This window comes from Ursus americanus, chromosome 7 (genome assembly GCF_024610735.1).
Source record: "Ursus americanus isolate L20-20 chromosome 7, mUrsAme1.1.p, whole genome shotgun sequence".
Lineage (NCBI taxonomy): Eukaryota > Metazoa > Chordata > Mammalia > Carnivora > Ursidae > Ursus > Ursus americanus.
The window spans coordinates 5,772,734-5,916,912 of record NC_142133.1 but is presented as its reverse complement, the minus strand read 5'-3'; the positions used below and the strand labels follow the sequence as shown (position 1 = coordinate 5,916,912).

The window sequence follows — 144,179 nt, the reverse complement described above, 5'->3', positions numbered from 1 at the left end:
CTGGACTGGCCTGGTAAGTTCAACAAGGTCACCTGTCTGGCTTCTCAGCTCTCCTTCATGTGGCCTCCCTTTTCACATGGCTAGCTTAGGCTTCCTTATGGCACGATGGTCTCTGGGTAGTCTTATGAAACAACCGGCTTTGAAGAGGAAGTGTCCCAAGTGATAAAGACAGAGGTTGCAGATCTCTGAAAGTCCGGCCTTGGAAGGTACGTAGCATGACTTGCACCTCATGCTATTGGTCAAAACAAGCCATAAGGCCAGTTTAGATCAATTATTGGGAAGAGGGGCGCCTGGGTGGCACAGCGGTTAAGCGTCTGCCTTCAGCTCCGGGCGTGATCCCGGCGTTGTGGGATCGAGCCCCACATCAGGCTCCTCCGCTATGAGCCTGCTTCTTCCTCTCCCACTCCCCCTGCTTGTGTTCCCTCTCTCACTGGCTGTCTCTATCTCTGTCAAATAAATAAATAAAATCTTTAAAAAAAAATAATTGGGAAGAGACTTCATCTTTTGATGGAGCGGTCACAGGTCACACAAGGAAGGGGGTTGGGAGATGTCATTGGGACCATCCTTGGAAGCACCATCAATCACAATTACAGGTTGATGGATCAGGTGGTGATAGCCTGATCTTTCCACCATGAAGTTCCCATCACACTTCCATCTAATGGTTTTCCTCTACTGATGACCTTTGCTCAAGGCAGGTCATTCATTACATGCTGTAAAAAGTGATAGTCTACGCCTGGGTGGCTCAGTCAGTTAAGCATCCGACTCTTAATTTCAGCTCAGGTCATGATGTCAGGATTGTGGGATCGAGTCCAGTGTTGGGCTCTACACTCAGCGGGGAGTTTGCGGCTCTCGCTCTGGCTCTCCTCACTCACACGTTCTCTCTCTTTCTCTCAAATAAATAAATAAACCTTTTTTTAAAAAGTGACATTCTAACTGAGTTGAATTTTCCACACTTTTAAAGATGTTGTTTATTTATTTGAGAGAGAAAGAGAGAGCGTGTGCACGCACACAGGAGCTGGAGGAGGGGCAGAGGGAGAAGCAGACTCCCCGCTGAGCAAGGAGATGGACAGGGCGTTAATCCCAGGACCCTGGGACGGTGACCCGAACTGAAGTCAGACACTTAACCCATGAGCCACCCAGGCGCCCCCCACATTTTTTGTAAGAAATGTTCCTTCATCAACTAGGGCTGCTGTATTTGTACACACAAAATAGGATAAACGTTTGGTTCTTTTTCTTTAGTTGCCAGCATTCCAAAGATCTGCTATCTTAGTTACCTGGACTGGTTACCAACGAACTGTTCTGTTTTGTATGGATGTGTGCATTGTTTTGCTTTGCTGGTTAGCCGCTTACTGTTAGGATCACGGAGAGTTCACAGTTTTCCTATTTCATGTACTTCAGTTAATTAGTCATCATTTTTTGATGCTCAGTTTCACTGTACCGTGCATTAGATCGCTATGGCTTATTTACTCCTCATCGCAAGTCTGTACCCTGAAACATCATCGGTTTTATCTCTCCACCCCCCACCTCCATAATTTTTTTTAATTGAGTAAATACTGAGTTATTCAATTCACACTGCAGGAGATTTGCTCATCTCCTTGATTTTACACTCGTATGTCTTGCTCTTACTCTAAAAATATTGGCTCCAAGTTACTCATTTGCTTTATCCTACACAGTACGGAGTGATATTACCACTATTACTGCTAGCAATGAGATTACCGACGGGAGTTGAACACTGTGGTACAGCTCTATTGACCCTATAAAATATTCCACTGTGGATGCACGGGTTAAATAATGTCGTCTAAAGTTACTTGAAATCGTTCTTTTCTCTATGTGATAATGTCACCAAATGGCGACATAGTGGGTTCATTCATTTCAGTATGTTTTGAAATTTAAATTGTGTATTTTTTCAATCTGCAAAATATTGACATGATTTAGAGAAATCTCGTTTCCCTCTTGTCCCCCGTGCCCTCTCCTTTAGGTAATGATTTGTATTTATTTTTGGTGTATCTCTCCAGTTTGCTTTTTGAAAATAAACATTAGCAAGTTGGTAAATATATTTATATTGCTTCTTTTATGCAAACGGGTTGTGTTTGCTGCTTTCTCTCCATGTATAGAGATCTTTCTCATTCCTATTTTTTGGGCCATACAGAATTTCTTTGTAAATTGGATGCTCTGTTGTTTATTCTCACAGTCCCAGGTAAATGGAGACACCTGGGTTATTTAGAATCTTTCGCTAATACTAATATGTTGGAATGAACAATTTTGTGCATATGCTTTCCTGTATTTTTGGCAATGTATCTGTGGGATAGCTTCTTAGAAGTGAGATTTCTTAATCAAAGGGTAAAATCATATCTAATTTTTCTAAACATTGCCTAATTCCTCTCCCTAGAGCTACCATTTTACATCTTCACCGGCAAATACATGACAGGGCCCGTTCCCTCACAGTCTCACCCACAAATTATGCCAATTTCATTTGTTTCTGTCAACCACCTGTCTACATCTTTTGCTCATTTTGCCATCAGATTGTTCACCTCAAATTTCTGTCTCAAATTTGTGGAGCTCTTTATTATCAATGGCATTCTTGGTTTAGGACAGAAGTGTGCCAGTGCTTTCTTTCGAATTTGTGTATGGTAGGTTTTGCCCACGTTGGATTTTGGGCCGGCACCTGACGTTTTGAAGACGTTCCATGGTTAGGGGCCTCGTCAGGCCAAGCCTGCACACCAGCAAGGTTCTATGGAGAAGTCCGAGAAGCTGCTACTGAGACTCACTTTTGCTGCTGCAATTGGTAAGGAATTCAGCTCTGAGCCTCCTGTGTCCCCACTTCATAAGCTAATCCAGCCGGAAGTGTGTTGGCAAAAAGGAGAGCTAGGCCTGGTCCCTTTGCCTTAGATACAATGGAAACATCTATCCTCAGGGAACCCTCCTCTGGTCGGGGGGCTTCTTCAGAGACCTTCAGAAGCAGGCTGGGGACTGACAAGCTTTCCCCACTCCGTCCTACAGCTGTTCATCTTACCTGGGAGCCGTGGCTGTGGTTTCCAACAAGGGAAATACTACATGCACGTCCCAGGGCCTTTCCCTGCCTGCATCTGAAGGAAGAATGTTCTTCTGACTTAATGAGGGCTCAACAGGAGTATAGGATGTTTGTGCTATGAGGGCTCAGAAAAATAGCTCAGAGAGACTTCATGATGTTAGGCCCAGACACACAATCCACTCAGGATGACAAGTTCTCGGTAGCTGACTCACTCTCGGGCCCCAGTGACTAGGGAGAGTGGGCACCTTAGACAGTGGGCAGAAGGCGGTTGTTGGGTTTTGTTTCACAGGGAAACCAGATGGCGTATTCCTGTGATCCGAAGCCCAAGGAGGCTGGAGGAACAAGTCATTTCACTGTAAGGCAGAGAAGGAAAGTGAAGACAGCATTTGCTTACATCATAATCTTGTGCATTCCCAGCCCTAATCACAAGCCCATGATGAAAAAAGAGTAACATAATTAATTGCGTGACAAGACATAGTTTTATGTGGTCTCATAGTTTTATATTATGCTTTAAAATTTGCAAAGCACTTTCATATTGTAGGCTCACAGCAAGGGTGAGGGAAAGTATGTTTAAAGACCAGAAAACCAGGGGCACCTGGGGGGTGCAGTCATTAAGCGTCTGCCTTTGGCTCAGGACCCTGGGATTGAGCCCCACATCGGGCTCTCTGCTAGGAGCCTGCTTCTTCCTCTCCCACTCCCCCTGCTTGTGTCCGCTCTCTCACTGGCTGTCTCTATCTCTGTCAAATTTATAAAAATCTTAAAAAAAAAAAAAAAGACCAGAAAACCAAAGTTAAATGAGGTTAACTTGGTCAAGAGCACACAGATAGTAAAGTGGAGGGTGACTTGAATCGCACTGAAGCCACGCTCAGGTGAGCCCCCCATGCGGCCAGAGAAGGCACTGAGCTTAGAAGGGCCCGAGTTTGGATCAACGCTCTGCTCTTGCCCTTCTACGGTTCTTAGTGTTTGTACAGAAGGTCCTGCATTTCATTTTGCCCAGGATCTTGCGAACTGTATAGCTAGGCCCGCTCAGATCCCATTGTTTTTTCTCCTAAGAATTAAAGTATTCAATCAAACTTACCGAAACAAGATTTCTTGAACGTCTTTTTGTTTCAAGTAGAACCGATCACTTCGGTTTTGTTTAAGGACAATGACAGATTATTGACGATCCAAATATCCACCAGATAACCCTCCCGCTGCTTCACCATTTTCAGCCACCAGCACGAGGCCGCGTGCAGATAGGTACCTGGTGACCACTTCTGGTAACATTTTTTGATTCCCAAAACACATAGAAAATAGCTGCTTTAGGGGGCGCCTGGGTGGCGCAGTCATTAAGCGTCTGCCTTCGGCTCAGGGCGTGATCCTGGCATTCTGGGATCGAGCCCCACATCAGGCTCCTCTGCTGGGAGCCTGCTTCTTCCTCTCCCACTCCCCCTGCTTGTGTTCCCTCTCTCGCTGGCTGTCTCTATCTCTGTCAACTAAATAAATAAAATCTTTAAAAAAACAAAAACAAAAAAAGAAAATAGCTGCTTTATTACTTGAATCAGAACAGATATCTTTTAAAACAAACAAACATAGCACAAAGATGTGTAGAAAGAGAGAGGGAGGGAGGGAGGAGAAAAAGAAGAAAGAGGAAAAATGATTATTTTCGTGGAATTTTGTTACACTGAATATTGATTCAATGTGGAGACCATGATGTGAAGCTCCAAAATATTTTTTTTTTTTTGGAAAGAGATATATGTGAAAGCTCTATTTGTGTGAATAAGATTTAATCAGCAATCCCCTGGTGAGCTGGGAGACTTCTTGCCACTTGCAAAAATACCTGACGTGACAAGAAGACCCATAGAGGTCTCATTTATGGTGTCACTCGAGGATCACAAAAACCTTCCGCTTGATGCATATTTAATTTCTCTACAAAAATGTCTATAGGTTGCTATCTAACACTTGGAAACTCACAGTGATTAATATAAAGCATGTTAGACGGCAAGAAAAGAGAAAATGAGCAGTGATAGCTAACGATAAAGAAAGCCCGATCAATGTCTATCTGCTTATTCAAAAAGCATTTTATAGGGGCCCTTACTTTTTCTGGGTCCCTTACTAAGCACTGAGCTTCAAAGAGACATAATACAAATATAAAACATTTTCTGGTAAATATAATTACACGGGCCCCAATTACTTAGGGAATATATAAAAAGATCCATTTTGTTCTTTACTATCATGGGCAATAGGTTAAAATGCTGTATAAACTAACATCCATTAGTTGGAATAGCAAGATGGCCAGTTTAACCAGTTTCTTAAAGAAGTCGATTAGAGAAGATCTTTGAGATATCCAATTTGATTTATTATTCACCTGGGAATTAACACAGAATGGATCTTGATATAAATTCCTCTGTAGGTTTCATTATATTGACATTTCGGTGGATAGATAATATATAGAACCCCTGGGTATATTACTATCAAGGATGCTATTGATTCTATCAGCAGCATTATCCTGCAATTTTCCCTCATAACTATTTATGCAACTCTCTGTGATTTGTAATTCAGCAGTAATCATTTTCTGTGGCTGCTGTGATTTTCTTTCCACGGGGTACCTGGGCTATGTACTGAAACAAGGCTTGATTTTAAGCCCAAAGATTTGGGGTTTAGTTTTAGGATAATGGTGAAGAGATGAAAGAAGTTTTAGAATTGGCATTAATTGTTAAGGATGAGAAGGAAACATTAGTCTTTTATTTTATTAGTTTCATGAGGCGGATCAGAGATAAGCAGGGGCAAAGTGGGAGAACACAGATAAAATCAGAGACATTTCCATAAGGGCAGCATGAGAGGAAATTAGCAGGAACCTGATGCTTGAACAAAGTTACTTCTACTTTTCCTTGATCTGGGTCCCCGCTGGCTCCCCTGGGAGCTACTTTTGAGTGTTTCACAGGCCAGAACTGGGGTACAGGAGGGAGGTCGGGGGGATGGGGGCGATGGAGGGGGTGACCACTGGATTTTTCTCTGTTTAATTGAAGGATGGCAACATCAAGGTGATTACGCAAAACGTGCTTGTTTAGTATTCTCTGTTGGTGGTGAGGAAGAAACGAAGGGAAGGGAAATGGACCAGGCTGGACACGGAAGCCCCAGACATCCAAGTTCATCATCATAATTAGAGAAGGGTGTTCACCACTCCGAGTGGATACCTGGGCCTTCTTAAGGACGCTCTAGGGAATTGGGTCATGACTTCCCTGATCAGGTCTATAGGACTGAGGATGACTAAAAGCCCAGAACTGGAACTGTCTCCAAAAGAACACGTTCTCAGTCACAGGATCGTAAGTCGGTGTATTTCACGCGAAGGCAACTTGCGTTCCCGCTTGCAGCAACCCACCACACCTACAGCAGTGGCCGGATCTGCCCACAGGCTGAAATGGCCCAACGTGGGGGGGGGGGTGTTCCCCTCCCCATCACCCATCGCCTCGGAGCAGCCCCCATCCCTGTAGCAGAATCCACCCCGGGCAGGGCTCTTCTATGCCTGGCCTCTTTATATCGTTAGTCAGTAGAGAGACTTTCTGGCAAAGTCTGGCGGGCAATGTGATTTCCCTTCCTCTCCACGTTCCCACTGGAACAGAGATGCAGGGCTCCCTTAACATTTGCTTTCTTAATCTAGGAAATTCACGGAGCCTCTTGCCTTGTAATACACAGTCTGTCTCATTCATAAAGTCTTGTCCTGGAAAATGCCTCATTCATTCCTGCAGAAGACCCACAGTTGGGAGAGCAAGGGCATTCAAAACCTTGGGAGGTGGAAGACAATAGTGGAGTGCTTGGCAGCCGCTTCCAGGCTGCGTTAGCAACGCGCGCGACGCCAGGGAGAGGATAAAACGCTGCAGTTGTTTACTTGTCTCTCTGGAGCAAAAGAGTCTCTTCGCCTCTACCGCAGATGCCAAATCCTCGGGACCTGAGCAAGGACATGATGAGTTTCGTCGTGGATTGGCATGAAGTCATGGACTCCAAGAGAGCCAGGCATTTTGCTTGAGAGCGTTTGTCGTGAAAAGGGAAACCGCGAATTGTGGGATCCCGTTGTCAGTCCGGGGTGAGCCCGCTTCCTCTCCCACCGGCCGCCGCGCAGAGCGCCCACCGTGCTCCCAGGTGCCCGGCCCGGGAGCCAGGCCGGCCCTCTCCTTTGCCCCCAGCGCACATGCTTCCGTTTCCGCATCTGATCGGCGGCAACTTAAATCTTCCCAACATTGCCCACACTAGTAATTGCGAAATAATAAACATGACAAAATTCAGATGACTAGAGCATCCAGCGTAACTCCTTTTGCAGAGAGAGCCCTCTGGAATCCTAAGCATAATAGGGCTGTGTTTATTCCTCCACCAGCGGCATAATGTGACTGATTTACAGGAGTTTAACTCAAGTGTTAATCTGACAGTGACGAAGAGCTCCTCACTGGCACCGTCACTCACACTATCATATTAGTTGCCTCCTCTATTAAAGCAGTGTGGTCGATAATTGGAATGCTTTTATGTCTAGTGGTTCTGACAAGCCTCTCTTCAAGTCACATATGGGCGGTCTAGCTCGCCGCTCGGACCAACAGTGGCAAATAATTTAAGCGGGGCAAGTATTGTTCTCCTCGCATTGTGGAGCAAGGGCAGTTCAAGGAAAGTGAGACTGTGTGCATGGCTACCTGCTGGTGTGTAGTCAAATAAGATGGACATGATACCGGGCTGGGAGTACAATTAAATCTATTTTGCACCAATGTGTTGCTGGACAGATGAGTTTCCACATGACAGAGTTTTATGATCTTTAAGGTAGACTGAACTAATAGATTGGTGTGGAACGCACTGAAGTTACCAAGGATGAGAAAGCAAGCAGAAGTACATTTGAACTACAGGTTTCTCATATGCTCCACGTCATGCTGAGTTTTTATAGCTCCTGGCTTTCAAAAAGCCTGTTTCAAAGAGGTTTGCGCTAGACTGGGCATGCAGTTTTGCTCTGCAGATATTGTCGCTACCGATTTAGTGGAATGCAATTAGGAAGCCTAAATTAAGTGGTAATGGAGAACCAGCTCTTGAAACTGGGGTTTCCACGGCAACCACTGCTTACAATACAGCCTTCAGTTAGTTTTCCCACTTTATCTGCAAAATGCACAATTGAGCTTAAAACAGCTCGGCGCTGAAAAACGCACTGTAAACAACTGTTTGCAATGAGAGTTTTACACTGTCTTTAAATACAACAAACTATCACATAAAATTTACTTGTCCTCCCTGATAAAGCAAAATCTGAGTTGCCAATCAGCGAGTGATCTTACAATTTATTATCCCCTTGTCCACTTGGGGGTTTTATTTTTAAGGGAAGATGTCACGAGTCATTGGGTCTCTTAACTTTGGTCATTCTTGCTCCATTTTCAGCTCCCCTGACGATATCTGTGTATCCTACCAGCCCCTTGCTGAAATGCATTTTTCATTTCAGCAAACACAGAGTTGCCTTGAATAAACACACAGGGCACTCCTTTTCAAGGTTCTTTTCAAATTTTGCTAACATTTTGCAGATTATTCTTTTATTTCCTCTTTGTAGCATGTCTTAGGCTTGCAAGGCTTTCATATTTACTTATTTGTATTTATCCTTGGAGATACTACCCCTTGGAGTCTTTGAAAGCTCACGTTCCATTTCTCTATACATTCAATGGTAAACCAACTGGGAACTTTTGTGCCAATGTATGTAGACAAGACGAGACCGAGTTCAAAGACGTTACCGAAATAGGTGTATTTTTAAACACACAGTTGTTTAAAAGAACCATGGAGAATTTGTACTTCTGCAAAATGCCTTTTCTTTCCTGGTACGGAATCCATATTTTATTATTACAAAATTCTCACTTCTGTTTAGGTACACCAGGAATACACACACACACACACACACACACACACACACACACGTATCAGTGATACATGTGTGTGCATTTTTTTAGCAGGGAAAAAAAATCAAATTGGGCTCTGCAAAGAGGAGAAGAGGATGAAATCAAATTTGGGGTCTTGTAGCTATCACACTCTGTTTAATTGCCAGTCTTAACGGGAGGAGCACTGGAACATGTCTGGACAGATTCAGGCAGCTGGTGAAAACTCATGAATCGTCTGCAGGACAGAAGGTAACATTTCCCTGCGGTGTGCGCTCTCTCAAGGTTGTTGTATTATACGTGTGCTATTTTCACCGTGAGAACACTCAGGGAGAGGGGCAGAAAGCATGTGTGTGTCATTATAGTACCTCCCACTTATGTGGCTTTGGGTGACCCAACTGGATTCCAGTGTCAGTGGTCATGTCTGCGTCTCCACTGGACATGTTTTGTGTGGACTTGATATCCCAGGTGGGAGACGGTTCCCTTCCCTGTAAGCCTGTACCTTCAGCAGTGTGGCCTGGCTCCTTCAATTCCGATTTATTGCAAAGTCTTTAGTTTTGACCGACAGCCAGCAGTTTGAGATGGTGCTGGTGCTTTATAGAAAACCATTTTTCTCGCTACTCCGTAATACTGTCACCGTGGCTTCGACAATTTTCCCATTTCGAGAACATAAATATTGAAGAAAACCAAAGAATCGCATAAAAAAAAATGTCGGCTGATATTTTAATAAGGCTCGTGGTATTTTGAAAAGGGTCTTTGTTGCATATCTTGACATTGCTGTAAACTCAAGCAGAGCTTTGTTGTAGCTCTTTGTTATAAAAATATGTCTGTCAACTTAAATCTTCAAGAATTTAAACTTGGAGCAATTATATCTCTCCTTTCATTCAGTAATTGATAAACTCGAGAGATATTCTCTAATCGCAACCTAACTACGGATGAGACTCACAGTGTATTTTTCCCATGCCTCAAAATAAAATATTAATTCAATGGGTTCTAAATTTAAATCTTCTATGGGAGAAAACCTGGGTTAGTAAAGTGCTCATGATTTTTGGTCAGCTTCTCATTTCAGCATTGCCGGCATTTCCTCCAAAGTACAAAAGGACGCCCTGAAATTAACCTAGCCCGGAAATAACGTGCATGTTGGTGTATATACGTGTTGAACTCCATTTGACAAATCTTTGGGGCAAAGAGAAAGTTCTAGTGTGAGGAAATATCTTGGCGTATTCTAAAACTACGTTTTTTGAAATCTATAGTTTTGGAGTAAATATATGCTCTATGATTTGTCCTCTCCAGGCAGCAGTGGCTAACTCAGTCCCCTGACAGTTTGGAGGCTGCCACATATGGAAGGCCGTGAAAGGGCAAAAACTGGTCCCATGGGACTTTGCTGTGGAGCGCTCCTCCCAACGGAATAAAGAACTCCACGCACCAGGTGGTCAGTGTGCCAGGGACCACCAGACGGACTCTCCGTGAGCATGCCTCTCCTCCCCTGCACAGAATAGTGTCCACACCACCCCCCTCCCACCTGGTCCTGGCCTCGGTAAGCCAATCTCCAAAAAGAGAGAAATGCATCACCACCGAATTCTTAGAAATTTACAATTACCCTTAACTCTTTTAATTTCCTTCTTCTTCTATTTAAACTTTAATTTCAGGTATCCACTACATAACACAGAAGTCACGTTCCAGGTAGAATAAAAGGAAATTAACTTGGGGTATAGGATGGAAGTTTTTTGCCTTATATTCCATCTTAATAACTCAAAGTCAACCTGAATAATAGGAATATTATTAATCCATCTCCACTTTCTACTTTAAGTCACAACTTACATTTTGGTTCTAATTGGTGTTATTTTAATTGCAGTAATGAATATTCCATGTTTCATTATGAGGGCAGCATGTACAAAATGGTGCTGGGAAAGTTCTTTTGGATCTTTGTGGTTCATTTCAGTTTTGAGGATTAACTGCACGTTTCATCTTTTAATGAATATATAAGTGTCGAATTCCTTTCTCAGAGAAAAACTATGGTTAAATTATTGTGTCAAATTATTGTATTTCATTCTGCCTCCAGTGGGGGGAAGGGAGAAGCCAGAGGTGGATATGTGTGTTTTCTCTTAAGCGATGTTAGGGGTTTTTTTCTAATTTTTTTAAAGATTTTATTTATTTATTTGAGAGAGAGAGAGAGAACAGGAGCAGGGGGAGGGGCAGAGGGAGAGGCAGAAGCAGACTCCCTTCCCCTGCCCCTCCCCGAGCAGGGAGCCTAACTCAGGGCTCCATCCCAGGACCTTGAGATCATGACCTGAGCTGAAGGCAGATGCTTAACTGACTGAGCCACCCAGGCGCCCCAAGATGTTCATTTTAAACAGGTGAGAAGTCCAAAGGTTAAAGTGGATTAAAATGCCATCTGCCATGAACTTTAGAAATTGAAATAAATGTGGTTAGTAAAAGATGATCTTTGTTTTGATTACACGGAAATGCCTTTGTGATCCTTTTCTTTCAGGTGAAATAAACATCTTTGAAATAAGCGCAGTAAATATGTTTCTAAGCACAGTGTATTGTGATTGTAATTAGCTCGTCCCCCTTTATGGAGTGGCAGGCATCATTTTGTATCTAATTAGCTCCAAGCAGTTTGCTGGTTTCCTACTTTGGTGAAAAGTCTCACAATACATCTTTACAACCGTGAAGACACTCATTTGCTTATACTGAGGGCTTTATGGGCACCTTGCTTTCCTTTTCTCTGAGGGGAAAAATTAAAGGTGAGCATTTTTACAGATCTCCCTTTAAACCCAGCAATCTGACACAGTGAAGAATCAATGGCCGTTAGGCTGGCTGATATTCTGTAATAAATTCTTACATTTATAGACTTTTCCTTGACTAGGTAGCTGGCAATGCCACAGAAATTGATTATTTGTGATGTTCTTATCACTGCTTAAAATACCTGATTACTTTTCTCGCACAGATTTGGATGTGGCTTGCTGGATGAATGTGACTAATGAAGGGAGCCCCTTCAGTGGACAGACTGTCCCGGGGCACAAGGTGGTGTCTGATCTGAATGAATGACGTCAGAGTTGATTTCTATGGAATTTAAGACCTCAGAAATGAAGATGCAGCTGAGTTTTCTGTGCTTCAAAAGTCTCTTTTAGTAGGAATATCGGTAGGAAAAGAAAGGGAAGAAGAAAGGGGGGGTAAACAGAAGGGGGAATGAGCCATGACAGACTATGGACTCTGGGAAACAAACTGAGGGCTTCAGAGGGGAGGGGGGTGGGGGAATGGGATAGGCCAGTGATGGGTAGTAAGGAGGGCACGTATTGCATGGTGCACTGGGTGTTATACGCAAGTAATGAATCATAGAACTTTACATCAAAAACTAAGGATGTACTTTATGGTGACTAACATAATAAATAAAAAAAATATTATTATAAAAAAACTCTCTTTTAATAACGTCTTCACATCCTATAGAAAGTGCGTATTGCTTGACTTAAGACATCAGGACATTTACGAATCTATTTTCTATAGATATAACATATCTATATAATTTTTATTTTGATTAGCATATGGGGACATGTGACTTGGAATTCTACAGATGATCTTAAATGCCTAATGTATAGTGAAAATAAAACAAAACAGTAGACGCAGAAGAGTAATCTTCCAGGAAGAAACATGCAATTTTAGAGCAATGATCTCATAGTAACTTCTTATGCATGCAATTATCTAATTTAACAGTTCTGGACATTACTTGGTCTCCTACTTAAATAAAGATATATCAATTCATAACTAAGTGGTGTTTCAGTATCCTGTAGTGCCTGTAGACAAGGCTTGTTGTTAGAGCACCGTACGCTAAGTATATACCAGACACACCAATATTCTCAATTAATGGCCAAACAATAGGTCCTCTGACTTTGAGTCATAACTTTGACTTGACTTATAATGTCCTAAGAGTTTTGGGTTGACTCAAACAAATTGTGCCTCTGTCCTAATTGGAAATAGCTCCTTTGATCTCTCAACCTGAGCACATCCGCCTTTGGGAAGCTCAGGTGGAAATTCTGTTCTTGCTAAAAACTACATAGACAAATTCCTTAGGCGAACTTTCCTAAAATGCTGTGCTAAGTGTGTCTCAGGCTAAGCCAGTTTTGTCCTAATGACAATGCCAAGTCTGCGTGCATGTGTATGCCCCTTTCATGACACCGTGTCATATGGGTACATCCGAGTTTTCCAGAGTATGGTCATTTCTGAAACTACAGGTTTTTTTGCATGTGGTCAACACTTGACAAGTATTCTTTGCATTACTTTAAAGGAATTGAATAAAGGAGTTTAATAATAATCAATATGACATATTTTGCTGTCTCATAATTATCTGCTAAAGCAACAGTCTCCAGACCATACCGTAAGCCCTTTGAGAACAGGAATTCTGTCTCATTTATCTTAATATCACTCAATCGAAATGAGCATCTAATGTGATGATGCTGGGTGGGACTTTGAGGGGTGCGTGTAAGAGCACATGAGCGAGTGCTGGCTCACAGCTAGGCCAGCCTGAACCGGGAGCAGAACAGGACAGTGTTCATTACACTAGACCTTTGCATCAACAAGACGAAACTATGATAAATTAAGAATGAATAATTTTAAAACCTAGATATAATTTTTGAACAGCCCCATGGGAATGAACGTCATTTGTTAAAAACATGCCTTGGCTCTGGAAGAACACAGGGCAAGGTCAAACCCTCACTCCAGCGCATTCCAACCCTGAGATCCAGGGAAAACTACTCACCCTTTCAAATCTTCCATTGTCTCCCCCAAGTGAGGGGAATAAAATTCTCCTTAACTTGAATGTAAAGACTCAATGAGATTCATCGTGGACAGTTCTTAGAAGATTATAAACTCACATATGGTTTAATTTTTTTTCTCCTCTCCTGATTTCCAGTGATTGTAATTTCTGATTTTATGCTGAGAAATCCGGAGCCCTGGACTTCATTAAAATGTTCTATTTTAATTGGTAATATTTCAGTCTTTTGCATTTTTCAATTGTTGGTTTTAATTACTCTTCCAGGATTATTTTTTGTCTGACTGGCTTTCATTCCCCTGCAACTCTGTTATTTCATCTCCACAGTAAAAGATCCTAAATCTTAGCATCTGGTAATAACCTAGAAACCTGGAAAACTTCTATGACACAAAGTACAACATATTTTTGTTCATCACACGTCTTCATATCATTTAGGAGTATGTAATTTTGATTTTTGCCTCATATCTTTTTAACTATTTAATTTTTTTTCCAGAATCTTTCATTATGGTGTCAGCTCCAACATCTGATAAATTGCTTATAAAAAGTATGAGGCACTAAATTTTTGTTTTGATTTTCAGAAATCTTTTAGGAGGGCAGGAATCTTTGTCTTTCTAGACCAGTGCCTGCCCGACATGTAGTTGGCACTCGGTAAACTTTACATGTGGAATGAAAGCTGGCTGAATATAAAGGCATCTATGATAACATTTTAAAAATTAAATAAATAAAATCATCTGCTAATCTATTATGAAATTCGTATTTTCAGCAGGTAACCATGAGCAAAACTTAAATCTCAAGTGACCAAATGTCACAGAAAAGTTAAAAAAGAGCCCAGTGTCAATTCATTTGGATATATAAGCAGTCTTTATGTAATCATAACCATATACTGACGTAGACCACAAAATTAATGGAAATTACCATACGTCATCTATCTACACATCGCATAATAAGAACAGCAAAGAGCCATATGAGCTCAGTGCTTTAGAAATATTACTCACTTAATCCATGGGGCAGTCCTGATTTCATAGTCCCATTGCACCGAGGAGGAAACAGAGACAGAGAGATCCAGTAACTTGTCCAAGGAAGGAGTGGGACGAGGCTTTGAAACCTGCAGTCAGGCTCCATGATATACGCAATACACTATGGTACCTCGTGGCCAAATAGTTGTAATAGCAATAAGTTTTTGAGCTTTTTTTCCTGTCTTCATCGCATGAGTCTATGTATTATAAGCCACACCTGTATGTGTTTTGTGGGCTTATTAGTCCAATCTTAACAGTAAAAGTTGAGAATACGAACCCATTCACATGGTTTATCTGCCTCCCTTAAGCTCTTCTTCCCTCCATCTCTGTTACTTTGATTATTCTGTCAACCTAAGAGCCTCTCAGCACCTTCTTCTCTTCTAATGCTGCCGTCAACCTTGCCAACCTCCAAATACCTGCCCCAATGCACTGTCTCCTTTGTAACTTACCCCAAAAGACACAACTCCAATATTCATTGGAGGAACACTACTGTTCTTTCTCCCATGTCTCTAAAATAACCTATCTGTTATTTGCAGTTGAGATTTTTTTTTTCCATACACTTCTTTAAACCATTTCTTCACTTCTATTGGGAAAGGGGAATGTTTCAAAATTAATAAACTTGTATGTTAGATTGTCTTGCGCTTGAGAACTGTCAAAAAATTGAGGTTATATTTAATGAGCCATGTAAACTCCATTGATATGTTTCAGGAAATGAAATACTATCCCCATGTTCCTAACTTTATTTAAAAGAAGACTATATGGGGCATCATGATGCTTATCCTCTGATTGCACCACATGAAAGTGACAAAGCAGACCAGATAAACCCTTTGGTGCCACCCCAATTTTTTTGTTCCTCCATCCATCCACCTTTGCCTTTTAAAGAATTTCATCCTTTGCATAATTAGTCCAAATTCTTCCAATATAGAAATTATTTCTTTAAGATATAAGCCATGTCTAAAAGCATGCTGTTTGAAACTCTGGCTTTTCAACAAGACAGTATGATGATTGGAAACCAGGAGCTGTCCTTTCTTCCCATTGCCAACTGGGAGGAGCAAGTGTCCAGGAGTTTCAGCTGTGCAGAAAGAGTCGATTGTTTTGCAGCAAGAAGGGATCATAAAAGAGTGATTTGGGCAATATTGGCTCCCGTCTGAACCAGGAAACTGTCTTGTCCCTGTTCTCCCCCAACCAAAGGGCAAAACTGAGCCTCATGCTTTCATTCTACATTTACTGAACATCTGCGTGCCAGCAACTGTGCTGGGAAGAGTCTTCATGGGAAGGCAGATGTGTGCACACATAAATAAGGTTCAAAATAATATGGATTATGCTAAGAGCAAATGCAAAATGTTATTGGAGCCTGAGTGAGAGAGTTGTTCACACTGCTAATGAAACTTCTGGAAAGGTTTCTTGCAGGAAGTCTACATGATAGTTTCCAGTTGACAGAAAGGTAGGAAGACATGACAGCAATAAAAAAATAAAAAATAATAATTTATTAAAAGCATGTGGAAGCTATGGAGGATTAAATATCCTGGAGTATCCAGTGAAGAGCAAGAAGCTTGATGGAGCTGGAAGCTTGAAAATGTGGTGAGGAAGAAGCAAATGAGATGCTTTGAAGACATATACAGGTAAAGTCATGTATTGTTCAAGCAGCAAATGCTTATTGAGCACATACTAGAGCACTTACTATAGACAGAGCTATAGCAGGGAACAAGCCGACTTGACCCTGGCCCTCAGGGAACTTGAAGTCTAGTGCAGAAGTCAGGCTTTGAAGAAACCATTGATGAGAGTACTAAGTTCTGAACAGCATTGCCATGCCCTGTTACTTTAAGGCATCATAGTGCAGGAAAAAATCAAACCTCAAATTTTCCAAACCAAAAAAAGTTGACACAACCCAGCTTGTCAAATTTTTAGTGTGATATATCTTCCCAAGTGTGGAAATTTCTTTGCCACTTGACAATAGCAACAACAAAAACAGTAAAATACTAAAAATCCATGTAATGAGAATTGTTCATTGCCTAAATGGAGAAAGATGCAAAAGTCTATTGCATGGCTTCAAAAGAGTTATCATGACCATCACCATCATCATCATCACCACCACCATCACCATCACCATCATCACCATCATCATCACCATCACCATCATCATCATCACCACCATCATCATCATCATCACCATCATCATCACCATCACCATCACCATCACCATCATCACCATCACCATCACCATCATCATCACCATCATCACCATCATCATCACCATCACCATCACCATCTTCATCACCATCATCACCATCACCATCACCATCATCATCACCATCATCACCATCACCATCATCATCACCATCATCACCATCATCATCACCATTACCATCATCATCACCATCATCACCATTATCATCACCATCATCACCATTATCATCATCACCATCATCACCACCATCATCACCACCGTCATCATCAATATCATCACCATCAAGAATCCTGGTAGCCTAGTATTTTCAGCCTGAACCTTGTGCCAGGTGCTCTGTTGAGAGTTTTGCTTTTCCCCTCTCATTAATCCTCAAGACAAACATTTTAGTAGTTGTGGTATTCTCGCCATGTTATAGATGAAGAAACTGAGAATCAGAGCTGAAAGGAAAGTACCCATATCTTTCAGGGATTATTAGATGCTAGCTCTGAGTCTATGTCAAGTCCTAGGGAACCAGAACACCACTGTGGTCCACCAGTCAAATGAAGAGTTAGAAAGATAAGATTTGAAATCTGTGAACCCATCCTGTGGTTGGTGCATCCTTCCTAAGCTGGATAAAATGTGGTTGGAAATTGAGCCATAGCATGAGGAAGGCAAAGTGGAAATCTTCGGAACTGTATTCCCCTACCATTATCTTCACACAGAAGAGTAAACCAAAAGCAATACCACACATCACAGGTGGAATCATGTAGATAAGAACCACCATCAAAGACCTGAAAAGATTCAGGCCTCGGCATTCTCATCCCAAGCCCACTGAACTCAACCATTTAGTGTATGCAAAAGAAAAGTGGGTCTTGAAAAACGTTGGATTTTCAAGCACTTGGTCAGATTGTGATATTAAAGGCTCCTTACTGTTCCTAAAGTAATCTCATTTTTGAAGCAACCAACAGATCCTGGTATCCGGTGTACATCTATCAATCCGATGGACTTTTTTTTTTTTCCCAGTAACCAATAATTTGCTTTCACCTGGAAAAGTACACCACACCCTCTTATCTCACTCTGTCATAATTGATCCCACAGAAACATTGATCATCTGACATTGCATAAGGCAGAACGTTGATGACAGGTACCCTAGGTTTCTTGGTGCAACACAGAAACACCAGGGTAGGAGAAAAAATTCAAAGACTTGGCTCTACGTCGAAAGTTCAGTGGTTCCAGTTGTGTGGAACACACTGGAAAGCCTTTTCAAGGTGCAAGTAATATGCTGCATCGTGAACCCACTACCACTAAGAAAGTGGCTTCTTTGAACTTTGGAGACAATATATACTACATTCGCTGGTGTTGTTTCTATCCATTTTCCAAATAAACCAAAAGGACACCACCACTGCCTTTTAGGGAGACCCAGGACAAGAGAAGGTTTTCCAGAGGACCCTGGTAACTGCAAACATTCAGACCTTGAGATACAGAAGACTAGTTGTGTTCAAAGCATCTGGGGAAGGAGTGGATACTGTGCAGACCCAAAGTAAGACGATAATAGTCTGAACTCATAAAACTTTGAAGCAAAGTTATGTTCCCAAGAATATAATTATCCTCCTTTTAAAAAACAGACCTTGGGTCACTTCTGAATCCCGATAGACTGAATACCTGAGTATGGGACAACGAGTAACCATGTGTCCTTAACTGACCATCCAGAACTGGGTGTTATCTGAGTCACCAAGCCATGAAGTTGGATGTCCCTAGCACTCAAGCATGTCAGGTTCAAGCCCCGTAGGGAGTTCTTAATGGAAATTTGCCTTAAAAAGAAAAAAAAATGGAGCCTGGTTAATGGACTGGCCTACGTGATAATGCTGGTAACAGTCATGAGTGGACTTTTCGCACATTGCCTCGGCACTGCCTGAAAGACAATGGAAAAAGGAAACCACCTCTTTTGGCAGAACTTCAAGTGGTTTCTGTTTTATTTCGTTTTGTTTTTTACTGTCTAGAAAGACAAGCAGAGGTACAGATCTGCACTAATTCATGGGACATGGGTAATGGTTTCTCCACATAGTAAAAGGTTTGGAAAAACCAAGAGCAAATGATGAGTGACAAAGTGGTTTGGAGAATAGGTATATGAATGAATATGCTAGAATGGTCTCAGAGTGGGATGTGAATGCTGACCAAAAGGTCTCTTGTGGAAGAGGTTCTCAATCATCAGAGGAACAAGACAGGATCCTGTGGACATCTGTCGGCCTCGTTCTCCAACTACCCCAATGCTTTCTCAACGGACTCATGCAGTAAGTAGCCAGGGTGGCAAAAATGGAGGTGATCGTGGATTTCTCTTCAACAAGACTGATCTAGCTGGCCTCAGAAGTCCAAGTGCAGCCAGCCACCAGGGAGCAGATTGGTTATAACCCCTTCCAAAATGGGAGGGGCCTCGGTGTCTTCTCTGGCATGAAAACATATGGAAAGGGAGGTTTCCTTTGCTTCTCACCTTCCTTCTACCAACAACCCCCAGGGCTTACTGAATGCCATATTCACAGAGTATCCAGCCTGTGGCTTCTGATTAAGGAACTGATTTTACTGCAAAGAAAGTGACACGATAGGTGGCACCCAAAGGATTCACCAAGTTAACCTTGCCTTCTATCCCCAGAAGCAGCTGGCCCTAAAGAACCCAGAATAGCCCACCAAAGCCTCAGTTGTGGCACCAATGGAGAAGCAACAACCTTGCAAAGTTAAGGTTCTGTCCTACAGTTGCGGTATATGCTCTGAACTGGCAACCAACGTGAGTCACTGTTTCTTTCTTGCTGGAAAATGTCGGTCCAGCATGCAAGGGAAGGGAGGAAGGCTGGCATTTTTCACTTTTCCACTTTATAATGCACTTTCAACAGCCTAGGGAATATCATCAATGGTACTGTAATAACATTGTATGGTGGCAGATGGTAGCTACACTCGTGGTGAGCATGGCATGACACATAGAGTTGTTGTCAGATGTTGCACACCCCAGACAGATGTAACATTGTGCATCAACTATACTCAAATTAAAACAACAACAACATGCCACACTCTCAAAATTATCTGCTTTGGACCTTATTTCTTCAGAAGTCCTAGTACGCAGGGCGGAATGCTCCCTCTCTTCCCTACAGGCTCAACCTAGGAATGGACCCTCCAGCCCCGCAGTGATTGTCAGCACAAAAAAAAAACGGTAATTAACTCCTTTTTATTTAAACCAGCTGGGGAGGTTTTCGTTGTTTGCAACTGATCAGTAACTGACCAAGTAGTAGCCCAGCATTTCGGTAATGTGTCAAAAACCCCTTCAATATCTGTGCTCTGTAACACAGAACTCTCTTCTAGGGAATGATTTGAAGAAGATGAATGGATAAGAGCACAAGAATACCTTTTTCCAATTTGGAAATGTTGAAATTAACCCCAATCTCTAAAAAATGGTGTGATTGACAAATGAACAAGAGCAATCTACATAATCAAAATCATCCCAGAAACTTCAGAATCATAGTCTACCTATCAACAGAGAAGAAAAATCTCCTAGAATTTAAAGTGAATATATGTTTCTCAAAGAAAACACAATCCAGGGACACATGTAGCTTAGTATTTAACTTTCCATCAATGCTTGTTATTTTTTTCATGTACTTGGAGAAGAGGGGAAGGATTAAGGAATAGTAGATAAGACTTTAAAGTCTTTGAATATTTTGGCACATTTCCCATTAAGAAGTAATATACGCACTTCTTTTATAATTTAAATTATAGGAATAAAGTCATACTGCATGTTTTGGTCACCATTGACTTCACAGCTCTTTATTGAGTACCCCCTGGATGCCATAAACACTAAGACCAAGACGAAAAGAAGTTTCGATTGAGTGGAAGAGACTGGACTTGACGATTACTTTCAACAGTTGGTCCTAGTTGCACTGGTGCTCTCTCCTGACTCTCACCCTTTCTTGCCCCTTCTGCATGTCACGAGGGAGCTTCCAGTGACATCAGAAGGTGATCACAGTTCAACCGTAACATATGACAAGTGTCTCAAATTATTTCCTCCTGCTATATTTTAGATCCAGGGATGTTGTCACATAAGAACTTTAAAATAGTTTCCTGATTTTTATTCTTTCTTTTTAGAACTCTAGATTTTATTTCGACCCCCTAACAGCCACCTTATCTAACTTCAAGAGTTGGCTTCCTTGGCCCAGAGCAACTGCTGGTGCCGTGGGCAACACATCATCGGCCAGCCGTTGTGCCTTGGCCTGAGCAAGTTCCTTTCAGTTGATTGACACCCCCCTGTTGTATTCTATGGCACACATTCTCGACTTCCTGCCATGCCTGGAACTGAGCCAAGAGACACTGAAATCTACAGACACGTTTGATGGATAGAGGACCACTATAAATAAGCCTTTCTTTGCCCAATTGCCATGTTCAGGTATTAAAAACTTCCTGGGCCTGATGTCTCTAGTCATTGCTTCACGATCAAATTTTTATGAGATGGAGAAAAGAGCAATGTCATCAACTGTGTATTTGGGTTTTTAAAAATCAACACTCAACTGTTGGGACGTATCAGGGAATTCATTGGTGCAACCCTCTACATGCTGCTCGTATGAATTTGGGTGCTGCATGAAGTAAAAGTATTTCCTCTACAGTCAGAGCTCCCTTTTTAAAAAAAAAAAACAACCAGTTGGTATTTATTTTTCCCATAGCCCGAGCCCTACCACCTCCAAGACACAATCCCGATACTCAAAAGCACTCTAGCAGCATGGAGAGGAGGAAGAGATGAATTCAAACTGTGTAGATAATCATTACCTGCTAGGCTAGGGAAGTTCAATGTAGACAGGAACAAAGATAGAGATGTAGAGATGGGGAGAGAGATTGAGAAATCAATAGGGATTGGAGGGAAGGGAAAGCTAGATAAGATGTAACGGGCACAGAGAAGATGAAAGATGTCCCACGCAGAAGGGGACAGCAGCCCTTCTCAACGAGCCCGAGCTGGGGCAAAAGACATTGAAAAGGTTCTTCAAACCATATGTCATCTGAGTGCATTATACAAAAACCAGCCAGGGTGTTATAATGATGCCTGTACCTGTGTTCTGTCTTATACTTGTCCTAATTAATCCTCGGTATGACACTTGCAAGTTGCCATGATTACAAGACAAGGCTCAGAGATCTTAAGCAGGTTGGCTGAGGTCAATGACCAACAAGGTCAGTTAGAACCAAAGTCCAGATTGGTCCAGCTCTGCATCCTGGGCTCTTTTCCCCTCTCACCGCTGCCTCTCCAGCAACAGCCTAACTTCCCATGCCATAAAATCCACATGCAGGAGGAATCCCTCTCAGCTGTGAGAGCCAAAATCAGATCCACCCTCATTTCCAGAATGTTCCAGGTCTGCCCACATTGTGGGACCCTGCTTGCTGCCTAGGGTGTCTGAGGCCTGCCTTTGCAGGCCACCCATGTGCCGATGAGGGGGCTGATCGGTTTGCAGGCCTGTCCCCTTCGGGCATGCTAGGGAAGCTGGGGGCACAATAGCCCTACGACAGCCTTCAGAGACACCTCCTTGCTGTCCTGGAAGAATCACTCTCACTGCATCTCCCCGGACATTTAAGAAGCAAAGAAACTCATTAATTATCATCACTGTGGTTAATATTGTTATGGCAGGTACTGGACCCTTGGCCACCACTTTGAAAACTGATAGTGTTTGACTAGAAATTCTGTGAATCCAGGGGAGTCTTGTCTCTCTCCACACAGACATCAGGAAGAAAAATATTATTGCACAGAAGAGATATTGACATGTTCAATCATCCCATCATTTGCCCTCAAAAGGGAGCTCAAGTCCCCACCAAAATAAACATGCAAAATGAGAAAATGCAAGATAAATGAATGAGCTTTTCGCTTTTAGCTAGGGTGGCCATATGACTTCTCCAAAGGTAGACATTTCTAACAGTGAACGGGGGTGTTGTTAATAAATATACTGTAACGACAGATGTAAAATCATCTTCCTTCTACTTTTCAGAGGCACTGGGAAAACTAGATTTTAAAAAACTGTATTACTTGTAATAGCTGCTATTAAAAGCATTATTTGTGACTGAAAAGAGGTAGGATTTGGCTAAGGAAAAGCAGATAGGATGATGTTTCAGCCAGATATGCAATCGAGCTGAAGTAATAGTTGATGTATAATTATGTGTAATATGTTAAAACAGTAATAACCCTAACAAGTGCTAGGGACAGTTGTACACACAAAATGATCAATAGTAGCATATGAAAGAGTATCATTTTGCCCATAGTGCTTTATAAGAAGAATCAGTTTTCTTGGGGAATAGCAATTGGTACATTTTTGAGTTGCCGCTATTTGAAAACAATGGGGTTTTAACTGTATCGGTTAGCTATTGCTGCATAACAAACTTCCCCAAAACACAAACACTATCTCACAGTTTCTAAGTGTGGGGAGGCCAGGGTTGGTTCAGTGGGGGGGTGGGGCAGGTTCTGGCTCAGCCTCTCCCATGAAGTGCCGTTGCTACATCAGCTGGGACTACCATCATCTGAAGGCTTGCCTGGGACTGAAGGACCGTCTTCTGTGCCCTCCCATGGCTGTTGGTGGTGGACTTTACTTCTTGCTTCTCCGTTCTTCTGCACCCAGCTGCCTTTATCAGACTGCTCACAATATGGCAGCTGATTTCCCCCAGACCCACGGTCCAAGAGATATAAAGCAATGGAAACCACAATGTCTTTTAGAAACTAATTTCAGAATTGACTGCCATCCACTTCTGCTGTATTCTGTTGTTCACATAGACCAACCCTAATACCAATCCTCTATAAGTATGTGAGTACTGCTAGGTGGGGAACATGGGGGACAACCTTGGGAGCCTGGCTAGCACACCAACTTTTCACTCTGTTATTTTTTTAATCACTATCTGGTATCACAATTATTTCATAAATAAAATAAATTTTTAACTCTAAAATACTAAGGATATATAATATTGGTATGTAGGCAATATTTTACCTTAAATTCATATGACCATACGACAAACATACCACACCCCCCCTTACTTTTTCTTTTCTTTTTTTTTTTTTTTTAAAGATTTTATTTATTTATGTGACAGAGAGACAGCCAGTGAGAGAGGGAACACAGCAGGGGGAGTGGGAGAGGAAGAAGCAGGCTCCCAGCGGAGGAGCCTGATGTGGGACTCGATCCTGGAACGCCAGGATCACGCCCTGAGCCGAAGGCAGACGCTTTAACGACTGCGCTACCCAGGCGCCCCCCCCCCTTACTTTTTCTAATTCTGCCAAGAAGAAATTCTATATCTGTCTGCCTTATGCACTACGGCCTATCTTCCCCAACAAGGACAGGGATTCGTGTCTGGTGGACTGCTATATACCCAGCAGTGACAACAGTGGATAACATAAAGTAGGAGACATACAAACTTTCCTTGACTAAATGAATTGTGAACACTTTACCTTGGCTTGGTGATTGGCAGCAGACAGCTTGGGTACAATGACCTTGGGCCTCAGTCCTGAAGTTATTCTTTCTGCCAGAAAGGACAGAACTGGTCCAGTCCATTGCATGGACTTTGTGCCAAATCACGGGCTCACAGAGCCTCTAGCTGGAGACAAGCTGTGGCACAGGCAGAAAGACAAGCCACCGACAAGGTCTCAAGAAGCAGGAATTCGTCTATGATTTCAAAAGATTATCCTCCTGAGGAACGATATTCCTCAGAGTTGATCTTTAAATGGAACTTACATCTATTGTAGGTGTAGACACTGAGAATAGCCGTCTTAAAGGGAAGAGTTTCTCATCGTTTGGCTGAATCCCCATGTCCTTTTAGGGGTAGTGCAACTAACGCTAAGAGGGGTTAAACCTTTACTCGGGGTCACAGAACCAGGCTCCAATCAAGGTCAATAGTTTCTCCTTCTGTTCTTCAGGGCTCTTCACCTTCTGGGATCACCTCCACTGAATTCGCACCCCAAGAGAGAAAGGCTCATCCCAGGGCACCCCGAAGCTGCACAAAATACCCACCTTCCCCTCATCCCAAGCCTGAATGGAATGCCGTGGAACCTCCTACCACCAGGATGAACCTGGAGACCCCGTGCCACCCAGTTCCCACCCAATTTCCAATTCCGTGAAGTGAGTTCAGCAGTGACTTTGAGGTTTATTGCTGAAAAATTCCTCCTCCCAAAAGGAGGCTTGGAACATATGAGTTTTAATGCAGTCTAAAAATGTGCTTAACATGGAGAAAAACCCTTCAGCTTTTCTTAACTCGGACACACCTTGTTTTATGCAACAGGTGTGTTTCTTTAAATGAAAAAAAAAAACAGGAATTTTAAAACACACACACACCAGCAATTTTAAATTCACTGGAAAGTTAGCTATTTAGAGGATCCCTGTCATAAATCCTTTCACAAACTGAAGAACATTTAGGTAATTACCCTCTAATTTATGTGCTCTGTGAGGCCGACTATTTAAATGTCTGGCTTTCTTAATTCGAGGCACACCCGCATTTATAGAACCTCTTTAGAACTCATTATGGCTGACAAACTTATTTTTCTTTCCGTTAGCAGCAACAAAAAAACCCAATATTTTGGTGAAACAGGTAGAAAATATTTATTATCCTGGCAACTGTGGTCACATTCACTCATTGCAAAAAGGATTTCTGTTGAATTGATCGAGGCTTAATATGATCTAGAATCAAACCGTCTTGTATTTAAGAACATATTGTGAGCACATACATCTTAAATCCCTGTCATTTGTCTTTAATCTTTAAATTCCTGTAATTTGTTTTCAACTCAGTCACAATGTATTTGGTGTTTAACCATGATGTCTTTTCATTTCTCTGGAAACTCAAAAAAAAAAAGCTATCAACTGGTGTAGTTCATAATAGGAATATTAGAAAATATTTGAAATACTTGAAAATGTTTGGAGTATTTGTAAATGTCCTTAAAAGCATTTCTTTAACCAATAAACTGCCTTTTACATGTCATGAAACCAAGATAAGAAGACTCAAGGAAAATTTTACTCCTTATTTGCTACCACATAGCCTTCTAAATTTGGTCTTTAACTGATGGAAGCAAGCATGCTGTGGCAGAATATACCAGAATTTACACACCCAAAAGGAACAAAATACTGTCCATCCCTGGGGGTGGGAAGAGCTGCTCAGCCATCAAAGGGAAGAGCTTGAAAAAACAAAAGCAGGCAACAGGGGCGAACTGCTGAGTCCTGGGAGCAAGACAAGACGTACCCAGGAAATTTCAAGTCTCCCTTGTGACCTGGCGGAAGAGCTGAGCCACTGGCCGCCACAGCAGGCGGGTCATTACACACCTTCCAGGGACACCATTCACGTGGAGTCTGGTGTGAATGGCGCCACCTAGAGCACAGTTTAGGAATAGCTTTTCCCATAGGGGACCCATGCCCACCCCCCCCCAGGGATTCCATGCGACCCCCCCAGGTATTCCACGTGCCCCCACCTCTTTGGTCCCCTCTCTTCAGATTCAGTTCCCCAAGGAGGATTGTTCTGACCATTCCCAATGTACCCTGGCCACACGCAGTTACAATAAAACGGTGGCAACTCCCAGACACGGAAGCTCTGAGCTCTATTCTAGACTACCAGCACACCAACGTCAGGACTGACCAGTGGATGTCACCTTTCAGGGTAAACCTGGGAGGCAGGGGTGGGACTGGAGGGCAGCGTGGAACTGTCGCTGGATAAGACGGTTCACTTCAGGCACCTACTTTAAAAATCTGAATTGTGCGGGAGACCAGGTTCAGACCAAGGGCTGCCAACAACCAGCTGACGTCAGAGAACATCAAGGACCCTTCTATAGTACATGACAGCTCCCAGCAGAAAAGCACACTCGGTGTGTACCTTGCTGCTTGCTCCTTTTTTCTTCATGTAATAATAATGATGATGGCATCGTCACCACCATCATCAGGCCATCATCATCACCATCGTCACCGTCGTCACCATCACAGCCAATACTTCTTTAGAGCTCACCCTACACCGGCGGTGTTCTGGGTACTTGACACACCTCTGTTGTGACTTTACACCACCCCCGTGAGCATGACAGCCTTAGATGCCCCCACCGCCACCCCCTCCCAGCCCAACACGGCTGCAGTGAGCACGCCTACGTGGGCTGCAAACCGCAGTGTGACGGGGCTTCTGCTCCTTTGCACCTCTTGCCTCCCGCCCCGGGTTCCTCTGATGCCTGATGCGGCAGGCGGGCCCACAGAGCCCTGCTCAGCGCTCCCGCACACGCCACCCAGAAGGGCAGGGCTGCTGGCCACTCTGGGCTCAAGGCCTACAGCTCTGAGACACATCTCACAAGGACCCCAGGACCGAGCAGCAGCCAGCCATGCGCCACGGCCTCCTCACTCACCCCGTCGGTACAGGCGCTTCCTCCTTCCAAGCCTCGCTCCCCCAGCTCCCTACTCCGGCTCCCATCTACTGCTCCCCTATCAGCCTTGTCTGTGGCCTCTGCTTTCAGACGTCCCAGCTGGGACGCTTGGTGACAGGGGGCTTCTAGTAAGCAGTTGCTCAGAATAACGTAGCAGAGCTGGATCACTGGCCAGCAGATGGCAAGAAGGATGGCATCGCTGCGGGTGAGTGGGATGAGCCCCGACTACAGTCCCTGAGACTCTCGCCTGAGACTGGCTGGGGGAGGGGCAGGGAGGGTGCAGCCGAGGTTAGCAACAGCCTGGCGCCTACATGGCATTGGTGACTGTAAATATTGCGGAGGGAGTTTTGTGTGTTGCTTTGGAAATCTTGGGGAAAAAAAAGAAAGCAGCACATGTCATTGTGCATTTGGCAAAAGCCATAGAATGTACGACCCAAAGGGTGAAGCCTAATGGAAACCATGGACTGTAGTTAAATACTTGTATTGGTATTATTGATAGTGTCAATATTGTGAGCCAATCAACACCGGCTCACCAAGTGTAACCAACATGCCACACTAATGCCAATATGGGTAATGGAGGAAGTTCTGTCATGCGGGTGGGAGCAGGGGGGTGGGGAGAGGGGGTCCAGGGGAACTCTATAGTTGCCACTCCATTTATCCATAAACCTAACATTGCCCTAAAAAAATTAAGTCTGTTAATTTTTTTTAAGTGACTATGAAGAAGTCCCAAATCAAAGAGTAAAACAATAGACTCAGATTGTCAGCACTCACCACAAGTAGGCTTGAAAGCAAGAGACTTTTCATGGAGGCAGGTGAGGAGAAAAAGCTGCAAGCAGACTGCTGAGAACCTTGCTCACGGTCAAATGAAGGGTGGAGGGAACCCAGAGGAGACAGTGTGCACAGCAAGGGCAGGTCTCCTGTGTCCAAGTCCGGGGAGGGCGGTTGGTGTTTGGCCCCTGAGCCTAAGAGCCTTGACCCGATCCTTGATCCTTCTCCTTGCCAGATCCTTCCTCTTCCCCCTAGATCTGCAAAGATCTCATCTAGGGCATCTTCCTCAAACCATGATGATCTGGCCCGAGTCCATCAAACACTGTGAGCACACTGTCCTTCCCCCTGCTATCTGGGGTCCCATTCTCATATAAACACCTCAGACAGAGCTCTCTGTTCACACTCAGCCTCTAGGAGCAACGGGGCGAGGACAGTCTACCATTTTTCCCTTTTGCAGATGAAGGCACTGTGGCACAGAGAAGCCCAGCAGTTTGACCAAAGTCACACAGCAAGCGAGCAGAGCTGAGCAGGGATGTAAGCCCAGGAAAGCTGACTCCAGATCTATCCCCTTCACTGCTATGATTAGTTAAGTACAGGAGACAGGACAATTTGGAGGAACAGAAATTTCATTTCCAAAACCCTTACCCATAGACTTTAAAGTCCCGAATCAATTTTCTGAATAATCCCCCTCTAAAGTTTCTCATTCATCTAAAAATCTTCAGGTGATTAAGAAAAATTACATTTTTTTGGCTTAAAGTATCCAAACCATTGCCTCAATGATTCTCTTCTCTCTGACTCTCAAGAAGCTATCTTTCTCATCTCTGATCCTTTATCCCCTTCTGCTTGACAATGATAAAGCCGCTAGAATAGCCGATAGAAGGCGGGGCGGGGGGGGGGGGTGGGGTTTGCAAGCAGCCTGAACAAAGCACCATTTGAAGGGAGGGAGCAAGTATTTGGAGCACGGGGGCCTTGATGGGCAGCGCCAGGCTCCTGCTATGGCTACTGGTTGGTCTAAACCAAATTTTGAGATCCAAGAATAAATTAGCTATTTTTTTTTCATTGAATTCCCTTTGAAAGTTTCTTACAAGGAAAATTCTTACAGAACAACACTAGCAACAACAACAACAAAGCAACGCATCATCCTCATTTCAGGGAAGAAAGAAATACAGCAGCAAATGTCTGTGCTGATTGGCAACTTCTTCCCTGGTTCCATGAGCCCAGCGTGTCCTCCTCCTTCTAGTATGTTCTTGCGTTCTTTCGCTCCCTACACATTCTCTGGCCATCCCCTAAATATTAGTCTGCCCTGAGAATCTAGCCCAGGTACCATTCTCTCTTTGCTCAATATGAGGTCTCCTGTCATCCATGACCCCCAGACCTGGTCCCCAGTCCCTTACACACACACGCGTGCGCACACACGCATGCACGCACATTCATTTCCACCAAACCTAACTGCTTGTTACCCTCCAGACACATGACGCGGCTTCACGTCTCCATGGCTTTGTACCTCCAGTACTCTAATTCATCAACTTCTACTTCAAGGTCAAGTTTCTATATGACCTACAACTCAAAGCCTTTGCTTCCAGTGTTTTCTCCATAGCCATGCTTGGCAGGGCTTATCTTCCATCGCTCGTCATCTCGTGCTTTAGTTCGTGTCCGGACATGGTGTGTAGGACCGTAAGCTGCCCGCCACTATTTAGCAGAAGGGAAAGGCACGACTAAGAACATATAAATAGGCATACGGTGCTTCAGTGTTTGAGTGACGACAGGCTGGATAATGGTCTCAAAGATCCCAATCCCTGGAACCTATGGACATGCTCCCTCCCGGCAAAAGGGACGTGGCAGATGTGACTCAAGTAAGGGTCTGGAGATGGGGAGATTATCCTCGCTCATCCAGGTGGGCTCAATGTCACCACAAGCGTCCTTATAAGAGCGTGGCAGGAGGGTCAGAGGCAGAAAGGGAAGTGAGAGGACAGAAGGGGAGATCAGAGTGGTGCAGCCATGAGGCAAGGATATGAGGGCCTCTAGAAGTTGGAGAAGACAAGGAGTAGATTTGCCCCTAGAACCTTCACAGGAACACAACTCTTCTGGCTCCTTGCTTTGAGCCCTATGAGACCCATTTCAGACATCTTTCTGTCAAGATCGTAAGATAACAAATATGTGTTGTAAACCGCTAAGTTTGTGGTTATTTCTTACAATGGCCACAGGGAGATTGGCAGGAGAAGGAAGGGAAGAGTGAAGGGGGGGTAAACAGAAGGGGGAATGAAGCATGAGAGACTGTGGACTCTGGGAAACAAACTGAGGGCTTCAGAGGGGAGGGGGGTGGGGGAATGGGTGGTGATGGGTAGTAAGGAGGGCACGTATTGCATGGTGCACTGGGTGTTATATGCAAGTAATGAATCATGGAACACTGCATCAAAAACTAAGGATGTCCTGTATGGTGACAAACATAGCATAATAAAAAATCAAAAAAAAAAAAAAAAGAGAGAGAGAGAGAGAAAAGAAAACTGAGACACAGGTCTCCCACACAGATGAGTTTCTCAAAAGCAAAGGTAAGTAATGACCATTTTTTAATCCCTGTTACTATCTCAGTACTCGGCAGAGAGTGGGAACTCCAGAAAGGTTTGCTGAAAACCACAACGAGTTATCACCTCATACCCGTTAGAATGGCTATTATTGAAGAAATAAAAGCTAGGAGCTGGCGGGGATGTGGAGTAAAGGGAACCCTGGTGTATGGTGTATGGTTGGCGGGAATGTAAACTGGTACAGCCATTATGGAAAACAGTGTGGAGGTGCCTCAAAAACTAAAAATAGAACTGTTCATATGCTCTAGCAATCCCCCTTTTGGGGTGTATGCCCAAAGTAAATGAAATAAGTACTCAAAGAGATATCTGCTGCCCCATGTTCATTGCAACATTATTCACAATAGCCGAGATATGGAAGCAACCCAAGTGTATGTAGGTTGACAGATGAATGAACAAAGAAGTTGTGGTGTGTGTGTGTGTGTGTGTGTGTGTGTGTATTTCCATTAGGATATCCTGCTGTTTGCATCAACACGGATGAACCTGGAAGTCATAATGCTAATTGAAATAAGCCAGAACAGAAAGGACAAAAGTGCATGATCTCATTTATAGGTGGAATCTAAAAAAGTCGAAAATACAGTGGCAGAGAGTAAAACAATGGTTACCATGGGCAGGGAGGTGGGGGAAATGGGGAGATGTTGGCCAAAAAGGGTAAAGTCACAGTTATGTGGGATGTGCAAGTCTGGAGAGCTAACGGACACGGTGATGACTGATACCATATTGAATACCAGAAATTTGCTAAGAGTGGATTTCACATGGTCTCATCACACACAAACACTCAAAATGATCACTATGTAAGAAGATATGTTAGGGGTGGTCGGTGGCTCAGTCGGTTAAGCCCCCAACTCTTGGTTTCAGATCAGGTCGTGATCTCTGCACAGCGTCATGAGATCAAGCCACGCGTAGGGCTCCACACCCAGCAGGGAGTCTGCTTGAGATTCTCCCTCTGCCTCTGCCTCTGCCCCTCCTGCTCACGCACTCTCTCTCTCTCTCAAATAAATAAATCTTTGGGAGAAAAAAAAGTTTATCAATTAAAAAAAAAGATAGTATGTTAATTAGCTTGACTCCAGTAATCATTTCACTATATTGTGTATATCATATCATCATGTCATACACCTTAAATATACACAATCTTTATTTTAAGAAATGCACATATATTTTTTAAAAAGAAATGTCTGCTAAATTGAACTCAACTGAACATAATGGTACAAATTACTTTTATTGGTTTCACTGCATACTTCACTATTAAATACAGACATAGCTTTAACTAAGGATAAAAATAGGTCTTCAGTATACAGAAAATCAGCAATGACTAAGTGGTAGGTTAACAATATTTTGCCTTTTTTTATTTTATTTATTTATTTATTTGAGAGAGAGAGAGTGCACAAGCAGAGAAAGGAGCAGAGGGACAGGGACAAGCAGCCTCCATGCCGAGCAGAGAGCACAGTGCAGGGCTCGATCCCACAACCCTGAGATCATGGCCTGAGCAGAAATCAAGAGTCTGAAGCTCAACTGACTGAGCCACCCAGGTGCCCCAACTTCTTTTTAATTTAAGTGTTTGTTTTTAAATTCTCTGACCTTTATGTCCTTATATTTCCGAGCTTTTAGGTTTAGGTGTTTGGTTTCACTCGTAACTAGAAAAACTCTGAAATGTTACTTACAAAGCACAAACACTATCCATCTTCAACTTACCTGAAAAGTATCTAAAATACGTTCACTGTTGATTTCCTAAAAACCGTTTTAGTCTGTGCTGTGACTGAGCATGGAAATTTCAATTAAGAGGCACAGTGTTTTGAAAGTTACCAATAAGTGAAAAGAAGAGTTCTGTTGCATATTACGCTACATTCTTAAATATTAACCGAGCTCAAGGTGCTCTAAAAATTACCTTTGGTAACAAAAAAAAGCAAGTTATCACTGAAAATCCAACTCTAATTAAGCCGTATGAGGGGGAAAAAAAATAAAGGGACCAAGACAACAGGCAGTTCTGTGATTGGCCGGAATTAGAATTAAGAATTAGAATGATCACTGGAATGAAGATCCGTATTCCCCAAAATACCAAAGAATTTGGCCGTTTCCATAGAGCAACCACATCCCAATGAAACAAAGTCCGGGAACTCCATCACACAGTAATGTCGCTATGGGACAATTTATTTATTTATTTATTTATTTATTTATTTATTTATTTATTTATTTTTAAGATTTTATTTATTTATGTGACAGAGAGACAGCCAGCGAGAGAGGGAACACAGCCGGGGAGTGGGAGAGAAAGAAGCAGGCTCCCAGCAGAGGAGCCCGATGTGGGGCTCGATCCCATAACGCCAGGATCACGCCCTGAGACGAAGGCAGACGCTTAACGACTGCGCCACCCAGGCTCCCCCGCTATGGGACAATTTAGATCACAAATCACTCAGACTATAACGAGCAATAACAGCGCTAAGCTCTTTATCACTGTCTTTGTGTGGTTGCTGTATATTTTTTATTCATTCTCCACCCTCACTCCTCCTTCCTCATTGGGCACTTACTGCTTTCCCTCACTGCCTCACCCTCTCTCTTATTAATGATTGAGGTGGGGGTCCTGGAAGGAGCAGGAAAATCCAGTTAGATTAAGAAGAACCTTTGCAGGGTTCAGTGACCCAAGGTGGCCATGTGTGTCTACAGTAGTCCTAACTCACCGTCGTTCCGAGACAGCCCTGTCCCTCGAAAGCACTATGCATCCTGGCGCTCAGAGCTGCACATCTGTTATTCACTTAGTAACGTGTGTTGATAATCTACTTTTTCCAAGGTGCTGGACACTACTCTTAGGGTACAGTGGGGACAAAGACACATAACAGATCAGTGTTATCATTCAGGGTGCGGTGACATAGGCAAATTCCTGCAGAGGCACCAAGCAGGTTCATGAAGCATCTTGGAGGGTCACAAAAAGATTCCTGACAGGTGACATCTAAGTCGAGACCTGGAGGATGTGGAATTAGCAAGGCTAGGAGGGCTTGGGAGCAGAAGAAGATGGGGATGGGAGACAGGAGGGAGGTAAGCAACAAAAAGACAAGAAAAGCAGGGCGCCCGGGTGGCTCAGTTGGTTGGGTGTCCAACTCTTGATGTCCAGTCAAGTCGTGATCTGAAAGTCCTGAGACTGAGCCCCGCATCAGACCCCATGCTCAGTTCAGAGTCTGCTTGGGGATTCTCTCTCTTCCTCCCACTCTGTCCCTCTGTCCCTCTTCCTCTGTCCCTCCCCCCACTCAAGCACAAAAGAAATGGGACTGGATAGGGCTCCTGGGTGGCTCAGTCATTGAGCGTCTGCCTTCCGCTCAGGACGTGATCCCGGTGTTCTGGGATCAAGCCCCACATCAGGCTCCTCCACTGGGAGCCTGCTTCTTCCTCTCCCACTCCCCCTGCTTGTGTTCCCTCTCTCACTGGGTCTCTCTCTCTGTCAAATAAATAAATAAAATCTTAAAAAAAAAAAAAAAGAAATGGGACTGGAGACTTTGGTTGGGACAAATCATGAAAGTATAAGGTGTGTGGGACGCCTGGGTGGCTCAGTCAGTTAAGCATCTGCCTTCAGCTCAGGTCAAGATCCCAGGGTCCTTGTGGACCCCAAGTCATGCATCGGGCTCCCTGCACAGTGGGAAGTCTGCTTCTCCCTCTACCCCTCACCCCTGCTCATAATCTCTCTCTCTCTCTCACTCTCTCTCTCTCAAATTTAAAAAAAAAAAAGTCTAAGGTGTGTGGAGAGGCTCGAATGTTTATCATTCGTTGAAGGGTGATATGGAGGCCACAGCATGATTAGGTGTGCTTTAAAATGCTGTGCAAGATGGTAAGTGAAATATGTAAAAGCAGGACTGAAGACAGAGTGTGTGTTCAGGCTAGAGCAAGAAACCAGATTAATTCAATTATTCATTCAACAAATATCAAATATGAACTTAACTTCTACCATCTGCTAGGTAACCAGACAACGCAAACCAAGATGGGTCCAGGCCATGCTCTCTTGGAGCTCACGTTTACAGAGATAAGCATCACATAGTCACACAGGTATATGACTGCAAACCAAGATAAACGCTGTGAAGGAAAAGTATGGGCAGGAGGACCCTCCAGCAGGAAGAAACCGGAAGTATGAAGGAAAAGCCAAGTGGGAAATGACGGGGGCCTGAAATCAAGGAATGCTGGGAACATGGAGATTTGACTGATCTGTGATAGGTTGATGGATTGATTGACTGTGGGGTGGAGGTGAGGGAAGGGGCACTTAGGGCAACTAGATAAAGAGGGAGCACCAGTGGAGACAGAGATTTAGAAGGAAGACGTGAAAATGAAGTGGTGAAGTGAGATTTAGATGTTTGAATTTGAGGGGCCGTGAGACAGACGGGCATGTTAGTAAGTCAGTGAATCTGAAGATGCCTGGGAAGGTTGGTAGAAAGCTCTGCTCTGGAGGGCCAGGTGTGGGGTATAAATGAAACCAAAACCACGGGAATGGATGAGATTTCCCAAGACGGGAGTCGAGTGAAAAAATTGTGACGTTCTGTAAGGCGTATGAAAAAACCCTAATTTAAGAGACTAAGAGCCCCATAGGGGCAGCCCGGGATGTAGGAAGCCAACAGGAGATGTAGCCTTCAAATAGGTCCATGGCCTTCTTTTTTTATTGAAATACAGCTGACATACAGTAATATATGATCTTCAGGTATACAACATAGCAATTCAACAATTCTATACATGACTCAGTGTCCGCCATGGTATGTGTAGGCACCCTCTGTCACCATACAACGTTATTACAATATTATTGACTATATTCCCTATGCTGTACTTTCCATCTCTGTGATTTATTTATTTTATAACCGGAAGTTTGTACCTCTTCATCAGAAGGGCTCTATGGAGTTGTCTTACCTGGAATGATAACAGCAATCCACCAATCCATGCCTGTTCTTCCTTGCAGCGTAATGACAGACACGTGCCAGAGGGTTGGTCAGGTTTGGATACAGCTGGTAGACCACAGGGCCAAAGAAACCAATTGCTCCCTGGATGATAAATCTACAACATTTGCCTTAGTCTTATCAAATGAAAAAATCAGTCACTGATTGTACAGAGTGAGTCCTTGTAGATTTGTAAATCCATATGTATTTGTTTCTGGACTCAAACTTTTCAGCACTCGATTATTATTTAATATTAATATTTAATATTTAATATTCTGAATATTTAGGGGCGCCTGGGTAGTGCAGTCGTTAAAGCATCTGCCTTCGGCTCAGGGCGTGATCCCGGTGTTCCGGGATCGAGTCCCACATCGGGCTCCTCTGCTGGGAGCCTGCTTCCTCCTCTCTCACTCACCTGCTCTGTTCCCTCTCTCGCTGGCTGTCTCTCTGTCACATAAATAAATAAAATCTTTAAAAAATATATATATATTCTGAATATTTAATATATATTAGGTAAAGAGTGGCAGTTTGGATTCTATAAATGACTGCTTCAACCATTTACTTTATTTTTGTATACAAACACAACTATATAAATTCTTGAAAACAACCAACCACAGAGATAAAAGCATCTACATGTGACCAACAAATTGGGTCCTGGTATCCATTCATTTTGTTCAACTTTTTTTTTTAAGATTTTATTTATTTATTTGACAGAGAGAGACAGCCAGCGAGAGAGGGAACACAAGCAGGGGGAGTGGGAGAGGAAGAAGCAGGCTCCCAGCGGAGGAGCCCGATGTGGGGCTCGATCCCAGGACTCTGGGATCACGCCCTGAGCCGAGGGCAGACGTTTAACGACTGAGCCACCCAGGCGCCCCATTCAACTTTTTAATTGACTCTGATCCCTGTAGTAAATTGATCATGAATTTTTCTACCTTGATCGCTGCACTGCCAAAATCAATTATTGAACTCACTATGTTTCTGAGGATGCTCATTTCAACTATAACCAAATCTTCTCAACCAACTGATTTTCTAAAACCACACCTGACCTCATTCCAGGGCAAACGTCTGATTCTCCAGTTCTCAGATGAGTGAGAGACTGGAGTGGAAAGCTACTCTTAATACAGCAGTAAGATAGGCAGGAACCTGGTCATGATGATTTGTCTTCAGAATCAAAGTACATGGAAGACATACACCTAAGCCCAGTCAGAATGGCTAAAATTAACAAGTCATGAAACAACAGATGCTGGCAAGGATGTGGAGAAAGGGGAACCCTCTTACACTGTTGGTGGGAATGCAAACTGGTACAGACACTCTGGGAAACAGTATGAAGTTTCCTCAAAATGTTAAAAATAGAGCTACCCTATGACCCAGCAATCACACTACTAGGTATTTATCCAAAGGACACAGTGATTTGAAGGGGCACCTGCACCCCAATATCTATAGTAGCAAGTCCACAATAGCCAAACCAGGAAAGTGCCCAGAGCTCCACTGACAGATGAACAGATAGAGAAGAGGTAGTGTATATACAGAACGCAATATTACTCAGCCATCAAAAACAAAAAAAAGATGAACTCTTACCATTTACAATGATGTGGGTGGAACTGGAGGGTATTATGCTAAGTGAAATAAGTCAGAGAAAGACAATTATCGTATTTCACTTACATGTGGAATTTAAGAAACAAAACAGATGAACATAGGGGAAGGGAGGGAAAAAAAAACAAGACGAAATCAGAGAGGGAGACAAACCAGAGACTCTTAACTAGGAAACAAACTGAGGGTTGCTGGAGGGGAGAGGGTGGGGGGAATGGGGCAACTGGGTGATGGGCATTAAGGAGGGCACGTGATGTAATGACCACTTGTTGTTATATGCAACTGATGAATCACTAAACTCTACCTCTGGACCTAATGATATACTATATGTTAATTAATTGATTTTAAAGAAAAAAAAGAAAAGAAAAGAAATTGCATCACAGCCCTCCGTGTCTTCACATCAGAGCTTACACTGTTGTTTCCTACCACTTACCTCGTTTTGCTCAAAGCCCTCCACTATACACCTGATTAAACCATACAATGTAAAAGAAAAAAAAAAAAGGCACGTGGCATGTGTCTACAAAATACCAAGACAGTGTGGGTTTTTTTATATTCAATACCATTATAAACATCACACAAGCACTACTGAAAGTCCCATTGGACAATGTGTTTGCGTATTCAAACATTCCCTTGGACTGCACTCTGTCAATCAAATATGAAGCATCAAGTCAAATCAAATCCTGAAATACTATGAAAACTGCAAAAATATAGAGCATGTTTTTTAAGATTTATTTACTTTAGGGGGGTGAGAGTGCATGAGTGGGGGGGAGAGCAGGAGGGAGAGAATCTTCGAGCAGACTCCCCACCGAGGGCAGAGCCAAATGAGGGGGGGCTCAATCTCATGACCCGATGAGATTGGAACCTGAGCTGAAACCAAGAGTCGGTCACTTAACTGACTGAGCTACTCAGGAGCCCCCATATCGCATGATTTTTAAGTTTAAAAACACCCTAATTTTTTGAGATCTTTAAAAGGCTTGGCACATCTTGGTTCTTAAAATCTTGAATGCATCAGAAGGAGGCCAACGTGGAAGTCCAGCCCCTCCTTATTTGCTCTCATGGAAACACAGATCTTTGTCCTTGCCTCCACAGCCCATGCCAGGTCACCACCATCCGCAATTCGAACCTCCGAGAAGTCACGTTCAACCTCAGAATGTCGTTTATGGAACACACGCTATATGTCAGCTGCCACAGAGATATTATTGCAGATGACCCACCAAATGTAAAAATGGATGAGATGAGTGTCATCATTGCCATGTCATAGTTTAGGGACTTGAAGCTAAGTCAGGCAAAATCATAGACTGAGGTCCCACCGGATTTCACCTGCCAGAGCCCAGGAGCTGCCCACCAAAGCCTGCCCCCTGGGGAGATGAGCTGCCGAGAGAAGCTCTCTGACCTTCCTCCCTCAGGAGAATCTTACACACCTTGCTTTTCATTCTTACATCTACACCCATTCACTAAAGAGATATTGTCAAACAATGGCTACCCCGGTCATTAACTCAATTGTTAAAAATTTCATGAGTGGAGTTTTAAGTAACCAAACAACAAAGAAGAAAAATGAGTTCCTATGTTGAACAAACAACTCTTCTGACTCTCAATACCATCAGGCCAAATAACCAGACTGGCTATTTTTTTCCCCGAATGGATCTCTAAATGTTTTGTTCAGAGAACTGATTTCCTGTTGAATCATGTCCCCACAGCCTAAGAATCTCTCTTGGTTCTATGCAGAACCTTCTTCTTTTCCTTTAATTATATGATGCATAAGCCCTAAGGTCTACACATGATTTTAGGGTAAAAGCTAATTTTAAGGCCAAAGAAGTTTCCTTCCTGCCAATCCAGTAGTAAGATGGGTCAGCAGGTGGCTCTGCTCCTTGTGGAAATTAGAAGAGTTTAGTTCTTTCCATTGCATTTGTCCATCATCCCCCAGGATACTGTCATCATCTGCATTTGAAGCCGGTTTTAGACTATTCTGTATTTTAGTACAAACTAAAGGGAAAGGCTGTGTGTTAGGACGTAGGCCTTGAAATGTCTCCTATCCCTACTGCTCACATTTCATCAATAAGAACTTCAACACATGCCTATCGGTGAGGTTTGGAAGGTAGTCCCTGAGAGGCCACATGCCCGGCTACAACTAGATTATTCTCGAAAGAATGGGGAAATAGATTTGGGGGCCAGCCAGCCAACTTCACACTGGGGTATGCTCATGATCCTGGGGCACGTGTACAGCAGAAATGGAAGTCTACACTACACAAAAGAAACCGTGAGTGAAGGAAAAAACAAGCCCTAATGAATTCACGTAAACAATAAACAAAATACTATTTCACCCAGGTATAAGACTGTGAACTTGATTTTCCCGCATGTTTACTTTGATTCTCTGTTTTCCTTAGGGCGCCCTTTTAGGAATGAAAGGCCACAACACCTTTCTAAGCATATGGAAACGGGAATCATCTAAGAAGAAGAAGAATGGATAACAAAAATATCGCCGCATGACACAGAGGGTCAAGGACATACCCAGATGCCTCCAAATCGGAAAATGATGCTGAGTTGGAAATCAAAACAAAATCTAAGACTCTCCAAGCCCTAACATATGGGCCTTAGACACACATATGGTTTCCATCTCTAGCTGAAAGAGTTGGATCTAAATGGAGTTTCAAAGCACATATGCAGTTTCATAAATAGAATTAGGTAGATCAGGATACCTTCCAACCCAGAAGTTTAGCAATGTCCTTTGCACAACTAAAGATTTGCTGTTCTAAAATTTAGTCTTTGTTAACATTTCCTGGCTGGTCTTGGATCCTCATAAAGTTGGGTTTTTACATGTGTTGGGGAAGCTTTAAAGGTTTGCTTTGGGAGAAAGCTAATGAGAATCCCAGAATTTTCATTTTGGGGTAAAGCATATGAACTAAACCACCCACAGTTTGAACCTCTGAAAAGTAGACCTCAATACCATGAATTTGGGGGATTGGCCTTTCAGTAAAATGTATATTCCATCCAAAGGGCTGGACCAATGAGACAGGAATCAAAGTGAAAACTAAGACATTTTTTTATGATCAAGAAGTATTTACAGAATCTAGAATTGTAGCTCTTTCAGATTCCACTGTCAAAATGTAGTACTCAGCCTCCTCCAAGGACCAGAAACATAAAAATATAAATGAAAAATCCAAAATAATGAACCTGAAGTGAAAAAAGGTGGTAGGAGGATGGACCCTAAGGACCTAAATGTCACTATTTGCTTTAAATTTATAGAGCCACACTGGCCAACTCCCAATCTTATCAAGGTAATGGAGACATAGGTAAGAAAAGTCCTTGTTGGGGGGTTGTGTATATGGAAATTTCAGATCCTGTCTATTTCATTTCATAAGCTTTGCTCTGTTTATACAATACTTCCCAATAAGCCCCTGTTTGACTGGGAGGGGGTTCTAATGGTTTGCTTTTCAACTACTTTTGGGCTGGGATTGATTAATTTATTTGCCCAAAATCATGACATAATTTCTCTATTTGCTATGGTTCTAGAAAGAAAAAAGAAAAGGTAGAATGATGCTCATCCTTTTCACGGGTAAATTAACCAAAACTTTATAATTTTAATTGATTTCTACCCAAACAACACTATCTAAATATAATAGTAGCTGAAATAGTTAATTTAAATATTCCATTTGAGGTCTTGCAAATTAACCATATGAGCTGTACAACCACCAAATTTCTCAGAGAATGTCCAACCTTTCTCCTTTGCTTGACAGTAATTGTCTGGATTAATTAATCTACTTTCTTAGGAAAAGAATGGAAGTCAGCCAGTGTACAAGTCTTATGGTGAAATTATTGGAACTGTTTCTTCAATACGAAATTGAGATAATGCTATTACTAGGTGAATTCAGAACTCTCTCAAACCAATCTACAAAAGCATGGCAGAAGAGCGCATAAGTACACGTTTGCCGGTGTGTGTTTTCTCCTCCGGAGCACAGTTTTTAGGACCTATAGGCCTTCAGAGTTAGAAGCAGTTTAATCCCCACTCTAATCTAGAGTTGACGAAACAAAGTTTCAGAGATGAAGTAACCTGCCCCAGTTTATAACACCTTGGACTCCCATTCCAGTGCTCCTCCCTCACCATAGAGCTTGCTACCAAACTCTTCCCAATATTCATCTTGAGGAAAACTAGTTGCGAGAATCTGAGACCACATAATCAATGCTGGAATAACTTTAGTTTCTAAATCCACCATTTGAAAAGCTGATAGGAAGCCAGAGAAGGAGAAGAGGTGGCCATCACAAGATATTGGGGAAGGAAGATCAAATTCTCGAGGGTAACAGGTTCCCGGACAGACTGCTGCTCTTCTGAGTCAGGCTCACAGGAATCTTCCTGGAGAGCATCCTGGAAAGAAAGAAGTAGAAAGGTTTCACTTGCTCAGTCTCTCCTTTCTCAATAAGACAAGTAAACGTTGGCAGCCCACCCACCTGGAGAACCTGAGAATCCACCATCAGAGATGGGGTCACCGAACATAGGGACAGCGCCCGAAGCTCCTTGCTGAGGGAGTGAAGACAAACCTTTCTCTCTGAGAAGTACTAAACTCAAGAGACCTTTTCCCATATTCTAAGGTGAAACTCCAAAAGTCAGATGAGAAAGGAAGTGTTTAGTTAGACAGAACCTCTGGCTCTGTCTGGGAATTAGAAGGAGGTTTCCTCTTTAACGAAGTATATCCTCTTATATTCCTGTATTATTAGCTCAGTGCCTCCTTCTATAAAAAGGGGTTTTCTGGAAGCAGCACAAATACACATGAGTAGGATTGCTCACGTGCCCTCTTGCCAACACTGTGGTTTCAGCACTAGAAGGAAGGATTGCAGATGTTGCCAGCTGTGATTGTGTGGCTCGAGTGTCCCTAGCCCCAGGAATAGCATCAGAGAATATAGGACAGAGAGTTAAACTTGGCTCACCACGGGGAGGCACGCACGCCAGATGTAGGTTGAGCTGTCCCAGTCCTCGCCTTTCTCTGTGCTGGAGAAGATCGTATAGACAGGGATTCACATACTATTTCCGCACAGCAGACTGCATTTTTAAACAATCTCTACTACTAATGAACATGTTCATTCTTAACTGCGAGTCACCATTGCATAAATAAGCATTCACTCGGTGCCGAATTAGGCACCGTGTTCGGCACCCTTTGAGCTTCCAAGAGCGGGAACGTGTGAATTCTCTGCTACCTTAAGCACCTTTGGGGTGGCCCACCCCTCTCCCACCTCCCTAACTGCTTGTGCGACTTTGCCAATATCTGCAACAGATTTCAGACTTGAACGGAATGGACACAGGGTATCCTCCTGGGGTTTTCTAGTCTGGTGTGATATGTGTTTAATTGTTATGTTTGGTGATTACTAACGGAAACAGAGCCTGGATTCCCAGCTGCTGTGAAAGGTGGAATGGCAACATATGGATTCAGCACCACATTCTCCTTTTTACTAACCTGCCGGAGCGCCGTGTCAGGCAGAATTGTTCCAGAACAGCATATCAATTAGGGAAGCAGAGGCTTGAGAGGGTTTTCGGGAACCATCCTACCAAGTGCTTTTTTCCAATTCTCTGTTGGTGTTTCTATTCATTATCTGTCACCTTATCACCCAGTGTCTTTGAAACGATGGCCACTTAAGGAGAAAAAAAAAAAAAACAACCGAAATAATAAAGGATGCAGAAAATCCTTCCTTTCTTCTAATCCCGAAACATCCCCTGACCATCCAAACTTTGGAATCTATTAGACATCCAGGAATATCTCACTGGTAGAGCTGCACACGATCGAAAAAATACCATATTATCTGCATTCGGGACATAGTATGCCATGCTATGCTAACCAAGGCCGAAATAGCAGGAAGAAGTTTCTATCTTGTGCATGCCATGTCCGAAGCAGGTCAGCAGAGCTCTCATTCATCTACTGTCTCGGGGATCCAGGCTCCTCCCATCTTTCTCTACTATTATTTCAACACTTGGCTTACAAGGAAGAGTATGGAAAACTCTGAACTGCCTCAGACCAAAAATGACACATCTCTTCACTCAGAGCCCATTGCACAGATCTAGTCCCATGGACTCTAACTACTTTCAGGGCAGCTTGAGCCTTCCCATGTGCTCAGGAATGAAGGGAGACCAGATATGGAAAGCACTGGGCATCTCTATTGCTTCTACCAATGGCCAAACTCATACAATGTGGAGCGGATGTCTTCATGGCAACCATCTTCAAAATTGTTAGTGACCGCCACATCTGAAGACTTCAGCATGTCCCCACTGCTTCGGGGACAATGAAGTCCCCATGATCCTGAGGCCCTGCCTTCAAGCGACATGGTGGGCCAAGGCTCCTACATCACCAACATCCGGGCACATCATGTCATCTCTTTCTTACCTGAAGATACAGATGAATTCCTGTTGTATCAGTCTAGCCACCAAAACATCCAGAGTAACAAGAGAAGGAACCTTTCCTTCTCCGACATCTCTTTAGCCTAAAGAATCAGTTTTTGTGAGGAAAGTACTTGAATCGGTGGTTGGCTATAAATTCACAAATGCTGGGGAATCGTGTATTCTACAGATAAAGCGGAAGTTACTCCAGAGGCAGGAGGAAAAAGCCTCACCCCAGAATGATATCTCCCTAGAAACCCTTCTAGTCTCTGAAAAATCTACTAAACTCAGAAACAATATGGGTAAGAGTGACCTTTGATGAAAAACACTGGCAATGGAAAAGTAGCATCCGGGTACTGAAACAAAAAGAGGCTTAAGGAAGCAAGTGCTAAGAAAAAGATACGGAATAAGGATTCCAGTCAAGTCTGACCAGATCCCCAAGGGCGAGAGCCCTGCTGCCTGCTGGCTCCCAAGGGCGCATGACCTCCGCGTGCTAGAACGCAGGCTGGTGAGGGCCTCCCGCTACACCCGAGGGAGGGAGATGCAGCTGGAGTAAATTAATTACCTCTTTTTTTAGGGTCCCTTCTCGTGCCTTAACATTACGCTTCCTGAAAACCTACAGCGAAAGTACCCGTGCGCTCACTTCCTAGGGAACTTACCCAGCCATCTTACATTCACCTGGATATTTAGCGTAGCTTCTCCACCTCGCCTCCCTCCTCGTGCTCGCACACTCAGAACCAGGACCCAGAAAAATGTGCCTCTTCCACTAGAATCAACAGAGTGCCTGGTCCTACCTGGAGATCAGACGGGATAAAGGAGAGGCCGTGTGGCATAATTGCGAGCACCAGGGCTAGTGTGGATCCTGGCTTTAAGTCCACATCTCTGTTAAGAGCACTCATCTCCTGGGGCTTTGCTCGGGGCTAAATGAGAAAAAAACACCCTAAACTGTTGAGTTTAAGATCTGGTGTGCTATAAGCTTCAGTAAGTGTCGGCGGCTATAATAGCTTCTGTCCTCTCCCCGTATGGACAGCAGAAAAACATGGTATTACCATGATTCCATGGGGGGTTGCTGGGGGGAAAGAACTAGCACCAGGAACCCTACAAGTGACCTGGAGACGGTCATAGTATAAGGAAGTCCAGTTTGTCTTAATGAGAGACTCAGTGTTATTGAGAAACTTTAGGCATCAGTTAAGTGGAAGAGAAGGCAAAAGGCACATTCCAGAAGCCCCGAAATTACATGATCGGTTGAGACCACCAGTGGCACCCCAGTATGTTCTCCACTTCTTCCACAGCCCTTGGTCTTTGCCAAGCACTGGCTATAGGACAGAGCTACTAGGTGTGGCCACGTAACTATGGCCTGGGCAGGGGGGTGTAGATGAGGGTGTTATGTGGGACCTTCTGCCCTAACAGCAGGCACCTGCCCTTTGCCACAGCCTCCCCATCCCTCTTTCTTGCTGGCAAGAGTGCAGGTGTGTTAGACGGCTCCGGAGCAATTACCTTGGACCAAGAGATGTCCCCGGGAATGGACACCCACATGCAAGCAAGAAGCAGCAAGAGACAAAGGATGGGCATCCCCGGAGGACAGTGTGCTAGGCAAGCAAAGCCAAGGTCACTCCCGAGGAGAGACACAGAGGAGTGGACAATAAGACTCACAGAGCCCTTGACCATCTACGTCCAGACTTCCATGCAGCAGGAAAATAAGCTCCGTCTCACTGAGGCTACGGCCACTCTGGATCCCATTTTAGGCACAGCCCGACTTCCTCCTCCGTGGTAGTAACTTTCTCTACCTCTGTGGCCACTGATGACATTTCCACGTAACCAGCCTCGCCCGTTCATTATATGTCTTTCCATCGTCAGGGATGTGAGCATTTATGATGTCATTAATCTTATTTTAACAGTGTTATCATCTCACTCCCATTGAACTGCTCTTCAAAATGAAGATGGAATGTCAGTCTATTGTCCATCGTGCCTGGATAGTGTAAGAGTTTTCAGAGACTTACTTTAAAAAAACAAAACAAAACACTGGGAACCACAACAACACTTCAGAGCTTCGCCATGTTTGCCTAGTGCTGGCCCAAGGGACACCTTCCGCGGCCACGGCAGGATATAGGAAAAGTGCTTATTATCCAAAAAGCCTTCTGGCCTCCCTGCGTGCACAAGAGTCCCCCCATACCGGAACTCGGCATTGTCTAAGACTCACCCAGTGTAACGCGGTATTTCTTCCGAGTGATCACTGAAGGTAGGCGGGCAGCACCCACCCCGCACATTCAGCCGCTCCTCCGCCCCACACGCCTCGTCTCGGAGACCCCGTCTCCTGGCGCAGTGGCTCGCACTACCGACCGGACCGGGGTCGGAAGGGGAGAGTGGGAGGGGGAAGCAGCTCCAGCCAGGCGGCACCTCGCACCCTGGCCATTCCGCATGCCAGTCTCCTCCACAACAGATGGGAGGTCACCTGACGGGGTCAAGCCACCACCCCGCCTCCTGTGACTGCCACCGCCGGCCATGCAGAGTTTGGCCCTGGGGTTCCAACTCGTTTATTATTTAGTTGGCAGGGATTTCTTTTTAACACCTGTGTGTTTGTGCTGTTTTATTCTTTTATTAATATCATTGGGTATTATTCCATTTCATCTTCTTAACGAATTTTGCAAAGTAGGCATGGGCAATCCTGCTCTTGGTAGCTCAGTTGAGGAAATAAGGTCCTGAGGGTTGCCAACCACACCCCTAGGACTGAAGCACCGGCCACGTAGTAGGGAGATTTGGGCTGTACCTGAGACCGGCCAGGCAGAGGGGGGACGGCCAGGGGAGGGGGACTGGGGAGCCAGGAGGATGGGCCCCGGGGCCTGCCACAAATACACAGAGGGAGGAGATGGGCAGAAGCCTTCCCCAGGCTCCACCCTCCACTCTGCCTTCCTCCCACCTAGGTCCCTGCTGACCTCCCCACTATGGCTTGGGGTCTCTCCCGAGCAGGACAGGAGGCCCTCGCAGGCAGCCATTCAACCTTATGCAAGACGGAGACCCGGGGCCTGATGCACCAACCCCTGTATCAGCCCAGACATTACTTGAGAACTAAATTGGGATCTGTCTTACTCCCGCAGGCTGATCACCTGTTCATTAGAAATGGGAATTAGATGCATTTTTGTTGTTTACTGCCCAAAGCCCAGACCCTGCTCTCTCTCTGCCTCTAACTGTGTAAGGGGACATTTGAACTGAAATATGAAGTGTGTAGCTCAGAACTAATGAGTAAAGGGGGGGAGGTCTAGACTGGAAAAATAAGTCGAGATTTTAATGTTCTCAAGCACATGCCTCTCCATCAAGTAATACGGTGTGCTGTGCGTTAATGGGCTTGATAGATCGCTAGCTCTCTGATTGATTCGGGACTGTATAAACACTGTGGAGGAAGGGGCCGGTGCCCAGGACATTCTAGCTGTTCTTTTCACATGGGCGTAAATGAGCAATGTGCATCGAGCGGCGTGTCCTCTGTTGTGCTCTCACCACGGAAAAGCCGGGGAAGGCTGTGATGAAATTAACACAGCAGAGTGACCTGTGATAGGGGTTAACCTGCCGGGGCACAGGCAGCCATAAATCAGCATCCCAGCTTCGTGCACTTGCCAGCAGAAGGGAAGAGTGCAAGGGGGGCTTCGAGGCAGCCACATGAAACAGCACGACTCTATCTAGACAGTGTTTTCTTTTCTAGAGACAGAAAGGTCTTCGAGACAGATGGACTTCTGGTTTCTGAAAACTGTAAAACAGGGAGACGAGACGCAATGTGCACAGAGAATTGATGGCAGTTGTATTTATGCTTTTTTTTTTTCTGGCCAGAAAAACAGTAGATTCAGGGGCGCCTGGGTGGCACAGCGGTTAAGCGTCTGCCTTCGGCTCAGGGCGTGATCCCGGCGATCTGGGATCGAGCCCCACATCAGGCTCTTCTGCTATGAGCCTGCTTCTCCCTCTCCCACTCCCCCTGCCTGTGTTCCCTCTCTCGCTGCCTGTCTCTATCTCTGTCAAATAAATAAATAAAATCTTTAAAAAAAAAAAAAGAAGAAAAACAGTAGATTCAGTTTTATCATGTGATGAAGGATGCGCTCTGTTTTCTTGAAAGCCTAATAATACTTTTGGTGACAAAACAGAAAAATCCGGACTTTCCTTCTTTGTCTTGAGAACTGGTCCGAACTCATTTATGAACAGACCTTAATTTTTCATGATGTTAAGGAAGCAAAGTCATCATTTGCATGCCCACTGTCTGCCAGGTGTTCCTACCGTTGGCATTTAATTTTTCCACAATATCCCCTCTGAGCGAGGTTGAATCGGAACCATTCTGCAGATGATGAAACAAAGGCTGGGGAAAATTAAATTTTTCCAACGTCACACAACTAATAAGTGTTAGAACCAGAATTCAAAAGTCTAGAGGACAGTGGCGCCTGGGTGGCTCAGTCGTGAAGCGTCTGCCTTCGGCTCAGGGCGTGATCCCGGCGTTCTGGGATCGAGCCCCACATCAGGCTCCTCCGCTGGGAGCCTGCTTCTTCCTCTCCCACTCCCCCCGCTTGTGTTCCCTCTCTCGCTGGCTGTCTCTCTCTCTGTCAAATAAATAAATAAATAAAATCTTAAAAAAAAAAAGTCTAGAGGACATACCTCAGGTTTCGAACTCCGAGAACTGAGGTGGCTTGGCCATGTGGTGCTCCCACTACGCCACGTTCATACGGGTAAGAATTTTGCCTGGGGTAAAGGTAACCCCATAATAAACTGCCTAACTGTTCTTGAAGGTCGATTCTGTGCACCGTTTTATTGGCATTGTTTGAGAAGGTCGAGGTTAGCCCCTTCCCCACGGTCCACGCTCAATACGGCTGCTGTCGCTTCATGCGTTCCCATTAACCCCCACCCCTGCCACCTATAATTCCCACCCCCGTTGTAGAGGTAAAGAAAGTAAAATGCGGACAGATGACCTAACTTAAACAATGTCTCACAGAAATAAGCAGATAAGTGCCAGTGGAGACACCCCACATTCTCTTGAATTCTAACGCCCGTGTCCCTCCATGACTTCTCCTAGATCCCAACAATAATTAAAGATAGAGGAGACCTTGGGACTCAACATTCCAAACGCTTTTATTTACTGATTAAAAAATGGGGAGTTGGCCAAGGTCAGAGGTAGGCAGAGAGGGGGAGCCCGACAGGCAAGTTCCCCCCGGTTAACCCAGTATCCAGGAGCACCGCTGCAAAGAAGAGGTGCCAATACGTTGGCTCGGGGGGCTCAAAAGGAATACATACCATTTCATTTCAAAAACTACACAAGGATTCAGGGAAGGAAGATTTGGATAAAAAAGGATTGGACCTTTTACGTGAAATATGAGCTCGGAAATGCTCACAAGTGACCAGCATTGCTAAATAATTAATCAAGAGCAGGCGCGTGGTGGTTTGAAATGTAAATGGACGGATGAAGGTGTGATGCTGTCATCCGGGGGCGGGTGATGTGACCGGAATCGTGAACCAGCCTCATCTGCCCCCTCGAAGGGCACAGCCGCAGACGAAGGGAGCCTATCAGACCAGACCACCCCAGAACCCCGAATTCCTGACTTTGACCTGCTGTTCACTTTCATGTCCCTGTCCCCAAAGAGATGTTAAAAAATGATGAGGAGCCAGCCAGGCACGAGGGAGGGAAGAAGAAGCCATCTAAAGAAATGTTCCCTGACAAGGCTGCAGGCGACACCCTTGAGAACACCTTTATTTGCCTTGTCTTCCCGCTTCTTGAAAAACAACGCACCTTTTGTCTCTCCTGCCCACCCCCCTTCTTCCCAAATTCTCTAGAGCTCTTCCTGCAAGGGGTTCGTGAGCCTCAAAGACAGACAACAGCTGCAAGCAGAGGAACCAAAAAGATTGACAACGAGGAAAGAGGCAGACAGAGAAACTTCTTTACCTTATCACACCAGATAAAAAACAAACCAACAAAGTCTGCAGAAGACAGGATGTCGTTCCTCTAACTCAACATTGATCAAAAATCTCTGTTCTAGAAAAATGGGACAGCTTGGCATTCTAGTCGTAGCACCTTAGATTGGGAACACACATCCGTGGCTGGCATAACCCTGGTACAGAGTAGGTGCTAAATGCATGCTAGGTTTTTTTCCCTCTTGCTCTCTCTTTATCTAATAGGTTTTTCCGCAGAGGCAAGATGCCCCTGAGCCCGTGAACCCCTCTAAGCTTCAGTTTACTCCTCTGGAACAATGGAGATGATCTTGGTGCCTGCCTCAAAGGTGAAAGGCTAGCCCGTGCCTGTGCTCACGTGAGCTCCTCAGTGGCGGTGGTTTTTCTTATTCCAGATGGAGGGCACAACCTGTGCAATGCTGTGAGGAAACGCTTGGTTGGCCCGGGGGAGTCACCAACTCTTCGGGGCGGCAGAGGCCCCGGGTTCAAGGTCTGGCGGCTGGAGAGGCACCTGGCAAGGCAGGTGCCAGCTAGAAGCCAGAGCATGAACGTTTGGGGCGCTGCTGTGAGCTAGGGGAGCTGCTGGGGCTCGAGGACAGGGGGGCAGAAGTGGAATGGAGCCAGATGGAGGGAAGGCCAGGGAGGTCCTGAACGAGTTCTGTCTGGATGGGAATGGAGGGAGAATGGGGACGTCGTGAAGGACACAGTAAGTGGAATTTCCCTGTGTGACCCTGTGACCACCCCCACTGCCTAGAGGAGAGCGAGGTGGCAGAGTGGGAAGGGGGTGCCGAGCTGCCAGCTGGTTTAGGGGCCGAATCCAATGAGCAAGTTTTTAGCAGACCTGAGGCTGCGGCGCCTTGGGATGTCACTGTTACTTTCGGCTTCTCTTCCCAGGAACTGACAGCTGTTTCCCTGCCCCTCCCTCCCCTTCCCCTGGCACCTTTCCTCCCCCCTCTGCTCCTCCCCCTTCTCTCCACTGAGCTCGCCCTTTCTTCTCTCCTTCTCTTTATCATTCTTACCTTCTGTCCTTTGCAGCAAAATCAGAAGTGATGCCCTCCCCACCAAGCAATCTGCACCCACCGTGGGGCCTCTCCAAAGGTCTTCCAGGTGTCCTCTCATTGCTGGGTTTTGCTGGCAGCTGTAATAGCATAGGGCAGTGTCAGGAGTGGAAAGGCAGGAGGGCAGCCAAGAAGAGGCAGGAAGGTGTTGCTTTGTTCCAGGGACTTCCGCTGCTGTCCGGGCACCCTCTCTTCACCCCCGCCCACCCGGCGCAGCCGTTGCTTCTAGTGTGGTCCAGCCGGAAGCCAACCATTTACCTGCCCAGTCCTGGTTCCTCTATCAGTAGAATGTCATCAAAATACACAAAGTGACCCGTAATGGGGATAAACCAGAGCAGAGCCAAGCCCCGAAGCTTATCCTCTCACACGGTACGAGCGGCTATGGCGCACACACTTTCCCAAATTTAAAACCCAGTTCCTGATGCCGTAAGATTCAGGGAGACAGTATCACACACACCCTTAGGTTCATGGACACTTTCATTCCAAGAACTTCATATTTATGACATGTCTTTCCATAGGAAGACTTCTAATTCATATTTTCAAAAGTTTATTGGCAAGACTTCTAAAACTCCAGAACTTAAGGGTCCACTATTTTCTTGCAAAACATCCATATGGAAATAAATGGTATCGGCTAGGAAATAAGAGTTTTGAGAAATCGAAAGTTCATTTATATTTAATCTGGGGGATATTTTCCAGAGGGAAGAAACAATCCTAAAGGTAGAACTCTGAGCTTTTTGGGGTGTGTGTGTGTATGTGTGTGTGTGTGTGTGTGTGTGTGTGTGTGTGTGCTCATTTCTCCAAGAATTGTGGGTTGACGCACAGAAGATTGTAACCAGCTGTTCCCCATCCCCACCTGGTAGAGAGTGAGAAGCTAGCGGCTTAAACTGCAGTGAGAAGTTCAATAGGAAGAAAGGCGGTCCGGACAATGAGGTTTGTTAGGACATTTGCAGAAGTTGCCAAGAGGGCTGTACCATCCTTCCCTGGAGGGCTTAACCATTTCTGTAGGTTCTCATCTGTGTGGGCGGGCTTAGGCTTCCGTCCCCTCAAAGGCGTCAGCTTAAGAGGAAAGCAATGAGACAATCCCCCAAGTCCCCCTCATCGCACACATTTTCCCCAAGCCCACCTCATGCGAATTCCCGTGCTCTTATTAAGAAAGGCCACAGCGCCCATTTGAGCAGTGACACCCCCCCCCCAGTTAGCCATAGACTCAGCATTTGTCACACGGAGGGCCAAAGGCCCCGAGTGTGGTTCACCCTAACCACGGCAATGAGCTTCACCGACCAAGCCCGTGGCTCAAATCCCTCAGTAGCATTTCATCAGGGAGAAAGCCCAACCGACCCACTGTGGTCTCCAAGCCCGGAAAGGGGAGGCAGAGTGACCTCCATGTGGCAAATTCCAATGCAACAGCCTCTCAAAATCTAACTGCAGAGAAGGCCAGTCCAGCAACCTGGACCTCACAAGTGAGAGTCACCACCGACTTCCCTTGTGAATGCCTTTCAGATTTCGCCTGTTAGTGAACTGGGCGCCATACACTCGGTGAGAACAAGATCTGGCTGTCTCTCGTCATCTGTGACTTTCCTTTGAATTTGACTTGATACTATCGGGCCCGGGTCATTAACCTAAAGTTGTCAGAAATGGTAGAAAGCAGCAGGGGTTTGCTCTCTAACAATATTTTTCGGGATATAATCTTAGAGCTAAGACTGTATCTGGATGAGATACAGATGAGGGAGAGGGAGGAAGCCTGTTGCTGCTCTCTTGAATATGGAACCAAGAAAGAAGGTGGTCTGGGTTGCGTCGTATTGACCATCACGGTCCCCACCCCTGGAGCCTTCCAGTCCCATGAAGCCCCGGACCCCGAGAGGACAAAGAACCCTCTCCCATTGGCAGGAGACACGAGACGCACCTCCATGCTGGGTGGAAGGAGCAGCCCTCCCAATACCTCTTAACCCATGGACAGAGGCAGGCCTTGGTTTCTGGAATCCACGTACAGCCTACCAACTCTCTCAAGAGCTGGTGGCCCTTTGAAGTAACCTTTCTTCATAGGTAGTTCTTTTTACTCTTGTGTTTTTTCCATGAATATAATTCAAGGGGCAAAACGTGTATGGTCTGCATATTTTTATCAATTACATATATAAATACACATATACAGAATACTTTCCAGCATCTGAAAATACACCCAAGCTTCAAACACTCCTTTACTATTGCCCTCTTCATGAGGGACTTGGGGGGAAGGAATGATGGCCCAGGGGAGGGGAACCTTGGCCAAGAGCTGCATGAAATGCAGAATCTGAAAACTTTTCTGTTTTAAACACATTTTTGCGCACTAGAAACCAGTGAATTGGGAGGACGTCAGGGGTTTTTAAGAGAACAATGATCTCTCCCTCCATAAATATTAAGGGATAAACAAAGCAGAGATAGGTAAGCACCAAAGGCCAACCCCAGAGCAGGAACGCCAAACAGAGATCCATGGTTGACTTTCAGTTGCTGGAGAAGTGGAGACAGAGGGGACCTATTATCTGGCTGGGGATTTAGGAGCATCCCAAGAAGTATGACAGCACAGGGAAGGAGGGATAACCGCAGGATTTCCAGGTAGGATTTCCTCCGCCACCGACTACTTATCAAAGAGTGAGAAGGGAACATCTTGCTGGACCCTTCTTTGAGGATGTGTGTGGGTAGGAGAGAAGTCTGCGTCTCTTAGACTCCTTACTGGGGCACGAACTGTGTGCACACGGCCTCAGATGTTAGAGCGCGGGGGTGAGCTTCTGTCTAGAGCTCTTCCTGCGCCCCAGGCTGCCAGGCTCAGCCACAGCGGGAGGACCAGTTCACCCCCCGAAGGAGCGAGTGTGCATTCAAAAGGGCTCCACAACCTGAACGAAGGGTTTTGTATCTGAAATTATTAGATGAAGGGTTGTCTCGCTAAGGCTTGAGGACTGCATGCTGCTCGTCGCTGTGTTAAAGGAAAGATATTCCAGGTGCGTGGAGTGCGCCACTTGAACGCAAGAAGAGGGCTCATTTGCTTTACAAATAGCCCATGAATTTACCACTAGCCTCACCCTCCACCCAGTCCCTCTTCCTTGAGCTACTCCCAAACTCCTGTTCCTCCGCTGAAGTGCCCGGTAAGAGCGGAAAATAAAATCATTGAACATCAAGAACTATGGAAGAGGCAAGAGGCTATAACATAATGAATTCTGTTCTCAGAATCCAAAGACCAGGGTTCAAAAACCATCTCCAGGGACACCTGGGTGGCTCAGTCAGTTGAGCACCCAATTCTTGATTTCGGCTCAGGTCATGATCTCCGGGTCATGAGATGGAGCCCCGAGTCAGGCTCCACGTTGGGGGTGGAGCCTGCTTAAGATCCTCTCTCTCCTTCTCCCTCGCCCCCTCCCTCCACCCTTGCTCAAGAGCGCTCACTCTTGCTCTGTCTCTCTCTCCTCTCTCTCTCCTCTCTCTCTCTCAAAGAAAAAAAAAGTCTGCATCCATGACGAGCTGTGTGACCAGGAACCAGTTATTTAACCTCTCTGAACTGCAGTTGCCCCTGCCTAGAGCACAGAGACTCTCAAACCCAGCTGACCCTTGAACCCTGCGGTGGTTAGGGGAACAAGCCCCCAGCCGTGGAAAACCCATGCATAACCTTGGGCTCCCTAAAATCTTAACTACTAATAGCCCGCTGCTGACAGAAGCCTTATCGATCACATAAACAGTGGATTAACACATATGTTGTGTATTAAATGTACCGTATAGTGCATTCTTACAATAATACCTTTTCCTTATTTTATTTTATTTTATTTTATTTTATTTTATTTTATTTTATTTTATTTTATTTTATTTTGGTATTTCTAGGCTACGCAGTTGGTCTGCGAGTTTTTTCAAATTGCTGGGATGCTCCAGAAATGTCCAGTACATTTATTGAACAAAATCCACATGTCGGTTCAATTTGCTGTCGTCCCAGGGTCCCCTGTACTCCCCGCCCTCACAGGACTCCATGGTGGGGCTTAGCCCAGGCCCTGCCCCCGCACAAAGTGCTCCGTGAATGTTAGGGCAAAGTACCAAGGCACATCGGCTAAAGCCATACCACTCCTTACAGAAACCCGCGGATTCGACCCCTCGCGAGTCTGCACCAGCCTGCAGAAGGGAAGGCAATATCCTCCCCTCTTCTTTGAGGCCACACTCGCTGCATTTCCCCAGAACATATTTTTTGTGGGAGAACCTGGACCTGCTCCCCTGAAAACAGCTCCTTGGGGCCTCTGAAGCCAAGGCCGAGGGAAGCGCGACCAGAAGGCAGAGCAGCTGTGGCTTCGAAGTGGGAGGATGAGCCCCTTGTTCTGGAATCACAACCTGCTGCCTGCCTGGAATTTCTCTAGCAAGAGATCAAACCCCTCAGGCCACAGTTGAAGGACAAGATGAGAACACCAGTCTCCCCTCCTCACGGAGAGCGCAGAGAAGACAGACCCCATCTGTTGGGAGCATCACAGTGTCCTGGGCCCGAGACAGAGCCCGGCACAAGGAGGCGCTCCCTGGGTGTTGACGAATGTGTGCAGCCACAGAGGACTGAGTCTGGTGGCACCTGCAAGCCCCCGGGCACGGAGGGAGGAAGCAGGTGCAGTGGGGGGCTGCGTGGAGCCTTGTGGATGCGGCTGTGCCCTCACAGACCCGCGGTCAGAATGGCTGGTGGTGCACCTGCCACTGAGCTCTCCAACTCCTGACTCAGTCCAGCCCCAAACCACGCAGTGTCCCTCTGCTGCTCGGCCGTCGGCTGCCTGCTCGCACCGTCTGGAGCCTCGCTCCGATGGGGGCCCACAGCTCGGGACAAGTGGGGCAAGTGGTGCTGTGTGAACGCAGAGAACATGGCAGCCTTGGGGAGCTGGGAATGTTCGAACAGGCGGGAACCACCTCACCAGTGACTTTCTGGACTGGGGGTAAGCCAAGTGCCGCACACACACCTGCGCACTGTCAGGGGGCAGCCCCTCTTCTGGAGGAGGGGGTGGCACCCCTCCCTACGCCTTCTGCACTCAGCGTCCTCCCTGCTGCATTCTCAATCTCGGTCAGTGTCATGGCCCTCAGCCCCATCACCAAAATCTCCCCCATGTCCCCCTCTCTGTCTCTCTCTGTCTCTCTTTCCCCACATCTCTCCCCGTGTTTCTTCCTCTCTCTCTTTCTCTATCCCGGTCTCTCTCTTGGTCCCCCCTCCACCTCCCCCCATTTTCCCCTCTCTCTCCCTCTCTCCTTGTCTCTCTCTCTCTGTCTCTCTCCCTCTGTTTCTCTAGCTCTCTATATCTCTCTGTATCTCTGTGTGTGATTCTCTGTCTCTCTCATTCCCCCTCCCCATCCCTCCTCTTCCCCTCTCTCTGTCTCTCTCCTCAGTCCCTCCCTCCTATTTGACTTTCCAAGTGTGTCCCCAGTTTGGTCCTCCCCCAGCCCACAGGGATGTGCCTTCACAAGCCCTCATCCAGTTTGCCTCTGCACCCTCCAGACTGGTCTTTTGGCCATAGCTCCGTGCCCTCCACCCTTCCCCTCCCAACTCATGTACCGAAATGTCTCCAAAGTGTTCTTCCTGAAACACAAACCTAAGAGCATCTTCCCCCTGCTGCAAACTCACCCATAGGGGCCCCCACCGCCGCTGGGGGCTGCCTCTCCATGCCTGGCTCCCACGCCCCACCCATTACAGGGTGCTGACACTGTCTGAGCGCTCACAACCGCCATGGTCCCGTGAAGCTCCTTCCCTAAAACTCCACACTGAAGCCATGGCACCTTGGGCAGCAGGAAGCCCTGCCATCTCTGTCTCGAGAGTGAGGAAGCCAAGATTTGGAGGTCTCCAGCATGTGTAGATGGCTAGAAAGCAGCAGAGCCCGAGTCTCGGCCGGATGGGCCTGTCCCAGTGGCACCGCCCTCCGCACCTGTTCTCAGCAATCAGGGTCACACCTAGGTGTTCAACCTTCTAAAAGGTTGAAATCCCTCTCAGCCCACCCCAGAGCCAAGAAGAAGAGGTTTCTCAAGGCATCCCCATAACTGAAGCATGCATCACTTGGTCACTTTCTTGTGAATCGCTGTCCTTCTCACAAGACCGGATACCCTGAAGATAAAGATCGGTTTGGGTCCCCCGTGCTGAGCAAGAGCTGGCGCTCGCTCGGGGAGGCTTAACTGAATCAAGTAACCGTCCGATCAATGAATGAATGGATTTATGAATGTCATGCTTTCACGTGGTCACATTTCTCTGCCTCTTCCATAACAAAACTGAATTTATTTGCCTGGCCATGTTAGAAATTTCAGAAGTGAGTTTACTGGTTATGGAATATTATCAGAAAGAGTCTAAATCCCATCATTTAAGGATAGTATCACCGTTACAATAGAAGAGTGTGTTTTTATCACTGTTGTTGGCCATCGTGGTTTACTGTGGAATGTCACCATGCTTGAATCTTAAGCAGATGGGTATGGGCTCCATTCATAATTTCCCTGATCTAGGAAAAACCATTTTCGCAGACGGGGACAGTACACCTGCCAACTGCCAGAGCCCAACAGCAGCTTTGGTCTTGGCACACGTGGATGTGATTTTACTTGACCGGTGATGTCCCCACAAGCTGCCTGTGCTGTTGGTCCCGATGACAACGGGGCAGAGGATGAAGCCGGGGCTCACCCTTCTTGGGGCGGGGGGACACTGAGATTCCTGGGCATCGTACCAACTCAGCCATATGTCACCGCAGAAAGTAACTGCTTTTTCCATATATGATCATAAGTAATGTTGCAAAGCCTGTTTTGCCTGGATCCTTTTACAGGACCTATGCAAAATATGCTGTGAGCTTTCACTCCAGATTTCTTCCTTAGGATGAATGGCTCTGCACACACACGGGAACAAGATCTTATTCTGTTCATCAGGAGTGATAATTATTCCATAGGCTAATTCCCCGAGTGTTAGTTACATGGGGTGAGGTTCTGGCTCAGAAACAGCAGCTGATGGAAACGGGGATCCTAATGGCCAAATACATCCTAATGTTCTCCTTTTAATTCTTTCTTTTTTTTTTTCTGTCTTTACCTTTTAGAAAATGTTAATGTATTCCTGATGAATTCAGTGTGAAAAAAAAATATGTTTATCAGCTTGGGTTTAAAATTTTTATTCGTAATAAGAATATAGTAGCACCGCCAACACTTTCGAAAGCCAGTCCTGGAAACTCGGCCAGCTTTTCAGGGCATCCTAAGCGAGGTGACCGCACAGAAGTGTTACAAGTCAGGAACGCGGATGCCCAGACGAGACACAAGTGGCTCTTAATCAGGTATGGGCGCTTTGCTCTTGCCAGGCGTGGTGCCCAGGAAAGCGTGCTCTGGTGGCAGATAACCCTGCAAGATGTCATTTGGTAATTGCGGAAGTTGTGCCTTTAGCCAGGGCCAAACGGATGATAAGGTTGTCACTGGTAACAGGTGCTAGCTCTTGGAGCAAACCCGACTTGCGCTTGCGAAATCCAGCCCCTGAACTCCTTGATCGCATTTCCCGTCTATCAGTGGCAGCGAGGGAAGGTGAGCTCTGTCGTCCTGCCCCGCTCAGCCTCTGGTCCTCGGTACCTGACTATCCAGCCGGCCCTCGGTTTCCTCCGATGGCCGAGCCCCAGCCACCCGCGAGCGGATGCCACCCCCCACCCCCAGCCCGGCTGGCACTGTGTTTGACACGGAACCCACCTTAGCAGCTGAACTGCCCCCCCCCATACGTGACAGCACGCAGGAGCCCTCAGCCTCCACGGCTGCCTCCAGAGCCACAGCTGGGTTCTTGAGTTTGTTGTGAAAAGAATTCCAGCATGACACAGCTCCTCTCAGTACAAAGAAGCGCTGGAGCACGAGGGGAAAAAAAAAAAAAAGAATGCCCCTGAAAACAGCTGGGCCCTGGTCTGCTCGTCTCCACGGTAAACAGACCGTGCGGGCACTACCGGGCCCAGGACGCAGGTCCTGGCCACAGGGGCGCCTCGCACGCCTCCCGGGCGTCTGGAGCAAACAGTGCCACTCGCTCTGTGGTCAGATCGGGGACAGCCAGTCCTCCCGTTGTTTGATTTCTAAACTTGCCTCCACCTCCCCGAGGCCTCTGAGAGCTCAGGGCTTGCAAATCAACACAACATTTAATTAACTGCACATTAAAGTTTCCATCTTTCAAGGAAGGGAATTAGGGACAGTACACTTTCTGAAGCATTCATTAATGAAAATATAAATTTTAAGCCTCCCGAGTTCCGGGTGGTCCCCCCCCCCCACTAGAGGTGGTTGCCTGCCCGAACTCTCCGGGTTGGGCCAGTTCCTTCCCATAAGCTGCAGGGTCCAGGGTCCCCTTCCAGGCAAGCACTGTTAACCCTCCAAGCTCTAGCCCTGGTTTCGCCACACCCCAGAGCCCTCTGAATGGTCCTCAAGAGTTTTCAGAAGTACTCAAAATGTTGCTATTGATACTGAGTTGGGAGTGTTTCTTATTAAAATGAAAGGTGTGCGGAAAGCACTGTTGAGAGAGGCAAGAGGCATGAATAATAGAATTAAATACTGTCAGAATGGGTGTAAGCTACTGTCACTCCCTGAGGGCCACGGAGGCACACGGACCACCAGAGAGGAGGGAAATAGCACAGCCCTCTTGACTTTAGGGAGATGGGGAGACAGATCAGAAGATATCCAGAACAACTCCCCCCGGACAGGCCAGACCGTCCATGACACCAAAATTACCTGACGGTTTAGGCTGAGGCCAGACACACACACACACACACACACACACACACACACACACACACACTCCCACCAGAGGTCAAAAACCATGTGAGTGAGAAGTGCATTGTTCAGGAGTCGGAGGAGGCTGGCCTGTCTCCACCACGAACCCAGGACCACTCTGCTTCTCTGCTTACAACACACCCCACGCCATGGCCGAGATCACCAGCAGGGCTTTCTTCAGAACTCATCGCCCTGTCTCTCTAAAAAGGGATTGTCTTGCAATGCCTGGTTTTGTTACTTCCAGTAGCTATGTCTCCGCCTGATATTAAGAAGTCTGAGGGAAAAAGCAGTGGATCTTATTGAATTTTCTACTACACATTCTGCATATTTATTTAGGTACGCTCGTTTGTCATCGCTGTGATGCGCCAGGGACCATGCTGGCATCTATAGATGCTGGCCTTGCCCTTCTGGAAGAGGCAAACAAATAACTAAACAGGTAAATGAACTAATTATAAATTATAATTATGGGGCGCCTGGGTGGCTCAGTCCTTAAGCATCTGCCTTCGGCTCAGGGCGTGATCCCAGTGTTCTGGGATCGAGCCCCGCATCAGGCTCCTCCGCTAGGAGCCTGCTTCTTCCTCTCCCACTCCCTCTGCTTGTGTTCCCTCTCTCGCTGCTGTCTCTATCTCTGTCGAATAAATAAATAAAATCTTTAAAAAAAATTTTTTTTTAATTATAATTAGCATTAGGCAGGGAAAATAACCAGGGCCTACGATAGCAAATGACGGAGAAGAGCAACTTCAATGTGGGCGTTTAAGGACAGCCTCTGTGGAGCGGACGTTCAAGGGAGTCAGGGAAGGAGGGAAGGATCTAGCTACGCACACAGCAGACACCCAACCGGTGCTTCTTGATTTGTTGAGTGGTGTCTATAAAGTAGATCTAATAAATTCAAATTAGTAAGAAAATCCAGTCAAAATATACTTCCGGATAGACAAAGCAACCAGGAAGTGAGTTCTTCCCTCTCCAGGACAAGGTAGAATGTGGTGTAGACAAGGGGCTCCTTTTCCCTCAAGGGCTCACCTAAGCTGGCAAAACACTGTCCGGGTTCGGCGCTTGCTTACCCTCTGCCTCGTCCTCTCGTTCTCACTTCAGATCTCTGGTCAGTGCTGCGCAGAGACCCACACTCCAGAGAATGCTGGCTTCTCTCCCACGATTCCTTTCAACTCGGCACTTCTCTCTGGTCTTTGGGTTTTCTCACCAGTGTGGCATCGCGCAGAAGAGGGCATCTCAATTCCTTATGTTCTGTTCCCTGAAGTCGCCTGTGACATCACCCCCTATCATGAGAAGGTGAGGGAGGCAGATGCGGTCATCAGACCCCTCAGTGGGTCACTCAAGTGTGTGCCATCTTGACAGAGGAGTGAACTGGACTCTTGGCAGACTGCTCGGCCACTTCTCGTGGTGCCCGTCACCAAGCCCCTGCCCTTCTCTCCCTGCTTCATAGTTGGGGGGCTGGGACACATTCTCCTGCTCCCTGTAGTCTCTGGCCAAAGGGAACTTAGGTGGAGACTCAGAGATAAGAAATGTCTTGTGAGGTAGATTTTCCTGACTGGACCCTGACTGACATGCTCACCCCAGGGGTAAGTGCTTCTCCTATTACTTAGCCAATAATTACCACCCATGTGCCCGGGGACCTGGAATGTGCACCCAGAGGTGGAGGAGGGGAGGCGAAAACATCTGTATCTCTGTTACCTGATGTGTACAAGCAACATCTGGAGGCAAGATGTGCCCAGCCACCCCTTGAAAATTGTCTGATGCCACTGACCGCCTTCCTCCCCTTTCCTCCCTTCTGCCCTTCACCGTTTGGAGGGGGGAGAGCAGCCCTGTATTACCCCATTAGGGCCACACATATGAAAACAAAGCCAGTCCTGACTCTCAAAGTCCCAGTGGAGTGGGGATCCGTGAGCAGATGGTGCCGCAACAGGGCCAGAGGGGTCACTACTGTGAAACAGAGGTGGGCAGTGGTATGGAGGGAACAGAGCCCATGGCCTCATTACCGGCCCAATGGAGGGGGCAGATGGAAGGCTTCTTGGAAGAGCAAAACCCAGAGTCAACTTTTGAGTAAGACTGGTGCTTGGGAAACCACAGGAGAGTTCAGGAGGTGTGCATCGAGAAACAGTACTGAGGGTACAGTCCTTCCTGCAGGTCTGTGGATCGGTGAAATGGATTCTGAGGAGTGAGCCAAGACCAAGGACGACCCTCACCTCCACCCTGAGAGTCTAATCAGCAAGTCTGTGTTAGGGATCCCGAAGCTGCTTGTTTGTTTCCCTTCTCTAACGGGGTACGTAGGAGGCGTCCGATTATTTCAACCCTGTAGCATTTCTTCAAGAACCAGGGAACTACTCCGCCCCGTTAAAACCACTAGCAGGGCTCAGCCGCTCCCGTGAGTATGACACCTCTAGGTCGTTCAGAGCCAGGAACTGAACCCAGTGGTCGGCCAAATGCTTTCTGCTGCAGAATTCTGATGGACGATGCTTCCTCAGCCTGGGCTAACAATTAATTTGTGTGGCAACGGAACACTTGCCATTGTCACCGACAAAAGGCAATATTTCCAGTATTCCTTGAGAACAGGCTTCAAAGGTTTCAGCTCTTTTTTAAAAAGCTCTTCAGCTTTATTTTGACGTGGCAGAAAAGTTTTGCATGCATCCTCGCATCCACTGTTGTGACAGCTGCATTTAATGAGTGCAAAATGATCAGAAAAACATCCTTTGCTGTGGGTTGCCAGTTGGTGACAGGGGAGAGGTGATGCTGTAATCAGAGCAGTGAAGTCATGCGCACATCTGCCGAGGCAAAATTTCTGCTTGTCTGGTCTATACTAGGCAGCTCGGTGCGTGGCCTCAAAGCCGAGCAGGGCCTGCAGACCCACATCCGACAGACCCCTTCTTCAAACGGCAGGGAAAGACGCCATTGGGCCACATCAGGCCATTGTTGCTGGAGGTTCATTCACGTATCTTTCTAAATCTTCCACGTTTTTATCTTAACGGAAGATCTTTCCAGCTAATCTAACATATTTATAATTAACAAACTTATGAGGGGGGAAAAAAAGGTAAACTTTTAAGTAATTTACTTGTAAAGGCCCACAGCAGAAAATGAAGGTCTTCTTTTAAATATGGGTAGTCCTAGTAGATGAAATTATTGTTCACCAAAGACTCACTTCCCCATCCCACCCCCAACACACTCACACTGACCTCCATGGGAAGAATTTACTCTCTTACCCCACCAGTGTTGAGCCTGACAATGGCACTTCCTTCGGCCGATGGAAGGCGGGCAGGCATGGTCCTATGCCCATCTGGAGCCTAGGTTGTAAGGCATTGCACGTTTACACTCACTTCCCTGACAGCCTCCACTTCTACCTTGCAAAGACCATGAGCCAGCTAATTGTCAGATGACCCTTGCAGAATGAGAGTCAGATGAAACAGAATGGAACTGAACTGCAGCGGGAAGCAGTTGTTCCAGCTGGCCCACGCACCCGCAGAGCACGTCCCCCGGAGAGTCGCCTACCTGAACCCAGCCTCGATCAGCCAAGCCACAGCTGACCTGCAGCCCAGGAAGCATGAGCGTAAATGGTGGTTAATTTCAGTCATGGAGATTTGGAGCTGTTTGTTATTCGGCATCATTGTGGTGTTTCGTAAGCGTTTCAGAGAGATCACCAACAATGTGTGCTGATTGTGGGCTAGAAAAAATATTCCAGCTGTGCTAGATGCCGATAGCTCCACTGACATGGTGTAAGGGAAAGCAGATGGAGCAAATACTCAAGCCAATCCATCCTATTTATGCAAGGCGCGATGACTAACAACGCCACGCTTAACAGCGTTTTTCACCTTCTGGTTCCGTGTTGGGGTCATGGAATTCCACTTACTATTAATGGAGGTACAACATCAGTAGGGTTTCCAAAGCTTTCCCTCGGCCCCAGCATTCTTTATTGGTTGTTACCTTCTCACACCTTACAGGGGAAAACTAAAAGTACCTACCTGTGTCGACGTCTTCGTCCGGAGTCCCTGTTTCATTTCCGCACGGCTCCGTTTCCAATCTTCTCTCTTCCCTCAATCAGGGAAAGACAGCAAAAATAAACCGTCACACGGAACCGTTATGACAATTTACTCTTGAGGGGAGAATCCTGCGGGTGTCTAAAAGCTTACTGTAAGTTATATTTGCTTCATTTATGCTTCTACTGACAAATAATTAGGGCAGCAATTAATTTCAAAATGCAAATGAGCAATGGGTCTCACTGTTTTGTTTTGTTTTGTTTTAAATATTCTTTGTCCTCAATTCGACTTGTGTTAGAGTCTTAATGGATTTAGTTTAGCAAAGGAATGAAATTATTTTTTCTAATGCTTTATTTACTTGATTGAATCGGACTTTTTATCAAATATTGACTACAAATGTTTGTTCAAGATCATCTGCCGAAGAACTTAATAGAAATAGAAACCTGTGGCTCAGACCATCATTTTTCACGTGTCTGCTGTGTCATCTATCTGAATGATGACCCAGTGACAGCAGGAGAGGTGTACAGCCATCTGCCTCTCTATATGGACCAGTGGCTCTTTCCTGGTAAGAGGGAAAATTACTTATTACCTCTGAAAAGGTCACAAAGATATTCTTGGAGAAGAGAAAACTTTCCACCTGTAAACATGAGAAAAATTAGCTTTTATTCCTTTTACATCCTGCAGTGCTGGAAAGACCGGGAACATAGGCAAAGGTCGGCTGAATGCTCCTTTCCTCTGCTCATTTATTCCATATCTCCTGACGCCTCCCGCACGCGAACGTGCCGCTCGGGGCTAGATTCACCGGCACCTGCTGGGGTTCACAGTGTGCTGGGCAAGTCAGCCAGGCCAAAACCTCTGTATATTCAGTCATCATACTACCTAGTGTCATTTTATATTCCTGTTTCTAATCTTTCTCCTCAACTAGAATGTGAGCTCCGTGAGGGCACCATCCGAGCAGGTCCTAGCGCAGGGGAGACCCTCCGTGCATATCTGCGGGTGTTGAAAGAAGAAAAGCGATATTGTGGAACTACGACAAGGATGACACGGGAGGCCACAGGGGAGACGCCTTTCTCAGCATAGAGCGCGGTGGAAAGTACACAGCTCAGAAAGGTATCGAGGAGGAGGTGAGGATGGAAGCAGGGGGTCTCCAAGAGCAGAAAGGCAGGAGGCTGCCCAACAAACGACTTTCGGAGCACACAGCAGGTGTAGAGCCATCGAGGAAGAAGTGATCTGGGCAGGTTTGGGAATACCAAGGTTTCTCCCTGGAGCACGGGGCCCCCGGGGCAATGGCAGGAACTGGGGCGAGACAGGTAGGGAGGCCCCAAGCAGACACCATCTCATAGCCGGATGACGAACCTTCATCTTTCTCTGTAATCAGTGTTGATTACTGATTGATTGAAACTTCTAGATGCCAAATTACTAATTAGTGTGATCATGGAAGAAGCACAGTTGTCCACTTCGGGCAGAAAGCTGAGCCCTCTCTGATGACGATCTGAATGCTTCTCCCCTGATATGTGACTTGGCTTGAGGGTACAGCTAAGACCTAATCAACTAACTCGGAAAGAGTGCTTGGTCACGAACTCCACGAGGCAGATGTAGCGAGATTTTTCTGCCGTTATCTAAATATTTAAAGGGAAATCAGCATTTTGGTCTGAATGACAATGCCGTAGGTGCTTTTGGTATACATTTGAGGTAAATTTTAAAACATGGATCTTTAAGACTAAACATTATTCATGTAAAAGTCTGTTTTCAAACAATATCAAAGGCGTTTGTCTCTCTTTTCACCCACGTAAGAAAATATCTCACCCACCAACAACTAATGAAAGCCCATCACACAGGCTGGTTTTCTGGATCGCTTTCTTTTGTTTCCTGGACTTTTCTGGTTTATTAGGGGAAAACCCATTAAACGGAGCCCGTATGCAGACACAGTCACTCGCCTTCTGCGTGCCGCAGGTTGAGGTCATCAGTAAGTGGTAGCAGGCCACTTCTAATCTAATTGTGAATTCCTGTCAAGTACACAGACTTCAGCCCAGGGATGACAAGGACTTTTGAACTTCAAAAAAAAAAAAAAAAGGAGGAATCACAATAAATATTTCATTGTCTAGTCAACCCAATTTGCTAAGCCTGATTATCTTGTTCACCCCCAGAGATTGCTACAGGAAGCCTCCCCAGATGTTCTCCTTCCAGCCAAAATTACCACTGAATGTCAGGAAGGTGGCCCAGTAACGGCATTCTGGAAGCCCAGCTGTGGAGGAAGGGAGAGGAGAGAGGGAAGGTCGCACCCACCGCGGGAGAGGCCTGCACGTCACTGGCCACCCTGCCAGGCCACTTAACCGGTTCCTCAGCTGGGTTAATTGACCAATGATTGACCAAGCCTTTCTGCCCAGATTTATACACTGTTGCAAATTGCCATGGTCAGAGAACATGTGCGTGGAGAGTTCCCGAAGCAGCGGGGAGCTAATTACCCCCACTTCCCTAAGTCAACAGAAATCCCGAAAGGATGATGTGGAGTGAGCATATATTGGGCAAGAGCCTGACAAGCCCTTCGGGGGTCCTTTCTGGGGGCCCGACGCTCCCGCTTCTTCTGAGCAACACAGCCCTGTGGTTTTCGGTAACAATGAAGCCCCGTGTGCTCATGTGATTTGCTGTCAGCACAACTTTCTAAATTCATTTTACTATTAGAATTCTTCAGGTGCTGGCACCTGTAGTAGGACTATATTTAGAACTTTAGTTTGTCCTTCTACCCACCACGCTTAAACCCCATCACTTCCTTGGATGTGATCACGGTGGCCGCACCCGCACCAATTCTGTTGCCAGAAAAGAGCTTGGACGTGACAGGGAATAAGACAGAAGCTAACCCCCTTATGAGAGGTCATCCTGCCACACGCTAGCCCCTCGGAGCTGGACCAGCCAAACAAAGACTCCTGCAGGAGCTATTCCAGAAGACTTCCTGCTTGGGGCTTGGGGAAGCTACAAAGCCAAGATTTTGAAGGTAAACTTGATACTCGTATAGCTTGGCTGTATAAAGTCAGGAGCACGGTAAGCTCGTGACAGAGACCACCTGACAGGCAGAAACCCCAAGTTCACCCAGACTAGAAGGAGTTAAACATAACACTTCAGAGAACTCAGCCCATTCCCACTTGCTTGGCAATTTCAGAGAAGACAGGAATTTGGGGTGCCCTGCATATTTCACTTTTCCAGCCCAATTATCAAGGGAGGAAGAGTTTCTAGAGCTGTAGGTAATGATAAATCATGTATTCCATATTGACTGAGGTTTCGTGGTACCATTGGTGTCTACTAATGATCAAGTTGTACTAAAAATCAAATTAAAACATGAATGAAATAGAAATCGTTTTATAAGATACTGGATTTCTCTATGGGTTTCTCATAGGAAATTCTATGTGGGTCCCATAGCTGAATTATTCAAACCAGAATTTTATAATACGGGTAAAAAGACTCAACTATTTTACCCATAAAACAACAGTTGTAGGCAGACATTTATTTCTTTGACATTAACAAGGGGGGGAAGCCTTTTGATTCTCAAAAAAAAGGGAAAAAGAAAGCTCTCAAAAAGGTGAAATAAGATACAATTGCCAAATATTTAATTAAAAACTGTCCAAACTGCAGCTTTGAAATTATTTTTAGCTGGCCTCCATGGGCCTCAAATAGAAAGCTTTATATAAGCTGTCCCTTTTAGACATGCCATTGTCATTAACATCACTGTGATACATAACTAATAACAGGTAAGTGTAATTACAGCAGTATTTAGAAAGTAATTATGATAAGACAGCATTTTGTGATCAAGCTTGTATTACTCCCTTTACCCTCATTTCTACCTACTTGCAGCCTCTCAAAAAACAAACAAACAAAAAAATCAACAAAACAAAAAACAAAAAAAAAAACCACCCAGAGCTTGGGGATCACAAATATCAGAGAGGACAAGACGGTTCTCGTCATGCTTTGTGTCCTCACATTATGCTCCATGTTGTTTTTCCTTCATTTATGACCTAATTCTTTAGGCATGTTCTCTGAATGGAATTGATTATATCTATAAATAAAGCATTGATAAATTGACCTTAAGTTTTAAAGTATGATTTGACTTTAAAAATTAAATTCCTATCTTACCAAATATCTGCTAGGCCCTGTTATCATCCTGTTTTGTTTTATTGTTTGATTTTTTTTCTTTTGCCCCAGTAACCAGGGATATGCTTAACACCTGCACTTAAGTTGCATAGATTCAGAAAATACCCAACATGAGAAGGTAGTATTGGCATCCAGGAGAATGTCAAGTTCCAGTTCCTATTGTTTTAACACCGTCCCAGTGGTGAGTCACCATACTGAGCAGTTTCACAGAAAAGGAAACAATTTCAGAATGAGGTTTTGGGGGATGCTCGGTAGATTACTTAGGGATTTGAGAAGAGATTAAAAATAAGGCAGAATCCAAAGAAAAATCAGAAGGAAGTTTTATAAATAGAGGGCTAGGTGAACATATAAGAACAGTCATATTCTCTTAAACAAAACTCAGAATAATGAGTGCTAGAGGAATCAAATATGTTTTAAAAATTACTGTATCACAACATATAACATATTGACAAAAATCTTTACCTACAGTTTCACCAAAGATTCAGTATTGTCAGAGAGCTGAAGATTGGAAAGAGATATTTAACAGGATCCAGGAACTATATAAAGAATGGCATAAATATACCACAGTAACACAATAAAGGACAAAAATTAACGATTTTCTCAACTGATGCAGTGAAAGCATTTGAAAAAAAATTCAGCATATTTTCACAATTAAAAAAATTAAATAAACTAGCAAAGAAGGAAAGCACCTCAATATAATAAAAGTCATATATGAAAAGCTCACAGCTCAATGGTTAAAGGTTGAAAGCATTTCATCTAAGATCAGGAACAAGAGAAGGATACCCTGTCTGTCTGCTTCTATTCAACATAGAAGTGCTAGCCAGAGCAATCAGGCAAGAAAAAAAAAATTAAAAGCATAAAAATTAGAAAGGAAAAAGTAAAATTATCTCTATTCACAGATGACATGATCTTATATGTAGAAAACCTTAAAGACTACACACACACACACACACACACACAAAGACTGTTAGAACCAATAAACAAATTCAGCAAAGTAGTGGGATACAAAATCAACACACAAAAATCAGTTGTGTTTCTATACCCTAACAATGAACAACCCAAAAAGGAAATTAAGAAGACAATTTCATTTATAATAGCATCAAAAAGAATAAAATACTTAGGAATAAGCCCAACAAAGGAGGTGAAAGACTTATACACTGAAAACTACAAAACACTGTTGAAAGAAATGAAAGACACAAGTGCGTGGAAAAATATTCCACATTCATGATTTGGAAGATAATATTAGTAAGAGGTCAATACTATCCAAAACAATCTACCAATTCCCAATGCCTACCAAATCGCAAAAGCATTACTTAAAGAAATTTTTAGAAATCCTAAAATCCAGATGGAAATTCAATGGATCTCAAAAAACCAAAACCATTTTGAAAAAAGGAAGAACAAAGTTGGTGAATTCACACTTCATGATTTTAAAACTATTACAAAGCCATAGTAATAGTGTGGTACTGGCATAAAGGCAGACATATTGACAAATGGAATAGAATAAAAAGCCCAGAAATAGACTTTGTGTAAATGGTCAAATGACCTTTGACAAGGGTGCCAAGACCACTCAATGCAGAAAGGAGTTTCTTCAACAAATGATGATGGGAAAACTGGATATCCAAATGCAAAATTATGAAGTTGGACCTTTGTTTTACAACATATACAAAAATTATCTCAAGATGGACTGAAGACCTAAATCTAAGACCTCAAACTATAAAACTACCAGAAGAAAACATAGAGGAAAAACTTCATGACATTGGATTTTACAATGATTTCTTAGATAAAACACCAAAAGCATAGGTAACAAAAACAAAAATAGACAATTGGGACTACATTTAACACTGGGACTACATTAAACTTTAAAGCTTCTGCACATTAAAGGAAACAACCAACAGAATGAAAACGAAGCTTACAGATGGGAAAAAAAATATTTGTAAATCATCTATCTGATAAAGGGTTAATAGCTAGAATACATAAAGAACCACAACTCAACAACAACAATTATATCGTACACCTGAAACTAATGTTACACTGTATCTTAACTAACTGGATTTTAAATAAAAATTTTTAAAAATTTTTTTCAATTAAAAAAATAAAAATCACCCAAATAGGGGCACCTGGGTGGCTCAGTTGGTTAAGCATCAGACTCTTGATTTTGGCTCAGGTCATGATCTCAGGGTCGTGAGATCGAGCCCTGCGTTGGGCTCTGTGCTCAGTGGGTGGAGTCTGCTTCTCTCCCTCTTCCTCTCCCTCTACTCTTCCCCCCATGTGCACGAGTACGTGTTCACACTCTCTCTCTCAATTAAATAAATAAATCTTTTTAAAAATAACCCAAATAAAAAATGAACAAGGACTTGAAAAAAACATTTCTCCGAAGAAGACATGCAAATGGCCAAGAAGCATATGAAAAGATGTTCAACATCATGTATCATCAGAGAAATGTGAATCAAAACCGCGATGGGCTATCACCCCATGCCTCATAGGATGGCTACTATCAAAACAAAACAAAATCAAAACAAAAACAAATAACAGAAAAAAGCAAGGATTAGTGAGGACATGGAGAAATTGGAACTTTTGTGCACTATTAGTGGGACTGTAGAGCAATCACTATGGAAAACGGTATAGAGGTGCCTCAAAAAATTAAAAATACAATGAGATATCGCCTCACACCCATTAAGTGGGCTACTCTCAAGAAAAGAGAAAATAATAAGTGTTGGCAAAGAACCCTTGTGCACTCTTGGTGAGACTGTAAAATGGTCCAGACATTATGGAAAACAATATGGCAGTTTCCCCAAAAATTAAAAATAGAACTACCATATGATCTAGCAATCTCACTTCTAGGTATAAGTTCAAAAGACTGCAAAGCAGGGTCTCAAAGAAATAAATACACACCCATGTTTGTGGCAACATTATTCACAATAGCCAAGATGTGGAAGAAACCCACACATCTGTTGAAAGATGAATGGGTAAGGAAAATATGATATGTACAAATAATGAAATATTATTATTCAACCTTAAAAAAGAAGGAAATCCTGTCACATGCTACAACATAGACAAACCTTGAAGACATGACACTAAGTGAAATAAGCCAGTCACAAAAAAGACAGGTACTGTAGGGACCTTATATGAGGGACCTAAAGTAATCAAACTCATAGAAACAGACATTAAAATGGCACTTACATGGGCGCCTGCGCGGCTCAGTCGTTCAGCGTCTGCCTTCGGCTCAGGGCGTGATCCCGGCATTCTGGGATCGAGCCCCACATCAGGCTCCTCTGCTGGGAGCCTGCTTCTTCTTCCTCTCCCACTCCCCTGCTTGTGTTCCCTCTCTCGCTGCTGTCTCTATCTCTGTCGAATAAATAAATAAAATCTTTTTAAAAAATAAATAAATAAAATAAAATGGGACTTACAAGGAATCTGGGTGGCCCCAGTGGTTAAGCGCCTGCCTTCGGCTCAGGTCATGATCCCAAGGTCCTGGGATCAAGCCCCGCATCAGGCTCCCTGCTCAGTGGGGAGACTGCTTCTTCCTCTGCCTCTGCCTGCTTCTCCCTCTTCCTCTGCCTGCCACTCCCTCTGCTTGTGCTCTCTCTTTCTCTAATAAATAAAATAAAATCTTTTTTAAAAAATGGCAGTTACCAGGGGACTGGTGAAGGGGAAAAAAGTGGAGTTATCATTTAATGGGTATAGAGTTTCAGATTTGCAAATTCTGGAGATCTGTTTCGAAACAATGTGAATGTACTTCTAACGCTACTGAACTGTCCAATTAAAAATGGTTAAGAGGTTCAATCTTATGTTTTCTACCACAATAAAGAATATGCTTAATTTTTAATTCCTTTAGAAGGAGGAAGGGGTGCAATAGAAAGGAAGCCCAAAGCAAAAGTCCATTTGTGAGGGGGGGTGGGGGATGGGGTAATGGGGGAACTAAGAGATTTTTTAGACAGAAGGGGAAAATCAGCAGGGAAAAAAAGTGGGTCCAGAGATTCCAGGAAAAAAGCATCATGATGAAATCAAGTCTCCGAGGACGCCAGGACTCCCAATGGGGACTAGCAATGCTGGCTAGAGAAACTGCTGGAAATGACACTAAAACCTTTCTTACCACTTAGTCCCAGTAGCCTATTGGAATAAGTCAGTGAGATTATCCCCAAAAGCGGAACCTTGGCTCCTGACTGATACCACTCCAAGATAGGATCTGTATCATGCATACATTCAGCGGTCTTTCCTCTGTGCTGGGCACTGCTCTAGGTGCTGAGGACAGAAGCGACGGAAGAGTGTCAGGAAAACTCTCCGCTCCCGTGGGACTTGCATCTCAGAGGCACACAGCAGTTGTGCCCCTTTCCAGCACACAGATCCAGCCCAGGTGTGTGCCTCTGCATCCTTGCTTTTCAAGCTTCTTGAGGTTTTTGACCAATCCCACAAGTCCATCCACCCATGGATCCATCCATCTCCCCAAGCCAGCATTTGTACCGATGTAACAAGTCCAAGTTCAAGACAGCTAAGGAAGCAGGGTACTTCCAAACCGGGGCTCTGCCCACAAGGCAGAGGAGAGGGGCTGGATCTGCCTGCCTGGCTTAAGAGTTGGTTGGCCAAATACAAGTCCTGAGAAATAGAGCACTTGAGAGAGAACCCAAGTGTAGCTTCAAGGGCAGGGGGAAGACCTGCAAGTGAGGGAAGAGTGTGAAAGAAACTCCCAGAGACAAATTAGTTCAAGTCCCTTGGAGCAGCACCTTGTGTCCTGTGCTTACAGCAGCCCGGGGGGCAGCTTGGACCAGGCAGATCACTGGGGAAGGAAGCCCTGCCCTGGACGCGTGTTTGCAGTGCCCCTGAGTCCCCTCAAGTTAGACTTTTCCCCCTCTGGTCTACTTGTCATGGGACATGAGGAGAAAATGTTGCAACTTCTGTTTTTTAATGCCATCATTTTGCCATTTTCACCTTTATGTAAATTTTATAATGTATATAATCTATTAGTACAATAGTAGAGGTGCACAGTAAATAGGTAGACGATTGATAGATGGATGGATAGAGAGAGAGATAGATAGATAGATAGATAGATAGATAGATAGATAGATGATAGATAGATAGATAGATAGATGATAGATAGATAGATGATAGATAGATAGATAGATGATAGATAGATAGATAGATAGATAGATAGATAGATAGATAGATAGACAGATAGATAGATGATAGATAGATGATAGATAGATGATAGATAGATAGATGATAGATAGATAGATAGATAGATGATAGATAGATAGATAGATGATAGATAGATGATAGATAGATAGATAGATAGATAGATAGATAGATAGATAGATGATAGATAGATGATAGATAGATAGATAGATAGATAGATAGATAGATAGATAGATGATAGATAGATGATAGATAGATAGATAGATAGATAGATAGATAGATAGATAGATAGATGATAGATAGATAGATGATAGACAGATAGATGGATAGATAGATGGATAGACGGATAGATAGATAGATAGATAGATAGATAGATAGATAGATGATAGATAGATGATAGATGATAGATAGATATCTGATAGATAGATAGATAGATAGATAGATAGATAGATAGATAGATAGATAGATAGATGATAGATGATAGATAGATAGATGATAGATAGATAGATAGATAGATAGATAGATAGATAGATAGATAGATAGATAGATAGATGATAGATAGATGATAGATAGATGATAGATGAGAGGTAGATAGGTAGATAAGCATGTATTGGAAGCTTATGCTCAAAATATTTTCGTGATAAAAGGATGAGCAATTAAAAAGCTTGAAGGTCACTGCTCTCAGGCAACCGCTCCTGTATCTCTAAGTAGGACCAAGAGCACCATGCATCTGGCACACCATTGCCTTTGAACCAGCCCACCTGGATGGAAGGAGTGGGGAGATAAAGTGGAGAGTGGGGTGGGCAGGCAGGGACATAGTTACCATGTAGAACTAATTTCAAAGGACCAGAGGAAGTGGACAAGACCCCAGAAGAACTCAAAAAGGAAGGCAAGAATTTCCAAAGGTTTGACTAATGATTATGGAGCTTGTTGCCAAATGGCAGATTTTCTCAGACTTATCTGTGGTTTCCCTTGGCATCCACATCCCATGCTGTTCCACTCGGAAGATAAAGGAGTCCTCCAGGTAGGAAGGTTTTATCCTCAGAGAGACAGTTTATGTCTTCACTTGGCTTATTAATTCCCCGGATGTGTCTTAAAAGGGAACAGAACTGCTGGAGGTAGCTGGGGTGTGGGATCATCGTCAGCTGGAGGCTAGGCTCTCCAGGGAGCGTACACTCATAGGCGCAAACACAGGCATCCTCACACGTGTGTGCATACAAACACACACGCACGCACGCATACACGCACCCCAGCTGAAGTCCATCGTCCTAAAACATGGATTTGTATGTTTCAAGTCTTACATGTTAAATGTAATGTCTCTGGCAGAAATTAATAAGTAAAATGTTTTAAGGTAGGTAATAGCCATCACTTTTACAAGGTGGGCAATGAGGTGCATTGTTTTGCCCCTTAATGGATCCAGAAGATGAGTTTCTTAATAAAAGAGAAAAATGAATGTAATTACAAGCTTGATTTAAAAAAAACAAAAAAACAGAGTACTTAGAATCCATATCAATGTTGAAAATGCTACCTCACTTGCAATGACTCCTTGGAAAACCATCATGCGGCTATGTCACAGCTTATTTGATCCAATCCTACTGGGTGGGGGAAACAGGGAGCTGATGGTCAAGGGTACAAAGTTTCAGTTTTGCAAGATAAATAAATTCTGGAGATCTACTATACAGCACAATGCCCACAGCTACAAATTCTGTATCGCACACTTAAAACTTGTTAAGAGAGTAGATATTATCACAAGTGACCTTATCACAAAAAAGTAAAACACTAATGATAATAAGAAAGGGTTGGGGAAGAAACTTTGAGAGGTGGTGGCTGTGGCCAGGATCCTGATGGCAGTGATGGCTTCATGGGCGTATACTTGGCCTTAAACTCATCGAGTTGTATACATTTCATATGCACAGACTGTACACGTCACCCTCCATAAAGCGGGTTAAAAAAAAAAGCCTGCTTGACGCACACAGGGTGACGTATGGAACTGTTGAATCACTATACTGCACACCTGAAACTAATGTTACACTGTATGTTAACTAACTGGACTTTAAATCAAAATCTTTACTTTTTTTTCAAATAAAATAAATTTCAAAATAAAATAAAATAGGGGTGCCTGGTTGGCTTGGTTGGTTAAGAATCTGCCTTCAGCTCAGGTTATGATCCCAGGGTCCTGGAATCGAGCCCCTTATCAGGCTCCTTGCTTGGCGGGGAGCCTGACTCCCTTGCTTGTTCTCTCTCTCTCTCTCTCTGTCAAATGAATAAGCAAAATCTTTTAAAAAATAAATAAAATTTTTAAGAAATAAAATAAAATAAAATAAAATAAAATAAAATAAAATAAAATAAAATAAAAATAACCTGCTGGTGAGAACTAAGATGGCCTCCACCTTTTCAGTGCAGCAAGGACCACCTTGGTTTTTTTTCTTTTTCTGTTGTTTATGGTGCTAACTTTTACTCATGGGATCCACAAGGAACATCTTTAAGTTGTTTTTCTATATACTAAATGTCCAAAATGTCAGGTTGCTGACATTATTTACAAAAAGTATTTACATTTACAAAGGCGATCTGTACCACCAAAAATACTGAATCCAAGAAGATATCACAGAGCTTTCTTCCCCACACCCTCATCTTTGTCAATCAGATAAATACCAACAAAAATGACATCGTATTTAAACCAATTTTGCACTGACATTAATTATTTGCAAAGTTGAACACTCATGCTTACTGGCCATTTGCATTCACTGCATTATTATTAGTTTGTATATTTCCCCCTTATTTATTTTGTTCTGTTCAGACTCTAATTCATTTTTTTTTACTCTTAGAGACATTAACCATTTGTCTATAACAAAAACTACTTTTCTGAAGTTAATTTTGTTTTATCTTTCAAGTTTTGCTTACATTATTTTTCTAATACAAAAATTTTACATTTTCACTAATGTTATCAAATTTTAGCCACATAAATCAATTTTTTGCCTTCTATTGTCTCTTTTCTGTAAAGCTTAGAAGACGCTTTCTACTACAAACTTACTAAGGTAGTCACCTTAGTTACTTTTATATATTTTTTATATATTAAATATTTTAGTCCTCTGGAATTTATTTCAAAGGAGTGGAAGGGGATCTAGCTTCAGGATTCCTACAGGGCTGGTGTCAAGGTGACGTGTCCAACACCCTCTATGGACTAATCTGTCTCCTCTCGACTAACCTGAAATGCCACCTCCATCATATGTTTCTGTCCCTTTCTTAGCTTCCAGTCTTTCCCGTGACTTGCTTATATCTGCAGTAGCACCCCATCCTTCAGCTAATGTAGTCCCTGGACATATGAATGATGTGGTACTGCAGGTCTTCCCCCATTAGGCATCTTTTTCAAAATTGTCGTAGCCTTTCTATCATATTTGTTCACCCAGCTGAACTTGTAAATTCTGTCATGAGAAAAATCCAACTATGTTGAAACTTCAGAATTTCCATACATGGGATTATAATAAAGTTTCCCAAAAATACTATTTAGAACAGGAATCAGCAATTTTTTTTCTATAAAGGGCCAAATAATGAATATTTTAGTCTTTGCAGGCTGTATGGTCTGTCATGAGAGCTCAACTCTGGCATGAAAGTGCAAGAGCAACCATAGATAGTACGTAAATCCAGGCACGTGGCTGGGCTTGTGAAAACTTCATCCCCAAAACAGGCAGAGATGCAGTGGAATATTACTCAGTCATAAAAAGGAACGAAGTATTGAAATATGCTACCGCACAGACGGACCCTGAAAACATGTGAAGTGAAAGGAGCCAGACACAAAAGGTCACATATTTTATATTCCATCCATGTGAAATATCCAGAGTACGTATCCATATGGACAGAAGCCAAATCGGTTGCTACCAGGGGCCAGAGGGAGTGGAAATGGAGAGTACTTGACAGGTATGGTGTGTTTTTCCAGGGTAATAAAAAAGGTTTTGAAACTAGAGACAGGAAGTGATTGTACATCACTGTGAATTGGACTAAATGCTGCTGAGTTTTACACTTTAAAATGGTTAATTTCATATTATGTGGATTTCACCCTAATTAAACAAAACACTGTATACTAAGAAAAGCCCCTCTCCTAGGGGAGCATGTGGGTGTCTACAGGAGGGGAAGAAGGCTAGAGCCAGGCAGATTCTCTTCCTGCTTGGTGCTAAGGGGGTCCACTGCTGAGAAGCGCCTGTGAAGATGAGAGAGGCCTCCCCAGTGGACTTGCGGGTGATTAAAGACACAAAGATGAAAGATAGCATGTCCTCAGTGCCCTGTCCTGAGGGCAGGGGCTGTATGGCTCATCACTGAAACTTACATCCAAATAGAATCCAAGCTCTGTTGCACGCTGGCATCACCTGGGATCTTTAAAAAATCCTGATGCCAGGCTCCCACCCCCAGAAATTCTGACATAATTGATATGAAGTGTGACCTAGGCATCAGGATTTTTAAAATGTGTCTGGGTGATTCTAACTGCGGTCACGTTAGGGAATCACTGGCCTACAGACAAGTTGATAGGCCCCCCTGACTTCTTCCTTGGGCCATGGGAGTAAGCAAGAAACCACACCGGACTTCACACGAGAATCCCCTGGGGGATACTAAACATCACTAATGCTTGATCCCAGCCCCAGACTTTCTGATCTGGGGTATAACCTTGACACAAAGGTTTTTGAAAACTTCCAAAAGGCAGCCACACCAGGTACCCTGCGCTAAACACATTTTCCTAAACATCTCTGAAAAAAAGAATCAATTGGAACTCTTCTAAAAGACAGAGGAAAAGAGAATGGGATGGAAGGATCGATTCCTACTGCCCACCCCACACCTGCTGACTCAGGACAGCTCCCTGGCAATGGAGGAGCTTCACAAGGGCCCAGATTGATTCTTATCAGTCAAGTTTGGGGAATCCTGCACTAAGAATAGATTACATGCAAAAAGCAAACATTCGTGTGTGTGTGTGTGTGTGTGTGTGTGTGTGTGTGTGTGTGTCTGCATGTGTTAGAGAGAGACAGGGAGAGAGGAGGGGAGGGAGAGAGACTGAGAGGGCCTGGGGTTGCAGCAAGAGCAGCCTGAGGCAGACTCTCCCTGGTCCAGAGAGGACTCTCCCTGGTACAGCAGACTGAAACCCAAACTCGCATTAACCTCCCTGCTGCAGATCCCATAGGACCTTCCCAAACGTTACCTCCTGTGAACAGTTAGGCTGGAAAGGCTCTTCCTACTGCAGAGCTCAGCGCATTTGATGGACTGCCGTTCACGGCCCTAGTTAGTGGGCCAGCCAGAGTGGTACCCATACATTTTGCCTCCCCGACCGGCACTCCTTCCATAAAACAGTGACATTTGGAGCCACAGTCACGCCATGTGGAAGACTGCACTTCCTCTAAAAAATGCACGGTGGTTGAAATGGACATCAAAGAGAAACCAACAAGGGGGAAAGAAAGCACTAAGAGTTTACACTGGAGAGCTGTGGCCTCTGGGTGATGAGTCAGGAGCCAGACATGGAGCAGAGGCACCTGCTTCTTCCCACCAGTGCCCCCCACCCACGTCTCCACCTAACTCCTGCTCCCACACAGCACAGTACCCAATGAGGCATCCGGCCCGTTTAGTGGCAAGTAAACTGGGAGACGGGAAGGATGAGACCTGAGCACCAGATCAGTCAGTCCACGGCTTGTCCTGCTCTCTGAATGGCCCCCAGCATTCCTTCATTCAAACGTCACAGAACCTGAGCCAGGCTGTGCTGGGCCCCGGTGCTGAGCAGATCAGATCCACCCCCGCGCCTCCCTTAGCCTATTGTCTGAGGCCCTACTCTTGCAAGTCGCTACAGCACCCGAGAGCTGTCAGAAAAGCGAGTCCTCGGCCCCCACCCCAGACCTGCTGAACTAGAGTCTCCATTTTAAGCGTGATCCCAGGCTACACGATGCCCATTTCCGTGAATAGGAGCCAGACCGTGGATTTCAAAGAAATGCAGGGTGGGCTCCCTTCCCTTGGCTTCCATGGGAGTCGGTACTGGAGAAAATAGCCCTTCAGCTGTTATATCTCCAAGGGATGTTACAGTCCCCCTCATCTGACCCCCTCATTTTGCCAGTGACGAACTCAAAACCCAGAGAGGTCACATGACTTCTAAGGGACCAGCCAGGACCTGAACCGAGCATTCTACTCTCGAGTCCCTTGTGCAGCTCCCGAGTGCAGTTTCTGACATCGGAACAGAAAAGTATTTTTAGGACGGATTTTTTTTAACCCTTTCCCTGAAAGATGAGATTTTTGGAGTCACAACTTACTCCGTGCTTGCCAATCGTGATGACTTAAGTAGAAATAGTATTTGCTGGCTCCGTGGGCTGGTGTTTCCACGGCAGCAAATGGAGTTGAGGATTTGTGACTTGATCTAATGGCAATGGCTTTCCAATAGACATGCACGGAATCATTGATCAGCGTGCCCTCTCCTTGTTTGCACTTGAACACCGTTCAATTTACACCAATTAAAGAATGCTTGGTTTGGGTATTGAAGAATAATTAAGGGATGCAAATCCCCAAGGGCCTCTAAAGATGACATCTGACCAGAATGTTGATTACGGCATGAAGGCGGCGTTAGTATTTGAACAGTTTGACTGATACACAAAATCATTACCACGTCTCTCCAGGAAGAGTGACATTAGGTCAATGTATGTACTTGCCTGGTCACCCTAAACAAATTTGACAAGTCTAATTTTAAGTAATTGCTCAGAGTTGAGTGGCCGCCTCTGTCCCCACAAGGGCAGCTGTCTGGACCACATCTTGTAATTGAGATGTGTCTTTAAACTATACACGTCAGCCCAACATGCAAATGTGCTCTCGAAAAAGGTTAAGGGTTGGTGAGGCTCCGGTGAATCATCTTCCAGTTAGATTTCAACATGAAAACTTTACTGTAGTTATTAGTCAACTCGTCGACTAATTCTACCTCATTCCCTGTAGGAAAGATTAAATTTCCTTGCTACGTCCGACTGTAGAGTTCATCTAGAGACCATCTGAGAACGTGTTCCCTGGAACAGCGACCACAGCATCTCCTGGCAACTGGTCAGTAATGCAGAGACCTGGGCGCAACCCCAGCCCTGCGGAATCAGAGACCGTGGGGGTGAGGTCCTGTCCTTAATGATCTCATAAGATCCTGGCGATCTAAAGCCCACTCGGGTTTGAGAACCACCGATCAAGCACACTGATTCACTTTGTCAAGGATGAAAGTCAGGTAACTTGCCTAGGGTCACACAGCTCAAATGCCAGTGGAGGCTAGGGCTGATCATACTGTGTTCGACACGACTTCTATCACGCAGTGCAACTTTTGGAAAGTGGTTCGCTGCCCTGTTCTTTGTTCTCTTATGCAGCCCTCTGCGGAGTCCTGAGAACATGCGCAGGATCTGTCCTGGCGGATGGCTGGTTCTCCTCCTTCTCCTGGACGCCCGAGAGGGAGCCTCGTGGCCCCGGCAGTAGGGTGCAGCCATTGGACTTAGTTGTTAGGCACAGCCCTGTCTGAGCCAGCCGGAAATTTAATAGCCAGTGTGAGAGCCTAGAGAGGTACCTGCTTCTGTGCACGGAGATCGTGGATGAACGTGCAGAGACTGAGCCTCCGTTGCCCCACGCTCCTGAACAACCGTGAAGAACAGAGCTCCCTGCTGACCCCCACTGGGTGTGTGGTGAGAGCAACAAACTGTGCTAAGCCACTGATATTTGGGGGACGTTTGTTACTACTTTATAACCCAGCATATCACAGGACCGTTCGGGACTTCCAAGCATCCCCCTTGCACTTAAGAGAGAGATGTGTAGGACAGAGAAGAAATAAAAAAGGAGCATCTTCCCTATTTACAATATAATTGAATATAATGCTATTTCCAAGAGGATACAAGGATGAGAACCGAATTGAGTGACAACCCAAACAACAGATTTCAGATGTCATTGTCTTTTTCACAGACCATCCTATCCCTTGCCGGTTTAGCCCAGCTTGCCCACCCTGGAGCGACAAGGAGCTTATTTACTTAGCTGCAAGCAAGTTAACCAAAGCAAAACTGAAAATGAAGGGCGGTTTTATTCGCAGGCTACATGAGCTCCCGTTCCCAGGGCCTCACGGAGCAGCTCAGCCGCACAGCTCAAGTGCAAGCAAAAGGTTTTCCCCACGTGTGCAGGCTCCCAGCAGATGGATAAAGCCTATTCACATAGGTGCTCCCCTCTCTCCCGCACTCCCCATGCTTTTCTTCCCAGACACCCGCACCACCCAGGTGAGCCTGTGCACCCAGCACCCCACCTGCTCCTTCCCCTCACTCCGCCCCCTTGCCTTTCTGCCCTGGTCCCTCCACAGCAGCGACGCTGAGCCTTTCAGCCACGTCGTCCCAGGGCTCCCTGTGCGGGGCAGGGGGTAAAATGTGCCTCTGAATGGGGAGGAGTAGACAGGGTGGATTAATGGCAGCGGCAGAAGAGTGATACAGCCCGAGCAGAACAAAACGAGGGCGACCCGGACAAAACAAAGCACCACAATAGATCATTTCTGAAAAGTCATCCGGGCAGCTTTGAAACCCAGCGCTGTGTGTTTCAGGGCAGTTTCACATCCACGGGCTTTCAAGAGACATGAATGGAAGACGAACAGTAACTCTTTTTCATACCTCTTTTCAGGGGTCTTGTCGGCACAGAAGGATTTACCATTCAATTCCCGTACTTTTATGTGGGAAATTAGGAATTTGCCCCTTAAAAAGAAATTGCCTTTTAAACTCTCATAAATTGTGGCGACTTTATAGATTTACCAAAATTTCTTCCTCCTTCTTCTCCTTTCGCTTCTATTTCATTTTTTAAAATGCTCATCAACACACCCACAAACACTTCCCTCCTCTCCACCTCTCTCAAGACCGTTTTATTCAGAAAGTCTCCAACCAAAGAGGCAGTTAGTTCCTCTTGCTGGCCCCCTACGGTGCTTGGGGTTCGTTCTCATCCAGGTCTTCCTTTTACCACATTTCATCACAGACCCAACGGCTGTTCTGAATAAAAGGACCCATCCCGGAAAATATTAATCACTGTATATTTGCAAAGAGGGCAAGGGTTGGGCCAAGTTGGTGAGAAGGTCAGGAGAGAAATAAAATAAAGTAAGACATGCCCTCATTCATGGCCTCGGCAGACATTTACGGAGTAGACGCTGGTGTGACCAGCCCTTTTCGATCGTCTGATACAAAACATTCAAGTTTTACTACAGGAGAGCTCAAGAAAATGTCCCCACCGGGAATGGCCCCACCGCTATTTTCACAGTGGCCGGCGAGGATCTGGCCCCTTTCTCAGAAGCCCGCACTGTTTGGCCACGTTAATCTCATTAACCTTCGCTATCAGTTTCAACGGGACAGAAATGAAGACTTGAGAACGTGGAGTCCCCGCGCTAAGTCTCAGGCTGGGACAAGTCAGGCTTTGGCTCTGAGCCAGTACATTTGATCTGACTCCCCAGGCTTCTTCCAGGGGCGCTTTTTTTTTTTTTTTTTTTTTTTTTTTTTTTTGAGCAGAGGAAGAAAGCACCTGCAAGGAAGCCTTGCCATAGGAAATCCAGCCATGTCTGACCCCACGTCCCTCTTCTCTCCTCCTGCCCCCAGGAGAGCCCGGTTCCAAGGCCGATTCCAGGAGCAGCTGGACAGACGGCGGCCATTGTCCAGGGGCGTTCAAGCGTACCCCGGTTCCCTCCGAGAATCCTTTGGGGTAAGAGATGGGCAGGGATGGGGGCAGGGAAGAGAAAGGAAGGTTTTCCTCCCCAGCAGGTCTGTGAGGCAAGCCTGGGACACACTAACCATTTCCTGATGTGCAGAAGCTGACACTTGGACTTCTTTTCTTGTGAGATTTCTTAGATGCACAAAAAAAGCCTCACCCAACAAAAGCGTGTCTTGCAATATACTTAATTGGGTCTGTTTCAGACCCTGACATCACTTCTCTGTCCAAAAAAAAAAAAAAAAAGGATAAACAAGAATGTTGTATTTCTGAAGACAACTGTGAAAAACCTCAGCACCATGCGGTATATAAGTGTGTCAAATCCACACGCCGTATACCTGAGCTTACATACTGTTGTATGTCAGTTATATCTCCGTAAGGCTGGGGAGAAATTAAACCTTAGAAAGAAACCCTAGTAATAACGGCATTGACATCTGCAAGTCTGGGAACTGTATCATTTCCTTCCTGAAAGAGCCTGTTTGTGAATGGTTATTTCAAAAGGACTCAGGATATTGGTCTTTAAGAGGAAAAATCTCACTCAGAAAAATTAATATTTGGAGGAAATGGTGGATCTTAAAAACAGCCCTCACTCACTTGAGAAAAAAACAGGTAGCTTTAATGGTCTGTGAAGTGTTATAAATTGAAATGTGCCCGTTTCCTTCTTCACTGTCTCTAAACCAGGGGAAGAAATTCCAAAGGCCGGGGCACAGAAGTTTCAAAAGTCCCACCATGGCAACAACCCCGACGGCCCCCAGAAATGGCAATGCTCAGGGTCTCTGGGGAGACCCCCATTTCAACAACCTTACCCAGAACCCCAAACTACAAATGTTGGCAAGATGCCAGCACCTCTGAAATCTAAACCAGCATTTCCCGATCTGTTTGGAACTGACAGCATATTGCTTACCAAACCCTCTTCCAACTTGATGCTTCAAACTACTGACTTGTATTTGTTTTTTTATAAGGAGGCTCCACGCCCAATGTGGGGTTCGAACTCACGACCCCGAGATCAAGAGTCATGTGCTCTACTGGCTGAACCAGCCAGGCGCCCCTGTACTTATTTTTTTTTTATGTGAATTCGAATATTACAGGATTAGAGAAATTCTTCTGTGATTTTTTTTAATGTCCCCTTATGCTGCATTTTTCATCTGTGTGAATGCAATATTTTTTTTGGAACCTGTCTCCATCTCCACATCTAGGACCATTATAGACTGTGCCAATGTAGGAATTCTTACCTTTTCACAGTCTTTCATCTATAAAGCAGCAAAAAATGATCTTGAACAGCAATCGAGTGCACCCTCCCTACACACACACACACACACACACACACACACACACACACACAGACTCTCCAGGAGCAGCTGGTACACTAGCCCCCAGCCATGCTGCCCAAAGGAATTGTGTCTCTCTCCACTCTCATCCTTGTCTCCAGTTCTTTGAGTGCAAGAAGTTCTTCCTTCTCTGGGGCCTTTGCACATACTCCCGTCCACTCAGAAGGGTGTGTCCCCACTTCTGCACGCCCGGCTTCTTGTCTTCCTTTTGGGCTCAGCAGAAACACCACCTCACCATGGACGCTTCCCGTGACCATGCTGTCCGGAGTGACTTTCTCTCCCCCAGGCATCTGTATCCCAAGCCCGAGCGTATGTCCTTCACAACACACATTCCAGTCTGTCGGTGTCATAGTTTTATGGCTGTCTGCTTGCTTTGTCCTTCTTCCTCACTGGAACAGAGGCTCCAGCATGGTAGGAACATGACTCTTTTGTCACTTGAGCATTGCTGGTACAGAGTTGGGGATCAGTAATATTTGTGGAAGGAGGGAAAGAAGGAAGAAAAAGGGGGAAGACAAGATGTTGACTTGAAATCATTTCTCTGCACTCCAGCCCAGAAATGTTCTGTATTATTCAGGGTGAAAACCTCAGTTCTTCTATTAAACAGACCCCAAAATACAGTGTTGCCTAGGATCAAATAGTTTTCTCTTTCACATTCTGGAGTTGGACAGTCGAGGCTGGCAGGATCTCTTGTTTCACACAGTGACGAAGAGATCCAAATTCTTTCCTCCTTTTGCCCCCTAGCCTGCAAGCCACTGAGCATCTGCTAGGTTTAATGGGGTTGCCAGCACACCCAAGTTCCAGCCGCCGGGAAGGGAAAAAGAGAGGGAGCCCAGGAAGAGCCGGTTTCAATGAAGACCAGAAACAGAAGTTGCACACATCGTTTCCACTCACATCTCATAGGCAATAACTTAATCTTATGTCCAAAAAGGGAGCTTGGAAGCAGAATCGCTAGCTGAATGACTTCATGTCCAGGGAGAAAGGAAGGACAGATTTTGGGAAAGCTAGCCACCTGCCACATGTTCTTCCACTCCTTTCCGAGTAGCAAACTTTCTGGGGCCTCTCTCCCAGGGTAGCAGAACCTGCGTGCAGACTGTCTTTGACTGGAGGAAGAAGACCTCCGCCCCACCCGCCGGGATCCCCACTGCCACATGGTAGCTGGAGGGGGTCGCAAGACCCCCAGGGTGGCAATCACTGCAGCTACCTCAAGCATTGAGATTCCAACATGCTCAATCCTTCCCTTCCTCTTTGGGTCCAAAGCTCAGCAAACGTCTAGATGGGTTTTTGTTTTCACACCTAAAATTTCCCATCTATTTCTTCACTCGCTGTGCAGGAAGATGCAAAATGCAATTGACCAGAGTTCCTGCTGGTCTAATTGAGAGCGAGGGAAATAAACAGGCAGACGTCTTAGGTGTCCTGAGACAATCCTAGAGTAGCAGCTTCCTTCAGTGTGACCTTGAGCAAATTATTTAATATCCTTAAATCTCATTTTGCTCATGTCCAAAACGGGAGCTACAACACCTCGTCATGTGGTTACTAGAATTAGTTCATGAATGTGAAGATCTGAGTTCTTTTTAAGAAATACTGGGTACCTGGATATTCGATTTATTTTTCTTTCAGTTGATGGCTTTTCTCTTGCTAAATCTCAACCTGATAAACCATCTCCCTTCCTCGACCTATACAAATTCCTCCAGCCTGTACCCCATGCTTCCAGCCTTGTTTATAACAGTCTAGTACACTCTCTCTCTCTATTCTCCATTCCTGCCCCATACTTCTTCACATTTTTTTATTTAATGCCTTGTGCTATCCACTGATTGTTTCCTAAGCATCTGTCCAGTCTCGCTGGCTGGACTGCAGGCTCCCTGAAAGCCGGAGACAGCGAGGTAAGTTCCCGCAGCATGCACCGTCTAACACAATGGGACTGCATGACATCAGTCACACAAGCACTCAACAAACACTCCACTGAGTTGTCGAAATAAAGATACCAGCAGACTGAAGCTAGATCTACATGACCTTAGAAAAAGAAATTAATTCAGCATATTTGTCCCAAATGTTGGTTGATTCGGGATTTCTTTTTCAAATAGTAAAACGTTCTGCTTCTGTAAACTGAATGACTAACTTAGTATCCCTATGTGGAAGAAGCTGAAAGCGTTGCCGAAAATTTTATTGCACCCGAAACTTCTGGTAACTCAGGATGCTGCCTTCTGGGTGGTGTTTATTCTCTGCCACAAACACCTGAATTACTGAAATTGAAATCAATCCAGATTCTGTGTTTGGGGTTCCAGCATTTTGTGGACTGGCGCATGTGCCTGACAAAAATCTGGGGAATGCTTGGCCTTTCATTCCTCTGAGAATTATGCCATTTTCCAAGAAAAGCTAAATAGCTCATTCATGTTTCACCCTCTGTTCTTCCAGGCTGGTTTCCTGAGGATATTTTTTAGCCAGACTGGTGTGTGTGTGTGTGTCTGTGTGTGTGCACGCACATGTTTTAAATAGGCTGCTGGAAACTGGGAGTTTTAAACTAAAACTTATATTGAATGATTCTTGAGTGCATTATCAAATGAAGAATATTATCCTTATTTCATCTATTTTAGACTAAAAAAAAAAAAGAACATATGAATGGCTTTCAATCAGTGGCTTTTGTTGATGAATTCCCCCAGAATATAACTTAAATCCACATGAAATCTCCCAGTACTGTTTCTGAGGGAAGCTAAGAAGTACCATCAGGTAACAAAGCTGTTATGCTTTTTTTTTTTCTATCTGCATCATTTTTATCAAGAGAAGTGGGGGACTTCATATTTCCAGGGCTTTCTGCACAGGGCGCCCTAGTGTGGCCTTAATACACACCGAAGTCTCTAGGAGGGGGTGGGGGGACAGTTACGAAAGAGCAAAGCTCCTTGACCGGACAGCATCCTTCAGGGGTTTCCAGCAGGAAGGTGATAAATATATAAACCACCCACAAACGTGGGGCACACTCCAGGCCATCTGAATCCTTGGACCCTGTTTTCAAGAAGAGGAAATGCCATGAACTGTGGAGCACGGAGCCCAGATTCACTCCCCAGACCTGAGCAAGAGGCTTCAATGCAGACAAGGAAAATACTTGGTTTGGCTGAAGCGGACAGTTCAGGCCAGTGTGAACTGGGCAGGCGAAAGAGTCCAAGAATCTATAAAAGTTCTTTAGAAAACAAAAAGGCAGTGGTCAACAGAGGTGGCCTGGCAACGTTTAATGTGTTCCCCTCAAAGCTAAAGTTGAAGCCTCCTGAATACTCCAGCATGTTTGTGGTACCTACGTATGAGAGTAAGATGAACTTTCCTAACTCCCGTACTTTGTGTTCTCTACGGTCAACATTAGCTTTGTTCAAAATCAGGAAATTTAATTGAATTAATAACCTTTAAATATATATATATTTAATAATTTAATTGAATTAGCAACCTTTAAATATATATACATATATATATATATATTCTATATATATTTGTGTGTATTTTCCTTCCCCAGAATGGTGAAACCAGTGAAGTCTTCTAAGAGGACTCTTGAACCAGCTTTTTGTCACAGAGGAATAAAGGACATGGTGGGCTAGGGCACAGGGCAAAGGGTAGGGCTGTCAGGGCAGGAGGCAGGGCTGGGAAGGGTCTCAAGGGCCACATTTCAGGGACCTGCACTTTCCTGTAGGCTATCGGGGGCTTGCTGGACTGGTCTAGGAACAAGTAGGTCTTTGGGATCCCCCCCACACTACAGGAGGGGCTGAGTCATAGGGGAGCAATGCACCCTGAAGTCTGATGCCATTTAGTCCAAGAGTACGCATGTGACAGCAAGCAATAGCTGATGAATGGCATTGTTCCATGGCATTGTCTTCTAACTGCTGTGGCAGTCAGGGTCTCGGTGACAGACACAGAGCTCATTCAAATGGGTGGCTCGGGAGAGGCCAACGAAGGGTCTGTTTACAGAGGTGTCATGAGGGTAACAAAAACCAACACGGTGGTGAGCAGACATCACCCCTGGGCCTGAAGCAGCACTGGGGAGGGCCGACTCCCACCGGACAGAAAAGCGATTGTGTCACCCTCGGGCTGGCTGGGGGGGCCAACTGGTCATCAGTACCCCAACCTCACTCTCCTGTGCCTCAGTTTCCAGCTCCTGACCCAGCCAGACCATGGTGGGGGCAAAGAAACCATTGATGCCACCTTTGGTGACCTACTCTCCCAGGACCCTCCACAGAACAGGGTGGAAAAGGGGAGGGAGGGGGTCTCGAGGGACACCTGGAAAATGTCCAGCCGGCACACTAAATATTTACTTTGAAATATTCATTTCCTATTATCTACCTTCCCCCACTAGAGCGTAAGCTCCCAGAGGACAGAGATTTTAGCTCATGTGTCCTCTGCTGTATTCCCAAGTACCTGCACACGACAGACAGTCGGAGAATATTTGCTGAATGGCTGAACAGAAGCAAAGAAGAGAAACCACTCGCCCGGTATTTAACAGCAAGTAAGTAATAAGACAAGCAGCATTTTATATAAGGTAAAAATAGTTCTCAACGGGGTGTTTCCCTACGGTAAACTGGTTCTCATTTTGGCCATTCCGCCCAAAGCATACATAAGAAGGAAAATATGGTGGCGTATAAGATTTGCTGAAAAGATTATATTTATGCTTTGCTTGGAGTGAAGAAAAGTTTTGGGAAGCGGACCGAAGAATTTAAAATTGCCTTAAAGAAACACAAGAAATACATCTTTCCCCTAACTTTCAGACCTGTGGTCTAGGAAAGAGGGGATAGTTGCCAGAATTCTTAAAGAAACTCAGTGTTAAACAGTGAAAAGATGTCAGGTTGTGGGTTTCTCTGCCACGGGAGGTTTTAGAGACCAACATTGTCTGGATTTGATGACAGGTAATGACATTAACTAATTACAAAACTAATCACATTTGGTGCGGTGGAAGCTGAGATCATGATAAGCATAATCAAATCCCTGACTTCAGGGCTTCGGGAACCAGAGGATAAGTTTTCTCCCCTCGCAAAGCTTGACCAGATGCCTTTCGGAGTCCTTTGTCTGAATATTTTGGAAGACCCCGATGAGAGTCAGAACCGGCATGCTGAACTGCAAAGCCCAGTGGCCAGAATGGCACTAAGCGAGGGCACTACAGGGGTGCCGTGTGTCTCCTCACTGGGTGGAGACGAACCTTGTCCACCCCGCCGTCGGGAGCTCCATTAAGGTAAGTGCCACGGCTCTTGCCCTAAGAGCCTAAAGACCGCATCCCCCTCACCGGTTGGGTCATCTTGGACAAATTCGAACCCACTGGAGTTTCAGTGTCTTCCTCCACAAAGTAGAGATTAAAATACAAGTCGCATTTGCCTCTGTAAATTGGCATGAGAATCCAGCAAAAGAGTTTACTCTGTGGATTAGAAGCTGTTTTAAATATAACAAGTATGGCCAGCATTAAGCCAAATTACAGGCCTGAATCCCTGTAATATGAATACCTCAATCATCAGAAAGGTGGAGAATCTTTAAAATAAAGAAGCTGACCCCCTTCTGGTGGCAGGAAGTCCTCCACCACTCCCACGCACTCTCTCTCTCTCTCTCTCTCTCTCTCGCCCATCTTGCTCTCTCTGGCCCCACGGGAGGAAAGGGAAGAGGCCGGCCTCCTTCAAAGCATTTCCAGCCCTCTAAGGAGACAACACAGCAGCAGCCCTGGTCATTCTTCTCATCTGGTAACATTCTTTAAGCCCCAGTGTAAAACTTAAAGGAAATGAAATCCTAAATGCAAACACTATCTTTCAGTCTCTTGGAAAATTATCTACCTCCACTTTCCCTCTCCTCCCAATTCACTCACCCTCAATTAAAGCCGTCCTTTGAGTTAAACCTCACTTTTCAGAAACCAAGCCATCACTTAAGAAAGAGGAAAACATTAAGAGATCCAGATTTCAATTAACTTCGCCATTGATTTTTGCGTAATTCTGGGGGCGGCATTATTCTTTTGGTAAAGTGGGGGCAAAGAACTCGGAGATGAATGGAGGTTCCGATGACGCCAGCGGGCAAGGACTAAAATACACTCAGTCCTGATCCCCAGGCCCTGCTGAACAGCAAAAATACTGGGAAAATGGCCCAGAAGGGAGACCTGCCGAACTGCCCGTGACCATGGAGACTCTGCCACTCCGGTAAAAAGCCTTTGGTAAACAGCGTTTCCTTGTCCTTTTTCATTTTAATGCAATTGATATGTTTGGTGTTCACGCAACGGTGCGATTTTTCTAACCAATCAATAAAACAGATGACCCAACCTGGCTTTTTTCAAAGCCGCAACTGTTTCCGAATTGTTGAATACACCCCCATCGTAACAGGGGACCACGGGGTTAGCACGGCTCACTCGCGCGCGCACGCACGCGCACACGCTACGTAAATACAAAAGCGGAAACCACTGATACAGATATAATTTTTAATGTGTTGTGTCATTGAATGCCTATCGGAGGAAAAAAGTCTGTGAAAATAGATTTAAAACAACAGGCAGTTTAATCAGATAAGTACACAGCATTCATCTCTGTCCTCTAGAAATATGATTTCAGCATAATGAATGAAGGGAAGGAGCTCATTGGAATACAGCCCTCTGAGCAATAGAGTGAAACCAACTATAGTGGAGAACCCTTTCCTGGGGGGCATTGGGGGGGTTCGGGGGGGGTGCTGTGATGAGGAGCAACAGATCATCATCATCCAAAATAGGGAAACCATTAGAATCAAGCAAAGGAAAGAAGGTGTAACCATCAATGATACAATTAGGAATTTCATTTTTAAAGGTTTATTCCAACTATACTTGACTTTCTGATGGGGAGTTCAACCCTGCGATAGAACTCAGCAATCTTTGGCAGCCCCTACAGGGATGGAGCAGAAGATTCCCTTCAGTGATAAAGAAACCACCTCTCCTGAGTGCCTGGGTGGTTCAGTCGGTTAAGCATCCGACTCCTGATTTTGGCTCGAGTCGTGATCTCAAGGTCCTGAAATCGAGCCCTGTGTCAGGCTACACACTCAGGAGGGAGTCTGCTTGGGGTTCTCTCCCTCCGCCCCTCCTGCTTTCTCTCTTTCTCTCTCTCTAAAAGAAAAAGAAAAAAGAAAAGGAAAAAGAAAAAAAAGAAAAGAAAAAGAAATCACCTTTCCAGGAAGTACAAGGGAGTGAACTGAAGCAAACACCCTCCTCTCAAACAAAATGCAAAAAAGCAATGCTATTCAGTAGCCGCCTAGGCCGAGCTATAAACGAAGACTTGTCGCTCGCCGCTCTGGTCGGAAGGAAAGCATTAGATCTGCGTCTGAGGACACAGCTCTTTCCTAGGGCTGCCGAGCGCCCGCTGTCTCCCCGCTGGGGAACGGTAGGGCTGCGGGTGAGGAAGCCTGAGCTCAGTGCACGGCAGACGGCAAGCCGATGCTCTCGTACGCACTGACTGTGTGCTAGCGCCAGCCGAGTTCCAGGGCTGTACCCCCACCCAAGCCAGCGAGGAGGTCCCGTCATCCACCGCGTTCTACAGATGATGCACAGATGCCTGAAGGGACTTGCCCAAGGTCACACGGTGCAGAAGCCCTCAAAGCCAGACAGCCAACCCTGAGTGTACCGAGTAACCACAGCGCTGCTGCTCAAATGAGCTGCATAAATCGGATGGAAAGTTGGAAACGTGGCAGCCTTGAAAAGAAGGCAGGAAACGAGTTGGCTTCATTATCATTGTCTCCAAAATCAAAACCGATTTGCTGAATTCTCCCTCTGCACCTCAGGAGTGTTCGGCAATGTTTCCATGAGGACAGAGAGACAAACACCCTCTCTCCGGGAGCCCTGCCTGAGCCTCCAGGCTGAATCCACCTGCCGGGCGGAAAGGCGGGGCACTGAGAGGCACTGCAGGGATTGCAAGAGAGAACAAGGGATCCATCTCGAGGGTCAGCTTGAGACCCCGGAAACTCTGAACCCCAGCAGCCCTGCCCCATCGCTCAGCCCTGTGCTGTCACCCTAGACTGGGTCCCCATGCAAGAGTGGAGGCAGGCAGACCCCAGGATTCACCCAGCATGGCTCATCCATTTCAACCTGGCAAAGAGTGTTTCTGTTTGTAACCCGTCCTAACACAGAGCTGGTGCTAAGCTCGGTCCACAACTCAAGTATTAAAAAGGTAAATTTTTAATAACTTAATATCATGTCCATTTTGAAGCCTCATTCATCCAGAGTGGCAGAAACTCAGTCATGGGGTCTCATCTTTGCCTCAGCCATGGCCAAGTTCTGGGGATTCCTCAGTTCTAAGACGTGGTACGGGAGAGGCCGGCAGGGTTTGATGCCCGGTGTCTATGCAGGCAGCCTCTGATATGTCACTCAGTCCCCCTACCTGATTCTCACACATCTTTGGCCCAAGCCACCCTGGACACCCTTGGGTTCCACCCTTCCAGCCCCTTTCAGGTGTCAGGAGACCAAGGACAGATCTCCTTCTCCCGACCCCTTCCCCCACCATCATGAGTATGAAATGTCCCCACAGACTTGTTCTCTCCACGCTTTGGCAGGGCCCTAGGTGTTTCTGTTCCCTCGCGGCTGGAGCAAAACAGAACAATATACTGGGTAAGCCTCATGACTGGAAGGACATCACAGAAACCCAACAACAGAGGCTTGGCCAAATAGAAATTTATTGTGAGACACAACCAAAAAATCGGGCACAGTGCTCAAAGGTGCAGTCAAGGAACCGGGCTGGTTCCCCCTAGCCTCCAGCCAGGCCCCTGTTTAACAATGGCAGCTGTCCCCTGGGCATCCCACGCCAGGCGAGCAGGACAAAGCCGGCTGGGAAAGAAGGGTCCTGTTTCACACTCAGCACTGGAGGCATCTGCCCATTCCAATCGGCAGGGTGGTGGGAAGGTGAGGTTTGGTGTCTAGCCTCCATTACAGGCAATGGCCAGTTAGGAGGGGCTTGAGGACGCCAAGCTAAAGAATCCACCACGACCGGGGGAAGACTCATTTTTCACTGTCACTTCCCTCCCCCCAAAACAAGTCGGCATTGGCCCAGTTGCTTGGATGAGGTAAAAGTGAAAAGAAAAATACTACAGGTAAAAAGTTGGCTGACGCTTCATAAACTATTGTCCCACCTCCCGGGGTCAAGAGCACCTTGGTCCCGGTAGATGCCCAGAAGGCTGGAGTCTGTGCAGGATCAGACTGAGTGGCCTAGACATTCGAGATGCTCCTCCAAACTCCTGCACTCGCAGGCTGCACCCCTAAGCCCAGGGCCTCTGCCGTCCACCTCGACCCTGGCCTGAGACCAGGAAGAGACCCGGAAGGCACTCGGTGAATGGATATCGGGCCAAAGAAAGTCCCAAGTTTGTGAACTGTGGAGGCTGGGCCAGAACGTGGCAGGGATGTCTCCTAACATGTTCGACGCCAGAAGACCCAGTCACTGAGGGACAACCTACAGTGGCTTGGCCATTTGATGCCAACAGTGTGCTCCTCAGCTTCTCCGGGTGGCCTGGAAGGGTCAGCTCAAGGCTCAGTGCACCTGCAGAGGTCCTAGGAGCACCCCCCCCCCCCGCCTTGAGTACAGCTTCAAAATTATTTTGACCACCACAGAGAAAGGCTGGCCCATCTGAGTCTCGACACTAGGTCTGCCACGCCACAACCTCAGGAAAGTTCCTTTGAACTGAGCCTTACCTTGTCTATCAGTAAAATGAAAACTGTCACATCTACCATGCAGGGTTCCTGTGAAGATGGTAGGTAATGGATGTAAAGCACCTGTCCATTGGCCTTCTTAGCCCATGGGAATAGCTCTTCTCGCAGAAGACCCTGGGGTCCTGGATGGGACCAGGAGTAGAACTCTGCCTGCTCAACCCGGGTAGATCCCCTCCAGCCCAGGAGGTGCCCCAGAACTGGATTTGGTTGGTTGGCTGTTCTGAGGAGGAAGGATGATGGTAGGGCAGGTTGGCTGAGAACACCCCCCAATCTCACATCGCCAATTGGTACTGACCTGTAGGAACCCTCGACTGGCCTCGGGGCTGCATAAACCTGTGGGTACTTATGTGCCATGACGTGGGGTGGTATTTTGACCTCTACCAGACAGTAACACCACTTGCAAACGGATTCACTCTTTGGAGCTCTTGGGGAGCTTGAGGAGACCACACCTGACGTCCCAGTGTATTCCGCGAGCTTCCCTACGAGGAGACAGACTGCAGCACGTCCAGAGGAGGGACGGGGTGGCCACTAGCCACAAAGAGAAAACTCCTCCGCTAGGCCCGAGTTGAAGAAACGGGGCGTGCTCTGCTCGGTAGAGGGAGAAAGGATAAAAACCGTCTTCAGATATTTGGAGAGAGCTTTCATGTGCAAGAATGACCTTTAGGTTACGTGCCTCAAAAGTAACACTAGAGCCACTCATGGAGTCGTCTGGGAAGGCGGGTTTTGACTCAACTGAAGGGAAGCATCTCAGTCACCATATCTGAAGGTGAGACAGGCAACCCTGAGTGACAGCGAGCTCCAGAAGCTCCCGCTGTTCAAAACTGGAGAATGAGTGCCTACCGAGGAGAGCAACCAGACCTGCCTCGTGGGGCTGTGGTGAGAACCAAGGAGATCATTGTTTCCAACCCCCTCGTATGCCACCTCTCAGGTGGGGACTTGGCCACAGTGCTCTGGACTGTCAGCTACTTGCTTCACAACGCTTTCAGGCCACAGACTTTAGCATGCACAACCCAGTGGAGCCCCTTCTCACGTCTACTTGGCTGGCCTCTGCCCTCCCTTCCTGGAGCTTCCCCGTTACCCCTAAACCATGAGACGCTCCAGAGAAATGCCACGCCCAAACACACTCAACCCAGAGCTAAGAGGGGGAAGTAAGGGAGTGTTAATGTCCCATGAGGAAAACTGTTCACCAATCAGTGGTTGGAAGCAGCAAATAAAATTTTTGCCATCCTTCCTCTATTAGTCTATCCTGAGACCTCACAGCTTCTGCTCTGGGAGGATGGTCTCTGTATTCGTTTCCCGTGGCTGCTATGCCAAGTTACCACAAACATGGCGGCTTGGAGCAACAGAGCTATATGACTGCAGAAGTCTGCAGGAGGTGCCAACAGGGGCTGTGCTGCCTCCAGAGGCTCCAGGGGAGGGTCCCGTCCTCCCCTCGTCCAGCTTCCAGTGAGTGCCCACGTTCCTTGGCTTATGACCACATCACTCCAAGCCCCGTCTCCACGGTCACCCTGCCCTCTCTTCTGTCACTTCTACCTCTGCCTGTGCCTCCATCTTCTAAAGACATCTACAATTGGATTTCGGACCTCCCCAGATAACCCAAGAAAATCCCTCCACCCTGAGATCCTTAACCACTTCTGCAAAGTTTTTGGCACAGAAGGTACCATCCCCAGGTTCTAGGAATCAGGACGCAGACATTTCTTTGGAGGCCCAGTATCCAGCCAACCACCACCCCAAGGACGGAGCAGTCAGTTACGCCTCACACCACGTTGGGGCCACATCAATAACACACCATTGTGTTTGTTCCTTTCATCTTAGCCTGACCACCATTCTCCCCAACCCGTCCCACTCTGGGACTGAACTCTCTGCGAAAGAGACAACACATGGGTTTTCCTCTAGTTCTCCTTTCTGGGGAACCCAAAGTAATACCTGTCGGCTGTGAAGATCACTGTCCACAGCCATGGCAGGAATGGTGGCTGGAGTAAAGCAATAAGAGTTCCCACAGTCTTCAAGGAGATTTTGCTTTTTTTCCAGAGCATTGTCTAATCGTTTAAAAATAGGCTCTACACTGAGGAAATAGAGGTCATCTATTTCAGTGAAATTTTACACTGTGTTCAAAGATTTATTTCCCCTCTACAAAACATTTCCAACATGGTGACAAGGTTTCAGGAGAATACCTGTTAAAAGATTAGAATTAGAAAAGGAAGGGTTTTCCCACAGCAAATGGAAGAAGATTTGCTCAATTACAGGGAAGTTAGATAAATTAGTTAATGCTTACAAATTTCTTACAGATGAAAAGTGTTATCTGTATCACTGCTAAGACCTGCTATGAATATGCTTTCTCTGTGCTGAACCAAATTACATTTCTTAAAACAGCAGCTCCCTGGGTCCTGGGAATATCCGAGAAGTAACATGGCTTCATTAATGAATTGCAGAATCAGATAGCACCACCTCCAAATTCAGTTGGCAGAGCTGTGAGTGACTTATGGGAAGAACGGGAGAGGAGAATAAGGCAGAATTTTCTACTGTACCTCTCAGAGGTGTTTGCAGGTGACAATTCTCCAATGGAAGATTCTGGAAGGTTTGCTTTTTTTATGAGGCAACTTCACCTGCACCTTTGCTTCAGAGAATCATGGTTGGGCTCCCAGACAAACCTGAAAAAACAAGTAGCCAACAACACTGAATATGAAGAAAATATTGGCAAACTTCCCTTTTAAAACAGTTAGTGTCAAAAGCAGAAACTTTCAAGAATTTCACTTCTCCTACCATAACAAGGCAAATTTAATATTTTGGTGGAAGCTGCTTCCTCCAGGCACATTTGATAATCATCATTTCAAAACTTACAAGACACATCATTGAATGAATACAATCTGAATGAAGGCTGTATTTAACAGTGTGGTTAAATAAGTCCACATCTGGCATGTTTAATTTATGCCATTTAATTGGACAATTCATATTTGAAAATTCCTCTGATATGGATTCCCTTGGACTTTATATACAAAATCCTAACTTGCAAATCCTCCAAACCTAGATTGTCTCCATCCTTTAGTTGCTGGTACAATCCGCCATCAACACTTCAGCATCCCTCTTTCCATTTGCTTTCTTGGCATGTACACACATATAAGTACACACACACACACACAAACACACACACACACACACTGCATAAAACATGTCAGGCAACCCTGTTGGATGACAGGATTGCTCTCCCTTTCTCATCCCATCTACTCTCTTGTTCTCCATGTCGCAAATAAGGGCCAACTCCTTGGGCAGGACGGGGGAGCTCAAGAGGAGAATCCATATCCTTCTGGAGGATTCCAGCCACAGGGGTCCAAGAACAAAATTATTCTAAGAGTCTTCCAACTCTTCTTTACATAGTCCTCACTCTCCCTGAAACATCCAGCTCCTTTTCCATTCATAACAGGCTCTTAAAGAATGTTCGGTAGTGAATGAATGAACGAAAAAATGAACTAAAGAACCGAGCATTTCTGAAACCACGGAGAGAAGTGTGATGTAAAGAAGCATATGGTCTACTGGAAAGAATGGTGACTTTAAGCAGAGAGCTAGCCTCCAGCTCCTCTGCTGGCTGACTACTTGATCTTGGGTAAGCTGTCTCATTTCCTCACGTGCCAAATTGAAACAACACTTATCCTGATGTTTTCATATGTCACAAATAGAGCATCTTACGGTTTAGGGAACACTTGGGATTCACTTTCCTTACTTGACCCATCCAACTACCAACTGGTGGCAAAGGGCGCCCATCTTTTGGCCTAGAAGCCGACGTCCGTAATGTTGACCATAAGGTTGAAGGAGTAAATCCAGGTGCACTCCACGTCAGAGGTCTCAGCACCTTCTCCACGTAGCAGAGCAATCCTGTCATCCAGCAAGAGGAGCCCAGCATGATCAGTGACTTGCCACTGAGACAGAAATGGCAGAGCCTCTTTGTCAAACCATGACTTCCTGCCCCAAAGCCGCCTCATTTCCAGCTGTCTATACACCAATATTGAACACCCATAACCTAAGCACATTACCAAAGGCCCTCAGCATCTCATCGAAGGAGGATGGTCATCAAAATTCCTATAAATCCATTTCTCAGCAGGAGTAGTGATTTCACAGATACTTAGAGAATTAGATAGACTATATCAAGAGTTAGCACACTTTTTCTGTAAAGAACCAGACAATAAATCTTTCAGGTCACTACTGCCCCATGTTGTACCGCCAAGGCAGCAGCAGACAACCTGTCCTCTAATGGGTGTGGCTGTGTTCCAATAAAGCTTTATTTACAAAAACCAGCACTAGATCAGACTTAGCCTGCAGGCTCGTGTTTGCCAAACTCTTGAACTGCAGCCACTTCCAGAAACATCTTGATGTCAAAAACATTATTTTAAAACTTCCTTTTAGAATCAGGGTCCTGACAACTCTTGAGGAACAGACATCCAGGCACCTTTGTCCCTCTTCCTCCCGTGCCCTCTGATAAACGCCAACATGGAGCGTTTCTCCTTCAATTGCAGTGATTCTGAAAGACAAAGCAGGGGCAGAGATTAAAACCAGCCCTCCAGCCTTTGTGCCATATCCAGCATATCAAGTGCCCCTCTTCAAATTGTAGTGAGTTCACTGTCTACCTAATGGAGAAAATAGAACCATTCTTTCACTTAATAGTCTTTTAGTAAGGGTGGGGGGGGAGGCCAGGTTCACTAAAGGCCCTTATAAAACGCCGGCTGAAAGGAATAATGCTCCTTGGCACCACGGAATTTTTTTCACATGAAGCTACACGATCACTTTTCATTTTGTTTCTCAAGCACCCCATGGCACCCATCCATGTATTAGGCTAATAACTGCATGAATCTAGTTAAAAGGAACCAAGCAATTATTTTAATTAGGAGAGAACAAAAGTAACACTCCTGGATTCTGTCTTAAGGGGCAAGAAGGAAGTAGTTGGGGTTCAAAAAGATCCCACAAAATATTTTTGTGAAAGGAAAAATAATTAAGGCCAAATTTAGAATGTACTTGCAATAAATGGGCCAAATAAAATGAATGGCACCACTGTGCAACTAAAACCCATTCATATATAAGAGCCCCAGAAAGTCCATTTTTATGTGATACCATTTTGAGGGTATAGCCAATTTTGCAAAGTGAAAGTGAATGTCTAGTAGAGACTTTAATGATCCTTGTGACTCTCTTACACAATTTCTTATAGAGTTTCTGTGTAAACTCTTTTATTAATAAGAGAAAAGAGGAAGGATATTGGTCAATTTGCCTTTTAAGTAGGATTATTTTTCTCATTTAAATTCTTGGACTAAAGTGTTCAAATGTGTTTCTCTGGAAAAAAAATCTATGTTTATAGAAAATCCTTGTCAATAATCCATTCTACAAAAAGTGAATCCCACCCGAAGGGTGTTAATCATTTGAACTGAATTCAGTTGTTCAGGAAGAGATTGCTATCTGCAGATTTTCCATAGTCTTCGCTTTCCTGCATTGCTTCTGGTCCTGGCACTTGGGCCCTTTCATTCCATCTCGGGCTTCCAAAAAAAGAGATGAAATGAAACCCCAACTAGTCAACTAGTAAGTATTGTTCCTTCTGTTTAAGTCTATCCATGTTCATTGAACACCTGCTATCCTCCAGCACACAGCAAGTTACAGACGTCGGAATGACTCAGATCTGAACCCAGCCTTCAAGAAGTTCACAGTGTAATCAGAGCCAGAGGCATGGATGAAAAAAGAGACCCTGCCGCCCCAGCTGGATGGGATCGAGGGTCGCTGGCTTGAGTTGACTGAGGAAAAATGGATAGCCGAAGAGAAAGTCATGGATAGTCCATCCCCAGGAGAAAGATCAGCGTACACAAAGCTGGGACACAAAGAACCCCCGGGGAAACACTGGGAAGTACAAGCAATAGAGCTGCTGGAGTGTGAGGAGCAAGAGAGGTGCTGGAGAGGTAAGCAAGAGCTGGGTCTTGGGAGAATTCGTGCACTGTGTTCATGAGCCTGGACTGCCTCTCATGGAACAATGGAGAGCCACCAAGCAGTTTTCAACACGGACTAACAAGGCCAGCTGCCCATTTTAGAGTGAGCCCTTGGATGGCTGGGAAGGGGATGAAATGGGCACTAGGTGTTGTACAAATGCCATGGCCCAAGCAAGAGGTGATAAGGCCTTGTAAGTTGGACAGTCGCAAGTAGGAATGGAGATATCAGGTAAAGTACGAGATACACAGTATTGAAGGGGATTAAAGTTAAAAAAAAAAAAAACTTCTGTGGAACAGTAACTGAAGGGTCAAAAGTGGATGAAATTGGCTTCGAAGTTTCTCAGTGGGGAGCAGATGTTTTATTTGAATGCTTGTCATGGGTCCCAAAAGCTTCTCATCTCGTCCTCCTTTAAACCCAGGATGAGCCTTGATCGTGGGTTCCAGGATTGAGATGCAGCAACAAATTTTAGCACACAAGCAGATTACGAGTCCCGGAAGATAGTGGAACTTCCATTTTCTTCCCTAGGCAAACTCACACAAAACCAGTCTCCTGCCACAAGTCTACGTTAAAATACCCAGAAGCCTGGAAGGAAAGAAGTTGTGATGAATGCTTACCGTGCTGGTGACTCTTATGTGTCCACTTGACGGGGCTAAGGGATGCCCAGATCGCTGGTAAAACATTACTTCTGGATGTGTCCATGAGAGTGTTTCTGGAAGAGATTTGCGTTTGAACCAGTAGATGAGTAGAGAAGATCACCCTCACCAAAGCAGCCAGTATCATCCAATCCATTGAGGGCCTGAATAGAATGGAAAGGCAGAGGAAGGGTGAGTTTTCTGTCTGCCTCAGCTGGGATATCTTCTCCTGCCCTCGGGCATCAAGTTTCTGGTGCTTGGACCTTCAGAATCAAACTAGGATTTACACAATTGCTTCCCATGAAGACCCCTGTGATTCTCAGGTCTTCAGACTTGAGGTGAGTTACATGACCAGCTTTCCCGGCTCTCCAGCTTGCAGACAGCACAATGTGGGACATCCTGGCCTCCATAATTGTGCTAGTCAATTCCTATAATAAATACACACACACACACACACACACACACACACGCACGCGCACGCGCGCGCATTTGGTTCTGCTTCTCTGGAGAATTTTGACTAACAATATACTTAGGACAAACTACGTATGTTTTAAGTGACTATACTAGATTAGACTTATTTATGTTTTAATTTTTTAAGGAAGGTACAGAGGACACTTCTCCAACTCATTTTATGAACCAGCTAAACTTTGATAATTCACCTGACAAGGACATTGCACTCAAGGAAAACTACAGGCAAGTTTCATGCATAAACATTGTTGTAAAAATTATCAAAACATGCTGCAATACTTCAAATAAATAACATATCATAACCAAGTTGGTTTGAGTCCAGAAATGGAAGATTGGTTTAAATTCAAACACCTGCAATACCTGGGTGGCTCGGTCGGTTCAGCATCTGCCTTGGGTTCAGGTCATGATCCCAGGGTCCTGGAATCAAGCCCCGTGTCAGGCTCCTCTGCTCCCCACCTGTGCTCTCTCTCTCTCTCTCAAATAAATAAAATCTTTTTTAAAAATCAAAAACCTATTAAATAACTCACCATACTAACAGAATAAGTGGGGGGCAACTCTTATGATCATTCTGTAAGTAAGTGTACTTAATTTAGGACAACATATCACTTCAGAGCACTGGGGAAAGAAGTCTTTTTCATTGATGGTGTAGGGGTAAGTAGATATCATGGAGGAAAAAACAAATTTGATCCCAACCTCACACCACATGCAAAAATCAATGACATATGGATTATGACTCTAAATGTGAAAGGTAAAACAATAAAGCTTCCAGAAGACAATATAAAAGGATATTTTCATGGCCTTGGGCTATGCAATGCTCTCTTAAATAAGACATAGAAAGCACTAACTATAAAGGGAAATATTGCAAAATTAGGCTACATAAAAATTAAAATCTTCTATTCATCCAAAGATACCATAAAGAGAGTGAAAAGTCAAACTCAGATGGTATATGATATTTGCAATATATATAATCAAAAAAGGATCATATCCTTAGGGCACCTGGGTGGCTCAATCAGTTAAGCATCTGACTCTTGATTTTGGCTCAGGTCATGATCTCAGGGTAGTGAGATAGAGCCTTGCATCGGGCTCTGCTCTGGGCGTGGAGCCTGCATGGGATTCTCTCTCCCTCTCCCTATGCCCCTCCCCACCAACCCCTGCTTGCGCACTCTCTCTAAAAAAAAGGATCATATCCAAAATATATAAATATCTCCTACAAAACAGTAAGAAAAGATGAACAACACAATGGAAAAATGAGCAAGACCCTTGAAAAGCCCATTCACAAAATATCCAAATGGCCAATGTATATGAAAAGATGCTCAACTTCTTAATAATCTGGGAAATCAAAACCGTAATGAGATTCAACTACATACCACCAGAATGACCAAAATCAGAAAGATGAAAAATACCAGTTAACAAGAATTAGAGCAGCATATCTCTCTCACCCACCGCTGGTGGGAGTGGAAACTGACACGACCACTTTGGAAAACTGACATCCTTAAAGCTGATCAAGGTCATGCCCTGCAATTTAGTAACTTCCCTCTTAGTCTACATACCCAAAAGAAATGCATGCACGCCCACCGAGAGGTGCATGAAAGAGTGTATGTGGCTCTCTGAAATAGCCAAAAACACCACCAACAACCCAGATGTTCATCAAGGGTAAAATGGTTAATCGTGGTATATTATTGATACAACGGAATGAAATGAAACAAGGAAAATATAATTGCACCCGGCAACATAGATACAGTTCACAAATACAATGTTGAAAGAAAGAACCAGACTCAAAAGAACACTTACCATAGGGGTCTATTCATATGAAGTTGAAACAATAACAAAAAACAAATCTATGGTGTCCAACATCAGGAGAGTGGGTATTTTTGAGGAGGAAAAGGGAGTCCCATACTAGAGGTGGTCAGGAATGTTGGCTATATTCTCTTTCTTGGACCCTGGAGGTGATTATAAGATGTGTCCTCTCCAGGATAACGCACTGAGTCCCGGCTTCTGCTCTTTGTAATCTTCCATATATGGAACACCAATAAAGCTTCCCCCAAAAAAGTTTCAAGTGTTGATTTCCTTTTCTTTGATGAAGTAAATAGAGGCACTAAATATCATCAAATATCTTGATTAAAATCAATCAGTGGCTTGTTCTTACCTACGCTCAGTGTGCTCTCCGCATGTCAGTGACAGAGCAGAAACCAGAAAGGACCACACATATGATTATAAATCAGCCGGACGAGGAAGACAGAATACCTTTCCCTGGAGGAAAAACGAATAAAAACTGGGTCCCCTGGCAGTTTACCTAAGAGGTAAGTAGTGGGCGAGAAGAACAAAAAGTGAAAGCCCCAATGTATAAAACAAAGACCCAATGAAGGTCCTCCTGGGGGCTCATACATAGCTAGCCTTATATAAAGCAGGATTAAAAGGTAACAAATTTAGGCTGGTTACCAGGAAATGCTTTCTTACGAAATGTATCATTAACCTGTAGCCAATGGTTTACTAAAATTCAACTCCTCTCAAAAAAAAAAAAAAAAAAAGATGAGCTATTTATAGCGGCCAAACCAGCATCTAGTAGTTACACTAATATCGTATTACAAAGACTCCCCTGCTTCCAGGCAAAACCCGATAGCCAGCCAGGGTCAGGAAGAAAATTTCCCCTTTGGTGTAGTATTTCACAGCTCTGTTATCTAATATCGGGCCAGTTCGCTGGCCAGCCGAGTTCGCGCCGCGGTGCAGGGCACCTGGCTCCGGGATCCAGGATGCCACCCCGAAACGGGCTATTGTTTGAGTTAGGGATGGCAACACCTGTTGAGCTGTATTTAGGCAACACCTTGCGCTTCCAAAAGGTAAACACAATGAATATAATCAAAATTGTTCCAACACTACTGTTTTTACATCAACAATCTATAAATATATGGAAGAACGCAATATACGTGTGAAATAAACAGAGCAGGCATACCTCCGACGAGGTAATTCAGAAGACAGCTCTATAATTTAGCAGCTTGGCTTTCAATTGTTGCGTTTTTAGATACGAAAAACACAGATATTATTCATCAAAGTGATTGTCCTGTGCACTTGTATACCTTATAGAATTTATTTTTTTCAGGGCTTTTTACTTCAAAGGAATCACGAGCTAATGACATTTCAGACTTAAGAAATTTTTCTGATAGCAAGCTGGAACTCCCTCAGGGACCGGATTGTGAATAAGTGGATTTTTTTTAAGATCATTAACAGATATTACAAACCAATTCAAACTGAGCATTTTCTTTGCAAATTACCTTTAACTTTTAAAGCCATTGAAAAAAAAGACAGTGAGTGATTTAATTTACTTAACCTGTCTACAAATTGCCGCTTTGTGCTACATCCGCGACTGCATTTGCGACCAAAAAATATCTCTAACTATCTCTAATAGAGATATTTTTCTAAATTATCACACTCGATGAGTGATATTTCAAAAGATAGTAATGTTTATTTTTTTTTCATTTAGCAAGTTGCTCTGGAATTGAGAATTTTACTTTATTGATAGGTTTAAAGTAAAAACAGAGCCCTGCACTGTCTATATCTGTTGCTTAATTAAAACTCTCAGGTAATTAGCAGGTTAATCATTTCCTGAGCAAATGGAGATGGTGGAGCTTTGGTGGAGACTGTGGGGTTTTGCGGGGGAGAGATGACTTTTTTTATTTAATGATCAAACCGTGCTTTCTGGGCTAAAGAGCTAATATTTGGGGTGAGAAGCACCTTTACTCCCCCACGTACATCAGGTCTGATGCCTATTTGCATCAACACCCCGTTGTGTATGTTTTCCATTCAAAGAGCTCCCAGGGACTTCAAAGGGAGTTGCCTGCAAGGACAGTCTATGTGGGAGTCCTGAAAGGCTCCAGAACAGGCCCAGAGCAGGGAGAAACCATGCCAAGACTAGCTCACGCTGGAGCCCCCAAACCATGTCACAAAATTAAAGGGTCTCCCCTGCCTACGCCATCCCACAGTGCACGTGGGAAATGTCCCCAGGCTTTCCAAGCACTGTGCTGGCTTCTCGGGCTACTACTTATAAATATTTGATGAGCAGCGCTCCATTTATAAGAAAGTATGTTAATAAGAATATTCTTTGAAATTGGAGTCTAATGCAGGCTTTAAAAAGGCTCATTGTTTGAGGTACTACAGATTTCCTTCTTTTCCCTTTTAAAGTGCAAAGTCAGCTTACCACAAACTGAACAAAAAAAAAAAAAAAAAAAACCCTAACATCCTTTTGGATGTCCCATCCACAACAACAAAGAAATGGGTAAGATTCTACTCTAAAGGATGTTCTATTTTTGGAAGGATTCATTAAATGTTTGCAGGTAAAGGAACACAGAAACTAATATTTCTTGTGTGTCTCTTGTGTGGCAGATATTCTAATTCTTCTCTTTTAATCTGCACCAATATATTATGAGGTAAATGGTATACCCCCCCCCCCTTCTAAGATGGAAAATGGGCCTCACAGGGATCATACAGTAGGGTGCCTATTCCAAAGCCCCACCGTGGGCAAGTGCGGGGCTGGTCTGGAAACCAGATCTGCCCCAGTTCAAAGTCCATGTTTGTTCCCTACCTCACACTAACTCCCAGGTGCCTGCTGGTTTCACAGGGATATGGCCCTCCCCAGTCTTTGCTCCCTTCTCTGAGACGGTTTCCTCATCTGGAGCTACCACGGAAACAGCAGGAGCACCTGCTCCGCCCAGCACGCTGGGGGATGACAAAGATGGCCGCGTCCCGTTTGCGGAAGCGCTTCATACACTCCATGCAGTGGAGACAGGGTCTCATTAACCTTTCCTTTGATTTCAGGCTGCTCCGCAGCATCAGACTTCATTCACATGACCGTAGCTTGGGCTTTTTGTGAAAATAAATCTAAGCGGGGGTGATTTTTCATGTAAGAGAAGTCAAAACCACAGCTTAAAAATAAAATACATCAAAATATATAAAATAAAATAAAACAAAACAAAACATGGGACATTTTCGGACCCTGGAGCATCAATCCGTTTATTTATTTTGCGCTCATTCAACGAATCTTTACACATGCTGAGTCGAAGCTTAGACGCTGCATCATTATGTCGGATTTCTAAGCACGCTTTATCTTGCCTTTGCACTGAGGATGAAATCAAACATCCAGATTTGAGCCACCTATGAGGCCAGGTAGGATCTGCTGCCTGCTGGCCTCTCAAACCTCATCCTGACCAGCTCCCCACACTCGCCGCTCTCCAGACACATGGCCAACAGTCTGAACTGGAGCCCTGCCTCCCGGGTCCCCCTTCTGCCGGCTGGCTACTCGCCTGCTGACCCCTTCTCTTCCTTCCTGACTCCGTTTCAATGTCCTCTCCTCCGAAAGATCTTCCATTGCCTCCAGACCCAAAGGAGCCCAGCCCTGATCTTCCCACCCCTTTTGGTTTCCTTCAGAGCAATCTTACCAGCGGTGACACTCTCTCTGTGCGGTCCCTCGTGTGCCGTCCATCCTTCTCCCCAACTCAAGTGTAGCTCCAGAAAGTCAGAGATCAGCTCAGTCTCCTTTCCCCACTTCCTCTCCAGACCGCAGGACAGGGGAACCCAAACCCTGCAGGGTGCCCCGTTGCCTTAAAGCAGCCTTACCTGATGTACAATAACAGAAAGGCCCAGTCAGATACTTTGTTTCACGGCTGCCCGGGGAGCCCTTGAACTGAAGGAGAAAAGTTCTCATTTTTCCTCCTGCACCAAGCTCAAGTTCTTTCCCCTGCAATGAACCCGTGCCTCCTCCCTGCCAGGTGGCGACGCTCACCTGATCTGGAAACAGGTGGCCTGGAAATGTCTTACCTGTTGGCTAGAGTCCTGCCTGCCAAGAAGGCACAGCTTCCCCTGTCATCTAAGTGTGACATGCCAAAGAGCTCAGCGCCCTGCGGGGCCCAGGTGTGACTCTCAGGTGCTTCCAGGGGCTCCTCTGTCCAAGCTAGCAGGGGCTCCGGTGACAGCCCGGGACCTCCGCTTCTGCCGCCCTCACGAATCCCCGCCCACGCTGCCCAGGGGACAGTGGCCAGCACCCTCACGGCACACGCCTTTCTCGGCTTAACCTTTTTTTTTTCTGCATTCGACCAGTTACAAGTTAGAGAATGAATATATATTTGTTGTTAACAAGTGAAACAACACTTAAAAATGTGAGGAAACGCAAAAATAATTCCTTCTCCCTGTCTCACCTTATTACCACTCTCTGGAGATGTGGGCAAGCATGCGTAAGCCTATATCCATGTATTTTATGTATATAATAATATATATACACACATGCTATATATAGTAATACATATGTCTATAACATATTTATAATGATATATTACATACCTTTATATATAATTTTATATAAGCTAGGGCAATTTTAGGGCACTATTTTATCTTTATTTAATTACCACTGATTTATGTATTTCAATTCCCTCTCCAGGTGTGGTAACTCCCAAGATTTACAGGAAAGTACAGGTGTGCTCCAGGCAGATGACCACACCTGTGTGCAGTGGCACCGGTCTCCCTTTCTGTTCTTAAACACGCCTGCCTTGTTCACACTGGACTCCAGATGAGTCTTCAGAGAAACGGGCACTGCTGGTGTTTCTTTTTTCTGTTGCTGGTTTAGGGACATCTGAGGAGATGCCTGCACCCCACCTCCCAGGGAGACCACAGACCATCCCTGGGACCCTCTTTTTCGTTTCCTATAGCTCCCCTGCTCATCTTCTCCCTTCTGTGTCTAATTGGCTCCCGTTTGGAGCTGCCGGGCTCTGTACTATCCCTGACCTTGTCTATTTCCAGTGACTTTCTCAAAGTAACAAATCTTCAGGCCACGTCCTCTTTCCCTTTCTCACTCTTCACGGGTGTCTCTCCCCGCCCCTCCTCTGGCAAAGCTCACCCAGGCCTTTGCTTGGAACCCATTTACTCACCCCATTTGCCTTCAGGTGACCATTCCTTCTGACCCTCACCCTACCGGGTCACAAATCTAGTCAACATATTTGTGTATTGCTTTGTAAGTTGCAAACTTATTCAAACAGATTGCTTCCGCTAGTTCTTACAATAACCTTATTAAAACAGAGAGGAGTAGGTCTACTAGCCCCCAAAATACATGGGTCTTCAAAGACGTTAACAGACACCTTGCAAAGCAAACATTAAAATGGCCACCCGAAAAAATATTCAGTTTCACTACTGATAAAGGAAATGCAAAGTATAAACACACAGATATCTTCTTGCCTATGAGTTCGAGAATATACAAAAGAATGATAACACTGCCAGCAAGGGAGGAGAGGGGCAGTACGCTACATTGTTTGCTGCAGGCAGGAGTTCATATTGGTGGCACCTCTCTGACCCGTAACTTGTGAATTAGAAAACCGTGGAACCATGCAATTCCTCCTGTCGGAATTTGTCCCAAGGAAATAAGCAAAACTATGCAGAAAGTTTCAGCTACAAGGAGATTTTAATATGTGACTGATTAAGCTGAAGTCCAGTCATGCAATAAAATGCTCTGAAAAAAAATTAAAAATAATAAGGTGGAAAAATATCATATCAATATCAATATATAATATCATGCAAAGATTTTTATATAAGTAAGAAAAAGATTACACAATAATATGTATTGTCTGAGTCCTGTGTAGATGATAGGTACGCATACAGATGTAAATATCATGCACCCCAAAATGCCAAGAAAGGCTATCTCCAAGTGATGACATTACAGGTGATATTTATTCTCTATTTTCTAATTTTTTTCCAGTAAGCACATATAATTTTGCAAAGAGAAAAATAAGACTGTAACATTTAAAAAATTGCCTTTGTCTAAATGGAACCAGTTGCACGACTGAATATTCAACAAGTATTTATTGAACTTCTATACAGAAAGCATTCTGCTAGGTGATAAGGATGCAGTTATTAAAGTTTTTAAAAATTAAAAAAAAAAGATCTGACCGCTGCCCTGAAGAAGGCATTCTTGGAAAACAGAAGGGAGCCAGTGGGAGTGGCTGGTCTCAACAGGGAGTGCCACCGAGCACAGCTGGAGGTCATTAGGCATTATTCTTCCCTAAACCCAAGAAATGGCCTCAGAGGCTATCAATGCATCCGGTCATGCTCGGGTGAGATTTAGCCTCAGACCTAGGCCTGGCTCTGAAAAGGTGGTTTCTGAGAGCGGAAAATGGAGAGCAAGCAAGAGAGCGAGAACCAGCCCTGCTCTTCAAGCTCTTAGCTACTGTGTCTCCTGCTAGCCTGAGACAATGGGCTGGAGTGGCCTGGCTGTGGGAGAAACGGTCCCATGGGTTGCATGACTACTGACTTAAAGGGAAGGCCCAGAATGATCCATCTTTTACATAAGTGATTACTGAAAGTTCAACAAAACTCCCCCTGCAAGTGTCCCTCTGAGTCTGTCCCCTGGATAAGTAAGCATCCAGCCTCCTACCGCTCCTATGTGACAGTGCCCCTTTCACTTTGCAGGATTGGCCCCTCCTGTGCCCGTCAAATCTGTTTGCCCAGCCCGGAAGCCAACCCCAGGAAGTGTGGCACCCCCACAGACTGCAAGAAACCCTCGCCGCCTCTGGGGTACCATTCTGTTACCCCAGGGGATAACTCTCATGCTCTAAGTTAACTCAAGGCATCTGCTTTGAGTTGGTTCCCCCCCCCCCCCACAAATGATGAAGAATTTGTGTTGATTCTCCCCCAGAAGGCCACTTGTGAGCAGTGTGCATTCGGAGGCCTGGCTGGGGATCAGAGAGGGACCATGGTGAAGGCAACCAGCCCTCTTGAGGACTGAACTCATGAGCTCATTAGCACAGGGTTCTCATCAACTGAGCCACCAGGCGCATACCTCATTTAAGGCAGTAATTTGCTAAATGTTAATTCTTAGATTAACTACAGATGAGTAGAGTTCCATGGGGGGGAAAACGAGAGAGAATTTGTTAATTCTTGAAAGGAAATTTGGGTCATCAGTAGGTGAGTCCTTTGGTTAGTTTTAAGATACAATTCCAGCATCTGAAGATGATATTCATTGGGATCCATGCCACCATGACTTTTTTTAATCAATATCTCAATCAGGAGAACTTCAAGGAAAAAGCAAATGGTGTCACTTCTGCATGTGCAAAACATTCCACAGATCCCCCCCCCCCCCCCAGTTTCTATTTCAAACTCAGGCACAAACCTTAGGTGAAACACGAAGGAAAGGTTTCTGTATCTGAGACGGAGATGGTCCTACTGGAAGGGCTGGACCCCATTACCTTTGTTCCCCCAGAACCCTATTCCTGGGGAGAAAAGCCCCATGGGGAAGGGAGCCCCCAACCCACAGCCCTGACTCAGGGCATGCTGTAATCCATTTGTCCTCTCATCCCCCAGCCGGGCCCTGAGGAACCAGTTTTACAAATAGCAAATATGGTTTGGAACAAAGTTTTGACACTGACTCGGTATCCTGTGCTCATATTACATTTCTATGAATATTCCACCGACTTTTCAACTCTGAAGAACAAAGTTTCCGCTCTCAGGCTACATTTAGCATTCAGGCCATTTCAACTTCAGTTGCTCCCACCCTGACAGCGATCTTTGAAACTGATATGGCCCTGAAAGAAGCCAGAATAACTTTTAAAAATTATTAATAATAATAGGCTAGGTTCCCAGTCTTTGTAATCTTGTGGAAGAGCCTCTGTGAGAAAGCACAGTGGGAATTGAATTGAACGTGTGCCCACTCTAGCTTTTCCATGGAAAAGCCGGCCTACAAATGCATGGCTGTTTTGCAGGAGAATTTCTATGAACTGGAAGAGGACGGGGATGTAGCCTTGCTTTTGCATTTATCACCTTCTGCCCCAGGAGCTTTAAGACCATCTTGAAATACCTGGGTCTCTGCCATTGTAAGAGAAGCCCCACAACATCTGGTGGGGACCCAACGGGACACCAACCAGGAGAACCCCAGCTCTGGCACTTGCCGGCTAGGGGCTCATGGGAAAGTGAGGGATCCTCTCTGAGAGGTCAATTTCCTCACCTGTAAAATGATGATAATTATAGTTAGGCAAAACAGTAACTGTCTCCACAAGAAATAACAGACATAAATTCCTTAGTCTATTGCCTGGAGCATAGCATCTACTGATGGAAGCTTAACTATGGTAGCTACTGTCTGCCTCTTGAGCAAACATGACTATCTCAATGTGACGGGTCTGCATTCCAGATATCCCTTCCCTTATACGTCTAAACTAAAAAGTACTACAGTTGTCCACCCAGGAAGAAGACACTGATGATTGAACTGACCACAGCCAGGCTGGAATAGTATGTCTGGATCCAGTAGCTAAGAGGTAGCAACCTGAAATGAAAATAGCTAGCCCTGATTTCTAAATAATGCCTTTCTATTTTTTTTACAGATTTATTTATTTATTTGAGCAAAAGAGTGTGTGTGTGTGCACGAGCAGAATGGACAGAGGAAGTAGACAGAATCTCAAACAGACCTCCTGCTGAGCATGGAGCCCAACGCGGGGCTCAATCTCATGACCCTGAGATCAGGACCTGAGCTGAAACCAAGAGTCAGATGCTTAACCAACTGGGCCACCAAGGCACCCCCTACATAATGCCTTTAAAAATGTTTTCTTTTGAAATCCATGGCAAAATGGTATAAGAACCTTACCAAACTCACACAATCATGAAATCATAATTCTCTACAACACAGCAAAATTTTAGGCAACCTGAGGATACCCAGGAATTTCAAATTCTGAACATATAAAAAAAAAAATTCACCGATTCAAATAAAATCAAACCACGCATATTTTTACCCTAAAATACAATCTGAGACAATCCCGTTTTATACAAAAGGAACACTCTTACAACCACTTAGTAATTACAATTTAAAACTTCTACTCAAGTCCAAGTTGACAGTTAGGAACAAAATAAATAGAAACTAAATGGCCAAATAGCATCTACCTGACGGTTGTAGGCTCCATTCGCTACTTTAATCTCCAACTGGGAATATTAGTTCAATAAAATAAATATTTTTAATTTCCTCTATGCATTTCCTCAAGCCATGCCAATGCACTTATCTATGGCTCACTTGAAAGATTTGTTAAGCAGCCCCCCACTTCCTTAAAAGAGGATGTTTGATTTTCTTATGAAAATGAAGGAATGGACGTGAGTGCTCATTGTTTTAATGCACTGAGCCCTTAATCACTTCCAGCTCTGATTCATCAGAAAAGTAGTGCTCTTGAGGGACTTTTTTTTTTTTTTTTTTGGTCACTAAATATTGTCTTTCATTTTGAGATATTTATTTCTTGCCAGAAAATGATACTGTATTTTCCCCTAATGATGAAGGATGAAAGATGGAGAGAATTCCATTTGGTGATTATTGGACCACGAAGAAGTAAACTGATTCAGAAAACAAATCCCCAAAAGAAAAATAAAATGTATTATGTGAGGTGGAAGCGTGGAATTCTTGGCAAATAGTCAATTGCAGCCCGGATTGGTAATGTGATAACGTCCTTGTTTTGTTAATATTTGGTGGTGGGGGGTGGAGGGTTAGTAAAGCTCTAGGGTGTTAGCTTTGGGCCAGAATCTCTCTACCCTCCATCATTACCTCAGCCAGCAAGGGTATTTAAAGACACAAATGCCTGAGGCCTTGCAGAAGACTGGTAACAGTACACAGGCCATGGGCAAGGGTCCAAGACGCCATCCTTTCCCACATTAGCCAGACAGGCTAAGACAGAACCTTGATCTCCACAGTTCAGTGGCCAGTGAGAATCACCTCCAAAGAAAGTCCACTCTGAACAGTATTCCAGAGCCTGGAGCATCACACCCAAATCAGAGCAGACAGGTGAATTCATGAAGTGAGACCTGCTGGTTGCAACGACCCTGCAAATCCCTCTGCTGCACCGGGCAATTGTGCCACTTTGCTTCGGACTGGGCCTTGTGCTTCCCCGTGCTGGTTTCTAAGCAGAGTTTGGCAGGAAAAATGGCCCCAACTTTGGCAATCCTGGCCACATCCATGATCTTCAAAGGGCTGTACCTAAGTAAAGTAAGTGCTACTGGAATACACTACTACCCCACCCCTTTCTGCAACCTCAAGGTCATGGGGTGTGGCATTTTTTAGTGCTGGTTCTCTTTCAACTGTAAAGCAGGGAGAAAAAGTACCCCAGGAAGAAAATTGAAAGGGAAAAATAAAAAGACAAATTGAAGAGGGAGAAAGACAAGTCTAGTCCAAACCTAGTCCCCAATGTAGTTCTGAGTCGCTAATCCTCCTCCATGACCTTTTTAATTCCTGGATTATGAAATGTACAAGGAAAAAAAAACCTAATTGCTAAAAATCTTACCTAATTTTATGGTTCCCCTGATTGGTCTGAAAAGAAACATTGTTTGAGCCATGCAGTTTGTGTTTCTAATACTAGATGGTGGTAGTGGTGGTGATGATGGTGGTTGGTGGGGGGAGGGTGGTGGTTGGAAGGATTGTCTGTACGGAGGGTGGAGGTGGAGGTGGTTTTGGTGATCACAGTAAAATCCCCCAACATGAATTCAACACTTTAACTTCTATCCTAGAGACCACAGAAGTCTACTGTACCTTCTCTGATCCTTAACTTCCTTATCCATCAAATGTTGATTAATTTGGTCATGAAGATGTTATCCTTTGATTAAGACTTGAAAGGCACTTTCAAAAGAAAGAAGTGAGTGAAAGCACTGCTTAAGGGATGGATTTCTCTCTGCGGGTAAGTTTCTATTCTTCACTATTACTTTCCTCATAATCATTGTCACCGAAAGCATTTCAAAGTATTGATAGTCCTTGAAGCTGCTGTATTATAAGCTTTCAAGGATGCAAAACGTTCACTTCATGGGGACGACTGTGGAAATATGTGACAACACTTTTTACCAATGCTCAGAAATGTCCGGGGCGGAGAAATTAACACTGGCAGTGCTAATTACCATAAACACAAGACAAATCCCTTCCCTGCGTGATGATGTCTCATGGCTGATGAGGTAGTCATAGGCAAGTTATTAATTTCTCTTCTCCTCCTAGGCTCGGCGTAGGATTGAATGTTCCTTCCACTGTTTTGAAGTGAAGCGTGGTCATGCGACTTTTTGACCAATGAAATGTGAGAAGTGGCAGGTGTCCCCTCCGGGCAGAAGCCTTAGCCAGGATAAGCCTCGCCATGTCCCCTTCCTCTCACTATGGTGAGTGTGGAAACAGGTGCAGAGAAGAGCTTCCAGCATTCTGAGTCCCTCATTGTCTACGGCTGGCTGACACCCCTTCTGCCCCACAATGGACATGCAATGGGATCAAGAAATAAAATTTGGGGGTGGGGGGTGGGATGGGGGAAATAGGGGGCGGGGATTAAGGAGTGCACTTATGATGAGCACCAGGCAATGGATGGAAGAGTTGAATCACTATATCGTACACCTGAAACTAATATAACACTGTACGTTAACTACACTGGAATTAAAATTTTAGAAACTATACTGGAATGAAAGTTAAAATAAATAAACAAAATAGCAAAGACACAGAACCCACAAAAAGAACAAAAAAGGGAAAGAAAAAAAGAAATAAACTTTTGCAGTTTTAAGCCGCTGAGGTTTTGATGGGTACTTTCTCCCAGAACGTACCCTTCTCAATCCTAACAGACATTGATGGCAAATAGACAAAACTAGGAGTTTCAAGTTACTGCGGCTCACATGAGAAAGAAGAAATCTAGGTCTTTCTGAGAATAAACCGAGCCTGCCAGGCTCTCTGTTATCAAATCACTAACTCTGAGACATTGAATCACTCCCTAGTGAAGGTCCATTTGAGGCAAAAAGTGCCTAGGAAAAAGGCATGACATGCCCCGTACTAGCGCCTAGCCCACACACACCACAAGACACTCCGGAGCTCCCGCTCGGGCAATTTCTATTTCAAACACTACACCACCTTCTTGCCACTGTCCAGGAGACAGGCACAGATTTCTGATCGTTTTCAGAGCTGTTCACTTGAAGACGACACTGCTGTAGCTGTAAGTCTGCTTCAGGAACTCTACTTTTCAGAAAACCAAATCTCACAAAATTAGTACATTTACACATTCAAAGTGAGGTGGCAAATGTGAAAAACCCATCTGTGCCCACCCTCCCCTGCACCCCACAAGCTCTACCACCACCCAGCGCTGTAGCTATGCATGAAAAATCTAACACATGCAAAGTATAGAGGCTCTTTGAAAAGTTGGCCCAGTGTGTCTCATATGTGAGTTGCAGTCTTACAGAGTCTTGCCAACAACAACAAAGAGGAAAAGAAAAGGAAAGGTTTTCTTTTCTCTGAACTCGGGAATGAAACATAAAACTCCTCTTTTCTACGAGGCCGAATGGCTCCAATTTTCCACACTCAGAATGATCTCTTACTAGCCATTACCTTCATAATAGCCACGTGGCTTTTTAGTGGGCATTTCTTCCCTCCCAAATTCATCACATGGCAGCGGTAGCCCAAAGAGATGCCCCAGTTCGCCGCTGAGAAGCCACGGGTCTTCACCAGACCTCGGGGTCATTGTCAAGATAAAATGAAATGGACGGTAATACTGCTTTGACATGCTGAGAGCGCTATGGTAATGGCATTATTTCTATCACCCCTCGCTTCTGCTACACCCACCGTGTCTACTGGGCCTAACTTGTCCCGCTTTAAGTTTTCTGAGGTCTCAACCACAGGTGGGTACAGAAGGAATGAAAACTTACTGGAAGTGCTCCAGGTACAAAATTCACACAAAAACCCTTATCTCCAAGAATGCAGAGAGGTGCAGAGACTTCAGTGGCTTACCCAGGGTGATACACGCGGTGTAAGCAGAGGGCCCCTGTCCGAACCCTGTCTGTCTGTCCAGTGACTCAACACGCACAAGTGCCTCCCATCTAAGGGGTCTTCTTGCTACCAACCAGGTCTTTTCCAAAAAGGTTGGGTGGGGAGGTACCATGTATTTAGCTGTGGAGAAGAATGTACTAAAAGGTCCATGTTTACTGTACACCTGAAACTAATACAATGTTGTATGTTAACTAACTGCAATTAAAAACTTAGAAAAAAAGACAGATCTAAAAAAATAACAATCAAATAAAATGCCCATGCTAAGTCGGCGAGGCAGACCTCTCAACCTCAAGCTTCTTAGATGTAACCAAAGCCTGCCAGACAAAGGAGGGTCCAAACACGCAAGTGAAGAAGACAGGGCTGGTATCCATTAGGAAGACAGAGGGCAAGCCTGAGCGACTGTGGGCAAGAAATTAGGGAGGAAGGCCAAGTAGAAATCCAATACTGTATGTAAGATCAGTTGTCCATCAACATGCATTGGTTTGAATTTTCCAGTAGCTTGGGAAACCCCCATAGAAAGAAGACAACATGACTGTGTCCATAAGAGAAAAAGGAACAGGAAGAGACGAGGATGCTGTGGGTCAAGGGGAGTCGACAGACGCACAAAAGAAAAATGACAGAGAAACGCGATGGTGCGGCAGAGAAGAAATGGCAACAATATCACTGGGAAAGAAGTGAACCACGGAGGAAAGAAAAAGAAAAAACGAAAGTGGGAATGGGAGATGAATGTTAGACTTTAAGGGGTGGGGGGGGGAGGAAAGGCAAACGGGAAGAAAATCAAAGGAACAATACTACAAATCAAATGAGAAATACTAAAACTCGGGAGTTAGAAAGGTTCCAAATTACGTCTGCAAAAACTAAGTACATACCGTCTCCTTAGAAAACAAGTTGAAATAGGTATCAGAAGCACTAGAAAAATCACCAAGGGGCCAAATCATCTGACTCAGGTTAAGAATGCTGATAAATCCACTAGCTGTTTAAAAAGGCAGAACCAAAATATGAGAAAGGAAGACCTTTTAATATTCAAAACATATGCAGGCGTTTAAAAAATATTTTTGTTGTAAACACCAGATTTTTATTCAGGTAATTTTCTCCACTAGTTTTCCTACTTTACATACCCAAAAAGTTGCACATTGGTCTCCAATAATTACAAAATACGTTTGTCATCTCTTCCTTCACTTCTCCGGAAGTGGGAGCACGCGAAGCGTCTCCTTTGGGAGGCTGTGCCCATATTCCCTTTATAGCATTCTTTGATTTTCATCTATCTACTTAGTCACCCAATCTATTTTTTAAAATTTAGCCCACTTAATTTGTTTACCGCGTTAACTAGCTCACCAACTTAACTGGCATTTGGAGCTAAATTATCACTCATTTCAATCCAAACGGGCCAGCCGCTTTAGGATACGGATACATGATGCACTTTCCTCAATTTTAATGAATTTGCACTGCTTCCTCACAGCAGATTATTGGCAAAAGGGCTTTTAAAAAAAAATTCTGGATCTACAGTCTGAACATGCAATATTACATAGTGAATGCTCACCCATACATTCCCAACATCGGAGGGCTAATTTAATAACCCATGCCACTTTATTTGGATAATTTAGTAGTCTATGCCTTTTCTTATGGAGAATTATACCTCGGAAAAGCACATTTCCTGATCCCTTTTAGTAATCTTCTCCATCAGAAAAATCTTCCTGGTTCATAATATGGGGAAAAGAGGAAATTTCAGACACTACGTCGTATTCTTGGAACAAATAGTAAAAAAGAAAATGTTTCTACATTTTAAGTGATAATGCTTTCCGACCTAGAACATAAAGATATAGTTTACACAAGTGTCCTGGCTCATTTTTGCAATGTCATGGTCATGTTCTCTACGTAACGTCTCTGGAAGAATCATTCACCTTCTGGTTTGGGTGCCTTCCCTAGAGGTGATAGGACATCTAGCAGTGTGTTTTGTTTTGTTTCATTTTCGTCCAGATGCCTGTTTCGTATTTACTTAGCAAAACTGCCCTGGCGAAGCCAATAGTTTGCAGAGAAATCCAGGGACCCTGTTTGGTCAGGGAACTTGGGGTGCAGATTGGCTTGAGTTGAGACAACAACCAAAGAGCTTTGCCAGCCTTAGAACTGCTGCTCCCGCTGCACCAGGGTGGGGAATCTAGTTCATAGCCCCACTCATCACTGAATACGACCTTCAACCTGTCCAACCAAAAAACCTAACCAGAGCCAAAAGGAAGCAGCAGAGCCCATTCCATAGCCCGACCTAGAGAGGCACTTGAACAGAGGGCACAGTCCTGGCTTCTCCTCTCGGCAGAGCAAAACTGCTAGCCCCACATTCGCAGGGACTTCAGTGTACGCTCTAACCTGCTTTGGGCACCCAAACAATGAGTTGTACAGGTTCTGGGCTCTGTTCTGCTTCCCTGCCAGTGCAGGGAAGCTAATTCATAGCCTCATCTATTACCAAATATGGTACCCAGTCTTGACCATCTGGTAAGCCTGATCAGAGATACCCAAAAACCGTGAAGCCCACCTATAGCCTCACTTGGGTAGGAAACCGAGCTAGCAGTACTAGCCAACTGTTCTTAGCCAGTGGCGTACATCCCCATCCACTTCCTAAGAGTTTGAACAGGTGCCTCACCCCAAAAGAGACCATAATAGAATGGCCCACCTTCCCAAGGACATTACCAGTAGACACACTCAGAAACCCAAACTGAGCTGACTGGTGAAGAACTGTCTCTGCCAAAACAAAGCTGTAAAGTCTGGACCAAGAACACAATTACTCAATGTGAAGATCTCAACAGAAGGAATCAAGGATCACGAAGAATCGAGTAAATAATCCCACCAAAGAAAACTAATAAAGTTCCAATAAGTAACCCTAAAGAAACAGAGATCTGCGAACTGTCAGACAAAGAATTCAGACTAATCCTCTTAAGGAAGTGTAGTGAACTACAAGAAACCACAGACAACTAAACAAAATTAGGAACAAAAAGCATGAACAAAATAAGTAGTTCAACAGGAAATAGTAACCATCGAGAGAGAGAGAGGAAGAGAGAAAGAGATTCTCGAGTTGAAAAAACAATAACTGAACTAAAGAATTTAATAAAGAGTTTCAAAAGCAGACTCGACCCTGCAGAGGAATCAGTGACCTGGAGGATAAGACATTGGCTATTACCCATTAGAGGAGCAAAAAGTTTAAAAAAATAAAAATAAAAAAAAGTAAAGAAAGCCTACATGAATTATGGGACACAATAATGTCCCATATGGCTAAAAACTTCCCAGACCTGGGGAGAGAAATGGACATCCAGATCCATGAGGCCCAAAGGATCCCAAGTAGGTTGAACATAATAGGGCTACAGCAAGACATGTTATAAGTAAATTGTCAAAAGTCAAAAACGAAAAAGAATTTTAAGAGCAACAAAGAAGAGAGAGAGGTTACATACAAGGAAACCCCCATTAGACTGTCAGTGGATTTCTCAACAGAAACTTTTCAGGCCAGGACAGAACGGGATGACATTCAAAATACTGAAAGAAAATAACTGACAACCAGGAATTTAATGCCAGGTAAAGGTGTTCTTTAGAAACAGAAGAGAGATAAAGACATTTTTAAACAAACAAAAGCTAAGGGAATTCATCACCACCAAACCTGCATTACAATAAATACCAAAGGGAGTTCTTTGAGTGGAAGTGAAAGAACTCTAGTTAACAACATAAAACATTAAAAAGGTATTGTAAATATCACTGTAATGGTAAATATATAGTCATAGCTAGAGTCTACAATATGGTAATAGTGGTGCATTATTCACTTACAACTGTAGGTTGGGGCACCTGGGTGGCTCAGTCGGTTAAGCGTCCAACTCCTGATTTCAGCTCATGTCATGATCTCAGGGTTGTGAGATCAAGCCCTACATAGGGCTCCACACTAGGCATGGAGTCTGCTTAAGATTCTGTATCTCCTTCTCCCTCTGCCCTTCCCCCACTAAAAAAAAACTGTAGGTTAAAAGTTTGAAAAAAATGAATAGTAAAAGTCACCATAACTACAATAATCTGTTAATAGTTATATAATATGAAAAAAACACATAAATTATGACAGCAATAACCTAAAATGTGAGGAAGAGGAAAAATAAAACTGTGAAGTTTACTAATTCCATTAAAATTAAGTTGTCATGAGGGTTTTTTTAAGATTTATTTATTTCCTTATTAGAGAGAGAGAGAGCATGAGCCCTGACACGGGGCTCAATCTCATGATCCTGAGATCATGACCTGAGCTGAAACCAAGAGTTGGATGCTTAACAAACAGCCACCCAGGCACCCCTAAGTTGTTATGAGTTTAAAATAAGGTGTTATGGGGCACTTGGGTGGCTCAGTCGTTGAGCGTCTGCCTTCGGCTCAGGGCGTGATCCCGGCGTTCTGGGATCGAGTCCCACATCAGGCTCCTCTGTTGGGAGCCTGCTTCTTCCTCTCCCACTCCCCCTGCTTGTGTTCCCTCTCTCACTGGCTGTCTCTCTGTCAAATAAATAAATAAATAAATAAATAAATAAATAAATAAATGGTGTTATAAGTTTAAGGTATTATGTGTGAGCATCATGTAACCACTAGGAAAATCCTGTAGTGACTACACAGAAGAACACAATAAAGAAGTCACAGCATGAGACCAAAAGACATCAAAACACGAATAAGACGGCAGGATAAGGAACAAGGAACAACGGATCTACAAAACACCCAGAAAATAATTAACAAAATGGCAATAGTAAGTCTTTACCTATCAATACAGTTGACCCTTGACCAACATAGGTTTGAACTGCAAGGGTCCATTTATACACAATTTTTTTTCAATAAATACAGTACAGTACCTCTTCCTCATGATTTTCTTAATTACATTTTCTTTTCTCTAGCTTACTTTACGCTAAGAATACACTACATAATACATATACATAGGAAGTATGTGTTAATCAACTCTTTAAGTTATCAGTAAGGCTTCTGGGCAATAGTAGGCTATTAGTACATAAAGTTTGGGAGTTTCTCTTTTTAAAAATTTATTTATTTATTTGAAAGAAAGAGCACAAGCACAGGTAACAGCAGAGGGAGAGGGAGAAACAGACTCTTCACTGATCATGGAGCCCAATGTGGGACTCCACCCCAGGACCCTGAGATCATGACCCAAGCTGAAGGCAGACACTTAACCAACTGAGCCACCAGGTGCCCCAAAATTTGGAAATTTCAAAAATTATTCTCTGATTTTCAGCTGTGCAGGGGGTCAATGTCCCTAAACCCTGCATTGTTCAAACATCAGCTGTAATTACTTTAAATACAAATAGATGAAATTAAAAGGCATTGAAATTAAAAGGTATAGAATGGCTTAAAGGATAAAAAGAAACAAGAGCTAACAATATGCTGCCTACAAGAGACTCACTTTAGCCTTCAACTAGAGGGAGATTGAAGAGATAGAAAAGACATTTCAAATAACGTCACCAAAAAAAAAAGTGGGGTAGCTATACTTATAGAAGACAATGTTTTAAACTACAAATGGCAAAAAGAGACAAAGAAGGTCACTACATAATGATGAAGGGGTCAATACATCAAGAAGATATAAAAATTATAAATATTTATGCACCCAACATAGGAACACCTAAATATATAAAGCAAAACTAACAGAATTAAAGGTAGAAATAAACAGTAATACAATAATAGTTGAAGACTTTAATACCCCACTCTCATCGATAGCTAGATCGTCAAGACAGAGAATCAATAAGGAGACAGAGGATTTGAGCAACACTACAGACCAAATGGACCTAAGGGACATATACAGAACATTCTTTTTTTTTTTTTTTTAAAGATTTTATTTATTTATTTATTTGACAGAGAGAGACAGCCAGCGAGAGAGGGAACACAAGCAGGGGAGTGGGAGAGAAAGAAGCAGGCTCCCAGTGGAGAAGCCTGACATGGGGCTCCATCCCAGATCGCTGGTATCACGCCCTGAGCCGAAGGCAGATGCCCAATGACTGCGCCACCCAGGCGCCCCGTATACAGAACATTCTAACCAACAACAGCACAATACACATTCTTCTCAATCTCATATGAAACATTTTCTAGGATGACCATGTGTTAGGCCACAAGACAAATCTTAGCAAATGCAAGAAGATGGAAATCGTACAAACTATCTCCTCTTACTACAACGCCGTAAAACTAGAAACCAAGAACAAGAGGAGAACTAGAAAATTTATGAACACAGGGACACTAAACAACACTCTCCTGATCAGCCAATGGATCAAAAAAGACCTAAAGGGGAAATAAAAGTTTCTTGAGGCAAATGAAAATGGAAGCACAACATATCAGAACTTGTGGGGTGCAGCAAAAGCCTTGTAAGAGCCAAGTTCATAGCAAGAAACACCTACAATAAGAAACAAGAAAGATCCCAAATAAATAACCGAATTCTATGCCTTAAGAAACTAGAAAAAGAAAAACAAACTAAGCCCAAAGTTAGCAAAAGACAGGAAATAATAAAGATTATAGCAGAAATAAATAAAATAGAGAAAAAAAGAAGCAATAGAAAAGATTACCAAACTAGGGGCGCCTGGGTAGCGCAGTCGTTAAGCGTCTGCCTTCGGCTCAGGGCGTGATCCCGGCATTCCGGGATCGAGTTCCACATCAGGCTCCTCCGCTATGAGCCTGCTTCTTCCTCTCCCACTCCCCCTGCTGTGTTCCCTCTCTCACTGGCTGTCTCTCTGTCACATAAATAAATAAAATCTTTAAAAAAAAAAGAAAAGAAAAGATTACCAAACTAAAACTTTGTTCTTTGAGAAGATAAAGAAAATTGGCAAGTCCTTAGCTAGACTGACCAAGAAGAAGAGAGAAAAGACCCAAATAAACAAAATCATAAATGAAAAAGGAGACATTACAAATGATAGCACAGAAATTCAAAGGATCATAAGCTACTATGAACAACTATATGCCAACAAACTAAACAACCTAGAAGAAATGGGAAAAGTCTTAGAAACATACACTTACCAAGACTGAATCAAGAGAAATAGGAAATCTGAATAGACCAATTACAAAACTCAATTTTTGAGACACCAATATTTCTCAGTCTTTTCCAAAAAAATCAAAAAGGAGGGAACAATCCCCAATTCATTTTAGGAGGCCAGCATGATTCTAATTCCAAAACCAGAAAAGGACACTACTACAAAAGAAAATTACAGGCCGATATCCTTGATGAATACAAATGCAAAATTCTCAATAAAATACTAGGAAACAGAATTCAGCAGCACCTTCACCATGATCAAGTAGGATTTATCTCTAGGATACAAGAATGGTGCAACATACATAAATCAATCAATGCAATCCATCACATTAATAAAATGAAAGAAAAGAATCATACGATCATGTTAATAGATGCAAAAAAAAGCATTTGACAAAATTCAACATCCATTCATGATAAAAACTCTTAACAAATTAGGTATAAAAGAAACATCTCTCAATATATTGAAAGCGATATATGACAAGCCCACAACTAACATCACACTCAATTGTGAAATACCGAAAGCTTTTCATCTCAGATGAGAAACAATAATACAAGTGCCCACTCCCTCTACTCCTGCTCAAATTCCCAGAGTACTTAGGCAAGAAAAAGAAATAAAAGGTATTAGAATTGGAAAGAAAGAAATAAAATTCTCTGTATTTACAGATGACATAATTTTATATACAGAAAATCCTAGTGTCAATCAAAAAACTGTTAGATCTAATCAATGAATTCAGTAAAGTTGCAGGATATAAAATTAACATACAAAAATCTGTAGCATTTCTATTCACCGACAATGAATTTTCTGAAAGAGAAATAAAGAAATCAATCCCATTTACAAAAACATTAAAAACAATAAAATACTTGGGAGTAAATTTAATTGAGGAGGTGAAATATCTCTACTCTGAAAACTGTTAGACATGGATGAAAGAAATCAAAGACACAAATAAATAAAAAGGTATCTTGTGCTCATGGATTGGAAAAATTAATATTGTTAAAATGTCAATACTACCAAAAGCCATCTATAGATACAATGCAATCCCTATCAAGATTCTAATGGCATTTTTTTTTTACAGAAGTAGAAAAAGCACTCCTAAAATTTATATGGAACCATGAAAAATCCCAGATAGCCAAAAAAAAAAAAAAAAAATCTGAGAAAGGAGAACAATACAGGAGGCATAACACTCCCTAATTTCAAGCTATACTATAGAGCTACAGTCATCAAAACAGTATGGTACTGTCATAAAAAAAAAATAGACCAATAGAACAGAATCGAGAGCCCAGAAACAAACCCAAACATATACAGTCAACTAAAATTTGACAAGAAAGCCAAGAATACTCAATGGAAAAAAGACAGTCTCTTCAACAAATGCTGCCAGAGAAAGCAGATATTCACAAGTAATGAAACTGGACCCATATTTTATGCCACCCATGAAAATTCACTCCAAATGAGTTAAAAACATAAATGTAAGACCTGAAACCATGAAATTCCTAAAGGAAAACAAAGCTCCTTGACATGGGTCATGGTAATGATTTTTGGTATATAACACCAAAAGCACAAATAGCAAAATCAAAAATAAATAAGTGGGATGACATCAAACTAAAAAGCTTCTGCACAGCAAAAGAAACCAAAACAAAGTGAAAAGACAAGCTACAGAATGGGGGAAAATGTTGATAAACCACATATCTGATAAAGGGTTAATAGCCACAATATATAAAGAACTCATACGACCCAATAGCAAAAGCAAAAAACAAAACAAAACAAAAAATAACCCAATTTTTTAAATGGGCAAAGGACCTGAACAGACATTCCTCCAAAGAAGATATGTAAGAGGCCAAAAAGTACATAAAAAATGCTCAATATCGCTAGTCATTAGGGAAATGCAAAATAAAACCATGAGGAGATATCACCTCATGCTCGTTAGAATGGCCATCATCTAAATGACAACAGGTGACAAATGCTAGCACTGATGTGGAAAAAAGGGAACCTCTCGGTGCACTGCTGGTAGGATTGTAAATTGGTGCAGCCACTATGGAAAACAGTACGGAGCATCCTCAAAAAATTAAAAATAGAACTACCAGCAATTCCATTTCTGAGAATATATCCAAAGGAAACAAAAACATTAATTCAAAAAGATATCTGCACCCCCATCCATGTTCACAGCAGCATTATTTACAATAGTCAAGACATGGTAACATCTTGTGTCTGTCGATGGATGAATGCGTAAAGAAATTCTGGGATATATACATGATGGAGTATTATTCAGCCATAAAAAAATCGAGGAAATCCTACCACTTGTGACAACACGGATGGACCCTAAGGGCATTATACTAAGCGAAAGAAGTCAGACAGAGAAAGACAAATACTCTACGATCTCCCTTACATGGGGAATCTAAAAGGAAAAGAAAAAAAAAAAAAAAGCCCTCATAGAAAAAGAGATCAGGCTTGTGGTTACACGAGGCAGGGGTGGGGGTGGGGGGCTTGGGATGAGGTGGTCAAAAGGCGCAAACTTCCGATTATAAGATAAACAAGTACCCGGGCTGTAATGCACAAGACGACTACAATTAACACAGCTGCATGGTTTATAAGAAAGTTAAGAGAGTAAACCCTAAGCGTTCTCAGCGCAAAGAGAAAAAAAAAAAGTTTTTTTCCTTTTTACTTTCTTTTCTTTTTTATTGTATCTCTATGAGAAGATGGATGTTGGCTGAAGCTATTGTGGTAATCATTTTACAATATACGTAAATCAAACCATCATGCTGTATGCCTTAAACTTAGACAAGGATGCATCTCAATTATTTCTCAATAAAACTGGGAGGGGAGTGAGAAAAAACTGCCCTGTGATTCACACAAATAATTAATTAATGAAATGAATATAAAAGTTCAAGAGACATAAGAAAATATTCTCTAGGTGGACACCAGTCTAAGAAACCCGAGTTGAAGGATTTCAGTTCTCAACTCTGCAAATCATAACTTCTCCGAGATGGAATTACATCCCCCCTGAATGATATTATCCAACTGAAAAAAATATATATCATGATAAACCAATGGTGTTTCTGAATCAAAATCACGTATGTTAATTACAGTAGGAATACCAGGACCTCGGGGAAGGGACTTGAAAAAGTCCGTGGCAAAAGAGTGCCAGAGATCTTTTTTTGTTTGTTTCTCTATCACTTTCCATTTCATGGGATGTCTTACGTGACCTCCCGCTGCACAGCAACATTGAGTCACTGTGAAGGGAAGGATACTTTTGACCTGTAAGGCAGCTTTTCCTCAGGTGCTTTGGACACACTTCATTTCATCTCCCAAGGTCCTTATGACACTGAAGTAAAATACTATTTACCCTGTGTCTATGAACATGAAATAAACAGGCATGTTATTGGCTGAATGAGTTACAGTTTAACCTAAACCAGCTAATGTTATCAATGGCATGCCATTCAGTTTTATTGTGGTTGCTTTACCGATATGCTCAAAGAGGCTCCCTGGAGAATATTCCTAGGTAGAAAACGCAAGCATCATTTACCAAACCACGGAGTTGCTGCACCGGGCTGGGGACAGTCAGGAAAAGCAGAGAGGACAGAACACAGAGCTCTCGGTCAGGACAGCTTCAGTCATTCAGATCTCTTGCAGTGGAGACACAATGGCATCAGGAGTAAGCACCAGTCTTTTATTTCCCTTCCTTCCAAAGATGAAAACACAACATCATTAGCCAAATTTACTCTGACCTCCCTCCCACCTCCTGGGGTTGCCTGGTACTCAGGGTGAGTCAACGCATCTTCCCACCGAGGTAAATAACCATAAGAGGCCGATCAATCACTTAATTGCTTAAGGAATCATTCAGTGCAGGATGTACTTCTGGTTTCAACAATGCTTTGGAGCATTAGAGTTATGGTCCTTTAGAAAAAAACAAAAAACAAAAACGTATTTTTGTTTCCTTCCCCGTCGAAATTTGGTTTGTGATATTTCAATCCTTAATCGTGTCTTTTTTTTTATTTCAGTGGGTCGTGAAAAGTTCTGTCAACCATTCTAAATACGAATTAATAATAAATAAAACTCCGGTTTCCCAGTGTCATCAGGATACATTATAATACATAGGAGCTAAATCAGACTTCATACGAAGTTCATGACTCAGCCATCTCCGTTCTACAGGACATTTTCAAGCCATCCTCCCTGAAAAATAGCCTCCATGGCGCTTTGAACTCAGAAAAAGTTATCATTTCTTGTTATATCGAAAGAGTTTTAATAGATCTGCAATAGAGAAAAATATCTGGGGAAAGAGAAAAGGATAGAAAGGTGGGAGTCCGAGCTTGCCTCCGAGGTTGGAATCTGGTTTGTGGTGTGCCTGTGGAGTCAGTCCACACACACAGCTGCCACACTGACATGACTGATCTTAAGGACTCAAAAAAATAATAACGTGGGAGAATCCGTCCAATCAATACCTCTCAAATTAAGAAATTTTGCACAATAGATCACATCAGTTTTGGAGGTTTGGCCTGTGAAACACCATAATAACTAACTGTAAAGTGAGAAATCTAGAAAGCCTTCTAGATGTTGGAGATGCACCAAGTCAAATATATAAAAATGTAGAGACGCCTTCTAGCCTGAGGCCAGCAGGGCCCACTGCAGTATTCCACTTAGGAAAGGTGGGTCTCTCCTAGCTGGCCATGTCCCCCAAGCCTGCTGAGCTGCTCTTCTCCCAAGTGCTACAACTGCAGATTCCCTGCTACTTCCTTTGCCCACTCCAAGAATCCTCTCTGACCTCTGGGGTTGAAATTTCAAGCTGAACCTTTTGGAATTTATCATCAGCCTGGCATCTGTGCTCAGCAGTAGAGCCTCTGAATTCAAAACAGGACTGTTTCCTGGCTCAGAACTCCAGCTCCAAATTCCTTAGGCTCAAAATTGATGGGAAAACAGATCTTCAGCATTCTTCTGATTTAGAAATCATTCAAACTGACAACAGATAAGAAATTGACAAGGAGATATGAAATCCTTAATTTACATAGCTGTCTCTTTTTTCCTTCTACATAGTAAAGAACAGAGCGTCCTTAACCTTGGTTTTCTCACTTCTCTTCGTTGAAAGCACAGCCCATAACATTAATTAAAGTGTGTGTGAACTGGAAGGTACAAGTTATATTTCATATGCTGTACCACATGGCATTCTAGAAAAGCTGCACAATTGAGGTGTTCTTTTTTCCCAACTTGATAATGTACACAGCCCTGCATACTGCTCAGCATAACTCACCTTTGCTCCACCCAGAAACTCCACGGTAACAACCTAAAAATAAATTCACGGGGTAGAACAAATGCCAGTGGCGTTAGAGCTTAAGTGTTTGGGTAGATGGTGGTAAGTCTCCCACTTAGGGCTGCAGCGCGCAAAAGGGCATCTGAGATTATCTAGTGCAACCCTTTTATTTTACAGATAAGACCTGCAGAAGACAGGTGGCTACAGAAGGTAGGGTAAACAACTAGTAAGAGGTAACCCCAAGTCTTTCTTAGGACTTAAGTCTTTCCACTACACCAGGATCATAAACCTCTTTAAGATACAATTGTGAGTTACGCTTTTACCAGGGGAAAGAAAAATCATATGCATGTATACACACACAAATGTTTGCATATAAATTCAGGAGGTTCAGGGAGCCCTGAAGTTTATCTCCGGATGTTGAACTTGTCCATGATCCCCAGATTAAGAATTCCTGCACCTGGGGGCGCCTGGGTGGCACAGCGGTTAAGCGTCTGCCTTCAGCTCAGGGCGTGATCCCTGCGTTCTGGGATCGAGCCCCACATCAGGCTCCTCTGCTGGGACCCTGCTTCTTCCTCTCCCACTCCTCCTGCTTGTGTTCCCTCTCTCGCTGGCTGTCTCTATCTCTGTCGAATAAATAAATAAATAAATAAATAATAAAATCTTAAAAAAAAAAAAGAATTCCTGCACCTGAAGAAGCAACTTTTTTAAGTAGAAAGTGCTACTTTTAACCCCTTTCCAAACTCGTCTCCTCTAGAATATAAACTAGATTTAATGATGCAATCTATAAATTCAAGGGAAAAGCAATTGCAGCAACTCAAATAGATGAATTAAGCCCTAATCAATATTTCCATATTTTTACCATGGGTCAAGTAAAAAAAAAATGTATAAGAGAAATTTAAACCTACATGTTTTTTACTACCGATTTCACATATGGACATGGAATATCTTTTCTCCTAATATGGAGATGGCTCAGCAGTATTTAAATGATTCCTTATTCCAAGTCATATAAATATGCACCAGATGTATCTTTTGTAAATGTTATGTTTTTCAACTTCTCAGCATTTGCAAGTAGTTGAAAGCTATGTCAAGCATGCTTTAATGGGGCATAAAAGTGTATTGTATTCAAAGAGATGGCACAGCTCTGTAATAGGTGAAAATACAAACGTCGTCAATGGATACATTTTCATTTTATTGATTTACACCACATAATAGAATGCCCTGTATTCTTCTTTACATGCAAGTTCTATAGCAATTGAAATATAACTAGATATTTAAAAATCATGCTTACATTAATGGATTCTCTAGATGACAGAAAATTCAAAACAACAGAATTTCATGACTAGAAAAGGCAGCTAAAGACCAACTAAATCCCTTACCCTGGTTTAACAGATGAGAAATCAGAGAGCAAAAGAGTTACATGAGGCAACCAAATCACTAAACTAGTTGTTGGCTTAGTGCTCAATTGAGATACCCCTAAATCTAAGGAACTTCACTGAGCTCTTTTTACTATCTCCCTCTTGACTGCCTAAACAACAGAAGAAGAAGGAGGAGGAGGACGAGGAGGAGGAGGAGGAGGAGGAGAAGGAGAAGGGGTAGTAGTAGTGGAGGAGAAGGAGGAGGAAGAGGAGGAGGAGGAGGAAGAAGAAGGAGAAACAGTAAAAACATGTACCATTCACTGATTTCCTGGGACTCACTGGGAAGAAGCAGACATGATCTATATTTTGCAAACTGTCAAATTATCTTATGAGAAGTAAATACAGGAAGGAAAATGCCAATTGCTAACATTAGAAGTTGCCAAAGAGCATCATAATGCTACTTCTCCACTATAAATTTCGAATGGACTCAAGATTCGCTTTTTTGTTTTGAATACAAAAGCGATCGTAGTAAATTCCTCTCAGAACACCGTCTTTGAGGTTAAATATAGCGAAGATGTTTAGGAAATATATCCTAGTCATATGTAATTGATAGTTCATCTTGAAAGCAGTGTCTTTTCAAATAAAAGTTAACATAGATTGATAGCTTATTATTATAAAGGCTTTTTTAAATTTTTCTTTTCTTTTTTTTTTTTTTTTTTTTTTTTGCTATGGAGAAAGCAAACGCGATCTCGTGTCATTTTCTGTGACTTTCTGGCGTCTCTAGGCAGAGCACGGAATTTGAGGGTATGCACTAGTGTAGGCTGCCTTTCCCCTAGCTCATTTTTTCGACCCTAGCTTCCGCCTGTCATGTATTTTTATGAATTGCGTCAAATTCTTTCTTGGAATGAGGCAGAATATTAACTAATTAATAGCTAATTAATTAATTGGCGAAAGTCATTTTCCAAAAGCCAAGTAACCTTTTCACTCTGACCTTTCCAGATAGCATTTTGCCCTTTGGGGGGCCAGTGGCAGCAGTGAAGATTTCATTTAGGACGAAATCATTATCGAGGGTTTTTTTCCAACCTTTATGTCACTGTTGCTGTGAGTAGAGCACCGGGCTTTCTCAAAGTTCCACAGCTGACTGCATTTCCTCTTAGATCCCACGCGAAAGTTCGCATGTCCCTCCTGCCAGGAACCAGCATTTGCACACTCCGCTCCCTGGTCAGTGTAACAGGGAATAATGCCCAGATTCACAGCACTCCCTTGGGGGGGGGGGGTGGCACAGAGTCCAGCCCCCCTGATTTATTCCGGGCTCGTCTGAAACAGCTCCACCGTCTCCCAAACGATGCCAAGGCCAGTTAGGAGGCTTTGTGGCTGCAAGGCATCCACTCAGTCCCTGTGAAGGTGTCGTGAGCTGTGCCCAGTGAGGAACAGACCAGCCAAAGCAGCCCGATGGGCTCTTCCGTCAGCCTGGAAGCAGAGACAATCTCCAGAGTCAGAGTCAACTTCGTGTTTGAGTACGGTGCTTCCCAACAGAGGGTTACTTTCTTCCCCGGGGTGTTCATATACCGAGAAACTGACACATCGCTCTCTGTATATCCAGTGCGGGAATTTACAGATAGACACACATGCACTTTCTGAGACCCTCATCATAAGTCGGTGGAAAAGGACCATCCAAACCAAATGATGATAATCATTCCAGGTTAATAGGCTGAGCCTTATTCTGTTCCCATACCACACAGGGCTGGGAGATGTGGCTGAGTGTGGCCATGTTGTGTTAGGAGGCCTTAAGAGCCTTCTCCAGCCTTGTTTCGATATGATCCGGGGGGGGGGGGGTGTCAGCTGCACTCACAAATGTTATGGGACCGCTTTGCCAGTGGGGACATCTGGGCTACTCCAAGAAGGGGAGAAAGCAGCAGGGTCCCCCAGAATTTGGACAGCAGTAAGGCACTGCTGTTACAAACACTCTCTCTAAGAGACAGGACCAAAACGGGGTACCACCAGCACGTGACCCTGGGCAGATGATTTAGCAACCCCCACCCCCACATGCCTCCCTCAGCTCCTCTGTCAAACCTGAATACAAACAGGCACTTAGAGGCTTAAGTAGGACAACACACGTTAGGCGCGTGTCGAGTCCTTAGTAAAATTGGGTCATTATTATTACGGCTGCTCTCTCAGAGGGTGAGCACAGGCTGCTGAATTCTGGTGGACTGTTCTCCCTCCAGCCCATTTAGAGCAGTTGAAAATAGAAGAGAGGACACAGTGCCCAGGGCCTCCTGTCAACAGTGGCTTTGGAGTCCAGCCACCTGCATCCCTGAGCATGGCAACCTTCCTCCCACAACAAAAGTCCAGGCTAAGGACTAAGGGCGGCAAGAACATTCTCAGTAGGAGCCAGAGAAAAATCTCACAGGTTGACACTCTCCCTGGTTCTCCATCCAGTTTATTGTGAGGGTGGTGGAATCCCTTGTCTCAGTTTCCTGAGGGCAAGAAGGGAAAATCCCATCGAACTTGATAAAGAGGTGTCTGTTGGGGGCTTGGGGGAGAGGAGAGTCCACACAAAACCCTCCCACTCACCTCCAGGGCGTTAGCGCCCCATCCCATCGTGCATTCTCCACAAACACGCTACAACTGAGAGCCAGCGACAATGGTTGACAAACACGTCGCTTCTTGGCAACATCACCTACCCCACGGCCACCCCACTCTTCCTGAAGTTTCTCCAGTGCCATGGGGAACCAACTCTATGCTTTCTCAACCCCCGCTGTGCAGACCTATTAACATCTTTAAAGCCTACGGCTTGGCACAGGAAAACTTTAAAATAGACAATAAATCTATATTCAATGCTTAATGCATCTACACTTGGGGAAATGTATACAGAACTTTTTTTTCTTCTCCACAAAAACTAATCTCACTGTTACCCAGTGCCATTGAATTTAGTAAGACTGCAAGCTAAAATCAGCTCCTTGGCACAGCCAAAGCTGGTCCTGCGTTGGCTTATAGGACCCAGAGTGCAGAGTGAAATGTATGACAAGGGGCCTGTGTGGACTCCTCCGTGAGCGTGAGGAATTTGTTTTAACTTGCACTGCAGCAGCCCCCCCGCCCCCCCGACACACACACACACACACACACACACACGCACGGTGTTGGAGCTAGGCCTGGTTAACAGAGAAGAGTGAGGGAATGAGCTTATGTAACCTGAGGAAGGGGAAAGAGAAACATGGCCACGCCTATGCTCTTTGAAGGGTCATTCATGTTGTGGCCATTTATTTTTTGTTGTCCACTGATTTTACTTCAAGGGCACCTCATCCCACTGGGTCTAGAGCCTCACAAATGAGACCTTTACATCCGGCTAGCACAATGGTTGCTAATGCATCGAATTCACCAAAGTCAGTATTGGAAAACAGCATTATTTTCAAGATGCTTTTATATTTATTATAAAAGGGCATTTTTTAAAAATCACGACAAAACTGTTGTGGTGTCTTGAGGTTTTCTTTCTTTTTTTTTTTTTTCTTTCTCTAAGGACCCTGCATTTTGGGCGAAGGGCCGTTAATAGTAGCCAGTCCTGATAGGCCAACATCTGTTTCTTTATAGGAACCTTTCTTGCCAAGTAGCTGGACAGCAAAACCCATTTGGTATTCATGGGAAGTACTTGCTGAACAATAATGACAATAATTGCTTCTGATTCTTGTGTTTACAACACTGCCAAAGTATCATTAGGGCCTTATTTATAGATAATAATGCTTATTAATCACAAGTATTTGAATTTTGGAATGTATTAGATTAATATTCTTTTGTACCTCAGTTCTGTACTAATGCCGTGAAAGACATTTACTGAATGCAACTCATTGGGAATGCTTATTTTGAGCTGCAAAATAATGTGTGTAATTTGCAGGTGAAAGATAAAGAAATTACATGCCCACCTCGCAACAGCCTCCACCGTGATCCACGGCCAACATGGAGCACTGGGCCCTAACTCTTACCTGAGAAAGGAAAGAAGCAAAATAAATGTCCCTATAGGTATTATTTCCCAAAAATCTTGTAAATTCTTATGACAGGAGAGCTCCCTCATAATAAGTTCATCATCCTGTTTTGCCATAAATCTTTAGTGGGTAGCCTCACTTCATTGAAAAGGGTCCGAGGTGAGGAATAATGAGTGATTCTGTAATAATTTCACATTATGTAAGTTCTTGAGGCTCAAGGGAACAAAACAGGGTAGGATGACTAATAGCTGTACACAACAAAAGTACAATCCTAGGTCTAACTGCCCAGCTATTAAACCCCATTCACTCGCTAAATCTTTATGTTTAATTTCCGTGCAAGCAAACCTGAAAGCTATTAAGTATTTCCCTCTCTCTAAGTGCATCTAGAAATAGGAATCATTAAAAATTTCAAAAGCTGATCTCATTTTTCTAGGAGTAATCCAGAGAATATCATTTTGGTCAGGGCAATAAAACTTTATGAATAAATATAAAGCATTCCTACCTAGCCCATAATTTTTACCTGGCCACTCCCTCCTGAAGTTACACCAAATATGAAATCAGCACTATTTTATTTTTAGCTAGCCTACATTTTTATTTGTTCTTGGAGTATTCATGCTTTATGTGTGAGAACAATACTTCAGCGTGTTTAATTACATGAATGCAAAATGTAGTGACATAATTTTCCGGAAATTTTTGAAAAAGCAAAGCTTATTAATAGAGATTGTTAGGTGCTATTTTTAAAATCATATTTGCAACTAGGTATCTTTTTTTTAAATTACCAGTAATTAATGTTTATTAATGTTCTTTAGATCAAACCTAAATTATATTCATAATCTTAGCCTGCTCTACCAAAGACTACTTTAAAATAGTCTGTGGGCCTAATTACCACCTACAATACATTAACATTGCCCTCTCGTATTTTCTCGATTTTTGTCCCCCATCTCCCCCCAAAAAAGTAAAGTAAGAAAGTAAAAGGAAACCACCTTTCAAATTACACTGAGAAAATTGCCCTCCCTACAAGACCCTTGAAAATGTGTTCAGCAAATGTTTCCAGGTCAGAGCAGACGAGGAGACAAAGATTCTAGTTCATTACATGTATAATGCTAACATTTTAATCCATTGCTAGATGTAAATAACTTTAGCAATCCCAGTTGGACTATTTAACATTAATTTAAAGTATTTTATAATATGTGTGTGTGTCTCCTCTCATGGGGCTAAGTAGAAAGGTGAACAATTATCCAATCAATGTACTCAGCCAAACCTGGCAAGTCAGGCCCCTCAACACTTTTTATTTAAATCTGGTAAATATCTCAACCGGAGATCCATTCAGGTGTGTGTTTCATCTCTCATTACATTGGTAGAATGAAGAATCAAGCAGTATCTCACAGAATTAGCTGCAATCTTACAAATTTAATCACTACAGATAGCCAATCTAGATTGTTGAAATTTCGCTATGTCTCCTCTCTTTTTTTTTTCTTAATAGCTAGGCAGAAGAGAGAGCAGCCTGAATTCTCCAGATAATTAATTCAACTCTGATTTATTTTGCCTTCGGTAGACCTCGCCTGGTTCTCTCTTTAAGAGACGCTGGTAGTTGGATGAGGAAAAAAAATAAATAAATGTTTTGAGAGAGCACAGATACAAGTCCCCTCGGTGTGTGTCATTGGTAATGTCTAAACATTGAAGCTGACTACCTGCAATCCCTCTCGGGTGTCTCTCTGAGCCTTTACTGAATTAGCCTCACCCAAATGCTTACAGGCTTGGGAAGGAGAATGAGAGGGAAAGGAGGGAGGGAGAGAGAAAATGATTAGTCTATGAAGTTAGGAGTTTAAATTTGAGGGGATTGAAAAGGTAATCCGCTAGGAAAAATGGTTTGACAGAATAATTTGTAGTCCACCAACATTCTAGCTGTTTCCTAAGAGCCTCGTTGGATATGAAACTTGAGATCTGTCAACATTTTAGAGTTTAATACGCATTTTTCCTTCTTTTCTTTAACTGCCAAATTTTTTAATAAAATTGAATCTTGGATGCCTACATTCTGGGGTGTTTTATTTGCTATATTATCGTTTTGTCTGCTGTTAGGCCACAGAATGCCAAAGTATTTATTCTGACAAATCTTTCTATATGTGTAACTTGAGCCTACTAAAATAGTCCTTTACCCACTTCATTAATTAAATCAACAGAAAAGATTCTTGTACATTTTGGTAGTGAATGACTCTTGGTCCAAATTTTTGAATGAATGTTGCGCATTTTTAAATCATTACGTAGCCTGTGTCTACGCATGTCATGCCATACCATCACACAGAAAACTTTCTAAAATAGAAGATAAACTTCTTTTTGCAGTTGATTTCAAAACTCCATCTAGAGCAAAATGTCTTTTTACCTCTTTCCAAGCAATATTCCTTTTTAAAAATTTTCACTTGTGATATTTCCATCATTCTGACTTCAAACTTTTTAATAAAGAGATTAAGAAACAAACCCGGAAAAGCAGCTTGCTAAACTGATTTTTGTTTTCACAATCTCACCACTAATATTTAGATACCACTGAGGAGTTATCAGTCTTTGAAATACTCTCTCTGAAATAAGTAACAAATTACACATGGGAACACCACCATAAATACGTTTTTCAGGAAAGAAATATACATTTAAATAAACATAGAAAAACCAAAATAATATTTTATGGTATCAGTAAAAGCAACTCTCATTATGTGAGAAAGCTCCTCCTATCATGGTCTTCACGAAAGCCTCAAAACTTTATCGTTTTGACTCCTTTACTAATTAGGACAAATAGCTTTTAAAGCATAACATTCGGGTATAACATTTCTTTACATTTGCCCGGCACAAAAGTGTATTTGGATTCTTGCCAATGTATTCATTTTAACTGTAATTCTAATATTTAAGAAAAAAAAAAAAAACTTTGAAAATGCCAAGATTCAGAATATTATCTAACAAGAAGCAAATAGGTAACATGTCATCCCATGTTATACAAATCATTTCAAGTATAAATATATGTTTCAAATTTCCTATTTACACTCTGAATTATAACTAGACTACTGAAAGTCCTTTGATGATATAAAGGCCCATAAAATTAAAATACTTAAAAATGTTTTCTTTACAGTAGAATGGAAAATAAAATTAATGCTCTTTTTCATTGCATCCAGAATTTAATTTTGGTTCTAAAACAACAGTATTTAATTTGCAGGGGGAAAAAATACCTGAATTTGGATAGGATATTTCTTTTTTAAATGTGCCTTCTGAAGTACGATGGCTTTTTACTCTACATAAAACAAGTTATTTAAGTTAGTAATACTTTTAAATGAGGTGTGCTTAAAATATTAATACTATGCATGTATTATTTACTGATTTCTGTGGTGTCAGCCACAGTTAGCACAATTCTGATTTCAAAATAAATTTTGAACATTTTTTCAATAGGAATACGATTCCCTCGCTCTCCCAGCTATTTTAAGACTATCTGTTGTAGAATGTATTGTTAATCGTAGAAGTTTGCTGTATTACACATGGACATGTTATATGCAAATGTATTCAGTTGGGGTATGTATATATGTTGTTATGTTATGTACATAAACATCTACCCATGTGCATATGTATATTTACATCATGTATAAATATGTGTATATTACCAAAGGGTACTATACTGAAGAAGGAGGAGGAGCTTCTAAGGATTGCCAAACAATATTTTAGTTAACTGTTAACTGAGTGCTGTTTTCTATGGAAGTAATTAGGTTTTCCTTTTTTCACAGTCCCAAAGGTGGATGTTTATAGACATGGTTTAGATATTTACTGTTTTCCAAAAGGCTAGTTGTATAATCGTATGTCAACATAAGCTTTAAATAAATTAGTGATACCCTCCCCTGCACCTTCCCCTTCTCTTAGGAAAGCCTATGGGCAAACAGCTTGATAAATAATTCAAAGAAAAGCTAAATTCTGATTTTCCAAAAACAAAAACTCATCTCGTTAAAACATTAACATCTCACCATTAACGTTCTTTATTAAAATTTAGCCATCTATAAATTATCCCATGAAAAGGAGTAACTGAAATTCTATCAAGATAGTAGCTGGTCAGTTCTCTTGAGGTGAGCATCTGTAAATTTTACTTACAGCCTTTCTCCAGGACAGGAGGTCTTATAAAGTCTTATAAAGAATTGTGGCTAATAGGAAAAACATCTAATATTAATAAATCCTAGAAATAAAAAAAATGTGCCACTGATATCTCCAAATTACTGACAATCCTCAGATGCAAACATGAGGGCAAAAAGAGGACAACTAAAAATATTTATAAAGTTTCTCTTTAGGGTCCTCTGAATCTCACACTATTAAAAATACAGTTTGGCAGTTGGGTTCATATTCTCAGTAATGGAGAGAATATTTAGCCTTTTTCTGAATTCTCTGGGCCCTGCCTTCCCTTTGAGAGTTGAACAATCCGGATGGGACTGGTTTATGTTTTAAGAAGGAGGGATTGCATCTGGCCCAAGTTTTCTTCTGCTAGTCTGCTTTTCTCTTCTCTAATGAGAGATAACTGACAGCCCTGTTTTGTATGAAATTATGGAAATCACAGACTGGAAGAAAGGGGAGTCATTATTTCAGAACTGAAAAGGTGTGGGTGTCTTCACTTCCCCCCAAAATTGCCCACCACTGGAAAGGAGCCAGTGAACTGGAAAGGGGCTGAGGGCGGCGGCACACAACAGGAGCAGGACAAGTCAGCTAAAGAGACAGCCAGAAAGTGATTTTCAATTGATTGCTACCTCCTCCCTAAGGGTCCAAAAATAAAAACAACCTTCAAGCAGTTTTTAAGGCCAAGACAGAGAAGAAGCAGATACGCAAGCCCTGCACCGTGGCTTCCCGGTGAGTAAAATCCAGGCTTCAGAGCAGGCTGGGTGACGGAAATGCTCTCGGTGGCATTTCTCAGCGAACATTGTCCCTTTCAGTCTTACCCTCGCTCACGTGAGTCGGGGCGTCCATGAATATCCCCGGACCACAAGAGGGATCTCTTTGGGAAGCAGCCGGGAGGAAGGCAAAAGGAGGAGACGCACGTGCAGAGATGGGGTGTGTGTTGGGGAGGGGGGGCTGGTGGTGAACTCCTGGCTTGCAGATTTAGATCTCAAGGCTGAAAGGTTACGCTTGCACCGGAGCATCCCGTACCGCCTCCTGCCCTGCCCTGCGCGCGCGCCGCACTCACACGCACGCCCTCGCACACGCACACACTTGCACACCGCTCCAAGCCGCTCCGCTCCCCGGACTGCTGAGGAAGCAGCCCCTCCGAGGCGCGCTCGCCAGAGGTGAGGCGGCTCGGCCCGGCACTGCCCCCCGCGAGCGCACCGCTGCCGCTCTCGGGGCTCCGGAGCCCGCGGGCCCTGAATGGGGCGCGCGGCCGCCGGCACGAGCGGGGGCTGCCCGGCGCGAACCGGAGAAGGGGCGGGAGCAGGCCGCGAGGGGTGTCGCCGCCGCCTCCCTCCCCGCGCCTCCCTCCGTGCCCTCGCTCCCTCCTCCCGCCCCGCCCCGCCCCGCCCCGCCCCGCCGCGCCGTACCGCGCCGCCCCTCCGCGGCGGGGAGCGGGCATTCGAAGGAGGTGTCGGCGCCGCGTGTGCGTGCGCGGGTGGGCGTGGCCGTGGGTAGCGCGGGGAACCCACGCGGCCCCGGCGCCCCCGCGAGAGGCGCGCAGGCTCCTCCCGACGCTGACCTGCAGGGGGCGCCGCACGTTGGCGCCCCGGGGAAAGGGGGGGGCCCGCAGCCAGCCTCCCCGCGCGGAGGAGGGGCCGGGCGGAGGACCCCGACAGAAGCGGGTTTCCCCCGCGCCTCGGGAAGGGGTCGGGCGGAGTCCGGAGGCCCGGGCTCACCCGCCGCGGGACTGAGTCAGTGTTTGCATGCTGGTCACCAACGAGAGGCCGCGGGGCGTCGCAGCCCGCTCTCCGGTCTCCGCGGCTGGAGGAGGTCGCGAGCTGGCAGGGGGAGTCTGCCACCTGGCTGGTTGGCTTGGCTTGACTCAGTCCTTACTCTGGAATTGGGAGGGGGAGCCTTTCTTTTCTCTCCTCGCACAGCCGCACAAAGCCTCGCAAAGTTTCCTACCACTCGGGAATGAAGGCGGATCAAGTTCGAGCCCTGCTTCCTGGCTGGGACGACCCGAAAGTACCAGAAGTCTGGCCCGCGAGCTGCGCCTTCGGCTTCCCCAACAGTCTCCCTCAAATGCACGCCCCTTCCCTGGCCGAGCGCGGATGCAGCGGGTCCTGGGCTGGGGAGACCCGGGAATCGGCTGCCGGCGCCGCGCCCGCCCCTGCCCAGCTCGAGGGCCGCGCCCGCCTTCCCGCTCGGCGGGGCTCCGCGCCCCCCACCCCCGGGGACTTGCCCACCCTGCAGCATCGCTGGAGGAGGAGAGTAGGGGCTACGCTCCCAGAGGTACAGAGTTCGAGTCCTCACAGGCTACCGATGGGGGGGGGGGCTTGATCCGTCCCAGGGACTCTGCACACACATCACGGGGGCGCCCAGGGTCAAAAGTGCCTTTGGAGTAAACCTGACTTTGTGAAACCTCGAACTCTGGGATGTCCACGTCCCTTTCTCATTCCAGAAGTTCAGCTGAGCTTTGGATAGTAACTGTCCCGCGTCCTGATTGGGACCCAGCAGCCAAGTGAAGGCCAGAGGTGTGCGAATTTTTTTTTAAAAGACCCACATCTTATAAATGTGAGATTTTTATCAGACAGTACAGATTACTTAAAGCGTACCATTTCTCCGCGATCCAATTTTATTAGGATTTACTCTCATTTGTGCTCCACTTCTCTGGGGAAATAATGCTTTGATTAATGTAATCCTGGCCCGGGATTCGCCACATGCCCCTCGCCCCTCTCCCAAGAGAAAGGGCCTGTTTGACAAACAATAACAGAGCAGTAACTCTTGCAATCTGCCCACACCTTTGGGGGTGGCTGGGGAGAGGGTGACACACGTTCAAACGCCGTTTGCTAAATGCAATGGTGAGAGAAGGGAGCCAGCTCTGAAAGGAGCGAACTTTCCAGACGCAAAGCCCTGAGCATCGAGGCGCGGGGGCTCATGGGGAGGGACTCTGGGTGGGGCGCGCGCGTGGGTGCATGTGCGCGCCTGTCCTCTGTTTGCTCCCAGTGTCTGCCTCTTTGTCCCCCGCCACAGGCCTCCGCCACAGGGATCTGCGCGCTCTCCGTGGGCAGTCCCCGGACCCAGGGCGCGTCCACAGCGCCCACCCGCGGCCCCCAAACACCTCGAGAGCAGATCTTAGGAGATAACCAAGCACCGACCTGAGGTGCCCTGCAGCTCCCAGACCCTCAGCTAGAAACCTAGAACGTGGGATCCAATTCAATGGTTCTCCTCATGCATACATGCATGTCTCCATCCATCCATGCATACATGCATACCATACAAATCCGCGGCCGCGGGCTGGGAGAGCTGCACCTCGCCCTTGCTTCGGGTTGAGAACGGGCGCCTCCTTTCCCGCTCTCCCTCCTCCCGCGCAGCCCTGGCCCCCTCCCGAAGGGAGAACAACAGCTCAATTACGGAAAGGAGCGAAGGAAAGAAATCCCAGGCTCGGAGGCGCCCGCTGCTGCTCCTCTGGTCCCCTTCCCTCACTCCCCGTCCCCACCCCCACCGTCCCCAGCTCGGGGAGGGCGGGGATGCGGCGGTGCGAAGGGGTCCTGCCCTGCTCCGCCAGAACAAAGCCCACCGCGGGAGCCCGCGGCCGCGCACCGAGCCGGTGACAAAGGCGGGCGGGCGGCGCCGAGCTCCAAGTCGGCGCTCCTGCGGTGGAGCGGGAAGGAGGCCTGGAAGGTGGGGAGCGATTTGCACCCTGTTTTTCCTGAGCTGCTCCCTCTTGCTCTTGTGTACCCAATGACCTGTGAGGGTGACTCGGCGTTCACCTCTTCGCTGTCCCGCACCCCTATCTCCCTCTCCCGTGTCCTTTTCGGTCCCCAATCTCCCCGCTTTTTTCTCCGCCTTATTCCATTTACCTCTTCTCCTCCCTTTGCCTTTTTTTTTTTTTTAATCTCTTTCCATTTTTCTTTTCCATAGAAAAGCAATGCTGATTTGACTTCTGAAAGCCGCTGTGGGCGTTCAAACGACAGTTTGAAAGACCTTACAGGGCAGTGCTTAGGGGAAAGGAAGTAATGGGACCCTCTTAATTTTATTACGCAAACTGTGATCTAAAAGAATAAAACAAAATGCAGTCTAAGGAAGCGGAGCGTAGCCCTGGGACCCCCACAAGCCACCACCTATTCGGTAGAAGTCGCTTCTGACAGCCACAAATGGGGGGCCGGGGCGGGGTGGGGGGGTGCGAGATCTCTCCGCTCCGCAATGGAGTCCTCGAGCGTTGGTGTCCCCCAGGGCAAACCTAGCTTCTAGGGAAAGTTCCAATCGGACTTTATAACCTTGGCAAGGAATCGCCTGTCAGACCCCTGCAAGGAAATTGTAGTGTTTTCGAACTTATGATACAATAGTCAGTGTTTGTCCAAGTCAAGTTTTACTTGTTTGTTTTTGCGTTGTAAACGAAAAATAAAGGAAACAGCCTAGGCCATTTGGACAATACATGCCGTGACTTACGGGGATTTTTGCATCCTGATATAATATTAAATTAAAATTTGACATCTGTCAAGCATCACTGTAAGCCTGGGATCCTCCCCTTGGGCTTACTGAGTAAGCAGGCTCCCTACAGAAAATTTGAGAGGAGGGGAGCCTTCAAAGAAACAGGGGATACGTAACTTTTAACTTGGGGCAAGCCCCAGTACGTGAAGCTACAGTGAGCAGGGTCACTTAGTTCTACTATCAAAGTCTCTTTCCCAGATATAGGGCTGAAATGATATTGCTGCAAACCATGTAGGAGTTGAAATATCAAATTTCAATAAGCATTGGTAATGTATTTTAAAGTTAGGAATGTATTTTAAAGGTGAACAAAATTGCCACACTTTCTTGAAGACCCCCTGTGGCTGACGGGTCCATGGTGGGCCTAAGGAGGGACCCGGACATGAAGTGGGAACTTCCACATTCACAGAAGAGACACCACATAAGCACCATTTGGGGGAAATGTCCAAACGATCAGCCTTCAGCCTGGTAAGCTGCACCCAGCTCCTCAGACAATAGCTGAGTTCAAATGCCAAAAAATCGAATAATAAAAAACAGAGACACCAAAGTGCAGGAATTGTTTTCTGATGTGCCACGATGACTCTTGTTCATCACAAAACCTCCCAGTTCCAGCCAGAAAGGAGACACTGTATAATGTATAGGGAACGGTCTGGATAGTAAGTGGTCCCAAAGGAGAGGGAAGTTCAGTTCTGTTCGAACCACAAGCTCCAAAAATCCAACCACTCCTCTGGTAAGGCTGAGTTAATATTTCTGGGTTTTGTTTTTAAAAACACAGACACAAATACGTACGCGAGCACGCGAGCACGCGCGCGCGCGCGGGCACACACACACACACACACACACACACACACACACACCTCAAGTTGACCTTGGAATATTTTTCTAGCTAGGACATACCCACATGTTTTGGTTAATAAATCATCATCATCACTCTGGTCAATCAGCTGGGTTCTATGTTACCTAGCCCTGTGAATTTAAATTCGAAGAAGACCATTGTGTTGGGGGGTAGGGGGGTGGGGAGGTGAGAGGGGCAGGCAAGAATAGTCCATCACGTTGTGTCAGCTACGGCTTCCCTAGCGATTGGTAGTTTTCATTACCAGACTTGTCAGGTGCATACACGAAGCTAGAGTGGGCAAACACTTAGAAATGGGTTGTTTTAAAAGCATGCCCTCGATAACCAACTTATCGTGCCTTTTTCATTTAAATGCCACAATCCGAAATGGCCTGTAGTTTAAAGCGGTCCTATGAGCATCAGAAGTAAAGCTTCTTACTATTAGGTGAGAATTTATAGTGTCTGAATTTATAATTGCTCCTCCAAACCCATCTTTAAAAAAAAAAAAACTAAGTGTTTGCTCCTTTCCTACAGATCAGATAAATCAGTTATCAAAGTGATACAAAGAACTGGGCTGGGTAGGGGAGTATCCGCAGGCTTCAAAAAAAAAAAAAAAAACTTAGCAAGACCAAGAAACAACTCATCCACTGCCAGCACGACAAATACTCATTTCCACCCAAAAGCTGCTGTTGAAGAGCCCTTTCCTTTGTAGATGGCACACAGTGTGGGTGGTGAGAATGCTTAACATTTTAATTTGTAAATGGTAATGGCAAATGTGCTTCTACACTGCTAAGGTATCAGAGCACCTTATCATTCTCAAATGTAAGCAAATGAGTAAATACCCATTTTGTGTATTGTACATTTGACCCAGGTAATGTTCTTCATTCTCTCATTTGGCAAAAGCAATTTCACCATCCCCAACAATTAAAAGTCTGTAGTTTTGCCCAGCACTTGGGATCTTAATTCATACCCAGCTTGATCGTTTTCCACCTCCAAATCATTACAGAATCCTAACACGATTTCTATAATATGTCAGTTCTCAAATTAACTTGTTGCTTTACCCAGAATTACTATTTTCTGTTTCTTTTACTTAAGACTATAGATATCATAAGGAGCCAGCATTCTTTTTCATGTGTGTGTGTGTGTGTGTGTGTGTGTGTGTGTGTGTCTTTTAAGTACCTTTGCAAGAAAGGAAAGTAAGTAGCAGCCAAGATAGTTACAATCACAGATCTCCTGAAATCCCCCCCAAAAAAAATCAGGCTCTAAATATGTACAAATATTGCTTTTTCTCCCCAAAACTGTCTGGCTAACTAGAAAAACTTTCCTTTCTCCTTAATAATTTCGAGATGCATTTAGCGAGCCTGGGTGCACAAAGTAAACTAGAGCTTTGAGGCATTTGTCCAGTTCACGTGAATCTCCCCCAGAAGTCTTTTGTCTGAAAAGTCCGGAGAGCTGAAGAAAAAGCAATGTTTGGACTCAGATTACACAGTTTCCTCAAGTTTCCACCTTGTTTTATTAGCACAAACCTGACAGTACATTTCCTGACTCTAAATGTGAGTGCTCGCGTTCGAAAATCGTGGAATTAAAATGTTGTTCAGAGTATCTGTTTTGCTTACATTATTCCCATAATCTCTCAACTCTCCTGGAATTAAATGCCATTTATAAATCTAAACCTTGACTTTTTCAAGTTAGTTTCAAAGAAAAACTTCTCGTGGCTGGAACCTGGTTGACTTGGAGATGAGTTTGAAAGAATACGGTGTCTTTTCCCCTCTTCCAGAGGGACATTAGAGCTTTCACGAAATGTACGCCCTTCCTAACAGGCTCTGTGACACAGTCACAGGTGCGTTGAACCACTGAACCGTGGAAGCCAGCTTCTCACTTCCAGTCACTCATGGCTTCCCTTCCTTAGTCATGGTCTCTAAATCTCCTTGGGAAAATTGTTAGTGACAAACCGACTAATTCCTCAGACCCAGTCAGGATTTGCCCTTCACTATTTTAGGAAGTTTTCCGCACATCTTTTTCATCCTTTTGCCACAATAAAGTTCAGTGTTGATTGGCAGTATCTAAAAATCTCTGAGGCGGAAAGCTTGTGCTCTGTTAAAACTTTTCTTCAATTGTGTTAAGTAAGATTGTCCTAAAAAGTTTCAAGCCCACAGTTACCTCTCACCGATGGCTATTTTGTATTTTCTTTTCCCTAACAAGGCTTTCCAGAGTAAATCCAAAATCCCTCTACAACTGTAGGAAGTGGCAAGAATGGAAGTAGCCATTAAATATCAAATCGAGTAAAAGGGAT

At 44.4% G+C, this 144,179-nt stretch overlaps 1 protein-coding gene and 1 long non-coding RNA gene across 4 annotated transcripts; one reads left to right on the top strand and one right to left on the bottom strand.

Annotated features, from left to right (window-relative positions):
• Positions 1-36,340: 36,340 nt before the first annotated feature.
• Positions 36,341-106,319, bottom strand: LOC123776002 (uncharacterized). Of its 3 annotated transcripts, XR_006775244.2 has the most exons (11): positions 105,902-106,319; positions 105,523-105,700; positions 99,608-99,789; positions 97,477-97,548; positions 95,564-95,686; positions 70,410-70,574; positions 60,165-65,139; positions 50,344-50,462; positions 42,498-42,672; positions 41,974-42,034; positions 36,341-41,413 (listed from the first exon to the last, which is right to left on the bottom strand). It is a non-coding gene; the product is annotated as an uncharacterized LOC123776002 (long non-coding RNA). The 3 variants fall into 3 exon arrangements; XR_015725104.1 differs by lacking the exon at positions 105,902-106,319 and having other exon boundaries at positions 63,072-65,139; positions 105,523-105,889; XR_006775245.2 differs by lacking the exon at positions 105,902-106,319 and having other exon boundaries at positions 60,165-63,142; positions 105,523-105,889.
• An 11,801-nt stretch (positions 106,320-118,120) lies between these two features.
• LOC123776047 (uncharacterized) lies at positions 118,121-141,000 on the top strand. The gene is made up of 5 exons (XM_087863396.1): positions 118,121-118,190; positions 137,220-137,307; positions 137,391-137,406; positions 137,561-138,855; positions 139,025-141,000. Exons 1-4 carry the CDS (start codon positions 118,121-118,123, stop codon positions 138,539-138,541), a joined length of 1,155 nt encoding a protein of 384 aa, XP_087719522.1. The 3' UTR covers positions 138,542-138,855; positions 139,025-141,000.
• The last annotated feature ends 3,179 nt before the right edge of the window (positions 141,001-144,179 follow it).

What these genes read in the sequence shown, in the direction of transcription:
- LOC123776047 (XM_087863396.1), top strand. Translation starts at nt 118,121, where the DNA reads ATGGCTAAAAACTTCCCAGACCTGGGGAGAGAAATGGACATCCAGATC. An exon ending in TGAGGCCCAAAGGATCCCAA is followed by an intron (nt 118,191 to 137,219) that starts GTAGGTTGAACA and finishes CTCCTCCCTAAG; the next exon opens with GGTCCAAAAATAAAAACAAC.